The sequence below is a fragment of the Colossoma macropomum genome, unplaced genomic scaffold (genome assembly GCF_904425465.1).
Source record: "Colossoma macropomum unplaced genomic scaffold, Colossoma_macropomum, whole genome shotgun sequence".
NCBI classification, from domain to species: Eukaryota; Metazoa; Chordata; class Actinopteri; order Characiformes; family Serrasalmidae; genus Colossoma; species Colossoma macropomum.
Genome location: NW_023495808.1, coordinates 19,021 through 163,199, shown reverse-complemented (window position 1 = coordinate 163,199; position 144,179 = coordinate 19,021). Strand labels below are relative to the sequence as shown.

General features: G+C 38.7%; 3 protein-coding genes, 1 long non-coding RNA gene and 1 other non-coding gene across 8 annotated transcripts in view; 4 read left to right on the top strand and 1 right to left on the bottom strand.

Annotated features, from left to right (window-relative positions):
* The window catches only part of myo10 (myosin X), a 78,730-nt gene extending 53,867 nt beyond the window's left edge, over positions 1 to 24,863 (top strand). The window contains exons 19-41 of one of the 2 annotated variants that reach the window (XM_036563532.1): positions 1 to 80; positions 6,812 to 6,936; positions 7,719 to 7,833; positions 7,949 to 8,055; positions 8,553 to 8,774; positions 9,256 to 9,295; positions 9,813 to 10,724; positions 10,944 to 11,064; positions 11,161 to 11,404; positions 12,486 to 12,581; positions 12,850 to 12,943; positions 13,098 to 13,153; positions 14,180 to 14,322; positions 15,215 to 15,406; positions 15,679 to 15,836; positions 16,279 to 16,402; positions 18,785 to 19,085; positions 19,631 to 19,838; positions 19,989 to 20,125; positions 20,857 to 20,977; positions 22,074 to 22,529; positions 23,583 to 23,774; positions 24,207 to 24,863. The exon at positions 1 to 80 is cut by the window's left edge and continues 1 nt beyond it. In XM_036563532.1, the coding sequence (XP_036419425.1) occupies positions 1 to 80; positions 6,812 to 6,936; positions 7,719 to 7,833; positions 7,949 to 8,055; positions 8,553 to 8,774; positions 9,256 to 9,295; positions 9,813 to 10,724; positions 10,944 to 11,064; positions 11,161 to 11,404; positions 12,486 to 12,581; positions 12,850 to 12,943; positions 13,098 to 13,153; positions 14,180 to 14,322; positions 15,215 to 15,406; positions 15,679 to 15,836; positions 16,279 to 16,402; positions 18,785 to 19,085; positions 19,631 to 19,838; positions 19,989 to 20,125; positions 20,857 to 20,977; positions 22,074 to 22,529; positions 23,583 to 23,774; positions 24,207 to 24,317 (4,355 nt within the window). In that variant the 3' untranslated portion in view covers positions 24,318 to 24,863. Of the gene's footprint in view, positions 81 to 6,811; positions 6,937 to 7,718; positions 7,834 to 7,948; positions 8,056 to 8,552; positions 8,775 to 9,255; positions 9,296 to 9,812; positions 10,725 to 10,943; positions 11,065 to 11,157; positions 11,405 to 12,485; positions 12,582 to 12,849; positions 12,944 to 13,097; positions 13,154 to 14,179; positions 14,323 to 15,214; positions 15,407 to 15,678; positions 15,837 to 16,278; positions 16,403 to 18,784; positions 19,086 to 19,630; positions 19,839 to 19,988; positions 20,126 to 20,856; positions 20,978 to 22,073; positions 22,530 to 23,582; positions 23,775 to 24,206 lie in introns of both variants that reach the window. The other variant, XM_036563531.1, reaches the window with a different exon arrangement.
* Positions 24,864 to 30,955: 6,092 nt separating this feature from the next.
* LOC118803044 lies at positions 30,956 to 31,146 on the bottom strand. The gene has a single exon (XR_005006816.1). It is a non-coding gene; the product is annotated as a U2 spliceosomal RNA (small nuclear RNA).
* Positions 31,147 to 35,435: 4,289 nt separating this feature from the next.
* On the top strand, positions 35,436 to 38,588 carry LOC118803040. Of its 2 annotated transcripts, none has more exons than XR_005006814.1 (3): positions 35,436 to 37,034; positions 37,125 to 37,220; positions 37,346 to 38,588. It is a non-coding gene; the product is annotated as an uncharacterized LOC118803040 (long non-coding RNA). The 2 variants fall into 2 exon arrangements; XR_005006815.1 differs by having other exon boundaries at positions 37,108 to 37,220.
* Positions 38,589 to 43,127: 4,539 nt separating this feature from the next.
* Positions 43,128 to 97,622, top strand: dip2cb (disco-interacting protein 2 homolog Cb). Of its 2 annotated transcripts, XM_036563533.1 has the most exons (38): positions 43,128 to 43,516; positions 60,290 to 60,361; positions 60,651 to 60,758; positions 63,700 to 63,825; positions 66,229 to 66,411; positions 68,343 to 68,477; positions 70,126 to 70,263; positions 71,140 to 71,259; positions 71,468 to 71,665; positions 75,039 to 75,130; positions 75,638 to 75,748; positions 76,047 to 76,170; positions 76,543 to 76,652; positions 76,763 to 76,865; positions 77,300 to 77,364; positions 77,768 to 77,861; positions 78,292 to 78,411; positions 78,590 to 78,704; positions 79,825 to 79,964; positions 80,572 to 80,708; positions 81,649 to 81,857; positions 82,113 to 82,227; positions 83,748 to 83,949; positions 84,131 to 84,231; positions 84,320 to 84,400; positions 85,221 to 85,344; positions 85,642 to 85,763; positions 87,066 to 87,177; positions 87,342 to 87,451; positions 88,264 to 88,394; positions 88,702 to 88,870; positions 89,389 to 89,559; positions 90,713 to 90,774; positions 91,334 to 91,391; positions 91,505 to 91,579; positions 91,693 to 91,867; positions 94,924 to 95,047; positions 96,684 to 97,622. In XM_036563533.1, the coding sequence occupies exons 1-38, from the start codon at positions 43,438 to 43,440 to the stop codon at positions 96,934 to 96,936; spliced, it is 4,764 nt and encodes a 1,587-aa protein (XP_036419426.1). In that variant the 5' UTR covers positions 43,128 to 43,437; the 3' UTR covers positions 96,937 to 97,622. The 2 variants fall into 2 exon arrangements, with proteins under 2 accessions (XP_036419426.1, XP_036419427.1); XM_036563534.1 differs by lacking the exon at positions 63,700 to 63,825.
* An 11,546-nt stretch (positions 97,623 to 109,168) lies between these two features.
* On the top strand, positions 109,169 to 142,449 carry LOC118803043 (vasoactive intestinal polypeptide receptor 2-like). The gene is made up of 13 exons (XM_036563539.1): positions 109,169 to 109,320; positions 117,633 to 117,735; positions 118,198 to 118,311; positions 120,870 to 120,961; positions 127,511 to 127,608; positions 130,675 to 130,807; positions 130,891 to 131,041; positions 132,630 to 132,690; positions 132,888 to 132,957; positions 133,907 to 133,998; positions 138,558 to 138,684; positions 141,388 to 141,429; positions 141,587 to 142,449. Exons 1-13 carry the CDS (start codon positions 109,270 to 109,272, stop codon positions 141,752 to 141,754), a joined length of 1,302 nt encoding a protein of 433 aa, XP_036419432.1. The 5' UTR covers positions 109,169 to 109,269; the 3' UTR covers positions 141,755 to 142,449.
* The last annotated feature ends 1,730 nt before the right edge of the window (positions 142,450 to 144,179 follow it).

Genomic DNA, 144,179 nt, shown 5'->3' with positions numbered 1-144,179 from the left:
ATTCTTTGCACTCCCTGATGTCCACACTCAGCACATCCAATCCTTTCTTTGTGCGCTGTATCAAACCAAACAACAACAAGGTACGTATTAAACATGCATACACAAAAATAAATAAATGCACCAAATACATAATAGGCTAAATGTCCAAAAGTTGCTCATGAAATGCAAAAGTAAGTGTTACTGAGGAGGACACAAAAACAATAACAAGCAAATCTAATAAAAAAAAGCTGATACAGATGTCTTTTTTTTGCCTTGCCACTGTTTTGGACAGTGGATAGAAGGTGTGTTTCATGTCAACAGGTGTTGAGAACATATGCCACTCGTGGCACTGGAAGTTACATTTAATATGGCATTGATATATTCTGCAGACTCTTTTTATGTTGTTTAATTGTTGCTGCATTGCAATCCATAGGTCTGTTTTTTGTTTTTCAAAGAGTGTCCACCTTAGCACCCAAACAGTGTTGTCGTTAATATGTGTTACCTCGTTAACATATTGAATTTGAATGGCTTTTACTTAGGACAGACATGAAATCACTGCAATGGTAAGGAGAGACTGGCATGCTAATCAACATCACAGAGACATTTTAAATAAGACTTGTACATTCAATTTAATTAATTAATTAATATGCATATTTTATGTGGCACAGAGTTTTATGGGTATGTGACAAGACTATGACATTGTGAACACTGTGATGGACTATTTTCTTTATAGTGCTACTAGTATTTATGTTACATTTTCCTGGTGTTACTGTAAAGGTTGCATTTGCTCAACCTTGCCAAACAACAGCCTTTTGCATTTTTACTTGCAGTTACTGTACCTTACCACTAGGAGCTGCATAAAAACAGTCTTGGGAAATCAAAATCAGAATCAGGCCTTATTGGCCAAGCATGTTTGCACATACAAGGAATTTATCTTTGCTAACACAGTAGCTCACAATACACAATAGCTGACAATAGAAAATTCATGTGCTGTCACACAGACATCCATACCTGAGTTCTACCTGGCCTACATCCTGTCATATATTCCTGTAGGCATTCACATACACACATATTCATTAATTAAAAAAACTATCTGTGTAGAATACAAAACCAGGTTAGAGGTAGGAATACTGAATAAAGTAAAAATAAAATAAGAAAAATTGAGTACAAAAACAAGAGTGTGCTAAGTAACACAACAATGCGTAGGTCCAATAATGGTTAATGAGAATAATGGCGTGAGGAAAGGAGTCTGGTTGTTTTAACTCTTCTTAGAAGTATCTGCTTGAGAGGAGAAGTTAAAATAGGTGATGGCCAGGGTGCAGTGAGCCAGCTTTCTAGTTCTGGAAGTGTGCAGATTAAGCAGGGTGGATAGGTCATCCAATCATCTGTTAAAAATCTGAAAAGTAGGTACAAGTCGGTCATCGCAAACCTTCAGAGAGGAGGGTGAAACGCTTTCTAAGTCTGGTGCCTTTCTGACCTCTTGTTTCTGGAAAGGTTGGCACATATGGTTTTCATAGATCTTCAGGCCAAGCTGGATTACTGACCCGAGAGAAGTCAGAGATGGGTGAGAGAGCGCTGATGTTTGTGCTGCGATCTGAAATAGGTGTAAATTGGAGGTGGAGATATGTGTGACACAGAGCTTTTTGAACCTGCATTAGTATGCATCCAGATCGTCAGCCAGCTGACGTTCCCCCATTGTCTGGGGAATGGCTTCTTGTAGCTGGTGACGTCTTGCAGGCTTTTCCATGAAGTCGTTGGGTTACTGGAGTAGCTCCTTTTAACCGCTTTGTAAGAGAGAGATCCTTGCTTGCTTGTACAGTGCTCCGTCTCCGCCTCTGTATGCCTCCTATCTGGACTGACACAACTGTCTGAGTTTCAGACTGAGCACGGGTTTGTCATTGTTGTATTTAATTCAAGTCTTAATGGGACTACAAATGTCTTAATACAAGCTGATGTAAGATGTCACAGTGTATTATTATCCAGGTTGTTAGCTTCAGGCTCAAACACAATCCAATCAGTATGCTGTACTGACCGCAAATTTAACAGAATTTAGGTTCTGGTCAAAGGTGGGGAGAAGATAAAGTAGGAAATGATCCAAAGGCTACAAGGAAAACAGTTCTTAAAACAGTGTAACAGTAATCTTATGCGACACTCTCCCTTCTAGGGCAAGTAATATACTGTCTGTTGTTTGGCAGTTCATGAGTGAGCTCTGTTGAAGTCCTTTAAAACAGTGAAAACAGTCTATGTGTTTGTGGTCCACGCTGATTATCTATTCCACAAGGGTCTGCTGTGCCTTGTGCATTTTTCTTGTTGGTATACTGCTTTCTATCTCACACCTTGTAGATAACAATTATGTGAGAGCACACCACTAGAGATGGCATATCAGTATGAATGGGTATAGTTATTGGGTCAATATCAGCAAACAAGCTGGATTGAATATTGAAGGGCAAAAAAAAGGAATTAATCTGATCCAGTCCTGTAACAAATCTAGTCTGAAATAGTACAGACTCACTGCATATTTCTTCCTGTGGGGTAGTAGAGCAGTTTTAGACTACTAAACTACTTTTAGATGTTCATCTTAAGTGAAGAGCTTAAGATTAAAAATATATATATATTGTATCTGTTTTGACCAATACTTATGCCTTTAATATTGGTTTCAGAAAAGTGGTAGGGTGCTCTAGCATAGCACTGAAAAAAGCTGACAGTTTACCACTAACCTATAACTTCACTCATTTATCTTTTTATCAGGTACAGCTACCATAAAGGTGCACTTTGTAGGTTTACAGTGCTGCAAGTTTTGCCTTGTTTTGGGTCTTATTTGTGCCATTGCCTCAATAATACACTGACACACAAACCACCCCTTTGCTCACTCCAGTTTTCCATTTAGCAGCTGGTGACATACTCCACTGCCTGTTTGTTAAGATTAAGCTTCAAACACATGGCAGTGACTTCAAAGAGACAATACATAGACAAACATATATTTGACCCTCACTATAACAGCCGTCACAGCCCCCTCAGGGTAGCAGGCTGAAAGGAGTGACTTATGAACACTGTGTGTGTGTGTTTTGAGACTGAAAGAGGTTTTTAATTCACTGGTGACAGAAGGAGAGGTCACACATCATGAACTCGGAGGAGATATAAGAGCCCTGAGAGAGGGGGGGAGCACTTTTAAATGTCCCACGTGTGTGTGTCCTCTTTCTGTACCTCAGGCAGTACATCTGACGGAGTATTCGCTCTGTAGCAGGTGCTGTAAGCTCACATGTGATGAATATGTGTTCGTAAATAACAAATGAGTGTCCCTAAAAGAACTGCTGACAGTGGAAGTGGAATAAACTTCACACACACAGATGTGAGGAGGCATTGCCAGAGGAGTGTGGGTCTAAATGGGATGTATCAATACTGTTCCATCTCAGGTTTATTTTTAGACTCTGTTTTTCCAGCTTTTATAGAGAATCGGTAACTGTTCCTAAACAGCACACAGAATGTGTGTGGGTGAGGAAGGGGTGGCCATGCTCTTCACAAAGAGGAAAAGTACTACAGAATGTTAACTTTTTCCAGAGTACTGGGCTTTTTCCAGTCATAGATATGTGTGAGGACTGTAGAAAGAGTCTTAAAGAAATACTGTAGCAGTTTTCAATCTGATCTCTATCTGCCTCATCTGTAGTACGTGGTCGTTTACTACAGATAATAATTATTAACATATTTCCTCAGCAGAGTTGGGCATAATCAGTGCTGGCTGAATACTGAATACAGTGTGTTTCATTACAATACATAAAAAAGTAACATTCACAAATTTGGAATATATTTAAAATACAACCTCATGAGGCATATTGGACGACGATGCTGTTGTCGTTTTTACTTAATTTTACTTAATAAAAAATACAGCTGTAACTTTATTTCATTCATGTATACAGTCACCATGCTTGGGTTAAATTCTTAAAATAGCCAAGTGAAATCACCCATTGTTTAGCATTCAGGAGCTGAACTGAAGGCCTCACACATCAGATTAGTAACATAATTATAATCACATTTTTATTAACAATGGGTTAGACTAGTTTTGATCAGTTGTTGGAAAAGGGAAACCTTGGCTACAGGTCTATGCCAGGGCTCTTTACTGAAGCATACATAAAACATGGAACGCCTTTTACCAACTTCAAATGTTTGCGTTTTATCAAATGTACTGTTAGAATTTTATTGGGGTGCTAGCAGAAATTAGCATTATCGTAAAGGTGTTTTCTTTCATTGTTTTTGACCGACATTTATGACCTGAACTGAAGGCCTAGCTCAAATATTAATAGTTCACCACTGTTTTTCCTTGTACATAGTAAAAGAACAGAGAACCTGCTGAATACAAACAGAGTTGAATGCCAAAGTTTGGGTGCACCTGGTCAAGTTATGTTTTTATTGACCATCCTCCTAGAGAGAACACTGTTCTGCACATTTTCATGCACAATTACTGTTTATTTGCTGAATTTGACACAGTGGGGAAAAAATAAAACATATTGCACATATTTTATTTGCTTTATTTTTTTCCAATATGTTTAACAAATAAATAGAAACTGTTCACTAAATTTAGCAAAAAAGTGCCATATTTATCTTTGTTCCCTGTGAAGGATAACTTATTTTCACTTAGAAAATCAACACAAAATGTAATTGACCAGGGCTTTCAAATCTTTGCATACAACTGTACTTATAGTAAAGGCCAATTAACATGCACTTCTGTTATAAGTGTGTTCTGAGTGAGTTGAAGGAAGTCATTATCAAACTGATTGTGTACTAAAGATTCAGCAGGTAGATGTATGTTGAAAATAGCTTGAGTATTTCCTTTAACCTACGCAATGTAAATAAAGAGAATCCACATAAAAAGGAATAAGTAAATAAAATTAAAACTTCAATGACAATAAACAAGAATGAAAATGAATGCATATTTCCCTTATATGCATTTATCATATATACACATTCTCACATACATATGTATACACACACGTGCTCTCTCACTCTGTTTGAATGTAAACAGCTGGCCTTGCCACTGCCCCCATTTTACCCACAATCCTCTTCCCGACCCCCCCGACAACCCGCACAAATTAGCCCAGCATGGATCCGAGCGCCATGGCAACCGGCAGTGTCTGAAAGAGATCACAGGGCTGTATTGTGTGACCAGCATGTGTGTGTGTGTGTGTGTGTGTGTGTGTGTGTATGGGTGAGAGAGAGAGGGAAAACGGTGGGCAGTTGATGACTGACTCTTGTAGTGGATACACACTTTCTTACAGTCTGTGAAGCACAGCATCGCAGGATGAGTTGAGGAGGAGAGATTTTCTACTGTGGTAGGAGCTTCTACAGCACTTTGCTGCACGCGTGTGTGTGAGTGAGAGAGAGAGAGACAGACTCTGTGTGCAGAAATGATTTCAGTAGATGCATCATACAGATGTTGTATCATTGCTATAGAACTGTTAAACTTTCCTGTTATCTTAATTTTACTTCCACTCAGATATAATTTTAATGATGATTTTAAATAGGCTTATTAAACATTAGAACATAGAAATAACATTTCCAAAGCCCTTGTAAGTCAAAATTTGTCAAGCGTTCTGTCTGACAACAAAATGCAGGTGGCTGCTTACATGACTATGCCGGTTTTATGGTGATTTATTATTCCTTTTCTATTATTTATTATTATACACAATATGTTGGTCAACAGCACTGATTGCCATATTTTTAGTGAATTTTGACAGGTGACCACAGCATCAGAAATGGGAAAACCTTAAAAACTGAAGTGCTTCTTCTTAAGTGTTTGTGGATGGAAGTGTATTTAACCAGCAGTATTGTGTGTACAAATGTAGTTTGGGAAGAAGAAAGAAAATGCTAAGTTGTGAAACTTTATGTTATGAAGTGTGTGAGAGCAAAAAGTAAGGTTAGGAAAAAAGAAAATAAAAAGCATTTTGTTTTTGTTTTCAGAGCAATTCTGCCAGGTTGTGAAGCGTCATTAAGCATTTCTTAATAATTTAATGAACTAGTCTGAAGGTGTTAATTCATGAATGTATCTATTTGTGAATGCTAAATTATGATGAGTTTTCTACAGGAATTCAGAAATGTAGTTCAGTTATCTCTGCAGAACTGTAGAGAATGCTAAATAAGAGCAGTCTCTGTGGACCCAGTGTTCGCCTTCTGCCTTAAGTCTCTCTACTGGCTATTCAACACATAGACTAACGTCCACCTCCCCCCACGCCTACTGCCATCCACCCCCATCTACAAACAGAGGATGAGAGACAGATACTCACAGAGTGGTAGAGATTTTAACATTATGACTTTTGCTGCGTGTATCGGTATGGTAATGTGCTTGGTAACGCGTGTATGAGGATGAGAGAGAGAGACAGTGTGTGAGTATATGTTAATGTATTCTGTGCTGAATATGATAATCAGAGTGAGCCGTTATTGACTCCAGTTTTCACAGTGTTCCTTTCATCACTCATCTGTCCATTACCCTCATTCTTCTCTCCCTGTGCCTCTTCCTTCCATCTGCAGAGATGACATTTAGCCCAAGGAACATTAGTGGGGTACACAGCACCCCATTTCCGACCTCAAGCCCACACAGAGTCAAAGGTCATTAGAGAGGGGGGGGTTCATTCATAAAGAATCTCCACACTCTTTACTATTGTTCACTTTTGGGTAGAAAGAGGATTTTTAGAACACTAAAAGAGTGCAATTCACAAATAGCCACCACAGATAGTGATAAGAGTGATGTGTGGCTTTCTTTTTCTGACTCATTTTAAAACCCATCTCCCCTTTATTCTTTCTCTCCATCTCTTACTTCTCTCTCTCTCCATTTTCCTCTCAGATGCCAGATCGTTTTGATCATTCCTTGGTACTGAACCAGTTACGATATTCCGGAATGCTGGAGACAGTCAGGATCCGGCGTGCTGGCTTTCCAGTTCGGAGAACCTTCCAGGACTTCTGCTCCAGGTGACTGCCACTCCCACTTCAGGAATAGAGATTTGAGATGCTTCTTCATTTTTTTGACTGGTCATGAACGAGGGGTTAAGGAGACGTGTCTTTAAAAGTTTGGGGGGAGACTGGGGTTTACTGCACTCAAGGGACAAGGTTTCACTCGTTTCCTGCTGTCACTTCAGGTTCACATTTCTAAATCTAGGTTTCATCTAATTCAGTTCATTTCATAAAAAAATGTATTTGTATAGCACTTTTTACAGTGGTCATTGCCACAAAGCACCTTTCTGAATAGATAAAGTCTGGCCAAGCGTGAAATAATCCCTTAGACCAAGTAAAGGGGAACCTTCTCTGGTCTCCTCTGGTCAAATCCGGATAGCAGAATTACAAGAAACAAATCTAAGTCATGAGAATTACAATTAAAGAAATGAGATTAAACATTAAACAGAGGTGTTCAGACACATGAGATAAAGCAATGAGTAACATAAGCCTGTCAAATCTGGCATACTAGCAATTGTTTTAAATATACAGAAAATATTTCAGATGAGATCATGAACAGTTAAGGAACTGAGTATAGTGTAAAGCAGGTGTACGCTGTCTAGAATGGATTTGGAGGTCACACAGATGGGCAGTCATCAGTTTAAACTCAGACTACTATAAGAGTTCATGGGTGAAAGCTTTCCAACACTACAGGAGGGGAACAGCACAGGCTTCATCATTCCCCGACATCCATAAATTATGTGATATTTGATGTGTGTGTTGTGGGTAATATTTGAATTGTTTTGTTCTTTTTTTGTCAGGTATTATGTGCTGATGAAGGGCGTCGCTATGTGTAATGACCATAAAGAGGCATGTCTGCGGTTGCTCCGCCTCTATGACAGCAGCAGTGTAGAATGGCAGCTGGGAAAGACAAAAGTGCGTTTCATTGTTCTCCTAATGTTTTCTGAGTGTTATTTTTTTTAATTCTCCTAGCATTCTGGTAAACATTCTCTAAATTTTCTCACTCTTCTCTTAACCTTGGTTCTGATAGGTGTTCTTGAAGGAGAGTCTGGAGCTGCGATTGGAAAAGAAGAGAGAGGAGGAGGTGCTCAGGGCTGCAGCCATTATACAGGCCCACATACTGGGCTACAGGGCACGGTAAGCACATACACACTCATATGTAAACATACATCAACACTTCTATACCTTCTATACCTTCTGTAGTTCTTTTTCCTCTCCTTACTATGCTTAAAAATAACAATGCCAAAAGCACTCTTTGGAGCAATGCCACAGAAGAACCATTTTTAATTCCCCGAAGAACCACATTTGCAATGAAACATAGGAGTGTGAAGAACCTTTTTGAAATTTAAAGAACCATACCTAATGTAAAGGTTCTTATATCAATTAAAGGTTATTCTTAGAGCCGCACATCAAAGCCAAGGACCATTTAGGGACATTTATTTTACGTTCAGGGATGAGTTGTATTCAATCTAAGATGTTTTGCTTGCTGTAACTCATCTTATTCATTTCTTGACGTATTGAATCAGAGGGAACAAAAACTATACATTCTCAGCCTCAGGCTTAGCTCTGGTGGACTGAGACTAAATATCACTGCCTGTAGGGTACTCTGACTCTTTTCTTCTCCTGGCCTGTAGGAGGCAGTACAGGCGACTGTTGCAGTGTGTGGTGGTGATCCAGAAGAACTGGAGGGCGCTATTCTGGCGCAGGCGCTTTGTGATGCTTCGGTGGGCCTCTGTCACACTCCAAAAAAGAATCAGAGGTCAAAGGGCACGACAACTTTATTCACAGCTCCTGCAGGAGAAGAAGAGGAGGGAGGAAGAAGAGCGGAGAAGAAGAGAGGAGGAGGAGCTAGAGAGGTAGGCGGTACATTCTGATTATCATATTTTGTGCTTGCCAGCATTGGGAGTTTACTGTTTGTATATCATCACTGTCGGAACAAAACCTTGTATCTCCAGAAAAGTAATTTTACAGTCTTCAATTTTAATGAACGTTTATGTAACAAGATTTTATTTAAAGTCACTTTGGGCCATTTTTGGATCATTTTTAAACTTTGACCCAGTGTAAATGACAGCTGGCATGTTCAAATTATGTAAAAAAACAAAAAAAAAGGGATACAAGGTTTTTCACAGTGACAATATATGACATTTTTTGACTATTACTTCTAATGGTAAGGTCATGAATGCAAAGTCCACAATGAGTTTAAGAATGATCTGGGTTTATTATCATTAACCAGGTGATCCAACAGATATCAAAATGTATTAAGACAATTTATTTAAGGCTGGTTATTGTTCAGTTTCCATTCTAAGAAGTGCTGGTCTACTGTTTTTTGTTATTTAGAGAAAGGAAGAGGATTGAGATGGAGCGACAGGCCCGAGAGGTAAAAAAAAATCTAAATATTCTTTGGTTTTTGACATGACTCAAACATTGGATTAATGTTGTGTTCATGACAAACAGGACCTTGGAATTTTCTTCCTATCTCCTACTCCAGAGCTTTCACACAAACTCAACTGTTTGAAGTCATTAAAAATCTGACAAGTCATGTCTTTCCCACAGTTTAATAAAATTCTTGCAAAAAAATGGCTTAACATTAAATTTCTCCAAGTAACCCATATATTTAGCACATAATACATTAATAGGAATGCAAAAGTATCTTGAAAGAAGCATGCAAAAATACATGCTGTTTTTTGTTCTTTCTTTGTACTACATGCATTGTTAAAGTGACTAAGTCAGAGTCTACAGAAGTTCCAAATTTTTGTTGGAAGGCCATTTACATGGAAACCTCCTAGTTCTGACTACTCATGACAGTAGCATAAAACAAACAATAGTCAAACTTCATTCTGCACATCTAGTGTTGCATGCTGGGTAATGTAGTTTTTTTTGTCCCTTATGCACAGGCCGAGGAAGCACTAAGAGCAGAGGAGGCTCAGCGAAAGAGAGAAGAAGAGATTCTTAGAAAGCAATTCACACCACCCTCATGTGCTTCACTTGAAAGTGAGCTGCCTGAACCACTGTTTGAAGAGGAGGTGTTTGAGGAAGTGTTTGAAGAGGTGGTGCGACCAAATGAGGCATCTCAAGTGGAGGAGATCCTGCGTCTGGAGCGGGAGATCGAGGGTCTGAGGAGGCAGAAGGAGACGCGGGAGCAGAGCCTAAATGCTCACTCGCTGGCCCGTCTGCAGCATCTGCGGGACCAGGAGCTGCTGCGGCTGGAGGAGGAGGCCTGCAGGGCGGCCCAGCAATTCCTCTCCTCGCTCAACTTCCATGAGATAGATGAGTGTGTGCGTAACATCGAGAGCTCTCTCGCGCTAGAGGCCACAGACCGAGGTAGGCACGGGGGTGAAGAGGAAGAGGAGGTTGATGAAGGCTTAGGTGCGGATGAGGAAGGCTTTAAAGACTCTCCGAACCCCAGTGAGCACGGTCACTCAGATGGACAGAGGACCAGTGGGATCCGCACCAGCGATGATTCATCAGAGGAAGATCCCTACGCCAATGACCGCATGGCCCCACCCCCGGCCCCATCCACAAATCTGCCCTTGGCCTATCATGGCCCACCCGGCAGCCGGGACGTTGGCTTTTGCATGTCCCAGCAACAAGAGGAGGAGGACGGGGTGGAGCTTATTCCACCGAACGAGGACTCGGATTATGATGCTGATGATTATGACGAAGGTGGCATCAACATGCCTCCCAGCATGCCCCTCTGTCTACCCCAGAGTGGCCGCTGGTCACAGGACCACCGCAGCTCCTTGGCGACGAGCACCAGCGCCAGCTCAGGGGCTTACAGGTTCAGCTCAGAGGGAGCCCAGTCATCAGTGAGTCTCCACACATTGATGCACAGAACAGTGATTTTTAATAAAAGTTTAATAAATACATTACAATTATGTCAATTTGCTAACATCCAACAAAGCATGTTTATTTATTGAAAGCTAGTTAAGCCAATGTAGTTTTCTAAAATATTCCATTTGTTTGCTGCAGACATTTAGTAACATTTATTATACTAACACTAACTCTCTCTCTCTCTCTCTCTCAAGTTTGATGACAGTGAGGATGACTTTGACAGGTTTGATACGGACGATGAGTCGTCATATCGAAGAGATTCTGTGTACAGCTGTGTCACTCTGCCTTACTTCCACAGCTTCCTGTATATCAAAGGTACAAATAAACTTCTCTTTACTCCTCTCTCTTGCCCTGTTTCTTCTATTCTGTACTGTTTAACTCTGCCTGTTTGCATGTGGGTGCTTGGAGCAGGTGGTCTGCTGAACTCATGGAAGCGGCGCTGGTGTGTGTTGAAGGATGAGACGTTTCTGTGGTTTCGGAGCAGGCAGGAGGCTCTGAAGCAGGGCTGGCTCCAGAAGAAAGGCGGAGGCTCCTCCACACTGTCTCGCCGCAACTGGAGACGTCGCTGGTTTGTGCTCCGTCAGAGCAAACTCATCTACTACGACAATGACGCTGAGGAGAGGATGAAGGGCATGTTGGACATGCATGAAGCCAAGTAAGGGCCCAGGGCACAGGGGCAGCCCCAGATTGTTTTCAGGGGAGGGTCACAGTGGGGAGCAATAGTTAAAATTAGGGTGAAATGAAGGTTGTTAACAACAACTTTCTGCTCAGAAAGTATAAGTATTTATTATCATATGCTTACATGTTCATAATGTATACTCATAATGTTTATATGCTTATCCAGAAAATAGTTACAAGAAAACATTCTGGTTTTTAATATAATAGTTTTATGTTAAAATAAATTAGGATGGCACCATAAGAATAGTATGAATTAAAGCACTTAACTTTAACTGGCCAATTTTCTACTTTGACAGGAAAGGGCCATTTGACTGACATGCAAAATAACCAAATCATTATCATTATAATCATTATTTTTGTGTAATGTGTAGGGGCAGGTTATTTTTATAACAGGGTTTTTAAAACAAAAACACACTTGCAGTGAACAAAATGGTATATGCCAGAAAACACACAGGCACATCTTGTTTACTATCTAGCTACTAAATTCCTAAAGAAAACTCTTGAGTAACCTTTAAACATGTGATGCTGTGAAACAGAGGTCTGCTCTACCATGGGATTATATATATATATATATATGCCAAACGTTGCGATTGTGGGTGGGAGTGTTGACAAATTATTCGGATTTTTTGTGGGAGCAGGAAATTTCGCAGGAGCGGGCAGAAGTGGGACTGAAAAAACAGAGCTCTACTGTGTAATTCACAATCCAGTAACTATATATTACTCCAAAAGACTCGTTGTGGAGTGCAGTGTGGGCAACTGCTCGCAAAAGTTTGTCAGACAAATTTAACCTGGTGCATGGAAGTGCGTATTCATGGACATGCAGACAGCCAATCAGTCAGTATGCAACTGACGAAATCCCAATAGTTATGCCAGCTTAATGTGAAATAGACATCAGCCGTGTAGGCAGAGAGAATGAGGCTGAGACTAGTACTTAATTGTCTGAGAAAGAGCAAGAACCAAGTGATAACGGGCCTAGAGCACACTGCAAGGGTCCTGGAGACAGTGTACCAGTCCTGATGGTGCTTTATAACTTCTGTTTTTCCTTCTGTCCTTGTTAGAGAAATTATTGATAACACGGGGAAAGAGAATGGAATAGACATCGTAATGCCTGAGAGAACATACCACCTTATAGCAGACACTGCAGAGGATGCAAGGTAAAAGGAAATCAATGTGTGTGAGAGAGCATGTGTTTGTGTGTGTGTGTGTGTGTGTGTGTATGGAGGATGTCCATCTGGTCTGTCCCTATGGAGTCATATCTTTACAACCCAACTCCACTTGCTGCATGCAGAGTAGCCATATGGTGTCTGTTTATCTGTCTGTAAAAAGATGCATCCCTAGTATGTTCCATGTGTACAGATGGTTGGTTACCTGAGTATAGGATGCCAGTTTTTTTATCTGACAGCTTCTCTGTGTGCTCTGCAGCCATTGGTTCAGTGTTCTGAGTCAGGTGCACACCTCTACCGAACAGGAAATCAGAGAGATGCATGATGAACAGGCTAACCCACAGAACGCTGTAGTGAGTACACACACACACACACACACACGCTTAGGCAAACCAAGTAAATGATCATAATATTAAATAATACCATAAATGTGATATATAACAGAGATGATGATGTGGATATGCTGATGAAACAATAGTGATGTAACCACTATCTCTCTCTTTTTAGGGCACGTTAGATGTAGGGATGATTGACTCTGTGTGTGCCTCAGACAACCCAGAGAGGTACATGCACAAAACACACACTCATACACACATTTGTGCAAGATGGTGATGTTCTAAGCCTATTTATAGCACTTGGGGATAGAGATGTACACGGGTATTTAAGTACTCAGTTTCCTTTCAACGTTTCAGTATTCAAATACTGAAATCATTATTCAGGTACTCATTCCTATTCCTCACAAGAAGACATAAAATATACAGATTCATTCAGTGAAATGTTGCATTTATGTTTTAGCAGGAGTATAAAATGTTACAGTTAGCAACAGCAAGTATTTATAAGTATAAATTAAAAAGTATATTACACTTTGCCACTCCAAAACACCAAAAGTCCCTAAACATGAGCGCATTGCCAAGGATGCATTGTTAAAGACGTGGCTGAGAAGGCAGATATAGTGTGGTCTTATTGCTAATTAGGCCAAATATTCTATCTGATGTTCACTAGTTCCAGAAACAGTGGAAATATGTTTCTCTGACGAACTAAAATGTTGGTACATCGTCCACTGAGGAGAAAATACCTCATGTAAGATGAGAAGTCCTCATCAGCATCCAGTGTTGTACCAGTTAGCTGTAGTAAACATCCTTTACTCATTTGTGTTTTCCTGCTGCATTTTTTGAATAGTAAAATATATTCCTTTGCTTCCTGCTAAATTTGTATGCCACTTAATTTTTTAACCTTTTAATATAAGTAATATAACCTAAAGAGTAAGCCTCCGGCTCCGGCCTTAGGTTAATTTCATCCAAAGTATGCTTTTTGGGGGTGCATATTTTTTCCCTGCCCACGGTTAACCAGATATCCAGTCATTATCTCTCGTGGATACTCACAGATCAAAATTCACATTCCTACCTGGGGAAAATGTGCATTAAAATACAGAGGGAAGCAGCCAGATTTTGAGAAAAAGCTAATCTTACAAATCATGTTCTTTATTCTGAAAGATAGAAGTTTAGTCTTATAAAACCTTTCACAATCCTCTCTCTTTCCCACTTCGTCCCTTTATTCCTCTTTCTCACTTTATTCTCCTGCATCTCTAGGCCGAACTCTTTTGTGATTATAACAGCTCATCGTATTCTGCACTGTAATGCGGAGACTCCTGAAGAGATGCACCATTGGATCGCACTGCTGCAGCGCTCAAAGGGAGACACACGTGTCCAGGGCCAAGAATTCATTATCAGGGGTGAGGCATGAGCTCAGGTCATTCACACATCAAAGATCAAAGCCAAATGTTTCAAAATTTGGCCACAGACTTAAAATGTAAAGCTTAAGGTCTTTACACACCAATCACGAATAATTAAAACGTTGTTATTAGTTTGCCCTGCATATATGGTGCATCTCCAAAAGCAGCTCAAACTGGGCTACTATCTGAGCTACATGCGAGAGAACTCAAAGTTTCAGCTCCTTAATGAGGTATTCCCTGTAAGCTATATGCTACGTCACTTTTCCAAAATAGAAAGTAGCCTGCTCAATCCTTTGACCCTTTTTGCACATCTTTGTCACTTAAAGACAATCTTCTCATTTGTTTGCTTTTGTTGACAATGTGAACAAAGTGAAATTTCAAAAATCCTAAACTGAGTAATGTCTAGATTGTGAAGAAACTGTATATTTGACTCTAAATACTGGGATGTGAATAATATATGTCAACGCCTTTTCATGCTGTTTATTCATGCAGCATTTATTGTGTATCAGCCTATACTATCAACATAATGGCCTATGCTATCAATGTGAGTGTTAGGTTTCTAAATCAGGGAGATCAGACTCCAGTCCTAAAAGGTGACAGCACTGTGCTCTACCTTATTAAACACCTGATCTAATTAGCAATTAGAGATGGCACCAATCTGATACCAGGTATTGAGCTGATATCAGCACAAAATGCTGAATCAGACATCAAATAGAAAAAGAATGATTCCAATTTAATCCTGTAACAAATCTAGCCTGAAATAGCATGCACTCACATTGTGTGAAGTAGTGATGTTGGCTGTGTATTTCTTCCTGTGGTGTAGTAGAGTGTTTGAGTAGTTTGAGCATCTTTCTGATAAATCAGCCTCTCTTTTATTTCCTCTCCCTCTCAGGATGGCTGCATAAGGAGATGAAGGGCAGTAGTCGTGGTAACCTGAGACTAAAGAAACGCTGGTTCCTGCTTACCCATAATTCCCTGGACTACTACAAGAGTTCAGAGCGGAATGCCCTCAAACTGGGCTCTCTGCTGCTGAACAGCCTCTGCTCCGTACTGCCCCCTGATGAGAGAGTTTACAAAGAGACTGGTCAGCAAACACACACACACTCACATATATACACCAAGAGTGTAAATCTCTGACTTCAAAGCAATGATTTAGAATTTCACAAATTCACCCTAATTCAGTTTTTGATTATTTTCAACATTTTGGACTTCTACACAAATGAGATTAAATGCACTATTTATACAGTGGTGGAATATAACTACACAATAAACCTAAAAATATAAATATATACAATAATAACTATTAATTAAAAGTAATTCATGACTATTATCTGTGTGTGCTGTGTGTGTGTCTAGGTTACTGGTGTGTGACAGTGTTTGGACGTAAGCACTCCTACAGGTTGTACAGTAAGCTGCAGAGTGAAGTGTCTCGCTGGGCCAATGCCGTACAGAACGTCATCGATACCAAAGCACCCATAGACACGCACACGCAACAACTCATCCAAGACATTATGGTAACACACATATCCATATGCCACCCACATACACACCCACACACACAAGAGCTTTAATTGGGTCGAAAGCTAAATGCAGCCCAAGAACTTTCTGGCCGAGTACGACCCGAACCACAGCAAGATTTTAAATTAAAACCTGACCTAAGCTTGAAAAAATTTCGAACCCAACCTAACCTGGACTACATCATCAAGTTTCAAGTCTAAACTGACCCACACTCATTTTGAATTATATCGCTAGTTATTGTTTAGTGACAATAATAGCCATCATTAGATCACAGAAAAATAAAATAAAAACAAATAAACATGTAATAAAACAATGACATCTCACAAAAATGTAAGAAAATTGAAAAGTTTTAAATTCTGCTGCATTCACACCAGCAATAATAGCAGTTCAATTCATTAAGTTGATGTACATGCATGTGTTTTTTTGTGGGCTTTTCAGGAGAACTGGCTAAACTCAGAAGTGGTAGATCAGATTTACAAGAGGAATCCAATACTGCGTTATACACACCATCCTCTACACACACCACTACTGCCCCTGCCCTATGGAGATGTCCACCACAGCTGTGAGTAACCTTCACATAAACAAAAAATACACATATCATTATACTTCTGAGAGCTTACAATGACTCCAGTGGTACTGTGATGGAGTAACTCTAAACCCTAACTGCACACACTAGGGGTTGCACTTTGGTTCTCAGTCCTGGAGCAGAGATTTCCTGCTCCCAACACACCTGATGCAGCTAACGAACTAACGAAGTAACAAGCCCTCCCTGAGGTGAAGAGGATATGTTACAGCAGGGAAAACACTACCTTCCGATCTAAATCTCCACATTCTGGCCCTGTGGCCTCTGGTCTCACAGATTTGAACCTCTGTATCATAACATTCGCTCTGGTCATTACATCAAATCTGAGAGGCCACAGAGCTGCAGGTATAAAAAAAAGGTGGGCTGTTTCTATAACGTGCTTCTGCCTGGCAACAGAAAGGTGTGCAAGCAAAGTGAATTTTGAACGAGACCTAAGAAACTTGTTCTTTGACAAAGAACAAGGCAACTGTTTTCCCAATTTATTAGAAACTCCAACATGCGTAGATGCTTGATCGGTGTTTGTGTAGACAGTCATTGAGGTAGCATAGTATAGTATAAGAAAGTGTTCATGCACACTGTAAAAGTGCGAGGGCTTAATGCCAGGCCGAACGGAAGAACGCAAAATTTGTAAGCTTCTCCCTCAAAAGGGAAACCTGAGATACTTGTGCCTCTCTGCTATGGTAATGTGAAATAAAGCATCCTTCAGGTCTAATGTGGTGGAATAATCTGCTTGCCTGATTGATCTGAAGAGGCAACTGTGTATTAATCATGCAAAAAGGCATTTTCACAGTGTTTGGTTCAGGATCCTGACATCCAGGACTGGCCTCAGACTTCAGTCTTTTGTATCTCTGGTAAAACCCTGTCTGGGTTTCTCCCTTCTCTACCTGGTGTATTGTGCCTTTTTCTGAAGGGAAGCATATCTCTTGCTTTAGATAAGGCTCTGCTAAAGTTGACGTTTGTTTGTGTGACACCAGCGAACCCTGGAGGGCTGCTGGTGAACTGCAAGGCACAGCCTTTTCGAATAGCATTTAGAATCCACAGGGAGGGAGCACACAAGCGTTTCCACACGTTCCACTTCTGAAATAGGCCTAGTCTCACTTCTGTGGTGGGACGAACTGTCAATGCAACTGAACGATTTGATACCCCCTAGAGTTATCAGCCTGGGACTGACTGAATGGCTGCATGTTGGTGTGCAACAGAGGCAGATTCCTGAACACCTTGGCACCATCCGGGCCTCATATGCTCTAAACTGTCTGTACTGCTTTTTGGAGCTGAATGGACAGAGTAATTACAGGGCACTGTGACATATTAAAAAATCTGGTTTTGCTGACAGTATGGGAGTATGAACATGTATGCTTGGTGTATACATGAGCTTTGTGGCTTCCACTGACAGGGCATTATAGTGCTGAATGCTGCTGAGTCCTTCTACTGCATCTCAAATTTATGGGTGATGTCTTGTACGACTGGTCCAAACAAGCCAGAGACCATGATGGGAGCATTGAGGAGAACCTTCTCCTCTCTCTTTTATTTGTGTTAGTGTGAGCTGTAAGTGTCATTGTGTGATGACTTATATCTCATGATCCAGCCTGCATCCTGGGCTGCACAGCTGAGCGTGTACAGGGAAGAATCAGTAATGAAGAATCAGCTCTGTGTATATTTCTGGGTTGGCTTGACCTCCAAGGTTCTAAAGCAGGCGGGCCTGATATGTCTGGAGGACAGCTATGTTGCTCAACATGGTTACTGACTGCCCAGCTGCTTTATAAGACTTTTCAGCTGACATGGCCGTAAGCCTACATGCCTTAGATGGAAGCAGAGGCCTCTGAGACTCTTCCAAGTAACAAAGATTCAGTTCTGTGTTGATGGTAGACCATGCCTAAGAGGCTTGGATGGAAGAATTGTGTGTGTAGAGGTTTCTCCCATGATCATCTCACCTCTGCAGTGATGTCCGGACAACAAGAGAGAAATCTAGGGAGCAATGGTTGGTAACAGGCAACCCTTGAAAATAGGCAACCTGCTAAGTGGATGGGGTTGGGGGGGAGTGGAACTGAACCAGCTCAGCATGCTGGAGCTGGAAAATTTGTGAGAACGGACAAATCGAGTTTAAAATCGGTCAAAAAAATGGAAAAGTATGTGTGTGTCGCAGTCTGGCCACGAAACAGTAGTATCTGGTGGAGCTGCATGGCCTGGGCTTGAGCTTTTCATCCTGTTGGAGAAGTTCAACTCTGTGGGAGAGTGTTGCAAGTGGGAAGCTGGAACAGTGCATGCAGTAAAATGGGTTGACTAACAAGATTTCATCATTGTAGCAATGTAAGAACTTGAGTTCAAAATGAAGTAAAACTCACTCTTTCTCTTGTGCTTTAGATGAAAAGGGGCGGAACTACAGCACTTTGCAAGCAGAGGCTCTGAAGCTCTTTAGCACTCTGCAACAGTTGGAAGGTGTAGCTGACCCTGTGTCAATCATCCAGGGCCTTCTGCAGACAGGTCATGACCTCCGACCTCTGCGGGATGAACTCTTCTGCCAACTTATCAAGCAAACTACACGTCTCCCTCAGCCAGGTGGCCCCGCCCACATCAGTGGCTGGAGAATCATAGCCTGCATGTGCTGTACTTTTAGCCCCTCCTCCAGGAGCATCCTCAAGTACCTCAAATTCCACCTCAAGAGGTAAGTGACTGTGTGTGAGGTATGTGTGAGTTTTTGAAATGTCAAATGTTTCCTTATTGATCATGGGTCGGAGTTTCTGAGCAGAGTACTGCCGCAAAAAAATCGAATTTATAATTTTATATGTTCGGTGTCCACGTTTTGCTGCTTTAGTCTAAGCCCTAGAGCTATGAGAGTAACATTGCTAACAAACACAAAAGTCAACAGTCACTCAAATCTTTTATATAACAACATAAAAGACTTCTCTCAACCTGCTCAAACCACATACAGGTCGTACTGAGCTACACTGTGAAGTTTTGTTCAGTTTTATATAGTTCACAGTAGACTTTGACAACTAGTGTTTGTTAGCAACATAGCTCCAGTGCTAAACCTAAAGAAGCAAAAATTGAATACCAAACATGTCTTGGCTTATCAACTACACCTGGGGTAAGTGAAAAATTGTGTACATTTGATTTTTGCAGAACATTTTCTTTAAAGCAACGTCAGCGACCAAAAGTTGTTTTAGATGTTTATTGATTCATTAATTGATTTACTGATCCTCTGTTTAGGACGAGGGAGTTATATCCAGGCACGGAGATGGATTGCTATGCAGCATTCTCCCAGGATGCACTCCGGCATGTGCGTGGACGGGAATGTGTGCCATCATATGCAGAGCTTAGAGCCATTCTCAGCAGACAGGAAATGACATCGACTGTATATTGCCATGGAGGCGGGTCCTGCAAAATTACTATCAACTCACACACCACTGCAGGAGAGGTATACACACATGCCCACACCTGAACATGCTTTTGCGGGCACTTGTTCATTTACTTACTATTTTATGGCATTGTTTATATTATTATATTATTTACAGGTATGACTATTTACAACTTTTCACTGTGAATTTTAATTTTGTGTGTGTGGTAGGTGGTGGATAAACTGTTGAAGGGCCTGGCCATGGAGGACAGCAGGAACATGTTTGCTCTGTTTGAACATAACAGCAAAACTGACAAAGCCATCGAGAGCCGCACCATAGTGGCTGACATCCTCGCCAAGTTTGAAAAGTGAGTTTGAGTTGTGCTTTATTTCACTGATAAAGCGCTATCAGCTCTATACAATCTAAAATGTACCCAACTAATGAAATATGAAGTTTACATAGGAAAGAAGAATAAAAAAAGACCTCCTTAATATCTCTGTAGTTTCTTCTAGACAACAATGAGATCAGATGGAAAGACAAAAGAGTCTTTTTCTGAGGTCTCCTGCTGCTCAGTTATTTCTCATGAGCGAAAGACCCCAGCAATCTCCTATAAGCAGCTCCTATATCTCCACGTTAAACTGCACACATAGTGTGCATGCACATCTCATCACCTTTCTTATCCACTCATCTAGCTCTCTCTTACAGTTAGGATTGGGATTAATCATTCATTGAGTTACATCGCTGACCATTTCAGACTGTAGGACTCATGAAGATTTTGTGTCATAAAAGTCAAATTTCTTTGAAAATACTGGAGGGCTGAATATTGACTTATTTTTCCCTTCACACTACCAGATTATCCACACCGTCAATTGCTTGCCATTGATATCTTGACCTGGACAACCACTTAGATTGAGAAAATTTGTGAGAACGGACAAAACGAGTTTAAAATCGGTCAAAAAAATGGTGTTGAGCAATAAACTTTTCCTCTCTAGTGATTTGTAATTAGTAATTTTCTTCTTGGATGATTTGTCATTTGTAATTGGTCATTTTACCCAATCTGGTCTATCACGTTTTCTCACTCTTTCTCTTTTGTTTCAGGTTGGCGGAGGGTGGAGAGGAGCAAGGTGGAGGTTGGAAGTTTTACTTTAAGCTCTTCTGTTTCACAGACACAGAGAACATTCCTGTAGACAGCGTGGAGTTTGCCTTCATGTTTGAACAGGTCAGATTTCTTACTCAACATCAACCTCTCTGTTAAAAAGAAATCATGTAGCCCTGTGTGAAACAGCACAGATAAAGATGATGCTCTGAGTCCTCAGATACTCTAAACCTGATGAATTGCAGTAACAGTCATGCTTTACATATTTTATGTGACAAACTAATTTGCATTTAGGAGGGGTGCTTTTTCTCCTTTGCCCTTGATTTTGAGGTAAAGAGGAAGCAATGTTGTCAGAGGAGGGTGGGTTTGACCTTATTGTGGGCTTGTTTTTTATTTTTATTTCACTTCAAACTATATTATCAGTACTAAACTGAGTACTGTATTTCTTCCAATCTATATTGCTCAATGCCTGTGCGTACTGACTTGTATTGAACAATATATGTTGCAATATTACACGATTAGAGGACAGGAGTATAAATTCTGTCACCCTGCTCAAAGTACTGGTTGAACTGTGCACTATAAGTGAATTTTGGATGGATTAATAATTAATAAATTCTGGAGGCCCAACCCCCAAAACACACTGACAACACTACTATGCTGTCCTATGTTCTTTTATATCATTAAGTGCCAAACCTTTTTACATTCATATTTACTCATTAGCTTTGGTTTATTAAAAAGAAAAATAGCAAGTACTTTTTGCAATTACACTGCTTTGCTGGCTTCCTGTTTTCGTTTTCTTTTCACTGATTTACTATATAGATTTAAATTTAACTTAAAGTTATGTTTGTATTAACAGGCCAGTCTGCTTCAATCTGCTTGTCTGTCTTAGCTCCTGTTAAAAACTGTGGGAACCTAATATACATATAATTTAAATACAAATCTACACAGCAATAACATTTCTATATTTATCTGAATTTCTCTAACTGTACTTTCATTGGCTTGTGCTGGTTACTGGTCCTCTAGTGGCCAAGGCCCCTGAGTACAAGCCCAATAGTGCTGGTTGGTAATCTATCGCTGAACATGAATATCAATTTCCTTTTTTTTGTATATAACTGATAGCAGAGCATTGGAAATAGAGTGGATATAGTAGCTTTTATATTCATAAAATATGTTCTTTCTCCCAACATAATGCCTAAATCTCTGTGTGTCTCTCTCTCAGGCTCATGAAGCAGTTATTACAGGGCAGTATCCAGCTCCTGAGGAAACCCTTCAGTTCCTGGCAGCTCTTAGACTTCAGTATCTGCTTGGGGACTACACTACCCAGAATGCATTGCCAGACCTGGAGCAGGTGTTCCCCATGTCACGCTTGCAGGCTCGCGTCCAGCGCTTTGCCCCCAGCAACACCAGTGCCACAACAACCGGTGAGAAAAAGAGAGGCAGTTTCTTGGAGGGCACACTCAGGCGGAGCTTCAGGGGTTCCCTGGGGCGACAGCGTCAGGGGGAGATGTCTGCGGCAGTGGAGGCATGGCTTCAGGAAGAGAAGGCGGGGCTAAAAAGCTGTTTGGTAGAGAAATGGAGAAAGCTGCAGGGAATGAGTCAGGATCATGCCATGATCAAATATATGAATCTGGTCAGAGAGTGGCAGGGATATGGATCTACACTCTTCAGCGTGGAGGTGAGGGAACACGTAAATACATTCACACTAGGGCTGCACAATACATAGTTTGGTAATTGTGATATTGTCCTTCGCAATAGAAATACTGCTGAAGGTTTAACTAGCTATCAGGTTTTTTATGTGCTCTGAGCATCCTGAGCAAGTCACTGATAGCAGAGCATTGTAAATAGAGTGGATATGGCAGCTTTTATACTACAGCGGCAAAAGTGTGTTTTTGCCGATGATGCTTTGATGAATCAAGGCATTCAGCTGACCCAAGAAATGTAAATTCTTCTGGTCAACATAATCCAAATAATCATCCTACATCAAGAGTTCTCTAAAGGTCATGTTAACTACAAGGCATATCATAATTGCAATATTTAGCAGTATAATCACAATATGGTATTCCATCCAATCAATCAGCCCTCACTTACACATTATAGTCTCTATGTACTAAGCCTTTTGCCCCATTCTCAGGCACAAATCAAACATATTCTGCTCATGTGTTATGTAAGGCACACAAGCATAAATGCACAGTTTATGGTCCATGTGCATGGAAATGTGCTACTCTTCTTTATGCAAATGAGGGAGAGCTGTGCGAAACGTAGGAAGATTGCACAAAAAGTGGGTGGAGATATCAAACATACATGTACATATTCCACTTGATACTAAAGTTTGAGCCACTAACTGCAGCCAGTTTTGCATAAAGTTTTGCATAAATTTGGGTTTAGGTCTCAAAAAACCAAGGCAGCAGCCATAGAATTAGATGGAGGAATGTTGATGGCTCCGTTATTTCACTGTGCCTTTTAAACTCTGCACTTCACAAGTGCACAGAAAGGGCAGTCTTAGTAAATTGAATGTTCAATTGAGGCACTTTGAGGCAACATATTGCGGCTGTACGCTGCACTTGAGCATCTGCCTTTGTACGCCTGGCCCAGAATGGTAAAGCTATTCACACTGTTCAGCATGAAGCACTATGTTCATAATTACATATCATGTAAAGTCTTTTTAACACTGTAATATTTCAGATATCAAATTAAGATTAATAATTCTCACTCTCCTTCTCCCTATCAGTGTGTTGATGGTGTGTATCCTATAGAGCTGTGGCTGGGAGTGAGTCGTAAAGGAGTGTGCGTGTATAAGCGGGGAGAAGCGTGGCCACTGGAGATTTTCTCCTATGAGGCCATTCTGTCCTTTGGAGCTCCACAGCCTAACATTTACAAAATCAGTGTTGAAGGAAGAGACCTGCTTTTCCAGACCTGCCAGGTAACAAATCACTTCCTTCATACATCAGTGATGCAGGAAAGCATTTCACATTGGGGATGTGGCATATACAAGCACTGGTTACTTTACTAGGGACACCTATCTTGTATCTACACTCACTGTCTATTTTATCAGGTCTACTTATCATATAGGTGCACTTTATAGTTCTGCTATAATAGATTACAGCTCATCTGTTTCACCGCATAATTTGTTAGCCCCCCCTTCACAGTTTGCGCTAATCATCCTCTAGTCCTTCTTCAGTGGTCAGTTTCTGGCCACAAGACACTGCTCACTGGATATTTTTGGTTGGCGGCTCATTCTCAGACAGGGTTAAATTTTCAGTATTTTTGATCATGTTTCTGTTTGATAATGTTTTTTAGTTTCATTCTTTTCAAGTAATTGAATTTTTGTGCATGTGTGTTTTTATGTGTGTAGGTGATGGACATTGCTAAACTGATGAAAGCCTACATCAGCATGATCGTGCAGAAGCGCTTCAGCACCTGTCAGTCAATCAGTAGCCATGGCAGCCAGTGCAGCAACTGGTGAACCCTGACCTGTGACATTTCTACCAATGTCTGCCTGACACACACTGTTTAATTTAAACGTCTGAGATTTAAGTAACTGAGTGTGAACAGAGAGACACGGGTGGGTTTTAAGGACATTCAAAGACCTAAGTGAAACTATTTGAGCCCTGTGAGCACTCTGCAGATCTAGTGTGTAGTCATGTCGTGATGAGTATTGTGTAAATATCCAATGATGTCATTCACCTGAAAGTGCCTGAAGCCACAAAAGACACTGTGCAGGACGAGTGTCTTAAAAAAGTCTTAATTACACACACAGGAACTCTTCAGTGTCATGACCTGGCCATCAGCTGCTGTGTTCTAATCAGCAGCGTTTGAATTACAAATGCAGGTTTGTGTAAGTAATGAATGTTTCCAGAAGTGCTGTAATAGCATTGAAGTTTCAGTCCAGTAGCATTTCACTGGAGCTCTGCAGGCAGAACCTCCAGCCAAAGACACAAAGCACTCAAAGACTGTGCCTTTCTGTAAAAAGGAAAAAAAAAACAAACAGATCACAAATACTCTGCTTCACCATATTCACAAAAACCAGACACACACCTAGACACAGTATCTCTATTGTATGTGATATAATGTGCAATGTTATCTTCTTACCAGAAAGCTGTATATTTTTTATTTTTAATCCTTTTTTTAAGCCCACTAATGTCAAGTGGCTAACGTTTGTTATTATTATCCCAAAGTACTTTGCCATGTTGTATTATGATGCCCAGAAGCTTAAGAAAAAAAACAACAGCAATATGAAATTTTTAAATCTCAATGTGTATTAGCTGGGGTAGGTAATAAAATGCCTATTGGAAATCAAAACATGATTGGTTTATTCCTCTGTCATGTTAATCTAGCACATTAAGACTTCTCTTCAGCTCTTGAAGTCTTAACCAGTAGGAGAGCTCACTTAGCTACAGTGCGCTCCACAAATATTGGCACCCTGGTAAACATTAGCAAAACAGGCTGTAAAAACATCTGTTATTGCTTATCCTTTTGGTCTTTTTCGAAGCTTTATTTGAAGTAAAATGACTAAAAAGACCTTGTCATGAAGTAATTATTTTGCTCCAATCTGGTCGTGCCACAATTGCTAGTACCCCTTCATTTAATACTTCATGCATCCTTTCTTTGCAAAGATAACAGCTCTGAGTCTTCTCCTATAACCCTTAATGAGATTGGAGAACACACAGCAAGGAATCTGAAACCACCCCTTCATGCAAAATATATCCAGGTCCTTCAGCTTCTGGGGTCCACACTGTGGACTCTCCTCTTCAGCTCATCCAACAGGCTTTCTATGGGGTTGAGGTCAGGGGACTAGGATGACCATGGCAAAACCTCTGGTGTTTGTTGCCAAAAACCTCTATTTTGATTTCTTTTGAAAATACGGTCCCACTGAAAGTTTTACTAACATTTTGCAACCTGTTTGTCCTTGAGATCAGATAAGCTAATACTTTATTAGTCCCACAATGGGAAAATTCACAGTGCTACAGCAGCAAAGGGATAGCAAGGCACTTAAGAAAAAGAAGTATCAAGGAGAGAATTAACAAGTAATTAACCTTGTTAATTACTTAACATTTTATAGTTTGTTGCTTATATATATATAAATAAAAAATACTGAAAGTACAAAATAAGATACAAATATAAACTCTATCCTTTATAAAAATGAACAATATAAAGAATTATAAATAAGTAAAAGCAAAATATTTACACTGTAAGGATATTTTACCTGAATTTCACATTGAGTATTGCACATAAGGTACTGATTTATATTACACATGGGAATGGTGAGGAGTTAACAATATGAACATTATAAATAGATTAGAGTATTGATTATATTACACACAGGAAATGGTGATGAATTCCACAGATTATGTGTTGTAGGCGTGTGAAGTCTAATGTGGGGTGGGGGGGCTTCTACTGGCTTCTACTTCTACTAGAACGCACCATTTCATATCAAACTACTCTTAATTAAAACTTTGTTTAAATCTTAACCATGTAATTATGCATGTTTTTAAGTTGGTGGAATTTTCTTTTAATAATAATAATAATTTTATTTACATAGCACTTTTCATGCCGGTGGAAGCTCAAAGTGCTTTACAGATAGGTGCTAAAACAGTTATAGAAGAGATCATTAGTACTTAATTAGAATCAGAAGAAAATGAAGATTAAATTACAAGATAAACACCACCAGGCATTCAGTTTTAGATAAATGCTAATTTAAAGAGATACTTGCTTCTTAAAAGTGAGCACTGAGCTTGCCTGTCTAATAAAAGGTGAAATTGAGTTCCACAGTTTAGAAGCATAATAACTGAAAGAGGCCTCTCCATGTTTTCTGTATTTTACAGAGGGTATCTGTAGAAGGCCACTATCTGCAGATCTTAGATTACCTGCCGGAACATAAACAGATAGACACTCTGTGATGTAAGCAGGTGCTTGGTTGTTTTGAGCTTTAAAGACTAGTAGCTGAACCTTGAAATCTATGCTGAATGATACAGGCAGCCAATGCAGTTCTTTCAAAATGGGAGTGATGTGATCTCTTTTTTGTTTTTGTTAGGATGCGCGCTGCTGCATTTTGTACAAGTTGTAAGGGATGTGTCGTTTTTTTAGGAAGTCCAGCAAGAAGAGCATTTCAGTAATCAAGTCTGCTTGTAACAAATGCATGAACAAGTTTCTCTGCGTCGCTCTGAGATAGAAAAGGCCGAACTTTAGCCATATTTCTTAAATGATAAAAAGCTACTTTAGTGACCGTGTTTACATGTGGGACAAAACAGAGCTCAGAGTCTAAGATCACACCCAGGTTTCTTCTTCAGGTTTGGTAGATAAAGCTAAAGAACCAAGTTTCTCAAAAATCATTTTTCTCTGAGTTTCTGTACCAACAATCAGTAATTCAGTTTTTTTCATGATTTAATCGTAGAAAAATTTGCGACATCCACTGAGAAATATCTGACACACAGCTGGTTAGTCTGTCTACAGAGTCTTGATCTTCAGAAGGAATAGAAATGTATTGCTGGGTGTCGTCAGCATAGCTATGAAAATTTATACTATGTTTCCTAATAACATCACCTAGAGGTAGCATGTACAAAGAGAAAAGCAAAGGCCCTAAGACTGAACCTTGGGGGACTCCACAAGAAATGGCAAATCGTTTTGATGAATGATTTCCAAGTGAAACCATGAACTGCCTATTACTTAAATATGATTTAAACCATTCGAAAACTGTGCCTGAGAGGCCGACCCGCTGGAGTAAAACCTTGGTCAACGGTATCAAAAGCTGCACTAAGATCTAATAAAACCAAAATAGAAGGATTTCGTGCATCAGCGCTGACCCTGAGGTCATTCATAACATGAATCAATGCTGTCTCTGTACTATGGTTAGAACGAAAACCTGACAAACTTCTCATATAAATTGTTTGATATTAGATACGTATTTAGTTGTTTGAAAACAACTTTTTCTAAGACTTTACTCAGAAAAGGTAGGTTTGAAATTGGTCTAAAATTATTTAGTATAGAAGGATCCATGCTGCTCTTTTTTAGCAGAGGCTTCACCAGGGCAGTTTTCAAAGCATCTGGAAAAACACCTGTCGACAGAGAACAATTTACAATAGTTAAAACATCATTGTGCACACAATCAAAAACCATCTTAAGGAATGAAGTAGGAACGGGGTCAAGATCACATGTGGATGAACTTAGTTTGTTTAAAATAGTTGTGAGCTCCTCATAGTTGATAACAGAAAGATGTCATTACTGATGTAGGTGACCTATCAGGAACATTAAAGGAGCTTGTTTGAGTCTGCTGAGCTACACCCTGTCGTATCAGATCTATTTTATTTTGGAAATGAATTGCGAACTCTTCACAGATTTTAGAAGATAAATCATCATTAAACGCACTAGCAGACAAGTTAGAGTTAGATGGTCTATAGCGGAAAGAAGAATTTTGGTATTATTTTTGTGTCTATTGATTACACTAGAGAGATATGACTGTCTAGATATTTTCATAGCATTATTATAGACTGAGATCTGCTCTTTGAGAATATCATAGTGTACCTGCAGTTTTCATCCATAAGCGGTCCGATTTATGACAATTCTCCTTTAAGCTGGCGTATTTCCGCATTCATCCATGGATTTTTAAGAGTGCGCGAGCTTTTCTTCCTTTTTATTGGGGTGAGAATGTCAAGGCTTTCCCGTAATCTAGCACTTAGATCGAAGACTAGATCATTACAGGATGGAGTCGTATCTGTATTCGCTGAACTATTATAAACAGTTTTAAACTTCTCAACTGTTTCTGAGTCAATGTAACGTTTTTTAAAGTAAATTTCAGGAACTTTCTTCTTTACTTCTGAATTGATTTGAAAGAAAATACAGAAGTGATCTGATAGAGTTTGTGGACGCTACTGATAATTCTGCAGTGAGTTCACCAATAGAGGTACTTTTGCAGATAAAGTCACTATTATAAATGCAGGCCACTCCTCCTCCTCGTCTGCCCTGTCTTACTGTATGCGTAAATCTATACTTTTCAGGAGCAGCTTCAAGTAGAGTTGCTGTGCCATTATCACTAAGCCATGTTTCTGACAGAAACATAAAGTCTAGCTTATGCTCCTTGATAAGATCTCAAACCAGCAGGGTTTTGTTATTTAGTGACCTTACATTGAGTAGAGCAAGGTTTAATTCTCTGCTAGTTACACTGTGTTTGGGGTCTTTTTTTTAAGGTCTAAGCAAATTAAATTATCAGGGTTATGACCGTGCATGTTTTTCTTTGATTTTTTAATTACACAGGGTTTGATGACTCTAATGACGTTTTTGGAGCAAAATCTCCCTACACAACTAGCTTTAGTGTTGAGACAGCAGAAACAGAGAGGAATGGTAGCAATTAAGGGGAAATTGTCTATATCATTAAAGGCACTTACCTGTCTGCTGATGATACTACTTTCCTGTCCGTTGTCTACTACATTTATGTCCAGTCAGGCCTGGTGTGGTACTTTCTCGATATTCCCGGATAAGATAACAGACCCACGGCGGCTCGGGTGTAGTCCGTCCCTGCGGAAGAAAGCCGGCCGCTCCCAGAAAACACTCCAGTTGCTCACGGAGCGGATGCCGTTGTTCTTACACCAGCCTTGGAGCCAGCAGTGCAGTGCGTAGAGCCTGCTGAACACCTCGGTCCCGGAGACGATGACCCTGGCTTTGGTTCTCTTCTTAACGTTGTCTAGAAGTAATCTGAAATGCTCCTTGAGGACTTCGCTCTGACGGGATGAGATGTCATTCACCCCTGCGTGAATTACTACGGTGCTGATGTCCCCGTGTTTGCTCAGAGCCGCGGGAAACCGCTTGGAAATGTCCAAGACCCGGGCACCTGGAAAACAACAGACACCCGAATTACTTCCAGAGCAAGTTACTTTAATATGTCTCACTATTGAATCTCCAATTATAAGAACACTTGCCTGACTCTCTCTCCGAGGCACTGAAACAGGCGACGAGCTGAGGGCTTTGAACAAGTTACTGGAGGTGAAACACGGTGGGGGAGGAATTGATGAAAAATAAATAAATAAATAAAAATTATAGTCTCACATTATAGTCTCAGTAAAGATTAATTCTATTTCATTATAGTCCTGCTGAATATACGCAGATAAGCCTGTGTGGGTCCAGCACCTCACCACAACCCCATGACCCAGAAGAATAAGCGTCTGAGAGAGAGAGAGAGAGAGAGAGAGAGAGAGAGAGAGAGAGAGAGAGACTACAGCGAAAGATAAATGGCAACACACAATAATGAAGCTTTATCTGCTCGACTTTCCCATAATTCACCGCGGTGTTATTGTCGCATTACTATCAAGAAACCGACGTGTGAAAATTGACATGCACAGAAGTGATAGTCGAGGATCATCCCGCAATTTCGTTCGACTTAAATAACTTGCTGCATTTAGAAATATCATTTTTACAAAGTGGATACAGTGTAGTGCCCCCTCCCCACTACAGAGCGGAAAAGCTCGGCTGCTTCCGGGTGCTGGACGGTGTTGGGGCAGCAGGAACGAGCCGAGTGCGTCTCATAGAGAGTAGTATAGGGCTCATAGGTGCTACCCCGAGGAGTTACTCACGATCTGTCCTATACAACGCACACGGATCTAATCTGGTCGTTTTAACCGTAGGAAGGTGGCTGTACCGCTGCTGGTATTAAGCGTAAGAAATCAAATATGCCTGTAGCGGTGATGCTGCTACAAACACAGCTACTCAGTTAGCCAGCGTTGCTAACGCCATTAGCGAAGCGACACAGCAGGACTGTTTTTAAGAAGTTGCGAGTCAACTGCGCTGCGCCCGGACACGGGTCCATTATACACATCGGAGTGACCGTTCTGCTCTCCTTCTGTATAAAGGGACACATCAGCTTAGCAGCAAACTGAGCCACTTTAAGCAGCACTGGTGCTGCTGGGTAGCTATGTCCATCACGTTTAACTGATGTTTATGGGTCAGTAGACAACGACACGACCTTAATCCAAAAAAAAAAAAACACATGAACGCAGACATTTCAGCCGCCCCAAACACTGGCTACTGTTACAGTTTTATAATGTAATTACATCAAACAAAGTGACCACATTTAAATGAAAAAAATTCTGTTCTTGAACCTCATTATTTCCCCGGAGGGAGTGCACCGTTCCTGGAGACACTGCAATACCAGGTCGATGCGTGGAGTGGACGGAGCAAGCCCCTATTCCATCTCCCTGTTCCAAAAATCAATTTAATATATGGTCCCCGGGTAGGGGACGTATCAGATATTAAACTGATAAGAACAGATACTACACTTGATCTTAGCCAAAAGGCCGAGAAGCGATACTTTTACATTAACAGACCAAGGGAGGTCATTACAGACGTCACGCTTCCCGGTTACGGTTGTGTAAGTCATCATTTACTCTCACTATAAACCACAAGCCTGAAATCCAAGTGCGACGAATGCGAGGTCTTATTCATAAACTCTCAGAGAAAAACGGTGGAATAAGCAGATAAAGAACCTGATAACTAAATACAGCGGACATGCAAATACAGTTACACAGCGTCCAATCAAATACAAGTATTTTATTTTTTTGCTTTGGGTGAATGTTTCTACAGCAAATCGGTCACAAAGCATCTACAGCGAACACAGAGTTTATCTGCTGACACTGGGGTATAACAGCCTGACCATTTCTTATAAAAATAGAGCCACTTTCTTACAAGTTTCACATGATTATGAGCGACTGTCGTCCCTCTTGTGGATAAATGCTGTATTACAGTGTGAGCCCTTCAAGCACGAAGCACTCGATGCAAGTCTTGGTTGCCCTTAAAGAAGAGGAGCATAACAGAGCACGGAAAGCCAGGCTGTATACGAGCAAGGAACCTAAAACACAAATGACTGTAAACTAAGTGAACTATACAGTCACGCGCTCAACAAGCAAACGTAACTTTCTAAGAAGGAGAAAATGCACGTAGTTCCAGCCATGACTGCTTAGGAAGCCTCCACTGAAAGTTTAATTTCACATAAATGACGTTAAATTTTGTTTATAGGTGTCGTGTAAATAAATAATTGATCATAAGCACGTCTTCCTTCTGCCTTACAGTGCAACGCTACGTGCAATGACCCGACCTAACTTGGTCCGTGGTCTTTAAATTCTAGGTAATGGAACTTAAATTACTCAACACCCTGTCTAAATGAGTCATATTAAAATCAGTACACATACCGTCATGGCGGGCTCGGTCAAAGCATCCTTGCACTCTGTGGAGGCCCAGCTATGACGAGCCAGAGCAGACAGACGTTACAGCTTCCCAATGTTTCTCAGGCCCCACAACGTCCTATCCGACCCTGAGAAACAAACATAACTGAGACTGGCATATTTTTAAATACTAATAAAAAACGACTCGCGCACTAAAACACGGCTGTTTGTGTTCGAGTTAATCTCCTTCGAAGGGAAACGCCATTGCCAAGGCCTACAAGAACAAGACCAAGACCAAACAAGCAGCCTTTCTCACTTTGTACTCGACCTTTCACAGAGTATACACGAACATAGTACTTAACAGCAATTTAATCACGCTCATGTTCGTACGGTAGTTCACGTTACCAACGAATTTGGAAACACATTTAATTGTAATTAATACATTTACAAACGCATTTCTAGCTGCGCCCCAGTGGCCGTGAGTCAGTCGTGTTCAGTCGATGTGTGGAGTTCAACTCTTCGATGGAAACCACATTCACTATTACTCGAAAAAAACGAAATATAAATTAAGATTATATTTACTTTTTTTCAAAAATGAAGCAGATCTGCGTCACTGTGGTCCACTTGTGAGTTTCAAGTTACAGCGTTAACAAGCTTCATTTTTAAGCGTTAGTAGTATAAACTAATAAGCTGTCGCCATCTATTGTGCGTGCATGGAACTACACGCGTAGAGCAATTGAAGCTGATTCATTAAAAAAACGCACCTACGTTACTGTATACAAGAACACAAACAGCATGAAACCATACATTTCACACACACTAAATAAAAAAGATTGTGTCTTTTAATGTATGTGATCTGGATTTATTAGGCCCAATTTTATTATAGCTATTGTGGACCTGCTGCACTGCTGGTAGAGATGTTGGCCTGTGTGCCCTAAAGGCAAGCTGTTATTGGTCCACGATGTTAGAAAGTTGTGTCTGGTGTGAGGCAGGAGTTTATGGAGGTAAGTGTTACAGGGCAGCAGTTGTTCCAGTTTTCATTATTGGTTGCTCTGTGAAGAAAAGTTCATATCCTCTATAGAGAACACACTTCTGCACATTTTAATGCACAACTGCTGTTTATTTGCTGAATTTAACATACTGGGGGAAAAATAAAACCAAATATGGCCTGTATATATGAAAATAGTAGTGATAGAAAAAGGTTACAATGTCTACAATGTAAATGAAGCCAATTTCATTTGCTGTCCAAAAATAATCAAACATACACATCTTTTGAGGTTTATACATGAAGGCAATAATAGTAAAATAGCCATAAATCTGTACTATTTTGCCTTACATCACCCATGTGCCTCTTTGTTCAAGGTCTTTTCTCAAAACTATTGTAAAACAAGGCACCAGACCACATATGAATTCATTTTGTGCAATAATTATATGTGAGATAGCTTTTAGAGCAAGACAAGCATGCTCAGTCCTGGTCATGGAGATCAAGTTCAGATCCAACATACTAATATTCAGGTGCCTCTAAAGACCTTCATTACCTGGATCATGTATTAGATTTGAGTTGGAGCTAAACTCTGCACAGTGGTGGATCTTCAGGACCAGGATTGGGCATTCCTGTTTTAGTGGCATTAAACCAGGGGTGCACAACTCTGGTCCTGGAGGGCCAATGGCCAGCACAGTTTGATGATTTACCTACTCAAACACACCTGATTACACTTACCTGTTAATTGTCAGGTTTAGTGGATGTGAGTATAGAGCAGGGGTGTCCAGTCATATCCACAAAGGACCGGTGTGGCTGCAGATTTCCCTCAAAACAAGCTGGAGCACACCAGATTCCCAGAGTTGTGCACCCCTATATTAAAAGCTTCAGACTAGGGCTGTCCAGTCTGATCTACAAAGGGCCAGTGTGGCTGCATAATTTAATTATACCAAAACATTAAAAATCCTGCTTTAACAAATATTATGAGACTGACTGCAGTTAATATGATACGTCACCACAACAATATTGAAGATCTGATTAAATACTAGGGCTTGGGAAAAAATTGAGTAATCCTGTTGTGAATGCTGTGCTCCTGTTAGGACTGACAAAGTATGCAGAGAAACAGATGGCTACAGTTTGTAATTGTAGAACTACAAAGTGCTCCTATAAGGTAAATGGATCTGTTAAAAAGGGCAATGAGTGTAGATACAAGGGAGTGTTCCTAATAAAGTGCTCGGTGAGTGTATGTGTTTAATGACACTTTACCCATATCGGCTCCATAACGGCAGGTGGCGATATGCACCACTTTAAAGTTGGTTTGTAAACCGCCATTAATAAGAAGCGGCAGCAGTAAACTTGGAGCGCGTGGGCGAGAGCAGTGAGAGTTTACATAAAGACGTGGACACTTTCATCACAGAACAGCAGCTGGACATCATCAAAATGTTTAAAGGTGATTTTGCAAGTTGTCCGAACTACAAACAGTTCACGGTGTGCCTTGACGCTTCTAACTTAGCAGCAACTTTCTGTGAACGGGGAAGGGTAAGGCTAGCCATCGATAACACAGAAGTGTAGCTGCTAACTTAGTTGTTCAGAGTAAACAGTTACATGGCGGAGTAAAAAAAATCATTGTACTTTTTGAACATATGAATATTTTTCTGTATTTTCTGTTTTCTCTAACTCTCAAAGAAGTGTGAAATGTGGAACAAGACCCTCGCTGTTTTGGGGCGTGAGTGCCCAATTCCGTTTGTAGAAATCATCGAGGGGATGTCGCCGTGCGTTGTCACAAAGCAGTTTTTTCAGAAAACCCGGGCCCCAGTGAGCAAAGCAATGGCGACAGTGGCAAGAAAAAAACTCCCTAAAAGGAGGAAGGAACCTTGAGAGGAACCAAGACTCAAAAGGGGTGCCCATCCTCCTTTAGTCAACACCAGATAACGCAACAATAGCAATAAGTAGAGGACAAGATTTAGCAATTGATAAACGTTATTGAATATAGAGAAAAAGAAACCTGCCTGTCACTGGACAGAAGTATTTTGCTAGATTAACCAGTGATAACCGATGGTTACAGTTAGAGGCCCATCAGAGTAACGTTGAGAGATGTGTGACTACTGTTAGGAGTGAATCACAGTAAAATCGAATCAAATCCAGGAACATCTTTGACTACTTCTAGACTTCTGTCATATTAATGTGAATATGATTAGCATGTTCTGTGGCTTTTCAGCATATGTAGGTTTGTAAGAACACACATGTCCTTTTCACATTTGTTTTAACATGACATTCTCAGTAGCTCCTTTTTAGATCATTATCTTTCCTGTATTTTTTGCAGCTTTCTTCTGTTTATCTATAGCAACACCTTTAGAGTCCTCTGTATGCTCAGAATGCTGCACTATGGACCAGCATCATTCTGCATCGTGCATGGTTTTCATTCTTCAGGCCCCATGGAACAGCTGAAGGTGAGCATGTTAACCAACTACAGTGCTGCAGCATCTTAACCCGAACCTTAGCATTCTGTGCCCTCTGAGGTCCACACTGTGGTGGATCGATGATGAAAAGTAGCCAAATCTGAGATGTGGGGGTCACATCCACCACCCATGATTATGCTAGAGAAGCTGTGTGTGTGTGTGTGTGTGTGTGTGGTGTAAAAAAAAAGTGTACGAATGAATGTCTGAATGTAGGTGCTGTATGAATGTGAGAGGTGCTGTGTCTGTGTGTGTGAGTGAAATGTCTGAGCGATGATGTAAATCTCAGTACTTGAGGTGCAAGTTTAAAGTAATTGCTTGCATTTTAATGATTGTCTCTACACTTGAACTGAGCTCAGATAATTGGTCTGTTTGTCTGTGTGTATTCAGCTGGGACTGACCTTAACATCTGATTAAGCCTGTCCTCCACAGCCATCTTTATTCCAGCAAACATTATTTTACCTGGGTCTAGGTCGGTTGGCACCTGAAACATGATAAAGGGGACTAGCAGTGTTTTCACATAGTTCGTTTTAAAAGAACCGAACAGAGTTCTGTTAAAGTGAACCTGGAAGGGCACCAACTGCAAATGACCTCAGTTCATTTTGCGTTCACAATCTAAGTGAACTGTAAAGAGGAGTTTTCTTTCTGGTCCTTCGAGATCTCTGATCTCTTTTTGTTCAGACCACAACTCCACTAGAACTCGAGAGGCGGCGAGAGGAACCACCAGACCTGCCTGCTGCTCTCTTATTGGCCGCACTGAAACGATTGGCCAAAGTGCATCACACAACATTGGAAAAATGACCCTGCGTGTCTACCGCAGTGGGTTTTGTTTTCAGCTGTGCTCCTCACTGAGCTCCACCTGGTGAAACTCTGCATCAGCAGTGAATTTTCATTCATTCAGCATTCAGTGTGAAAGCAGCTTAAAATTGCATTGCGTCCCCAGCTTGAGCCTTTAACACGGTAAAATCAGGTGGGCTCTCGCATCTTATCGCTTTAATATGTCAGCGCTGCTGTCTTGTCGCAGGTCACGGGCAGACTTTATCCTGAGTAGAACCTTATAAATGATCCTTGGTGGTCGGTTTTTACCTGCTAAAGTGCTGAGGACTGTGGCTGTGTGTATGGTGAGCCTCGCTTTTCACCATAAAGCAAAGCTAAAGCGGTATGGGGCTGTTTTGTTTTCACAAAGTACAAATAAATCAAACTACAATACAAATGAACCAAACTGAGACCACTTCGAGAGGGCCATTTAGAGGGGTCTGAGTTTGTTTGGCATGTTCACATATGCAAAAGAAACCATAACTCAGCGGTCTCGGTCCACTTCATATGCTGAAACAGCCCAAGTGTGAAAACACCCTAAGAAACCAAGTTTTTTCCCGTTACATTTTTCTTTGTGTTACATTAGCTAAACAAACATGCATTCTCTGTTGCATACATAGTAAGAACCAGTGCTTTAGTAACTTGTTGGTTGTTTTTGAATGTAAAACTGTTCCTTAGGTATGTGCTGAGGTCCTGTGTGATCAGCCATAACTGCTAAAAATGGCTGCTACAACTGAGGGATTGATGACTACCCCTACCTTCATCTGGATTGCAGACTTTGAGTAGTAAGAGATTCTAACTGGTCATCATTTTTTTTTCCTCTTTTGTTAAAGAGTTAAAATCATATAAACTTTAAAGACACATGTTGACTGCAGGTGTATTGGAATCTTGTGACTGGTCTCTGGATTTGGGTCTTTTCTGCATCTGCCTGGAGCTCAAATGACCTTGCCAGAACAACCACCAGTGAGCATGTAACAGAAGTTCCAATTTTGTTAATTCTGATTTAACTAGAATAGTTTAATTGCCCAAAGCATTTATTCATTTTGAAGGTACTTAAAGTTTTTCCCCTTTCTTTCTTTGTTTTTCTCTTCTTTAGGAACCCCCTTAACCCCCAGCTGTGCTGAGAATAGTCTGTGTGTTCTGGTGGCTCTACCAAGTGATCCTCACCTTAGTAGCCATGGTGATGCATGATGGAAGGAGTTGTGTTTTTCTTTTTTTTTTCTCTCTATACTGAATGACTGAAGAAAGTACTGAGCAATGATGTAAATCTAAGTACTTGAGGTGCAAGTTTAAAGTAGTTGCTTGCATTTTAAGACTGGAATATATTTTTGTTCATGTTGTATAGTATTGTGGGGAAAAAAAAAAAAGTTCTCTGATGAAATTTGGTGTTTGAAATATTTTGGATAACAATGTGTAAATGGTTGGAATGATATTTGAAGCCTTTCAGTGAGATATTGCTGCTTAGTAGCCATGTTAAACTAAACAATCCTTTTAAAAATCTAAACTGGCAACACTGTCAGGTCTACACTTTAAATATTAGGTGTGCACTTTGGGTCACAACAAGCTCTCACTCAAGTCTGGAGATTGCAAGACTGGTTCAAGCTGCACCACTTGCCACAGTTCCAAAATTTGTTTTGAAAAGGGTTCTGTTTTCTAATTTGATTAGCTTAAAAAGGATTTTTGATCTGTGGTGCTACAGCAACGATTTCCAATTAACCGACCTTAGGGATGTCCAGTCTTACCCAGAATGAGCCAGCTTGGCTGCAGGTTTTCTTTCCAACAATTGATCAACTAAATCTGAATGAACAGGTAGAACCTGCTTTATTAGGATGAAGACCTGCAGCTACACTGGCCTTTTATAAATAACATTGGACACCCTGACCTACACCTCAAAAGTAGATGAAATGATTAGTCTACACCAAAAGAGACAGTGTTTCAAAACCCTGGTCATGGAGGCCAACTGTCCTGTCCATGTTGGTACTTTCCCTGCTTTAACACACCCACTTACACTGAGTAAGAGGTTGTTAATAATGCGATGAGCCCAGTTTCCCAAAAGCATTGTAGTGTTAAAATCATCTTAACTAGTAGAAGGGGAATATTCGGTGTGATGTTTTCAGGAAACCCAGCCCCAAATAGTTGACCTGGGGTGTTTGGAGCAGGGAAAATGCTAAATGAGCAGAGCAGGGGGCCTCCAGGACCAGGGTTGTGAAATGGTGTAAACTTTCAAAATGTTTGTCTATGTTCTGCAGATGTTTCCCCAGTTTTGTATGGATGTACTGCCTGCTTGGGGAAATTCTCTGATGTCCTTTTGAAGGAAAAATAAAGATTTAAAGTGGTAATTTTATTCTTGCACTTTGTGAAATGATATGTTGTACATATCAAATGTATCACTGTGTTATTTAATCAGTTCAGTGTTGTCTTCATCACTCTACACAGTGACCAGGTCAGTGTAGTTTGTTCTACAAGCAGCTCGAGCCTCAAACATATTCATTCTCTTCTCAATGATGTGGAGAGTTCTGAGACGACTTTGTTCTGCAGGAGAAAAAACTGTAGAAAGTTCTGTAGTTAATGTAGAACAGAAATAACAGGTGTAAATGTGTTTAATCCAGTATGTTTTACTGTACAGAATGAGAGATTCTACAGCTTTAGAACAGTGAGATACTGGACTGTTAGAGAAATCACTGTAAGGTTGTTCTCTTCAGTTTTAGGATTGGTACAGTGTTGATGGGCGTGTTCAGTTGTGTTTATTGTGAGTATACAGCTGTTACAGGTCAGTGTACAGACTGTACTGTAGTGGTGAAGCTGGGAACAGTGAATTCAGAAAATCAAGGCTGCACTGATTTAGAACAGTTGGAAAGATCTAAAGATTAACAAACTCAGACACATTTCTGCATCTCAGTGAATGCATCTGTGTGATTGAGTACAATCGGTATAAAAGTACAGAGAAACTTATTAAGTGAACATTTGGGTTAAAATCAGAAGCAGTGAGCCAAAAATATATGAATTAAAATTATTATTATTTATTTTTTTTTAGTTTGCTTGTGAGAATTTTTCTTCTTTAGCCATTTTAAATGCGAGTGAGAAAGAAATCTGAAAGCATATATATATATATATTTATGTATATATATATATATATATATATATATATACATAAATAAATATATATACATTTTTCTTTCCTCAATTTGTCATATTTGGGAAAAAAATGAACTAATGAACTAAGTGCACTAAAATTAGCAGGAAATTGTCACATTTATATGTGTTTTTGCGTACAGTCGACTAAGCATGTAATTTGACCAGGGGTGTTTAAACTTTTACACACAACTTTATACTGAATTTAGGAGATGGAGGAGAGAAACTTTCTGTTATAAATGCCAACAACAGTTCCCTAGTTTCGCCACAGACCCCAGAACTGATACCGGTCAGCTGGACTCCCAGCTGCCCCTACTTCCCTTCTGTGTATCCACCATCTTTCCTCCAGTGGCTCATTTGATAAATCCATGTTAGACTCCTGCTTTTGTTCCCTCTGACTTGTTTCTGACCAGTTTCTGACTTTCGCTTTCCTGAACAAAGTGACTGAAACACAAAGATCTCCTCACTGAAATAATCTCTATGAGGCTTTTTAATGTGGCCTTTACACACATCACTGTACTGAAACTGAACTGACCTCCTGCTTTCTGCAGATGCTGGATCTCTAAAGATTCTTCTCCTCATTGGTCTAAGTGCATCTTTAAATACTGTAAATCACAACATTCTCCTTTTCTATCCTGCATCTACTGGTGTTCGTGGCATTGTTTTATTTCTTAGTGCCAATCTCACCATTTCCAGCAGTAAATCCATCACCGTCCCCCGGTTCAGGTTTGGGCAGCATGGATTTCTGATCTTAAGCTCTGGAACTAGAACTTTCTTAAATTAAGTACAGATAAATGTGAAGTTCTCCTTTTAGGCACCAGAATGTCCAGATTTTAACCTTGGCTTTAAGATCCTAGACTTGCTGTCTATGCAGTAAAATGCTTTTATCAATATGAAGGATCCTTGTAAAGTGGTGTTAATGGGTCTTTGTGTGTTTGTTTATGTGTAGCGTTTACCATCAACAGCAGTGAGGTGGGCTTTGTTAACCCCCCAAGCATTTACTTTATTTTTGACAGTAAAGACCAACTGAACTGCAGCACCACTGATTCCTGATCACACCTCTTCACCACTGACACAATATAATTACTGTATAAACGTTTAAACTCATAACTAATAAACTCAGACACCTGCATGAGGATGGAACAATAACCAGTCACTATTATTCATAATGTACATCCACAAATCATGTTAGGGGTCATAAGGCTCACATTACAGGAGGAGTCGCTTCCCCAGCTGTGTGTAAAAGTTGATGCACGGCTCAGAATCTCGTCAGTAAACTTTCCAGCAGTGAAGGAGCTTCTCCTGTTTCTACAGACTAATAACACTTAAAGATACTGAACAGACATTTATGATGTTCAGAGCCAATAAGTTTTAAAAGCTTATGAGTCGATACTTACCTGAGAGGAGGAAGAAGAGGAGGAGGACAGGGGCAGTTGCCATGGTAATACCAAACACTCCCTGCTCTTCTCAGTAAACAGCTGCATCTGATCTCAGATGAAAATGTGAAGTATCAGTTGAACAGAAACATACAGAAAGATAGAGGTTCACACCTGCAGTCTTACCTGATGAAGTGCTTCTTGCTGAATGAGCTGGAAATATTCAAATAACAACAATAAACCTGATCCTGCTGATGTCACAGCGTCGGGGAAAATGTGGGCAGGAGCTGATAAATGATAAATAAAAGCATCAGACGGGTCAGTGAAAAAAGATGAAAGGGCATCTAGAAAAGCCCAGCCTCCAAACAAACAAACAAACAAACATTCAGCGCAATTTAAATTATCACTCAAAACTGTAATGGACTTCATTTGATTTAAATGTGCCTAAAATGTTAAAATGTTCTACGTGGCTGAAAAGTAGCTACTTAGCTACTTCACTGAGCTAAATGCACTCAATGAATTAAAATAAATCACATAAACGTGAATAAATGTGAAATGATTAGACTAATCATTTTCTGTATGATGCATACATTAATTTAACTCAGTCTGGTTCGGTTTAAACAATGGAAAAAAACTGTAAACTAATTTACAGCTACTTGATTTATTTAAAGGGGAATATAACATGGTTTGATGTTTAATGGGTCACCAAAGACAAACTTACAGGCTCCATCGCTGTGAAAGGATCCAGGGGTCACAATACATACAATGCAAAAATAGCCATTTTATTCACTGTCCAAAATAAACAGTGGACCTGCACGTCATCTGATCTTTTATATGCAAAGTTGATCATGATAAAATGAGTTTTTGGGGGCCATTTTTGCCTTAAGAAATATATTCACCAGAGAGGTTTATGCAGTGTATTTTAAGGCAAAATTGTCCCCAAAAAACTCATTTTATAGTGTTTGTCAGGCACCATGCAATAAATTTGTTAACCATATGCTATTGCAGAGATTTAAAAAAAAATTGATTTTTAAAAAAAATCAAATGATTGAGATTTAGAAATTGGTTGAATTGCCCTTAACATCAGTACATGCAAATACACTGCTACTTTTATTTATTTATTTTTTCAATGTAGAAATGAAATTTAAGCTTCTTGTTTTCCTTACCTGAGTAGTACTAAAGGTTTTTAGACAGTTGGCTGATATTGATTGGATAAATGCTTTACACACGTTTTTACCTGTTTCTGGCTCCAATACCTGAGTTTGTAATTCGCTTATTATACTTTGGGTTCTTTATACTCTATTACTGAAACATTCAAATTAAGTTGAGGAGTAAACAACAGTCGAAATCTGAATCTAATGTGTTCCTGTCTGTTAAATAGGTGGGGTTTTTTTTTTTTTGGTCCACCACACATCAGTTTGTTCAGAAAGTAAAGTAATAGCCTATACTGTATTTGTACACTCTTCAGGCCTGTATTAATCCTTTTATGCCCATTAACTAAACTTTGTATGATAAGGAAACATTGTTTTAATTACATATAAACTTGCTGTTTATTTGAAGCAAAAATTAGCTTTTAGGCAGTGATTCGATCGCTTGAAAATGTCTTGAGATTTGTGCTCATGCAAGCATGGAGAACACAGGGACATTTAAACCATCATAAATAGACATTAATGGATCGATTGATTGTTGTTTGCATGTTGTATAAGTTTATAAGTTTATTTTTTTAAATACACGCCAAGGTGGAATTGTACAGTAGACTTGCACTTAAACGACGAGATGGCCAGCTCCATTTTTAATGAAAGGAGACAGTCTGTCCATGAATAGCAGCAGGTTCTGTGTTCCAGAGCCAGTGTGTTGTTGCCATCTGGTTCCACAAACCGGGCCAATTTTTCAGCTTTGTAAGTGCCGTGTGACCAGAGTGTTCCTCTCCTCCCCATCTTCCCCCTAAGTGTAGCAAATGGGCTTTTGTTTTATGAGATAGCTATAAAGTAAACCACTTACACTACTTAGCTAATATGTTTTACAATTTGTGCCAAAGCTGTGAGGTCTAAAAAGGGCTAAACTTGCAATTTTCAGGCTGAAAAAGTGCACTGCCGCCTCCAGAGACGTGTCCACTGATCTCCACAACAGAAAAGAGTTTCTGGATCATTACACTATCATAGCTGCTGATCATCACACACCCCTCTCCACACAAACGCAGCATTTATGTATTTATTTTTTCCCCGGCCAGCTGCAGATTTCTCGATTTCCATTACAGTCTCCACAAAGATTTCAAGGGGAGGGTCTCTGAGGTCCACGCGCTTTGGCGCCCTCTTCCGGCACCGAGAGCGCGGGCAGATCACGTGACCTCAGCGGAGAGCAGCAGCCACAGAGGCATCGCCGCAGCTCTGCTCTTCTCTCTACCGCAAATCACGGGGATTAGCAGCATCCTGTTTTTACCGGAGCCGTTTCGCCCGCTGGACGGCGGGTCTGATGCCTGCGCTAGTGAGCCGTTAGAGCCCGCCTGGAAGCTCTGTTCTTTCTCTCTCTCTCCGTTTGTAGTCGGAGTATCTCTCTCACATATGCTCATGCTGCCCGTTGGTGCTCCGGGGACGAACCGCGTTTGAGACTCGGCGGCTGCTGCTGCTGCTGCGGGGGCAGAAGGCGAGGCTAGTCGAGGCGAAGCTGCATCTGCGCGGGAATGGCGGACCGTGACACGTTACCGCTGCCTATCGAGATACGCGCGCGGCTCGCCGAACTGGAGTTGGAGCTTTCGGAAGGTGAGAGGCGTTTTTTTACATTTCTTATCCCCCTCCTCTGTTTTTATGTGTTAACGGAGCGCCGTCATCGGTGGTTCGGGAGGAAGAGGAGCGAGTCTGCGCGTAGACCAGAACCGTAGGCTAACAGATTGAAACCCCGAACCCCTGAAACGGGCCTCTTCTCTTCTCCTCTCTGGTGTTTACATCCGTTGTGCGGTGTTTGCTCGCGTTTGGAGAATGGACCGAACGGTTCAGGTGTGACCTTGGATGACACGAAGTAAACGGACCCTCTTTTCCGAGACTGGGCAGTGATGACTGAGGGACACCGTGCAGGGATTTTTCACCCCAAAATCACACACACAGCATTCGCTTGAACATAAACACCCTGGCTTTTCTTCTATGGGCTGAATGTGAATATGTCTCATTGGCTGTCCTGTCTCGCGCTGGTGGTGGGGGGCGGGTGTTGTTTTGATCGCTATTTCATGATTTTAACGACTTGCGATGCGTTTGGCGCGTGAAAGGCACGAAGAGATTTGAGCATGTCCCCCAAAATAACAGACATACTCGTCCGTTTCCCTTCCGCAGCCTCTCTCTTTCTCGCTCTCTCTCTTTCTCTCTCTTTCTCTCTCTCTCTCTCTCTCCATTCTAATCACCATCTAATGTCTATTGTTGTAGCAGTGAGTTCTTCTGGTCTAGGATAATCCGAGCAGCGGTGTAAAATCTCAGAGATATTGCATGGCAGCATATGAGTGAGAGTGAGTGAGTGCAGGTCATGTTCAGGCTCAAGCAGTGAAGCAGGCAGGTTTCATGTTGATTGCATCATTTCACTAAGCATAAGGATAGAAGTTTTTACTTAGTGGTTTTACCCTCTTTCTATACATCCCTGAACTGGCCTTGAGCATATCATGCCTACGTTGGTATGTTTTAGAGGGAGAGAGTGAATGTTTATGTGCGAATGTACAAGATGACGTTGAAAGTCTTTGCATGGCTTATATATGAGTGGATTTGTGCCCGTGAAGGTCTGTCTGTATCGCTTTAGTGAATGCATGTTTTACAGATATAAGGGATTAGTGTCCATATATATGGTTGTATAAATGTCCACCATTTACTCTCATAAGATCATGACCTGTCCTATAATGTCGCTCTGGTTTCATTGTTTTCTGCCATGTGCGGGTTTTGGCCCACTTTCCTCACTTCCCTCTGATTGGCTCAATCTCTATTGTTCCCTAATCTGATTGGCCAGTAGGACAAAAGCCTTTAGGCTCAGAAGACACTTGTTGGGGGATTAGGGCATCCTGCTGGTCAGAGTAAACACACATATGTGTATTTAATGTAAACATAGGCTTATCTTTTCTTCTTTTCCTTTCTGTATGTAGTGCATGTAAGTAAGCAGCCGATGTACTGTATGCTGTTCACATCTTGAAACCTAAGAGCTTTGAAATATTTTGCTATACTGTCTGTCTGGCCCATTTTTGAGTAAATGCAAGCTTTGCATTTTTAGACTGTTGTAATGCTTTGTGTGGAAGATAATTTAAAGTCTGTCCAGAGAAGGTTCATCCAATTACACACTGCGCAAATGCAAAGCTTGTGTTTACTTAAAAATGGAGCAGAGAGACTGCATAGCAAATTATTTCCAAGCCCTTAGGTTTCTGATTGGGAAGCATAGAGTATATCCACTGATTACTTACATACGCTACATAGAAAAAATGTATGGATGTTTATGCATAAGCATTGATAAGGGTGTAATTTGACGTACCTTAGTCACTTCTCTAGTTACTACACTCCTTGCACATATTAGGAAGTATAAACCTAATAGAAGCTTTAGTGAGTAAAAAAAATTACACACAAAAATGCTTAAACAGTAGTGGAATCTTTAGAAGTAGCAGTGTATGTATTGTTATGTTGTTAGAAAGCTTCTTTTAATGAGCCAGCAAAAAACTCCCATGTTCCTTGATGTTCTGGATGAATATTTAAGATATGCCAGTTGATTAAACAGATACTCCCACTGTTTTTTTAGCCTAATCATCCTCTGCATATGTAACATGCAGTCAGCTACCATGTACAATAATTTTGACCTTTTGCCCTGATCTTAGTAAAAGGACATAAACTCATTGTTTATTTTTTTAGCATCTGCCCATTGGCTATTGTGAGTGCCTCTCTCTCTCTCTGTGTGTGTGTGTATATATATATATATATATATATATATATATATATATATATATATGTGTGAATGAATATTTAGATGTGCACACATTAATAGAAATTTGAAATTGCCAGCTGCCCTTTACATAGTATCAGAATTTCTTGATAAATGGATCAATAAAAATGAAATAAATAATTTCTCTGTTAACTTGCATTAAAAGTTAAGGATATTTCTGCCTTCTCCTGTAAATTTACCTTTTTTGAGATACAAGGTGTATGTATAAGTGTGTGTGTGTTTGTGTGGGTGTTTGTGTGTGTGTTTGTGTGTGTGTGTGTGTGTGTGTGTGTGTGTGTTTTTCACTCTTACTCTCGCTCTCTGTGTGTTTTGGAGTGATCAGTGAGAGGTTGCTCTGTTGCCAGGTGTGTTGCTACGAGGCAGGTGTTCATCTTGCCATACAGGTACTTTATGTAAACAAACACCACACACACTGTCCTCTCCCTTAACAGAAACATATACTGTGTGGGTCTGTGTGAAAGACAGTGTCTCTCTAAAGTGCCTCTCACTCATGCCCTACATCCAGACAGTCATGAGTTAATATTTCATACTTTTGCCCTCAGTTGCACATTTATTTTATGTGTGTGCGCATGTGTCCTACGTTTATTTCAGTGGAAGTGAAGGTGTTTGAGAGTAGATTCCTTATCAGATCGTTTTTCTTTCAAAACGATTTTATTGTCTTACTTTCATGTACGCGCTTGTAGAAGTAGTGTTGTCATACATACATATTCAAAATAAAAGCTTTTTGTCTTGTTCTTATTTCTTTCACAATAAATTTAACATAATTATCAGTTGAACAATTATTTAACAATAATTTATTGTGTGTGCCAAGTGCAGTCCTTTATATGTATTTAAAACCTGGGTTAAAATTTCCTCCAGCTTCATATTAACCTGCTGTATTCACATAAATCACATTTTCCAGTTTACCCTAAGAAACACTAAAACAATAAAAAGACAAAGGTTACAAATGTAAAATACATTACATGCATTTATATTAATGACACATTACCCCTAAAATGTGACATTTGCAGTATATTTATATATAATATAACAATATGTCACAATATATATTTTTTCTGACATCTGATATGTTAGTTTAGAAAAAGTAGTTCCACATTTAAAAATACTATAAAAAGTATATAATACAATAATCTGTATTCATCATTTCATGTTATGCTGCACTAAATAGGACTAATAATGATCTCTTTGTAACAAACATGCTGTTGGGAATTACTGACAATATTCTCAATATCCGCCCAGTGACAGCTGGGATAGGCTCCAGCACCCCACCGCGACCCAGAAGGATAAGCGGTTTAGATGATGTATGTATGTATGTATGTATGTATTCTCAATATACTCAGAAAAACATGTGGTGTAATTTGTCACAATAACGATCAATGTTGTCATATTGCTCAACCCTTTTCAACAGACAGTATACAAAATCTGTCATGATGTTTTGACACACAGACACAATGCACTAGTAGTGCCATATTTAGAAACCGCCATCAAAAATGGAGTACAGTGATTGTTATAACATTTCGAACTAAAATTTGTAGCGAAACATGCTACTTAATGGTGTTTTTATGTATCAGTGATATCAAGAGTGTTCTCAGAGAAGCACATTGTTTAGTGTGAAAATAAGATTTATCACGATAATGATAAAATATCACCATATTGCCCACCCCTAATACAGATAACACATTAGGTCATCTAGCAATTTACACACATTCACTCTTACACACACTCATACTGTCCTGCTATGTGTGAATAGGATCTTCATGAGGGTGAAAGGCAGAAAGAACAAGTTACATGTTATTTTTAGCCTTAGTCATGTGACATTGTATCCATCTCCTATTGGTTATCCTGACTCAGAATGTTTATATGCATAACAGGCTCTACATTCCGTTATGTAGGCCTATAGGTGTGTGTGTGTGTGTGTGTGTGTGTTGGGCGGAACAAGAGGGAAGGGCAGAAGAGGAGAGCAGGAAAGAGAAAGAAAGGAGACATGGGGTTGGATTTTTGCTGGGCTCAGGTTGCTCTGTATATAAGTACAGCTGTCCGACATCTCCTGTTTCTATTTTTAATTTGCTCTGAATGGAGAAATCTTTCCTGGGCCTCATTGTGCATTCCTGACCTAAGGAGTTCATTGGTTATCAGTTCAGCCTTCAGGACCCTCATCCACTCCACATCTGGGCTTTGTTCCTGCTCCTGACTCACCCGAGCCAGTTACTCATTGTGCAGAGTGCATCCATTGATTACCTGGCTGTTGTGTTAGAGATCGGAACACAATTTTCTATAATAAATAACATCACAATACGTTTTTCTTAGGATATCGTGGGTATTAGAGGTGTGCGTGGGTACTCAAGTATTGGCTTCATCATTTAAGATGCCAGTATTTGAGTGCTGATACTACTGTTAAGGTGGTTGTTACGTTTCATCACAGGATGATTAAGATAATAAACAGGCTGTCATGGAAATGTTGTGAAATCGTAGCTGATGATTGCCATATAAATAATTGCTGTTAACAATTTAATTGTCTGTTTTGTTCATTGCCTGCAGTTTTTAAAGTGCAAGCCTAAACTGGCCAGATTGGCTGATTAGCTCTTCTGCTTTCTAGCTGTTGATGCTGAGTACCTCCCGACTGACGACAAAAACAGCTGAAGCTCAAATAAACAAACATTACTCACTGATGTAGCATTCTAAAGATGTTAAATTGCCTGTTAGAAGTTAGAACTTTTGTTGTTTTTGTAAGACCCATGATAAATTTCAATGAATGCATTTTCTGCTTTAATTTACATGAATTTGCCTCAACCCAACTAATGAAAATGGACTCATATTCATATTCTGTTGTGATGTAAACATGACACAGCATATCCATGTGAACAGCCATGGAAAATAATTTCAGTTGGCTTAAATAATTGTGATCAACAAAATAATTGCAGTCAGGTGATAAGGTCCAGAAACTGTTGAGCCAAATGGTTCTCAGCCCATACCCTGTCGCACTGCACTGGTGCAGACTCATGAGAGTTTCTTTTTCTTAAATCGGAACCAGGAAACACTAAAGAAACCTACAGAAAAGATTGGCTAACTGCTAACAGGCTAATAGCTACACATAGCACACTTCACAACACACCTTTGACTTGTCTGTCACTCCAACATCAGTCTTGTGGGGTGTTCACAGATTCTTAATCTTCTGATTGGGTGTTACTTGAGCAGCAGTTATTGAAACTGAGCCTGTGCTGCGGTGGGTTACACCTGTTGCTGACTAACTGCACCAGCGTAGCCCAGCAGCCACCAGACATTTGAACGGGTGTTTTTTGAGCATCGATTCGCTGGAATCGAGTCTGTCCTGCAGTAGGATGCGCCATATGCTCACGCTAGCTTAGCCTAGAAGGCTACAGCTTAAAACACTACAGAACAAGGTCAATTTCAGCTTTCTGTCACTCCAACACCAGTCAGTCGATTATCATCTAAACTTTTGTCAGTAAAGCTTTTGTAAGGCAGAATCAAACCTATTTTGTGGTGAGCAGAGAAGGCATCATGCTAGCTAAGCTAATGCTAACCAGCCCCTCTCTCCTGCGCAGTAGTGCTGTTTAACATTTAGAAATCGTGCACTGCTTTGATTTATCGTGTGTGCAAACTGAACTTACTTGGTTTTCCATTTTGAAATAATGCAGCAGGATACAGTGGCACAATACCGATGTAAACGTAGGACCAGTCAGTGGATAGCTACATCATTATATCATCCCTCCGAACAGTTCAGTGACCCCAAGCACAATTAACTTTGTTGAAAAAAAAAAAAACGTGCTGAGTCCAGTTTTTAAGTATTCCGTGTCGAACGGTGTCTGTGTAGAAATGCCACGGGAACAGTTTATAATTTTTAATTGCGAAGAGAACAACAACAAGCAGTGTATGTTACTGATTGGCTTAGTGTGCTTTTTTAAGTTATTGTTGCTAATAACCATACCTGTTTTTTTTATTTTTTTTTAAATGTTCATTTTGTCCAACTTGGTCACAAAACTAAATAATATGATACATGTGATGTTATATTATTGCCATATCGTCTGCCCCTGAGCAAAGATATATCCGAAATTTGCTTCTTTAGTTTTGCGCTGGAGCCACGGGGGTGATGTAGCTAACAAGTAATGTGAACTTACGGCCATAGGACAGCATTGTGCAAGCCTAAATCATCACACACTTCTCTCAAATTGACCTCCGTGTGTTATTTCAAATCTATTGTCCTCTATAAAAATAGGTAAAAGCACAAGCAAAATTCAGGCTTCAAGATGGCTTCTACTGCTAAATGTTTAGTTATGCAATGTACTTTTTTCCATTTTTATAGATAGCAGTATGTTGTACAGTGTCAGAAACCACATAAGCAAGTGTAATTGAGATTGCCCAACAACTCTGGTTAGAGGCCAGTGTGCGATTATTTGCATATGCAGTTTGCACAGCGCTAGCCTGGTGGCTAGAAGTTTCCATTGCTTATTAGCCTCTTGGCTCCAGTACAGAACTAAAGAAGCAAACTTCAAACACCAAACATGTCTTGGCTGATCAACTAAGGTTGGGGTAAGGGGACAACTGTGTAACTTTTTGGTTGAACATAATTTTAAATTGCCAAATGTATTTGATCAGACAAAATGGTAACTGCTTAAGATGGAAAGAAAGACTGTTTCTCTAAAGCGGAGACTGAGATTTGACAAAGTCTCAGCCCTTAAGTAGCAGTTTAAAGCCCATTTGAGGCTCGTAAAGTCCATGTCACAAACAGTGTGGTGTGTCAGCTACTGTGAACCTAGTTGTCAGTGTTTTCTGAAAATAACACCATCACTGATGCTATGCTGTGTGTGATTATGGGTCTAAACTTCAACCAACAACCACATGCATACACACAGTAGATATTATAGGAAATGTTTTGGATGTTTTAGATGGCGATAAGAACCATGTTAAGTTATGGTGTGTGTGTGTGCGCGCAGTAACTGGCAGTAGAGTGTCTGAATAAGCCTGTGACCTACATACAGTTTTATTATGCCATATGACAACGTGTTCTGGAGAGAGCAAGAGAGAGAGGGGGTGGGGTTAGTGTGAGAAACTGTGTGTCTGTCAGAGAGAGAGGGAGAGAGAGTGCAAGAGGATGAGATGGCCTGAAGAGGATGTGTAGTGATGGTTTTGGCTGGATGTCTAATTGTTTCTGTGCCTGATTTTGTTTTTTTTTCTGATAGCATCCATCTATCATTTATGTTTTATTAGAACAGGAACAAAGGCAGTCTTATGAGCTTGAGTTTGTGTGTGTGCATATATGTATGCATGCACTCTTTTGTGAAGTTGAGTCAAAGGAAATGACATATCTGGATCAGAAAGTGTGTCGCACTTAAATATTCTAATAACTGTACCATGAATTATTCTGTGTGTGTGTGTGTGAGAGAGTGTGTGCACGCATACATGATTGAATCCAGGTGCTCTCAAGTGACTGAGAGTGGTATTGCCCTACGATAGCTGCTCTAACTTTGACTTCTTGCTGTTTGACGTTAAGAGTAGTGCAAACCCAATTCCAAGAAAGTTGGGACAGGATGTGAAACGTGATTAAAAACAGAAAGCAATGATTTGTAAGTCAACTCTGACCTGTATTGAAACAAAAAAGCTAAGAACGTTGTTACATGGTCAGAAACATTTTAAAAGAGGTGTTTGGATATAAAATGGGTATCCAAGAAAGACCTAGTTCTTAATAAGCAAAGATAGGTTGAAGCTCACCATCAAAAAATGCATCAGCAAGATGTCCATCTGTTTAAGAACAATGTTCCTTAACAAGTGTTTGCAAGGGTTTTTTTTTATTAAAAGATTCAGCAGATCCGAAGGAATCTCTGCGTGTAAAGGTTAAGGCCAAAACCCACAACTGAATGCCAGTGACCTTCGACCCCTCAAACAGCACTGTATTAAAAGCCGACATGCTTTTGTGATGGATATTACCACATGGGCTTGGGAATACATTGACAAACTGTTGTCAATAACTGCAATTTGTTGCTGCATCTACAAATACATGTTAAGAGTGTGATATGCTCAGTGGAAGCCATATGTCAGCAACATCGAGGCACAACCTTTCAAGACTTCAGCTAATCTAAAATGGATGGATGCACAGTGCATTGTGGCCTGATGAGTCAACCTTTCAGATTGTTTGTGGAAATAATGGACGTTCTGTTTTCTGGATCAAAGAAGGAAAGAACAATCCAAATTGTTACCAGCATAAAGTTCAAAAGCCAGGGTCTGTCATTAGTGCCCATGGCATGGGGTGGCATGGGTAACTTCCGTGAAAGCACTATTAATGCTAAAAGACACATTTTGGAGCAACAAATGCTGCCTTTTAGATACCGTCTTTTTCAGGAAAGTCTGTGTTTATTTCAACATGGCAACACCTCAGAACATTCTGACCACAACTAAATAATCAAACTTTTCTCAAGCCTGCAGTGAAACTCTGTCAAATCTAAGTGTCATTGCAGAACCTGTGACAGCTGTGACTTATCAAAGGGAAGCAACATCAAGCTTAGAGTAATGAGGAAAAAGCTTGTGAACCTTGTGGAATCCCCCACGTTTCTGCATAAACTGCTCTTAAAATGTGATTTAAACTTAATGCTAGTCATAGTAGTAAACAATAATATACAATAGTCTATAATAGTATAAATGACATTGCACCGTTCCTGATGCCTGATTCAATACCAAAAAAAAACATCAATCTCAAAAACTTTGTGTACAGTAATGAGTAAAACAAATAGAACAATGGCATGCAGCCTTAAAGTATTTAATAATAACACTAAGCAGCAACATCCATGATCTAACACATTTGTTTCAGTAATCTAATCTAAAAGATACTAAGAATGCGCTAAAAATTTGAAAAATCAGAAAATTTTGTCTGAAAAAAACCCAAAATATTAAATAGGACTATAACAGTCCTGCAGAATCTGCTGTGTCAGTCATTTGAATCATAATGAAAACAAGAAACAGTGATTAAAAACGTGGTTTGCTTCCTTTGCTCTCCTGTGTCAGTCAGTGCAGACATGTTCAAGCAGTTTAGGTGGCGACAGCTCAGCAATGGAAGAAAAGTTGGCCGTGTGGAACCATTTCACAGTGTCTATTAGGGACAGACAAGAGATTTATAAGCTCTGTTCATATTGAGTAGCAGGATATGACGCTCAGATTCTATTAATAATAATAGCGTATTTTCTTTATTACCCTGTAGTTTTTCATGCTTAGTACGTTTGTTCAAAAGTATAAATAAGAAGACAAATAAATGAACAATTATTTTAGTTTTCTGTAAGAATTCATCAGTACTGATACTGGTATCAGATAATGGCCCATTACCATGCTCATTCACTCGTACCTATACAATGCACCAATACCAACATCTGATACCACCTGATAACGTGACGTAAGCCGACTTTACAGTGGCGTGCTAATGAACAAACGAATCCAGATGTCAGTGATTTTAGTGCTTTTTTTTTATTATTATCTTTGTAAAACACGCTATCAAGAGACCATTTTGTCCTACCCATGTATATCGTGTTTATACAGTGTGAGCAAGTAAATCCTAGGCTTTGTCTGTACACAACGGTGTATTCAAATGTACAGTGTGAGTCACCAAAAACTTTTTTAACTACAGCTCAAAAAGCCAAGCAAAAGACTCCAACAAGATGTAAAACTTGAAATGTAAGCTTCTTGGATTAGCCTTGAATGTGATTCCTGCTGTCACTGTGCTACAGTGAAAAAGACAGATGAGGATCAAAACTATAAAACTGTAAAACTTTCCACCACAACGCACCTTGATCCAAGGTAACGAATGTAGCATAGCTAGCTAATGCATGTCATTTAAATTCAACTAGGTTGTATCTATTTAACTGTTAAGGTTCATTGCACTGATTAGCAGCTGCTTAATGCTTACTCAATATGGTATCAGAATTAGTATTGGCAAGCTCTACAAAAAGATGTACTCGTACTTGTACTCTGTCTGAAAAAAGTAATATTAATGCATCACTAGTTTTTGGTATAGGTATTAGGGCCCACTGTGGCCAGGAATTTTCATTTCGGTGCATCACTATAAAATGCAACAGAAACCTAAAATTATACAACTACTAGGCTAACAGTTACGTCGGAATTGCTAAACATACATTTTTGCACTGCACCACTTGCAGTGTATTCATAAACCTGCCAGGTGCAACATGTCAGTGGTCTCATGTACAAAAAGAGCAATTTTAAGCTTCTAGTCTATGTTCTGCTGCTTTTTCTGAGCAGTGGGTTAGTTTCTAGGTAAAACACAATAACATGGAACATTTGGCTACCTTCTGCAGTCCAGCCCTATCAAATCATCAGATCAAAACAGCATAAATGGGCTATATTTCAACTTGCAGTAGCAGCTGGGGGAAAATGCAGACTCAGCTAGTGAGCATGTGATCCTATAGCCTGAAACCTTAAAGTGAAATATTTTCATATGCACCTTCTCAGCATTTTCTATACAGCTCAGTGTACCGATGGTTCAGATGAGTTGCAAAATTATGAAAATATCATACTTTCCCTCAGGCACCTGTAACTGAATTTCAGTACTTCTCTGCTATAATGATGGAATACGCCTCCTTTTTTTTAAATATGTAAAGCATATGATTTTGTCACCAGCAGGAGCTCACAAGTGCACATGTTGGCAGTAACTTTCAAAACAAGAGGTGAAAAACTTTTCAGAAAATGTTGGTTAACTCAGTGTTATATTAGGTCCTGTATACTACATTTTTCTTGTAAGGTCCCCTTAGAACATTTGTGTGTTTTTATGTATCAAAAAGGGTCATAATTTATTTTTGCTTAACCTTTTTCTAACCTCTCTTTATTCTTCAAAATTAAACATGCTGTTTTTTCTTCTGTGCCTTTGAGACTGATGATCTCTGTTATAGGCTTTTAAGGTGAATGGGCGGAGCTAAACGGCTACATGCTGAATAGACAGATATGTGTAAAGTTTTGATTCTCACAAACACTGAATTCATAGCAAGACGTTTTTTCAGGGTAGCTTTATTAAATAGGCTCTATGGACTGGGGACTGAGTGGCAAGTTTTAATAACATCATAGAAGCTAAGGTGGTTGTCGCCTAGGCCTACAGGGGTGATAAACTGCCTGCAGGGGTGTATACATGTTTTGGCTATATTTGTGGTAAAGAAAAAATTGTGGAAATTTGCTTTCTGAAACATCACTTTTAGTTGTTTTATGAAATATTCCCTGGATTCTTGAATGATATTGTGAGACCAGCAGAGACTGAACATCACTTTGCTGATCATAGAGACTCTGTTTGCACCTTGTCGTTTCATGCAACTTTGACCTGGGTTGTATCCTGATAAGATTTTAGCCACATGCATTTACACTTTATAGTCAAAAGCACGTCTGGTTAGTCAAACTGAAATACCGTTACTGTGGCTCACAATACAACAACCAATTCAGACTGGATAAAGTGTACATGGTTCAAGGGGCAAGACCAGAGTTTAAACCATCCAGAGCTCATACTTATAGGTTACTTGCTAAGGTAGCTTGCCTGCTAGTAAGATTAAGCAAGCTAACATTCTAGTTTCAGGGGATTACTGATGATTCTGAAAATGATAAAAGCATAAAAAGCATATATGTATGTATTTTAGCCTCATTTTATGTTTTTGTGCAACAGCAAACAGTGTATCAGGTTATTTACTGCCCCAGATATGTTCAGTACAGTCCCTTCATTTCCAAGCAGAGCAGAGAGATCCGGTGTAGCGGAATGCTGCGAGAAAAAACGCAAGTGGACAACTGCCGTAAGACAACTGTTGCAGTCATTGTAGTCATTGACCACGTGCATTATTATAAAATATAGGGAGGGGTTTTTGGTTCTTACATATGGCTTGGAAAGACAGCTCTAGATGGACTTGTTTAACTGGCTAAAATGCATCTCTGAACATCTCCTGAAGTGTTGTGAGTGATTAGATATAAATTTGTTTTAAATGCCTCTTGGGTGCAACTATTGAATATTGAATATTATTGTTGTTGATTACTATTGTTGTTGTTATTATTATTATTATTATTATTATTATTAACTGCAATTGCTTATTTTTTTGTTTATTTTTATTGTTTGTTTAATTTTTTCTATTTTTAAATTTTAAAAATGCTCATACATTATTATTTTCATAGTAAGTTGTGTTGGGCTGCTAACCTGGGGGTTCCTGCCCAATCTGGCAACCCTGAATAGTTGCTGAGGCTGGGCCATGTGAGCAATGAGTGATGGAGGAAGAGAACAAACACAGAGAAATGGCATCTGTTTAACGCACTGTCAACTTTTCTCGATAATAAACACATCTAAAAATATGCTCGCTAGCAATCTGGAGCAGTAGGAAGCTTATTTGGACCACACCTGGAGTTTAATGGAGTCTCACAAGCTGTGCCAAATCTCCAGTGAGTCCAGGGCAGACCTGGCAACTCTGTGCTTGATAAACAAAGATTTGTTTTCTGCATGGAAGTCCTTGGGTTGTTTGAGTTATTTTCAGTTTTTGAATATTTTAATTAGCGAATTTATGAAATATTATCAAATATTTGTTGCAGCCCTGATTTTTTTATGTCAATCCAGATTTATGTTTAATTTATATTAATTTTTTTTTACACAGATTGTGTAGTCATATATTATGGTGAGGTTGAGAAAAATAGAATTTTGCATTCTCATCAGTTGACAACGTCTCATTGAAGTATAGAACTAATCTGAGTGAGAACTGATCAGCTATTTAGAGCTAAGAAAAGTTGTGACAAATAAAAGGAAAAAGAAATATTCAAGTTTCTGCACAATTTCTAGATCACTAATTAAATTCAGGCAAATTTGTGAAATTGTTAAGGCCTTTGTACAAAAAAGATTTTTATTCCTTCTATGAAAGCTTGAGTCGAAAGTTTAGTCGACTGGATTGATCTACTCATATGGGGCTTTTGTCACTGTTAGTGATCAGAATCCATGCCAACTCGAGGGCACACTGTCAAACACTAAGAAATTTAGAAATATATGTAAATATTAAGAAGATTAATATCTTTTCACTCAAATTGTTATGTCGATCATTTGTAATGAAACACTGTTAAATTAGAAAAGAATGCAAAATAGTAGCGTTTTCACCTTTGTGTGTAAAGGGATTTTCAATGATCTTTTAACCCTTTTGGCTGGTACTCCATGCTGAATGCATGTTCTCTGATCTTTTGAAAATCTTCCTGAAGTCATGTGTGGATCATCTGTATTAGGACATGCTCCACTTCATATGTGTGTTTACATGTTTTAAGTGTGTGAGTGTGTGTTTATGTTCGGCTCACTGAAGACTGACCCAGTAACCCAATTTGAAGTGTAAGATTTGATAGTGTGTTCTGTTTTTCGTGCAAGTGTGTGCGCAGTCTGTGTGGGGCTATGATGTGAAATAATAATTGACATTATTCTGAAACAGATTGTCATTCTAGAACGATTCAGCATGAGTAGATCTGAGTTCAGAGAACACATCTGGAAAGATGCCTGTGGCTGCATCCTGGGTCTGTGAATCTCTCTCTCTCTTTCTCTCTCTCTCTCTCTCTCTCTCTCTCTCTCACATTAGTGTTAAGGGGCGTGGTCTCTGGGGAGAAGCCACTCCCTGTCCTCATTTCCTTCTATTCTCTGGGGGCCAATCACACTTCTGTCGTCATGGTTGCGGGTGCATTCTCGGAGTATTCTCGGATGCAGCATGTTTGTGCTTGACAACACTAAATTAAGCCAGCCAACCAGTGACATCACTGAAAGGCAGTACTTATCTAATGTTATGTCATTGTTTTGTTTTTTTTTAATTTGCTGTCAAAAGATTTTATAGTAGTTTTTTTTTATAATAAAAAATTATTTAGGAAAAGAGTTTATGTATTCCACATGCACAATAAGAGGAGGAAAACAAGACATATATTGTATTTTGTTTCTATCATTTATGTTTATTAGGTCTTTATCAGTATATCAAAGTTACGTATAATGCAGAGTAAATAAAATATAAACCTCCACCACGCCTTCAAACCTACCCTGACAATCTCTTTTTATTTTTTTGTTTAGTTATTTTTTATTTGTTTTTTGGTCATGTGTTTCCCTGTGTGGTCATGACTAGTGGATGGCCTTGCTGCTTTGATCAGAAATTTGTAGCAGCAGATGTAGGGAAGCACACTGGTATCAGAATCGTATTGGCTTATGTTTGCTGTAAAAAATTGTTGCCATCGGACAGATATTTCAAACCAATATTTGCTTACATATTTATTGTACTTTGGTAGAGGAGAATGTTTAGGCTACAATACTAAAATGTCGGCATTTAATTCATATCACTGTGTTTGTAAGCCTCCAGAAAAAAAATGTTACATTTCTTCATAATGCTAACCGAAGTCAATTTAGCCACAAGTTCTACATTTTATAAATGTTTATCTGCATCAGCAGATATGCACAAATAAAAATATTGAATATCAACATCGGCACACAATTCCTCTATTATTGCATCCCTAAAAAGAAGCTTTAGTTAAAAAAGCTTTAGAGCTGCAGTAAATAGTAGAGTAAACTATTACTGAAAGTCAATTTTTTGATGAATTGAATAATTCAAAAGTCAGTTAATTAAAAGTTCATTAGATGTTACAGCTGCAGGAAATTATTACTTCAGTAATCAGTTAAACAGACGATAATCAATTAATCACCCATCATGTTGCTGCTACCCAACATGTCAACGTGTCTGATTTTTCCAGGTTAAAGTTTTTGTTTTAGGTTGAATTTAAGTAAATAAAAGTAATTAGTCTACAGTATTCCTGCACTGATACATGCACTTGTGTCAAGTTAAAGTGTTCAAAAAGTACTCGTGATACACATGATCTACTTAGTGTGAAAAGTGTGACATTGTCGGAAATCTTTACAGTAATGTTAACATACTCTTTTTTTATTATTATTATTATTATTATTATTTTTTTTTGTAGATAACCTTATTTATAGCCTCTTGGAATGTGTGAACTCCTATTTTTATTACTATGTATATAACTACTATGTCCCTGTACATGGACAACTGAAATGATCTTCTAATAGACTATGATAGATAGATCAGATAGGCTAAACAGTCCAATTTCTTAGACTAAAATGGATGGATGTCCTCTGATTTCATTCTGTATAAATAGATTAGAGGTGTGTTTCAAAACTTTTAAAACAAGAAATGTATCATTGTGCATGTCACAGCATTGACTATAGCTTAACAAGTTATCTGAACAGATATTTGTCAATTCATTTTCATCCAAAAGTTTGTTCAAAATTAAAAAAAATTGTTTGTGAGAGATGTACCACGATTCCTAAAGTGTTGCACTACTGCCTTAACCGTACACCATAAAGAAATTCAGTTACAGCACTTCATCCATCTAACTAGCCTGTATTTGGTTTCATTTTCACATGCATAATGATGTTGCATACAGTTGTTAAGGGAAACGTGTTGAAATGTTCACGATACATGATATGAATCATAATGTTTTGACACACATGCACTAGTATTTCACATTTAATAACTGCAATTAAAATCTGTCAGCATGACCTCACATTTCACATATCATGCTGTGGTAAATCCAGTTAAACAGGAGTAACTATGCTCTCTTTGCAATGAAGGATGCAGTTGGCTCTGTAAGTGCTGATGATATTTCTATGTTTAGAAGTGCATGTTGTGTATCACAGTAACAATAATATAATGCCCACCCCAGGACCATGTTGTCTAAATAAAATGGCATGTCAGGTAAACAGTATACGTTCTGAAAATAAAATGTTATGACATTTTAAACAGAAGAGATGTTGACGTACTGTCATGGATGTCCCTGTCTGTGTGTGGGTTGGTCACGTTTCAGGGTTTTGTTCTAGATCATTCCAAAATCTGGCAGCTGTAAGTAGCCATTTGGTGAACATGTCAAATAAAACATTTAAAGGGGCATTGCAGCCTAAAACTAGAGTTTATTATGTTATGTGTCATGCAGTGCAACTTTGCATTCCTCAGAATCATCAGTTTGACAGAATTCATAATTTTGTATCCTTCTTGTGTTTTTGTCCATCAGTGTCCTCTCACCACAGTACTCAGCATGCCTTACGCAAAAACATCATATGACCATTGGGAATCCTTCCACGGTTGTAAAGACATCTTGACTGCTAGCAAAAATACTGATGTTAGTGGCTAATAAATACGGATTTGGTATTCGGCTTCCTAGCAGTAACATTAGCTATCAGACTTCCTTCTGCATTAGCCAGCAAGTGGTAAAATAAAACACATTTCAAACAGCCCACCTTCAGGTGTCCACCCGAAAGCGCTTGTAGTTTTCCTCCCACCCTCACGATGCGATCATCAGAAGTCTTTAAACCAGAAAATCTCGCTCTAGAGGCTACTGTAGCACCATTGTAGCAGGCGAGTAGGCATGATTACAACAGATGTAGTGATGTGTAAATTTTTGATTTTGGCAAGAGTGGCCCTTTAATTAATGCTGTGCTCTCAGAATAGTTATTCAGCATAAATATCGAATGGTGATTGAAGTCTTTAAAAGCTGTAGTTGTTAAGCATCTCCGTACTTCTCTTTGGCAGGGGACATCACACAGAAAGGTTATGAGAAGAAAAGAGCAAAACTCATTCAAGCCTACCTGCCCCGTGTACCAGGTACCACACACACACACACACACACAAATATTGTGATCATCTGCCTTAGTTAGTACAGGTAGTACACATACTCTCTGAAGGGTGAAGGGTCTTAACACTTAGAATAACACAATACACAACATTGTAATCATAATAAAACTTTTATTTACAAACAAAAATGTCGTATTAATTGAAAGCGTAGAATCCGCAATTTTAGCAGAATTTCTTTTTTTCAGAAGTCAGAAACAACAGTTAAAGTTTTGCAGTTTGACTGTCGCTGGACATGTGGATTGTCTCTCTGTGTTTACAGTGGGGGCGGAGTCTAGAATTCCTGTCACACCTTCTTCGTCATCGTCTTCCTCATCTCGTTACCAAAGGCGACGTTCCACTGGCTCACGGGATGAGCGATACCGTTCAGGTGATGCATAAATGCAAACATATGCATATGCATGTTTTGCCTTGTTTCTGTCTTGTATCCAGTAGTAGATCATGGCATATTTTCAGTCATTTTCAAATCTGGAGTTTGACTGTTGTGGGTGTAAAAGTGCAGTGGAAATATTAGAATAGATGATAGTTGGTTATAGTAATTTTTAGTGAAATATGTATTCATTTTGTGGCCAAAGAAATTTCAGGCTGTAATCCACTGCTGTGTAAATAGTCACATTTGTGTATTCATTGTATAGTGAAATTTTGTATTGAATTGTCATTTTGTGCGTTGTTTTGTGAAGGATTCTGATTGAATCAAATTGTTGTGAAGTTAGAGATTTACACCCTTTAGTCTAGTAATATAACAATAAGTAAAATATGTAATGTATAGTACTGTGCAAAAGTCCTAAGACAACCAAGAAAATTGTAGAAAATGTTTATTGTCTTGGCAGGAGTTGTGTTTTTACTAGAGAAAAATACTAAATTGTAATTGTAAATAATTGTACCTATATTACGATACTTGTATTGTTTTTGGGAGAGTTTCTCTTTTTCAATCATTTTTTGTCTTTGTAGTAGGACCCGTACTACTGATCATTCGCCTCACTACTCACCACATCACACACCACTAAAGAAAGAAAAGTTTGCATTCATTTGCTAAAACATTTGCTTTTTGCATTTGTACACTTGAGTGTGTTTAAATGTCAGTACGTTTTTACTTTCACTCATTTACAATCACACCTGTTTAATGAAGGATTGATCATCCAAACTAGGTGTTGGATTGAAACTGTAAATACTGTACTTTTTTGAAGATAGATTTGGAAACGGTTAGCATAACTTACTGACAGACGTTAAATCAATGTATTGTTTAGAATATACTTGATCGCTAGATAAATAGCCCCAGACAAATAGCTTTACATATCATTTTCTCATGTACATAACACTTTTGCACAGTACTTTATATGGGTCATTCTACTGAATTGGTTCAAAACTAGAGCTGAAAACAGATTTTAGACTTTTAACTGACTCCTTTTACTTTCAGTGACCTATACTTTAATTATTTTAATTAAAATACATTTTAACACAATTATAACACTACTGAAACTTTACCAAATGTTTTAGTACTGACTGTTTTGGTAGTGAAAGTTTTAGTTAATTTATAACTAATTTATAATTCAAGAATGTTAGGCAGTGCATGATTAGGGAATACAGCTTTGAACAGCTGTATACATAAAATTGTAATATTTTTTATTAAAACATAGAAGGTATGGATGCACTGATACCATTTTTTTTTCAGACTGAGTATGAGTATACGGTTTTAAGTACTTGCTGATACCATTTCTGATACCATAATGAGTAACCTGCTTAAAAATAAATAGGTTAGTGTAAATACAGTTGTTAGTGTAAATAAGTGCAATGCACCTTAACAGTTAAATCCTTCAAATTTTTAAATTAGGTGTATTAGTTAGCTATGTTGCGCTGCAGTGGAGAAGAATGCGTTTTGTTCCATGTCAGAAAAGCGCTTCTGTACAGCTGTAAGTATTTACAGTTTGAACCCTGTGATCCTAATCTGTCTCTTTAGCAGTAGTGTTGGACAGTATGAATCTGAACTGAGATCAATCTTTACATCTTGTTGGAGTCTTTTTGGCTGGTTGGCTGGTAGTTGAATGTCCTCTAATGCCACATACACTGTGTAATTTTAGAAATCTTGTTTTTTGTTGGTTCACAATGCACATTTGAATAGACCATTGTGTACAAATAAATTTCATGATTGTCATACTGTACAAAAATGATTGGTCCAATTAGCATGCTGCATGACACACAGCCCCACAGACAGCTCTGTCTATGAACAATTTCAAAATAACACACTACGCATTCAAGTACTGGGCACAAACACTGAAAAACTGAGCAGCTTTGCAAAATTGCGCCACACTTTGCCCTGAAAGTAAAATTAAGCGGTGATGTACATGGTAGGACGACAGGGTCTCTGTTTATACTTCCCAATTCTTTTCAGTCAAACAGAATAAAATTGGCTTATATATAGGCTTTGGTACCACAATTGTCGAGGTTTTTTGCCTATGTTTTGGTAGCCTGCATGTACCCACCTGTATAGAGGTAGTGATTGTGATTGTGTTCATGTGTGTTTAAAATTGGGCCAAAATCACACAGTGTATGCCTGGTGGAATGTTTAAAGTGACCAACGACTTTGTGTCCGAATGTCAGAAACACTTGGTTGTTTGAGCTGACCCTCATTTACTGCCGGCTTAAGTCGTTTGTTCATTAGCATGGCAGTGTTTATTAGCCTTACACCACATGCTGTAAGATGGTATCGGATATTCGTGTCATGCATTTTTGAGTGCTAGTAAATGAGCACGGTAGTGGGCTGATGCTTTGATGCATCTCTACAAAAAAGTTTTACTTAATTGCAGAAAATACAGTTTTAGAGGTTACACACTGACAGACTTTAGGACTCATTTACTTCAAAACAATGGGATCTAAGTGCTCATCATCTGGCCATGAGGGCCAGGGGTGCAGTCTCACTTCCTGCCGTAAAATGTAGGGGTGTGGCTAAAGTAAGTATTTTCACAAATTCAAGTTTAAGGGTTAGAGTTTGGGATAGCCGCCTCCCAAAAGAAAGTACCCTATAAATCATGATTTTGTATATGTTTAGCTCTTTTAGTGCCCTAGGTTTAATAGATCACAATCCTTATAAAAATCTAAAGTCTAAATACTTTTTTTTTTTTCTTAAAGGTTTTTTTTAAATGCTTGTTTTAGTGTGGAACCGTAATTTAAACTAATACGGTAGAATGGTCCAAATCATCTTTCTTTCCTTCTCTCTCTCTCTCTCTCTCTCTCTCTCTCTCTCTCTCTCTCTCTCTCTCTCTCTCTCTCTCTCTCTATTTTGCATGCACACACACCCTCTTGCTTTGTCCCAGATGTGCACTCTGAAGCAGTGCAGGCAGCGCTGGAGCGTCAGTGTGAGCGGAAGATGGCCGTCCCCATGCCCTCAAAACGACGCTCCCTCGTCGTCCAAACATCTATGGAGGCATATACGCCACCAGGTCTCTATGATAGGGCTGCAGAAGCTTTTATGTCAATATTAACTGTGTGTTCTGCCTTGCCTCATCTTAATATTAAACATAGGGGTTTTTTTTATGTACTTATGTATAAGAACATCCCACTTCAACAGACCAAACTTGAAGTAGGATGTCCTTCTGTTTATACTAAACACACAGGCACACAATCACACAACAAAAAGACCTACACAAATCCGGTATAATTGCTGTGTCTGTTTTTTGTTTTGTTTTTTTTTGTTTTGTGAACTTTGTAGGAAATTCCAAAAAAATGAGGACTAGCCTGCAATGTCAGGTCCAACAAACAAAATGGTCCTGACTGTGTGAAGTGCTTTTTAAAAAAGCTATGTTTCTTTTTTTATTTAACTGGGAGAACAAAACCATTTCTTAAATTCTTGTTACATGTAAGTACTTACATACATTTACATATACCTTCACTAAGAACTTTATTAGGAACACCTGTACACCTACTCAATCATGCAATTGTCTAATCAGCCAACCATGTGGCAGAGTGCATAAAATCATGCAGATACAGGTTAGCAGCTTTAAGTATTGTTCTCTTCACATCAGTATGTAGAAAAAATGTGATCTTAGGGATTTTGAGTGTGGCATGATTGTTGGTGTCAGATGGACTCGTTTGAGTGTTTTATAACTGCTGATCTCCTGAGATTTTAACAGTCTCTGGAGTGTACTCGGAATGGTGCAATAGAGAACAAAACATCCAGTGAGCAGTGGTTCTGTAGATAGAAACGTCTTGTTGAAGAGAGAGGTCAATGAAGAATGTCCAGCCGACAGAAAAGCTATGGTAACTCCGATTACCGCTCTGTATAATTGTTGTGAGCAGAAAAGCACCTAAGAATGCACAACACGTTGAACCTTGAGGCAGATGGGCTACAACAGCAGAAGACCACATCAGGTTCCACTTTTGTCAGCCAAGAAAAGAAAGTTGAGGCTACAGGTGGCACAGGCTCACCAAAACTGGACAGTTGAAGACTGGAAAAACATAGCTTGGTTTGTTGAATCTTGATTTCTGCGGATGCACACAGATGGGTCAGAATTTGGCACCAGCAGCATGAATCCATGGACCCAACCTGCCTTGTGTCAAAAGACCAGGCTGGTGGAGGTGGTGTAGTGGTGTGGGGAATGTTTTCTTGGCATAATCTGGGCCTGTTAATACCAATCATTGTTTGCCACAACCTGTTTAAGTATTGTTGCTGACCATGTGCATCCCTTCCTGGCCACAATTAGCCCATCTTCTAATGGCTACTTCTGGCACGATAATGCACCATGTTAAAGTCATGTCAAACTGGTTTAATGAACATGACTTCAGTGAATTCAGTGTTCTTTGGTGGCCTTCCCTATCACTGGATCTGAATTCAATTGAACACTTTTGGGTTGTGATAGAACATGCTAATTGCATGATGCCATCATGCCAGCATGAACAACAATTACAATGGAATGTTTCCTACATCTTGTGGAATCCAAGCCATGAAGAATTGAGGCTGTTTTGTGAGTAAAGGGAGGCCCTACCTAGTATTAGTACAATGTCAGTGAGCTTATATATAACACACAAGTGACATACAGTGCTGTGCAAACATCAGAACCCCCCTCCCCCACCCCCCACGACCACCTTCATTTAATTTCCACTCAAAATAGCCAATCAATGTCAAGAAAAACACAGGAAAATGACACTGAAGCCCCCACAACAAATTATTATTATAAAAATGTTCTGTTAGTGTGTCCGCCATTTGCCTGGTGCAGCATCCGTTCTTTTCAGGATACTTGCTTTGAGTTTTTCGGGAATATTTTTCCACATCTTCAAAGTTCAGTCTTAGACGTTGGTTGCAATTTTTGCTACTTCCAATCCACAAAATCCCACACACATTTAGTGATGTTGAGGTTTTGGCTATGGGGTGGCCAGTCTATTGTTCTGAGAACTCCATCAACTTCTTTGTTTGATCGCAGGTGTTCTTCTTTTTTTACCATAGAGTTGATCTATCTTCTCATAGTGGAAGGAAGGACAGAAACACCTGTGAATGTCTTCAGATCTGAAGCAAATGTGGAGCTTTTCTCCTCTCTCTCAAAGATGAAAGCTTTAAGGACTGTTATCTGATGGTGACAATTGTCTGCCTTTTATTCCAGTTTTGGAAACTCCTGTTTTTCATTTCCTTTTGACTCTCTTCAGAAATATCTCTTGACAAATTAATAACCTGTTCTTAATGGTCATTTTGACCAGAAATTATACAAATGAAGGGTGGTCTCTGACTCTTGCACAGTACTGTATGTATGAACTCATGTCCTAATGAAAACAAACAAACAAATTTGTTTGGTAGGCCTACATGCAGCAGTAGGCTGTGACTGAGCTTGTTTTCCTGCTCTCTCTTCACGTAGACTCCTCATCAGGCTCAGAGGGTGAGGGATCTCTGGGGAGGACTGGTGGTGCAGGGGTTGAGGCCTGGATTAGTCAAGCACTTCGTGGATCATCTTCATCAACCACATCATCATCCTCATCACACAGCAATGGATCTGCCAATGCTGCGCGTCTAGCAGAGAATAACGCACACACTTACAACAGTGAGTACTCTAGATCTGCACAGTATTTTTCTCCTTTGTTAAATGTGGTTGTGATGTTAATCTTTGTAATACTAATATCCACAGAAGACCGCAATAGAGTTCTCTGATCAGTCACAGTCATGTTTATTTAGTGTGTGCTGTGAGCGTGCTGTCTGATCACAGGTTTTTCAGTGTGTTTCACAGGTGTTTCAGTGGGTGTTTTTACGGATGTAACAATACGCAAATTTCACAATATGTATTACCGTTTTTACATTTACATTTCATAGAATAAGAAAAGAATTGCCTACATAACGCCAGCATTGATTTTTGTATTTATTTCATTTTTAGTTGTTCCCAAAACATTTATTTTCAAAGACATAAAAAAAGAATAAAAACAAAAAAAGAAAACATAAAAAAAATAAAGAGAAGTCCAGATTTCTATATAAAAGTAAACTAAAAATATAAACTATAAGGCCACATCTTAATATTAAACAAACAGAACGTAATATGTTCATTTACATTCTTGTGTTTCTGTATTCAGTGTGGCTCTTACCTTCTCCCCATCCATATAGAGGTGGACTCTACAACTAAATAGAGGTGCAAATCGTTAGCTGTTAACATTCCTACGGTGCGAGTTCTTTGTTTAACCTGTGCAGAATTGACACTTAGAGGCTGCATAAATCCTGTAGGGAGAAGTAGCTGCTCAGTATTTTCTCCTCAAGGCTGAAGTTGGCTTCCTATTCACCAGCTTCTTATTAAAATGTTTTGTTCCACCTTAAATGGAGCAGCAGTAGCATGAACATAATATTTCAAAAAAGATGTCTAACTTCTGCCTTGAGTTTTGTCCTTGCTCCGGTAACCAACACATTTGGGTGATGTTTTCACAAATGAAGTAACATATTTAAAGGTGTCTGTATCCAACTGGGAAACCTAGCCATTTGAAAAAACTTTGCTACTCACCACCCAAGCTAGGCTAACCAAGCCAGTTTTTTTCTAGTTCTGAGAGCTGCACAGTGGGGTCTTTTTTTTTAAAAAAAAAAGGTGATGGTTACTTTTAGGAATATAATAAAACATTTGAAACCTTTACCGTTATCACACATTATAAAGCACAAAGTCTATCAGTATTTATTTCATATTGCATATCTTCTTGCGACCCCTGAATCCAAAAAAATGAATATTAACATGCATATTCTGAAACCCCTAGTGTGTCGATGAATCAAGATGTTCATGTAATACAAAAAAGTTATTTTGGTCAGATTAATGCCAGGCACTTACTAACCTTGTTTTTTTTTTTATTTACTAATGCATTTTAATATGTTGCAAGTGTATTGCAATCACAGTATGAAGCAGTATAATTCTTAGTGGTATTTTGTTGTGCAGTCTTTCACACACACACACCACACACACACGTTCTGCACAAACATGAAATGGAGGCCCAAACTTGACCCGTACCCATGATTTTAAGACCTGATCCGAACAGGCCCAACTGGTACCACAAAATTGGATACCAACTTAAACCAACTCACACTGCTGCGTACCACTAGTTCAGGCTTTGCCTCATTCACAATTGCAGCTCTTAAACAGCATTTACAGGGATGCAGACATTTGCGTTTGCTGTTAAAGCCTTGTTAAACAGGGCTGATGTCCTCAGCATTGATGCCACCAGCTTTTTAATTACTGAATCATGTGCAAAATGCATTACAAAATACCTCTGTCATTTAGAATTAGAGTTTAAGCTTGAGGTAGGGTAGTTAACTCCAATTAAAAACAGCCTTCCTAACGGCGTAAATGAGATGCTACCAGCTGATCAACATTGTACGCACATACACTCACACAAACAACTGTTTGTACACATTGTCTATTATAATTCTTATTATTGTTGTTTTATTATTTACACAAATGTATTCATTCTGTTCCTTTCTCTCTCTGCAACACACCCCCCGCACACACAGTCGGGCCAATTGCTCATCTATCCCTGAAGAGGCGGGGTTTAAGGGAGATGGGTGTGTCATTAGAGAATGGTAACCTGGGTCGTCGCTCTTATGACTACCAGTCTGACCGGCCATGGTCATCACTGGACTCAGAAGGTTAGTATCTGATATTACAATAAACTAAAATCTCTCAGGCCTTAGCAAAAGCTCGCTCATACTGTCCTCTAAACAGAGCTGTACATTAGAACTTTAATCAGGCTGAGAAATTTAGGTCTGAATCCAAATAGAGCCTGTCGGCGTTCTGTCTCAACTGACCTGGACCTGACCAACACCAACCAGATACTCAATGAAACTGATGTTCTGTTAAGTTACGATGTAGTGACAGTGAAGGTACGTGAAACGAGTAGTCTAACTATCAGCCGTCCAAATGTAAATTCTGTTTTAAAGGGTCCATATTGTATATTCTTTTTATATTTTTTTCAAACCTCCCTTGATTCCCTTAATTAAAATGTCTGTTTTTGTTACTGTGCCTTCCAAACTTACATTGACTGGCCACTTCATGAAGTGTCCCTCTTTGTCTGTACCCTTATTGTCCATATTATCAGCTCTACTTACCATTATAAGTGCACTTTGTAGTTCTGTCATTACAGACCGGAGTCCATCTGTTGCTCTGCATACTTTATCCCCCCTTTAGCCTGTTCTTTAATGGCCAGGACTCCCACACAGCAGGTATTATTTGGGTGGGGGATCATTCTCAGCACTGCAGTGACTCCAGTGTAGTGGTGGCATGTTAGTGTATGTTGTGCTGGTATGAGTGGATCAGACACAGCAGTGCTGCTGGAGTCACTGCTGGACTGAGAACAGTCCACCAACCAAAAATATCCAGCCAACAGTGTCCTGTGACCACTAATAAAGGTGTGCAGGAGGACCAACACAAACCTACAAAGGGTGCTGGTTTTCTGACATCATGAAAACAATGAATTAATGAAGTAATGAGTACAGAATGAGCTGATTTAGAGGCATCGGACCAGGGAGTGCAGGATAGATTTTGAAACTTTGACAATGTTTGCATATTGCATCAAAGTTTTTTTTTTTTTTTAAAGGAGAGGAAAATGTATTTTTTATGACATGAGCTATTTAAATTCCGTCAGCAATCAGTGCCTCCAAACAATATCCCAAAGTATTAAGTCTAAATAAACGTTACGGTGTTGTACCTTTCAATCATAGAAGTTTTGATTGTTTTGATTATTTTGATTGATTAAGTCATGTTTGGTCAATGCAATGTGCTGTAAGACAGAAAAAGGCTCTCTGCTGATAGACTTTGTGGTGGAATTTCGAGTCATTTCTTGTGGATGACAGGATGTGGGAACCAAACAAAGTAGGAGAAAGCATAAGGATTCTGGAACAGTGTGTTCAGCCCACATGCTTTTCTGGGACACGTCACTGTCTGCAGTGCAAATTTTAAAGCCAAGGCCGCACAACAAGGCTTGCAGTTTATGGTTACCCAGCTAGATGTTTTCCAAAAACACATGAAATGTCCACTGAAATTGGGGGATTTTAAAGTGTATTTGTGTGGTGATAAGTAAAAGAGGCCATAAAAATCTGGATTTTTAGTGGGTGATTTATGTCTGTGTGCTAGTGTCCAGGGGGATGGCGGGTTTCCTGGGAACCTCAGCTCCAAGGAATGTGTCCTTTTATACAGAAACAAGAATAAACGATAAACAAAGTTAAATGTTTTGTGTGTGTGTTTGTGTGTGAGCAAGTTAAAAATAAATGTTTTTTTTTTTTTTCTGGTGTGACGCAGACAGTCACCCGGCCCCCCCTGACATCACAAGCTACACGTCAGACCCACCCGCTGTTACTGTGGAGCGACCACAGGTCACCATGCCAACCAGAGCTCTGCCCAAATATGGCAACGCTGAGCTTATGGAGACTGGAGACGGTGAGAAAAGATAGTTTGTTGTTCCTGTGTTCCTGTGCTTTGTGGGACCACAGGGACATTGACAAGGTCAGAAAATCCTAAATGGATTTTCAGGACAAGAAGAACCCTTATCAGGGAGGCTACCAAGATGCCTACAGCAACATTAAAAAAGCTAGAGGAATTTCTGGCTGGTACTGGTCACTCCTAGAATGGGACAACAATTCTCCATGTTCTGCATATGTCTGGGCTATGGGCTAAAACAAAAAATGGTACCCAATTAAAAAAAAATAAATAAAAAGATCATTCAAGCCCATCTGAAGTTTGCAAAAAAATACAAAGGGTGAAGTTTTTTAAATTAAATTTTAAATACGTTTGGTACAGCAACACCACAGTTCATTAGCTAAAGAACAGCATAGCAACCTGGTGGTGGGAGCATCATGTGTGGGGCTGCTTTTCTTCAGTTGGGACAGGGGTTCTAGTTAAGATTGATGTTATTATGACTAGCTCTAAATATCACAAGTGTCTAAGATTGGCCCAATCAGAGCCCAAACCTCAATCCTATAGGTCACCTGTGAGATGACATTAATCATTTTTGTGTCTGTGTGTTTGTGTATATATATATATATATATATATATATATATATATATATATATATATATATATATATATATACATACATATATTAATGTCAGTGATTAATTATTGTATAGCCTAATGTCTGTCTGTAACGTGTATATTGTATGGAAATCTATCAAAATTATTGTCTGTGATAATCAACTTTACGATACAGATGCAGCAGATAGAGATTAGGTTGACACTTGAGTATGTCTTTAAAAAAAAGTAGTATTAATATGTGTGTGTTTTTTTTATTTGTGCATATTTGGCTGACTGTTTAGGAGTGCCTGTGAGCAGTCGTGTGTCCGCTAAGATCCAGCAACTGGTCAACACTTTGAAAAGACCAAAGAGACGTCCACTGAGAGAGTTCTTTGTTGATGACTTTGAGGAACTGCTGGAAGGTATCCTGTCTAACATACCAAGATCAAACAATATTTTTGTACAGTTATGTGTTCTATGTTTGTGTGATCCATTTTAATTCAGGTTTACGTAAAAAATATGTAATTTTGTGCATTGTATTCTCTGGTTTGGTCTGTTATGCAGTATGGAAATATTTTTTTATCATGGAAGATATTGTTGTGATGTATTCTTTGTTGTTTTGCCCTGCAGTGCAGCAGCCTGATCCTTCATTACCACGTCCAGAGGGTTCAGAGTCAACAATAACACAAGGGGAAGAGCTGTGCGGACTCAAAAATTGCCCTGCCTCCATGGAGGCGGCTCTGCAACGCTGGGGGGCCATCGCACCTAAAGCACCTTGTCTGACTGTCACACATGCCAGCACTAAACAACCCTACACTCTCACCTATGGTATGTATGGAATTCATGTTTGAAACACTCACAAACACAATCTGATTGTCATACACATGAGTGGACACTCCGATATGCCATGTAGGGGACAGCGCAGTTCGAATTAACTCAAATATGAAAATCACATGATTTCCACAGCTGCACATTTGTCATTAACATCCAATAAAAGTAACTGTGGCGGTGTTTTCCGTGAAGTATTTAATTTTCCCAACGTTTGCTGTCGACCACAGGGCTGAAGTAAACTGGGTGTTGATTTTTTTTGGAAGCCATGGACGCCGCACCTCTCGTTTAGTTCCAGACAAACCCAGTTTTATACAACAAAAAATGAAAAACTACAGAGCATCCTCTTGCCTTTCTCCACCTTAATAAACAATCTATATTGCTAAAGCTCCCGTCTGATATCCACTTTTGGTCTCCTTGCCAAAGATTGTGCAGCAAAACATGTGAATGCAGCATTAGGTTTCCCGCGCACACTGTCCAGCATAGTCTGCCGAAGGCGTCCTCCAGTGCAGGTGTTACTGATATTACTGGTATTGCTGGCATCACCACTGTTTTGCTTACTTAAGACTCAGCATTCTTCAGTGACCAACAAATTCACTGTAGTAGATGAAAATAACTTTGCTTTTATCAAGGCAGCCACGAATTAAACTTCTTGCCATTTAAAATCTGTATTTGAAAGAGAGAGTCACAGCAACAGCATGCAAGCAGCTGGGCTTCAGGCTGCAGCTACGTGTGATTCGAATCGTCCTACTAAGAAAAGGCCTTAACAACGTTAACAAAACAATGCTAGGCCCAAAGCAAACTTGAGGAAACAAATGCATTAGCAAATTTAGATAAAATTAGAAATCCAATTTAAAGCTACTAAAAACTTTAAAGAAAACTTGGAAACCTGTTCGTTCACAAAATGTTTTTAATCCAGTGACGAAGGCTCAGTCATGGCCTGCAGAGCAGGCATCTACTTACATGCATGTGTATCCCATCGAACCGATGAACAAAAGTGCGTACACATATACATGTGGATACCCAGTCAGAACAGAACTGATAGAATTCTGATAGTTGTGGTCAGCTTCCAGCTTAATTCTAACCATACACTAGAAGATTTTGACAAGACTCTGACAAGACTTTTAAAAGACTGATGTCTGACACTCTTACATCTAAATACAATGTGTCTTTAATCGCATAGTTTTAGTCACAAACTATTGGCATGAGCCAAGACTAAAAACTTAAGACAGCTATCTTGACCACCTTACACCAATCGATCGAGATGACGTGAGCGCACCACAACTCTAGCAAAACTCTCATGATTTTATTCTGACTTTGGAAATTTGTCTGCCAAAAAATGCCTAACATGTGCTTAAGGCTGAGACTATCAACACATTAACTTTAACACCACAAAACATTGTGTTTTGTATGTCCTTACACTGCTTTAAGTACTGCTTTAGTTGTAGGGTTTTTTTTTAATAATTTAAAGGAACTGCTTTTCTTCACTGTCCACAAATCATCTATAATGATCATCTTTATTTACTCCACACATTCCCGATCGTAGACCTACAAGATCTCAAAGGATTTAAAATTGTTCCTAAATTTTAACTGAGTGATTGTACTGAATGGCAACTTACATTGCCATGTTGGAATATTCATCAATTATTGTGATTTTCCTCCTTTTAGAGTCCATATACGGAAACCATGCTGCAAAAACATCTGTTTTGTATTCATTATTTCTGTGGTGTCACATCGATCCACCTATTCAGGCTACAGCAGTTTAGCTCCACCTGTTCATACTAATGTTTTAGGTCACTGTTTCAGCTCTGAGTGCTTTTTGAATGTGACACAATACAGAGCAGGCAATTAGAAATTAGAGTTAATTTATTTTAGATCAGTCTTAAAGGCACAGTAACTGAAACAGCCTGTTTATTTACAAGGGATAAAGTGGAAAATGGTCATGTATTATTAAATGAATTATGACCACGCGGATGTTATGTGATCTCAGTGGAGGTATTAAAAAATAAGAAAAGACAGGATAAACACATTAAAAACTGTTTCCAAACATCAGTATATAACACGTGAATGTGGGCAATACTTTTTGACTGCCAGTAAGAGTAACTATCTCTCTCTTCTCTCTCTCTCTCTCTCTCTCTCTCTCTCTGCTCCTGCTCTCTCTCTCGCTCCTGCTCTCTCTCTCTCGCTCGCTCGCTCGCTCTCTCTCTCTCTCTCTTGCACTCTCTGGCTCTCTCAATCCCTTTTGCACTTTCTCCTGACATTCAGGAGTTCAGGGTTATTATGGGATGCCTTCGTTAGCACCCCCTTTTCTCACTGCTGCAGCTATTTATGTTCTGACCCAGTCATACGCTCATGTTACAGTTATAAATACAGACACTCACACACACATCTCTCTGACGCACACATTTGGGCACAGATACATTTTCTGGCCCACTCATAAAGTTTTCACACTGTCAGGCTGAGCTTTACAGTTCCAGACAAGCTTGCTTTTTTGTGAGTTTGATATTAAAATGGTGTTAATTTCACACTAAATAAAGGATATCAGCAGTTCTCGCAATGCCACAGTGGAACCCTGAACTGTTACTTTTTCTGTCAGAGCTGTAATTCCAGGACTGGTCAGCACCAGAATTATGGACGCTTTGTGCAGTGGATTGATCATAGTGCTGAGCTGTATTGATAAAATTCAATATTAGAGCATTTTTGTATACAAAGCACCTCATGGACCTGGCTTGTAACTCGCTCACCCTCATACTCCCTCATTCGTGTTCGGTAGGCTGAAGATTCTGTTAGCACTGAAATAGTTTTTGGTGCTTTGCTCCAGTGACATTGTGTGTCTAAATTTATCACGGTATTATGATGTTTAAGTTAGCATTTATAAAGTTGAAAACCCTGAGTACTGCAAATCTATACTAGATTAAAAAAGAACATCCAAAGAACATCTGTCAACCTAGCTTTTTTATGATAGGACTATTTCTATTGTATTTTCTTCTTTTAAAATTACAAAGGGAACCATACACAGTACTGGAAATGTTAACCAGACAGATGCTAGAAAAAGAAACTCACTCTTGCTGTTTTAGTTTTTATGTGTTTTAAACTCTTATTTCTTTATAGTTTTTATTTATCAGTACTGCTAAAACAAAAATGAATATCGTAATGTGACACCACGGTATAGATTATATGTTGTACAGCAATACTTGCTTTTACGGAAACCAGGTTACTGACTCTGGCCTTTTAATTTTGCTTGAGCTCTGAACCTGCCAGCATGTAAAAATAGCATCTTAATGAGTTTAATGTAGATTGAGTTCATCATTGTGTGTGTGTGTGTGTGTGTGTGTGTGTGTGTGTGTGTGTGTGTGTGTGTGTCTCTTTCTAGGTAAGCTTTGGTCCAGGAGTATGAAGGTTGCGTACTACATCCTCCACAAACTCGGAACCAAGCAGGAACCCATAGTTCGACCAGGAGACAGAGTAAGCTTAACCCAAGCTGTATGCTGATTCTCATATACAGAGTAAACTGTTTCTGCAACTTGAAAAAATAAACAAGCCAGTTATCAAATCATTACAACTGGGAAATTTCCCATAATTTAGATGCCATCTCATAATTATGACTTTGTATTTCATAATTATGATGTAATATTATAAAACAGTGTTTTATATTTGAGTGTTCTATTATTATGAGATATTAATTCATAATTATGAGACAGTATCTTTTGCTTTTGAGAACTTACGAAATGTTATGTCATAGCCATGAGAATCTTTCTCATTGTTATGAGATATTAGGCCAAAATGGCAAAAAAATGACTAAATGGCTTAATTATGTGGTGTAAAAACATACTTCCATTTAAATACAACACAGAGTTAGCTTTATTAGGTTTTCTGTTGATGTTAAATTGTCATTAATGTTCTGATAAAAACTTGCAAAACAAAATGAATGCAACAAAAAGCAAAAAGTAAAGTATGTGTGTGTTGCGTCAGGTGGCGTTGGTGTACCCCAATAATGACCCTGCAGCGTTCATGGTAGCGTTTTATGGCTGTCTGTTAGCTGAAGTCGTACCTGTACCCATTGAGGTTCCACTCACCAAAAAGGTAACGTCCACTCAGCAGATCTGATACCAACAAACATTAATAAAAAAACAAAACATTTTGGCTTTCATAAATGCTATGTTTTGGTTTTGATTGAGAAATAATGAGTCGTTTATCTTTGTCTGTTATTGGCAAATGGATGTTCTGAATCTTATTTGATGTTAGTCATGTAATGCTTTTACGTTAGATATTAATGACACTTGCTCACTCTCTCACTCACTCTCTCTCTCTCTCTCTCCCTCCCTCTCTCTCTCTCTCTCTCTCTCTCTCTCCCTCTCTTTTCCTACCTCGCTCCCGGAAGGACGCAGGGAGTCAGCAGATTGGATTTCTGTTGGGCAGCTGTGGGGTTGCTGTGGCGCTGACCAGCGATGCATGCCACAGAGGCCTTCCCAAGAGTCTCAGTGGTGACATCATGCAGTTCAAAGGTCAGGTACCTCACCTGATGAGCATGTCAGCTTACGAATGGCTGTGATATGTCATCATAATATCTCTGTGTTTTCTTTATTCATATTTATGACCACTCTTTTTCTCTTCATGTGAATGTCTTTGTGTTCAGCATTACCCACTCATGCCCTGGTAATGTTTTATAGAAGGACATCCATACAGCCCAGCACTGTTAAATTAGCAGAACTGCAGCAATTTACAGAGCTTTTCCTTAAAACCTTTACAGCATTTGATCTTAATAGTAATAAAAACAAGTGTGTTCTGAAATAGCCCTAGCTCTGTGTTTATAACATATGTTGATATGTTTTTCTTGTATCAATGTGTGTTTTATATATGTGTGTGTTTTTACTTAGGCTGGCCAAAGTTGCTGTGGGTGGTGACAGAGTCGAAGCATTTATCTAAACCTCCCAGAGAATGGTATCCTCTAATTAAAGACGCCAACAATGACACAGCATATATTGAGGTAAGTGTGTGTCTGTGTTTGTTTTATTGAGGTTTCTAGTGTTTGTGATGAATGGACACTATAAGACATGTATAGCTTGAGAAATCAGAACTTTTTTGATTGAATGACAGTATAAGACGTGTAAGGATGGAAGTGTTCTTGGAGTGACCGTGACGAGAATGGCCATGCTGACACACTGCCAAACGCTCACACACACCTGCGGATACAAGGAGGGTAAGACACTCACTCGCTCACATCTTGGTGGACTCACAGAGGTATGTGTCGTTGGAGTTGGATTTTTTTTTTTACTAGATAATTTACCAGATAGCATAGTTTTACCAGAGGAGGTTCTGTAATGTAATTCATAAGGGATTTAACTGAGTGATTCATGCATAGTTTTACCAGAGGAGGTTCTGTAATGTAATTCATAAGGGATTTAACTGAGTGATTCATGCAGGATAAAGTATCTGTGTAATTTCCCCAAATAATCTCATACAGTATGGACTGACATGTCATTAACTCAGTATTCACATTAGCTATATGCACCACACTCTATACAGCTATACACACTTATTTATTGATTGATTGATTGAGTAGAGGTTCCTTCTATTAGGATAGCGGTGTTTTATCTCTCTGTCTGTGTGTTTTTGTCTGTTTGTGTATATTAGCGGAGACGCTGGTGAATGTGTTGGACTTCAAGAAGGATGTAGGACTGTGGCATGGCATTCTGACGGTGAGAAATCTTTAAGCAATCAGGGTTCCCATGAACCTGTGAAAAATCTTAGAAAGTCTTAAAATAGATTTGAAACATTTAAGGTCTCAAAGTGTCTGAAATTGTCTTTTTTATTAGTAGAGATATTAAATTCAAGCATGTCAAGGCATATTTTAATGAAGATAACAAAGCAGTTTAAATGTCTGCAGCCTGTTATTTTTGGAAAATGAAAAATATGTTTTATTTAGAAAGTAGTAAATGTATGTTTGCGGTGTTGTGCAGTGGAAATTATTATTTTTGATTTGTTGAGGTCTTATTGATTTGATCTTTTTTTGATAATCTCTCTCTCACACTGTTACCCAATATTCTTCTCACCCCCCCCCACCCTCTCTCTTTCTCTCTATCTCTCTCTCTCGCTCTCTAGAGTGTACTCAATATGCTGCATGTGGTCAGCGTTCCATATGCTCTCATGAAGGTGAATCCATTGTCCTGGATCCAGAAAGTCTGTCATTACAAAGGTATACACACACACGCACACACATAAACACACAGAGTAGTTGTGATTAAGAGAAGATGTGATGTTTTAGTTTAAAGAGAAGCACCTGCACTGTGACATATAACAGACACAGAGTTGCTCAGAATGTCCCAGTTCTCTCTTAACACGCAGCAAGGATTGGAAAGCCTCTTTTTGTCATAGCATAATTTCTTACAGCAATAAATTGATTACATTTGCGTAATCTGGTATTTGATTTTTTTTGATCCCAGAACACTTCTAATCTCAACTGAACATTTTCTCTTCAGTTTTTTTGTAATAGCAGAATGGAGATCTCTGATTTTTATTGTTGTTTTCTTCTTTGTCTGTTTGTGTGTTGTGTGTTTTGTATTTGTCTGTGTGTGTGTGTGTGTGTGTGTGTCTGTAACTGTGTTTCTCTTTATGTATGTGTGTAGCTAAAGTGGTCTGTGTAAAGAGTAGGGATCTACACTGGGCTCTGGTAGCACATAGAGATCAGACTGACCTCAACCTGAGCTCTCTACGCATGCTGCTGGTTGCTGATGGTGCAAATCCATGTAAGTGTGTGAGTGTGTGTGGAGGTTAATTAACAAAATCTCACCCCTGGTAGTTCTAGTGTAGTAATGTCTGGTTTAAACATTCATACCCTTAAAAAACAACATTAATTATTTAATATCTCTCTCTCTCTCTCTCTCTCTCTCTCTCTCTCTCTCTCCCTCTCTCTCTCTCTCACAGGGTCTATCTCGTCATGTGATGCATTCCTGAACGTGTTTCAGAGTATGGGCCTGAGGTCAGAGGTCATTTGCCCGTGTGCCAGCTCACCAGAGGCTCTAACTGTAGCATTGAGGAGGTCAGTACACACACACTGAGACACATGCTCTCAGTCACTTTATTCCTGAGACAAAAAAATTGTCTTTTAAAACACTGTCCTCCCTAACGTGCATTCTCAATGATGTTGCTGCATTTATTTTGACAAAAATGCACTGGAAAAGGCTTCACACCTAAGTCGCCTTATGTAATTGCTCTGAAGAAACAAGTCAATAGTATGCTCTTGATTTTTCATTGATTTGAAAAGTATGTATGGACTTGCTAAGAAACTGGAAAGCACATCCAACAATAAATTCAGCATCGTGCTTCTTATATATAGTGGTATAAAACACTGTAGCACGCATAAAGCTCTACATGCTGATTCAGTGGGCCCCAAAAAGTATTTAGTCAGTTTAACCATTAGTAAACTTTTATACCGGTTTGTAGATTACTTCATAAATTGTTTAATGAATTGATATGTTTCAGATACATAATTTTAGCATAACATTTAACTCAGTATGGAAAAAGCCTGGAGAAGAATTCCATTCAGACTGCTCTGAGGGTTCTGTAAAGCACAGAGGTGGAAACCTCTACATCTGGTTGTTCTTACAGTGCTGTCACTGAGCTTGTGTTCACTGATAGGATCAGAATTGTCAGAAGTATTTTGGATGCAAAGAAATTACTCAAATGACAGAAGATTAACAGCAGGTTAACAAACGTTAACAAACTGGCCTTTTAAAGATCTTGACATGGTCTGTTTAAAATAAATGGCACATGGTTTGACATTTTGACAATTAATACACTTTTAAGTATGGCACAAATGTCCACATACTTTTTGGGGCCACTGTATTTCACCATACCTAATGCAGAATTGCACGTGTCACAAGTACTTTGTCTCTAAATGTATCGCCTGTATGGTCTTATGGATGAGGAACAGGGTTAAGAGATGTGATGCATTCAAGATTAGTGGAGCATCCTTGCTCTGGGCTATAACCGCTATAGCATGTAATGTAGTTATGATAGTATGTGAGCTTTGTATATAGTTTGTTTGCTCAGGAGGCTATGTGAAAGGGTCTCTGAAACTGTGGGGGAAAAGGTTCTTCTTACGGTGAAATCTAGTCTTACAGTCGTTGTGTTGTATACATTTTGTGTTTCTCCTGCAGGCCAAATGAAAGCAGTTCTAAGCCTATGGGCAGAGGGGTCCTCAGCATGACTGGGCTGAGTCACGGTGTTATCAGAGTGGACACAGGAGAGAAACTCTCTGTCTTGACACTGCAGGACGTTGGCAGTCCTATGCCTGGAGGTAGCGTGTGTGTGTGTGTGTGTGTGTGCATGAGATCAGAATTACAGTACATGGTAGAGCTGCCTGTGGCATATTTGTAGTTTTATGACTGATTTTCCCCTGATGCTGCAAAGTTGTCATGGGTAGATGTACTAAGCATGTTCATGCAGTAGGCTGTCACTGTTTCTTGATTACCCTGAAAAATAAATAAATAGTAAAATTTACCAATAAATCAGTAAATCTGCTCTGATTTGTTGCCAATTCACATGATGTTGCACATTTTTAAATTCTCTTGGTAATCTCTCTAACAGTAAGAAACAGAGCCTGATGACTTATAATTTGCTATATAGTATTTTCATGTTTTCTTTTAATTATTCCTTTTTAAAGCTTCCATATTAATCATTTTCCAGTAAAATTTTGGAATCGTTGAGAGACTATGCATGATTTGTTATTACCAATTTAATTTTAATTGCTTGGTCTTTTTCAAATGAATTGTCAAAATATTTGGCCGAATACTCAAATACTAATATAATCAATAGTGACACTAGTATGCATGGAACTGTTAGTAGAAGTTGCCTATCCAGAAGCGAGTTGTTCAGTTGAAACTGATTTGCTCTCTCTCTCTCAGCGTTGGTATGTGTAGTGAAACCGGAAACTATTCCTCAGTTGTGTAAAACGGACGAGATTGGGGAGATCTGTGTGTCATCCATTGCCACAGGAACATCCTACTATGGTCTTACTGGCATGACCAAGAACACGTTTGAGGTCTGAATCTTTTCCCTGCTTCAGAATTTTTGCCTTTATAAACTTTTCTAATATTCACAAATCAGGTTACACTGTATGCCCAAAGGTTTGTAAAGACTTGCTTAATAGTTTGTCCCACTACTTCACCCTCTACTCTTATGAGAAGGCTTTACACTAGACGCTGTAACATTGCTGTGAGGGTATGATTGCTTTCAGCCACAATAGTGAGAATTACTTCTGGATAACAAACAGCACACCAACTAATCCCAAAGGTATTCATTGGTGCTCCATCACTCCAGAGAATGCAGGTCCACTCTGCCTCTGAGTGTCCCATTCTGTTGTCAGTAGGGCTGGGTATTGTTTTGATATTGATGCCAACACCCATATCTTGACTTGCAAACCAAAAGTGGGTGTGGTGTAAACCAGAAATAAGTGTGAAGTGTTGAAAGTGTAATTACTGAACATACTGGACTGCAAACTAAGCAAGAATCACTTACGTTGATAACATGCATATGGAGTGTAGTTTAGGCAGCCAATCATCAGTCTAGATTTGGAACAAACATGCTTATTGGCTCATTGACTACTGACCATTTAGGTATTGAAACTTGGTTAGGAATGCCAGATTTTTACATTTTTTTTAGTAAGTAGTGTTGAAGTAGTTTGGTTGGTAGCTTTGAAGTATTAAATTTCGATACCCAGCTCTAATTGGCAGTGCTTTTCTATGGCAGTTAAACAAGCCGTGTGTCTGCAGTTGAACGCCTGTGTCAGCAATGGGTGCATCTTACGCTTGCTCAGTTGGACATATATTGTGTCCATCTCATTGTTCTTTTACTAATGTAATGTAACAAATGCGCTCCTTCTACTTTATTGTATGTGTGATTTACTGAAATATGGATGTTTCTCTCTCCCTCTCTCTCTCTCTCTTTCTCTCATTCTCACTCTCTCTCTTTCGCTGGTGTAGGTGTGTCCTATGTCCAGCAACGGTGTGCTGGTGAGTGAGTGTGTTTTTGTACGCTCAGGGCTGCTGGGATTTGTAGGCCCGGGCGGAGCAATCTTTGTCACAGGAAAGTTGGATGGGTTGATGCTGGTCGGGGGACGGAGACACAGTGCTGACGACATAGTCGCCACTGCTCTTGCCGTTGAACCCATGAAGTTTGTATACAGAGGAAGGTATGGGAGTGTGGGTGTGTGTGTGTGTGTGTTTGCATTAAAAACATTGGACTAAAGCAGTTTAACCAGAGAAAATGATATGGAAGTACAGGCTATGCATTTAGTCTCCAAAGAAGAACATTATTCGCAGTACCACATGTATTACAACTATTACTGTGCTGTGAAAGTGAAAATATTTGTTCATATGATGTGTATTTCTGGCTGTTAACTGAGCTTAATAAACAAAGAACTGTACCATTTTGTGTGTGTGTGTAGGATAGCGGTGTTCTCTATTACTGTACTTCATGATGAGAGGATAGTAGTGGTGGCAGAGCAGAGACCAGATTCCACTGAAGAGGAAAGCTTTCAGTGGATGAGCAGAGTACTACAGGTACACACACACACACACAAACGCACAGCTTTCAGGTAATGAATATTGAGATTGGGTATTACATACACACCAGTGGCACAGCCAGAATTTAATTTTAGATGGGACTGTTGGCAAGTTAGGGGCCAAGCTAGCGAAAATTAAGGCGTAGAGACATCGCTATAGTGATTCATTGTAGCTATATTAGAAAATTACCCACTCATTACCGTAATCATAGGAAACTGAATATTAACACACAATTGCTTACCTTGCATTTAACTGGCTAAAGTTAACAAATGACAGCATACCACAGCAGGTAAACTAATTAATCAGAGTGCTACCTTTTGCAGCACTCAGTCTAGCTGTCTTGGGCTAATGATTGAAGGACTGTGTCATCTTTTTGAAGACTTGTTTTATTTTAAAGTGTGTGTAGCACCGCATGTGCTACCCCGGGCTCAAGGAGGACGCTGGAGGCAGGGTTTAGGGTTGCAGCAGCCATCTCTTTAATTACTCAAATAAAACACCAAACAGACAAAACCAAACAATACAAAGAACCTAAGCTGGCCACTCTTCAGTGGCTTCTGTCCCTTTATCCTCAACAAGGAGCTTTCCAGCTCCTCAGTCTCTTGTTGCTGCGCTCTCTCTCTCTCTGTTCCCTCTCAGCTCTTTTAAAAGGCGCTCACGCTGCCCGCCAGATCAGCATCAGCTGGCTCTCATTAAGGCAGCGCGAGCACCTGAGCCGAGAGGGAACGAGAGCTCGCTGCTCCGCCTCCTCGTCACCGCCCCCAGCTGGCGGCTCAGCCGCCCGGGTCGAAGGTGAGGTGTAGTGGCGCGGCCTCGCTGCGTAACAGGGGGCGGGGCCCAGGCGGCGGAGCTCGGGACTCGCTCCTTCCCCTGGTGCCTCTCGTTACCGGCACCGTCGTCGTCTTCCTCCTCCCGCCGTCACTCGCGCCACTCTGAAGAGCTCGGGCTTTTCGCTCCGCCCCCTCCACACTCGCGGCTCTCTTCCTGCCGCCCTGGCCGAGGTTCGTCGCCGCTGGGTGTTCGGGCCCCGCCTTCCTGCCGACTCTCGCGGCCGTCATCGTCGGGGCCCGGGGGGGCGGGCGCATGCCACAGTGTGGATATCTGTTTTCTTTACGATGGTCAAGTGTTACTACTTGCTGACTAGGTAAGTACCCTATAGGAGCTAATACAGCTCAGCTAAATGGAGCTGTGGAGCAACCTAATGCCCATTTGGTGTTGAAAAGGAAGTTTTGATGATCACATGAGAGCTTTGTCAGTATCTTTTATTCAAGTCATGATAATGCAAGAAAGCAGCACTTATGCACTTGACAACCTTACATTTTGTGTTTTTTTTTATTGGCCTCAATCAGAAATCTGAGGTAGCGATGCACCTGATGCATATAAACATTCACACAGTGTATATATGTCATATATTCATAATGCATGTAATTTCTTGTTCGTAACATTCGAAAATGTTTTTACTCTGTCATACATTATTATTATTGTTGTGTGTGTGTGTGTGGGTGGGTGTTTGTTTGTAGGCTATAGATGGTATCCATCAGGTTGGTGTGTACTGCCTGGCACTGGTCCCCTCCAACACTCTGCCAAAAACCCCTCTCGGGGGCATCCATCTGTCTGAGACAAAGCAGCTCTTCCAGGAAGGGGCGCTGCATCCTTGTAATGTGCTCATGTGCCCCCACTCCTGTGTCACCAACCTGCCTAAACCCCGACAGAAACAACCCGGTACACAGTGTGTGTGCATTTATGTGTGTCTGTGTGTGCTGTAGAGTCTGCTTCTACATCATTTTGTAATGTGTGAAACATGCTCTTCAATTCATTTAACATGAAAATGGTTCAGTGGTTCAGTGGAATGCTCTGTATAAACTGGAAGAAGAATATTGTTATGTGTTTCTGCGTGTTATAGAGGTTGGCCCTGCCTCTGTGATGGTGGGGAACCTAGTGGCAGGAAAGCGGATGGCACAGGCCTGTGGCCGAGACCTGAGCCAAGGGGAGGACAACGACCAGGTACGTGTGTGTGTCTTTTAGGATGAATCAGTGAAAGATGTTTTATTCTGAGTGTCATCTTTTACTTTCTGTTTCCTCTGTGATCCAGTTCCTCTTCCTGTCTGAGGTGTTGCAGTGGCGAGCTCAAACTACACCTGACCACATACTGTACACGCTCATCAACTCAAGGGTATTACACAAAACATAATACACAGCATGGGAAAACACCACAACCAGCTGTTTCTAATAAGGATGTGCATAGGTACATATGTGATAAGTTAACCGTTCGAGGTACCAGTATCCAAATACTGAAATACATATATATATGGGTATAATACAGATTTTATCTCTGTAAAGTGTTTTGCTCATATTTGTGAGTACATATGTGCATCATTTTACACTGTGCTGCTATAAAACACAAGCATATTAACTTCAGTGTGTTACCAAAGATATGGCTGTGCCACAGCTGTGAACAACTCAAGTTGATATTAGCTCGGTCTAGAAAAAGTATAAATATATTTCATGTCAACAAAAAAATTTGTCCACTGAGGTAAAAGACTTAGTGTTGATGGCAAGTCCTCATTAGCGCTCAGCGTTGTACCTGTTGGTGGTAGTCGTAGCCCATTATGTCATCTGAAGAGGCAGTCACCATTAATGATCCGGCATGAAAACCTTTTTCTTTTTTTGAATAATAATCAACTTTCAAATGCATTCTTCTGCACGCGGCTAAATTGTTATGCCGTTGTTGCTTGCTAGCACCACGCCATAACCTAAAAAAGCAAGTCTGCTACATGTCCACGTAAACTTTTTTATTTTTTTTATTTTTATTTTTTTCCTTCCTCACAGTTAACCAAATATCCATTCATTGACTCTGATGGATACTTGAATATCAAAATCAGTCAGAATGCACATCCCTAGTTTCTTCACTTACATGTTTTTAATGATTATGATGTAATCAGTGTCATAAGTGTGTCTGAGTCTGTTTGTGTGTGTGTGTGTGTGTGTTTTAGGGGGCAGTAGGGAGTTCTCTAACATGTTTTCAGCTCCATAAAAGAGCAGAGAAGATCGCGGCCCTGCTGTTTGAGAGAGGGCAGCTGCGAGACGGAGATCATGTAGCATTAGTGTATCCACCAGGTAACTTTACATTCTGCTCATAGATTTTAATTTTTCACAGTATTTGTCCATAAGAAAAAACAAAAAGTAGAGGTCTATACATCTTTGAACAAATCCAGGAGCCCAGTGAGATAAGAGCAATTATGTGTACACACACTAAGGGGTTGAAGTTTATTATAGTTCATCCATGTTTCTGCTAAGTCAGTTTTTGGGGGTTATTAAGTGTTTTGTCATTTCATTTTTGGTCATGCAAAAAGCAGAGATGTTGTATTAAAGTCACATTTTGTGTATCTGTGTTTATGTTTGTGTGTTCTACAGGTTTAGATCTCATTGCGGCATTTTATGGTTGTTTGTATGCTGGCTGTATCCCCATCACAGTTAGGCCACCTCATCCCCAAAACATCTCAACCACTTTGCCAACTGTTAAAATGATTGTAGAGGTAAGCACAATGCACTTATACAGACATGCATACATGTGGATGGATATATTATTATATGCATCTATCAGTAGGAGAGCATCTGAAGAGCATTTAGAACAAAGCGTGGTGGGTAATATAAAATATGTATGCAAATGTATAGTGTATATGCTGGTGAACGAAGTTTTTAGAGGAAAAGAATATATTCCTTTAGATCACGTTCCAATCCGGATCGGAGTCATCTGTGGCTAAGTCAAGGCATATTTTAGGTATACTAAACCTGTGGGGAGTATGAAAAATGTATGAGAATTGTTATAAATTGTAGATACTATACCCAGGGATGTGGATGTAACTTGGGAAAACGTAAAGTTTTTTTTGCTCACAGGTTTTTTAAATTTATTTTGGTTGCTTTCCTCATTGATTTATTTCTTTTTTACTGTTGTTTATTTTACATTTTTTAATCATTTTATCATTTTTTTGTATTGTTTATTGTTTTCTACTTCCATCTTTTTTATTCTTACCTACTGAGTGGTATTTAATTATTTTAATTTATTTACTTTTTTCAAGAAGATTTTTTTTATATTTATGTTCTGTTTTAATAAAAATAATGTATATATTATTATAAATTTATATATATAATTTTACTACAACCCTGTTTCCAAAAAAGTTGGGATGTTTTTGGGACAGTTGGGAAAATAATTTATACCCTATATTTAATTGAAAATTTTATTTGAAAAATATATGCTCGTTTTGAAATTGATGCCAGCAACACCTATCAAAAAAGTTGGGACAGTCTTTACCACTGTGTTGCATAACCACTTTTAACAACACTCTGTACGCGTTTGGGAACTGACCAATTGCTGTAGTTTTGAAAATGAAATGTTTTACTTTTCTTGCTTGATACAGGATTTCAGCTGCTCAGCAGCTCATAATTTTCATTTCATAATGCGCCAAATGTTTTCAGTGGGTGACAGGCAGGCTGGTTTAGCACCTGGACTCTTTTACTATGGAGCCAACCTGTATATATCATTGAGCAGTAGTTGTGCCTTCACGGATGTGCAAGTCACCCATGCCATGTGCATTAATGCACCCTCATGCAATCACTTATGCTGGGTTTTGAACTGTGTGCTGATAACAAACCAGATGGTCCAGATGGTCAAATTTTGATTCGTCAGGCCACAGGACCACCACGTCAGGTCCACTTCACCTCAGTTCATCTTAAATGAGCTTGGGCCCAGAAAAGTTAAGGTTAAGGTTATGCATTAACATCCCTAATGACCGTTAATCCACACATGCACACACTTAAACAATTGTATTTGTTTACAGGTGAGTCGCTCAGCCTGTGTTATGACCACCCAGGCGATCTGTAAGCTCCTGAGGTCTAAAGAGGCATCAGCCGCTGTGGACTTACGGTCATGGCCACCTGTCCTTGACACAGGTAAAGTTTGGGTGTGTATGTGTGAGAGATAAAGTTAATATAGTGCTAATGTTGCGTGTAAATAGACTACCATGACCATTTTTTGCTTTTATCCAAATGTCGTTGTATGCATTGAGCACTGAGTGTGAATGTATTCTCTTTGTGCCTGTTTGTGTGTGTTTAAGATGACCTACCGAAGAGACGGTCTCCGCTACTGTATAAGCCATCTGACCCAGAGTCTCTGGCATACTTGGACTTTAGTGTGTCCACCACGGGCATGCTTGCTGGGGTGAAGGTACTCATTTGCACATTCACTCGATTGAAATTACATGCTCTCAGGTACATACACTCTGGGATGATGGTAGTTTTAGGGAAACAAGGACACACGGTCACTGATGTGCCACTAAGTAGAAAAAATAGGCAAAGTGCCTACTTTGTAGAGAATCTTCAGCCTGCTAAACACGAGTGGGTGAGTTACAAGCCAGGTCCATATGATACTTTACATCTAAAAAATTATATGCAGTGTAATTAGTAAGTAATTGGACATATTAAACAGACTGTGTAAGAGTAACAGCCCTGTTTATATGTAGCTCTCCCATTTAAGGGGACCAAAAGTAATTTCCAAAAATCCAGCTTCTGTGAACTATGGTGACATTAATATTTATTGCTGCCAGTGGAACCTCAGTTGTCTTTACTGATGATGTATACTGCGGCATAATGATTGCTGGAGTATACGGAAGAAATAGCGATACCAAAAATCCTTAATGGACAGTACTTCAGCATTTGGTTGTGGGCTGCAGATGTCAAACAATCATGCAACAAGATAGCAAATTATGATGGCCTAAAATGAAGGAACTATGTACACAACAGTAGAAACAGCTGTTTGATATATGTTAAAGCAGACTTTCTTCAGAACCTTCGCAGCATTCCTTATAGTCAATGTTTTATTTCCAATCCAGTGAGCTGAATGTGCCGAAAAACTGGCACTGTTCACTTACTTTCAGAGTGCACTGTTCTTTACTGTAGCTAATTTATCATTGCATCATTTCCTGGAGAAGTTTATGACCATTTTGATGTTTCATTTTTCTCTCTCTCTGTCATATGTAGATGTCTCACAGTGCTACCAGTGCATTGTGTCGTTCTATAAAGTTGCAGTGTGAGCTCTATCCGTCTCGTGAGGTGGCCGTATGTTTGGACCCGTATTGTGGACTGGGCTTTGTTGTGTGGTGCCTCTGCAGGTACAGAACAGCTTGGTATTCCAGAGAATTTCTAAAATCTCTTAGTATACATACTCTATCTGCCCTAGCGCAATCCTAGTATAAAAGAAGTGAAAAATCTATTGCTGTCTTGTGACAGGAATTTTTTGATGTTTCTGATATCATTGGCCCCCCCATAAAATACTATTTAAAACAAGCTGTATTCACTGATCAGACCTAGAACTGTCTGAGCATGGCCTAATATTCTAATGAGCAGGCTTGATTGAACTGTGTATGCATGTTTTAGTGAGTATGTATAAATATATAAAATATGTTTCTGTGTGTGTAGTGTGTACGCAGGGCACCAGTCCGTACTGATCCCGCCAGCAGAGCTGGAGGTAAACCCAGCCCTGTGGCTGCTGTCTGTCAGCCAGTTTAAAGTGAGAGACACATTCTGCTCCTACTCCGTCATGGAGCTGTGTACCAAAACACTCGGCACTCTCACTGACTCGCTCAAGGTGAGTTTATACACAAACAATCCCTGACATGTGCAAGGCATGCTTTTATATGCACATGCACACATGAATAATCCTGTTTAAAATTTTTGTTGCTTTACATACAATAATATTTTAATTTAAAATATCAGTTAACAGACACTAAAAGATATTTTTTAAATGTTAATGTACTTTGTGTTTTATAATAAAAGTTATGCTGTAATTATCTATTTACATAGATTTTTTTTGTCAAGTTATCTGCACCAATATTTGACCACCACTTTTGAAACATGAAATATTTTGAATATTAATTATATCATAATTTCATTCTTGATGTTATACAGCTTTCTTAGTCATTTTCGAATCACCTCTAGCTTGGATCTACACATCTAAAATTTCTTTACATTTTTTACAGCTTGCCAGCTTTCTACTAATAATTTAGAACCTATGGACATTGAATGTGATTATTGCATTCAGCAATAATTTTGTGCATTTATATGGAACTAAATTGGTTTAATATGTGTGTATGTGCTGTGTCTCAGGCACGGGGACTGGATTTATCACGTGTGAGGACATGTGTGGTTGTGGCAGAGGAGAGGCCGCGGATCTCTCTCACTCAGTCCTTCTCCAAACTCTTTAAAGATGTGGGGCTGCACCCCCGCGCTGTCAGTACTGCATTCGGCTGCAGGATTAACCTCGCTGTGTGTCTGCAGGTCAGCTCTCGCTGTCAACACACACAGACTAGTGATGTTATGACTGCATGTTTTGCGAAAGTATGTATGTGGGAGTGTAAGTTTGTGTTTGTGGGTGTGAGTAACCAAGATTCAGGAAGAACTTCAATATTCATTGATTAAGTATATAGTGGAGCAAAATAATATTCCTCCAGGGTCTCGGTGTAACTTAAGGGACAGTAAGGCCCAATATGTAAATATTGCCAATATAAATATATATTTGTATTTTACATTTTAATTTTATACAGTGCTTTTCTGACTAATATGGTTGTCAGGTCACTCATTTCATAACTGAAATAAACAGCAGAAACTCACAGTCAAGGTTAATGCTATAGCACTGGTGGTGGAGCTACCCAGACTTCTTTGTGGTTTTGGTTTCTGTAAAATACCTCTTGTTTTTCTTAAATTTGATTAGTTCTCGTCATAAGAAAGGTTTTTGTGCATATCTTAATACATTGTTCTCATTCTAAAGGTTAGGCTTGGATACATTGTGCATGTTCTTGTTATTCTGTGATGATATTTTGTGTTCATATTTACCAGTTCAGTCTGGATTACTGTAACACAGTTAAAGAGGGGACTCGTGATTCATAATGAGTTCACCAGTGACATAACTATGTAAGGTTTTACCCTATCGTCGGGAAATTGCGAATTTGATTCCTACTGGTCAAATTAGATAATTATCAGCGTTAATTGTCATAATTATGCCGTTGAGAATTCTGGGGCTGAGACCAAAAAGTTTCGTAATGCCAGAAGTTTGACAATGAATATCTCTTTCTCAAAAACTCAAAAACACTTTCCTAAATGGTATTGACAAAAATATGTCAAAAGAACTCAGGAGTAAGATAAATGTAATCAGTATTTTTGCATGCAGATAGTTGGGAGGATTCCTTTAAAAGTATATTCCATTACAGATTACATATAAACATTACCAGCAGTGAAGAATAACATAGTGCCTGTGATGGATAGCCCATTACAACCAGCTGCATAACAATATATTCTATAAGAAACCTAAGGAAGCGTTCTTCAGTGGTAAATGTGAAGAGTCCAGAGAAAGAGTGTCATGTAATAAAGTGGCTAGTGAGAGGTGGACAGTGTTGATTGGATTGATTAGATGATGTCGTCTCTCTCCTTGTAGGGCACCTCTGGACCTGACCCTACTACAGTCTATGTGGACATGAGAGCTCTCAGACATGACAGGTACTGCACATGTGGAATATCCACATCTACCATCCTGAAATTTTACCACATGAAATACTAGCACTTAAGCAGATTGTTTAAAACTATGTATTTGGGTGTTTTAAAAACATTTACCATAAGTGGAACCAAACACAAATGCAGTAAAAAGTGATATCTTTTCATTAATTAGAAGAAAAGGTTTGATTCCACTTTTCTCCTCAACACCCCCAACTATTTTATAGTTTTGATAAATTCCACCAACAGCACACAGAGGTAATTCAGTAAAGGATTAATGTATTAAATGATAACTGCTATTAATACTGGGCTTCTTGAGGACAGATTTGGACGTGATTAAACAAATACAGTGACGTATAAAATCAGTACTTAGTGTATTAATGAGCAAATAAACAGTTTCTGCCCTGATAAATAGCTATTTAAGTATGATTTTCTCAAGGGCAGAAACATTACTGTATATGCAGACACACGCACTTTAGACAATCTCAGTTTAAAGATGCATTTCTTTGTTCTGTAAGGTGCAGTTATAGTGAGTAATAAGGTATACTTATATATGCATTTTTAGAGTACGGTTGGTGGAAAGAGGGTCTCCGCATAGTCTGCCTCTAATGGAGTCAGGCAAGGTGAGTAGTAATGCGTTAGTAATACCATACCTGTGCATTTTATAAAGAAGTGTTTTAAAGTCATACAGTTTAATAAAACAGGTAAAGACAAACTGTTTTGTTCTCATGTGCAGATATTACCGGGTGTCCGCATCATCATTGCCAACCCAGAGACAAAGGGACCAATTGGAGATTCTCACCTAGGAGAGGTTAGAGCAATGTAGCCTTACTCTGCAAACACTGATGACCAATTTGAATGTAGTAAATCTGTATGTGTGAGGACTTTGTGTAGGTAAAATGTATGTGTGTGTCTGTGCTGCAGATTTGGGTGCACAGCAGTCAGAATGCGAGCGGGTATTTCTCCGTATTTGGAGAAGAGAATGTTCGCTCAGATCATTTCAGCGCCAGACTGAGTTTTGGTGACACACAAACCATCTGGGCCAGAACTGGCTACCTCGGGTTTCTTCGCAGGACAGAACTCACAGACGCCAGTGGAGGTGCGTACATGTGGTGCAGCATGTTGTTGGTGATATACTTATTCCATATTAGTGCATATGTGTTAATGCATGTGTCTGAAGTTGGCTCTGTTGGTTTAGATTCGATGAGGACTGTGTGTGCATATTTGTATATATTTGTGTAAGTCACTGACCTCACAGTGATTCAGTTCAAATATATTTCTTTAGGAAACAAGTCAGTACATCACAAAATCTATACCACAGTTCAACTTAATGTTGATAAGTCAATTAATGCGAGCTTGAGTCGAGTCCCAAATCTCTGAGTGTGAGTCGAGTCTGAAGTCTTTAGTAGAGAATTTTATTATGGTCTCATTATAAGCTGCTGTCATTGCATTGTACAAAAGTAAACCTCTATTTAAGACCTGCCAGGTTTGACACGGCTTCAAAAAAAGAGCCTTTTCTTGTAGAAGAACCATCAGTCTGAAGGATAGAACTGAAGCGCTTCATTCAGTAAATGCAAGGTTTAAAAGAAAGAGGTAAAACAACATGAAATGGTTGGTTAGTCTGTAGTTTGTATAGCAACTGTGCTCACTAGCTAGTGTAATGCATACATTTTAAAGGAATTTGATTTTTAAAAGGAACTTTCTTAAACTTCAGCTAGATTATCTGACAGCTTCACCTAAATTTTTCAGTTTCTATTTATTTTGTCTCTTTCCTTTAAACACAGCTTTTACCGCTGTCAGTATTCATTCTGTCCATCAAACTGAAGGTTTTTCTATAATAATACATTATACTTATATAGCGCTTTTCAAGAACTCAAAGACGCTTACAGGTTTTTGAAATACAGAACAGTAAAGACAAACATGAGAACATGAAGCACAGTCATAACATCACAAGCAAAACATAGCAGGACTTGGCAAAGGGCTGGTTTAGGATTGAGAACAGTTATAAGCAATAGAAAAGAGAGAAGTTTTAAGTTTAGATTTAAAAGTGGAGACAGTGTTGCCCTGTTGAATATGTGAGGGAAGAGAGTTCCAGAGTCCGGGAGCCAGCCTAGAGAAAGCACAATCTCCGTACCCATGTAGTTTGGAAGGTGGGACAGTGAATAAACCAGCAGAGGAAGACCTGAGAGTGCGAGTTGGTTTGTAGGGAATAAGTAGATCAGAGAGGTAAGAATGAGCAAGGTTATGTAGAGCTTTGTATGTGAGGAGAAGAATTTTGAATTGTATGCAGTATTTTACAGGAAGCCAGTGGAGATGTTGCAGGATGGGTGTAATATGCTGATGTGCATGGGTGCGGGTGAGAAGGCGAGCAGCAGAGTTCTGTACGATCTGGAGTTTGCATAAATGGGAGGAGTTAATACCAGCAAAGTAGAGAGTTACAGTAGTCCAGGCGACTAGAAATGAATGCATGCATAAGGGTTTCTGCAGCAGACTGAGAGAGTGACGATCGAATTTTTTCAATGTTACGAAGATGGAAAAAAGAGGTTTTAACTACAGAGTTGATGTGTGCACTGAATGAGAGAGTTGAGTCAAAGAGAACGCCCAGATTTCGTACCAGAGGGGAAGGGGACAGAGTTACATTGTCAATGGAAAGAGAGAAAGGAGAGTTGATTTGGATCCTATAAGAATAAGTTCTGTTTTGTCACTATTTAACATGAGAAAGTTGTGCTTCATCCATGTTTTAATTTCTGTTATGCAGTTTTCAAGCTGGGTGAGGGGTGGATTTTTAATAGATTGAGTGCTAATGTAAATCTGTGTGTCATCCGCATAACAGTGAAAGTTCAGCTTGAAACTACGTATTATGTGGCCAAGAGGAAGCATGTACACGATAAACAAAAGAGGTCCAAGGACTGAGCCTTGAGGGACCCCCTGAGTAACCACAGACGTGTGAGAAGTATGGCCACTGAGGGTGACAAACTGTTTTCTGTCAGTCAGATATGACTTAAACCACTCCAGGACAGTGCCCCTAATGCCCAGATCATGCAGCCTTGATAGGAGGATTGAGTGGCTCACCGTATCAAAGGCTGCACTCAAGTCAAGTAGTAGAAGGATGCTAAGGGCACCAGTATCGGCAGACACCAGGAGGTCATTAGTGACCTTTATTAAGGCAGTTTCTGTGCTATGAGAGGGACGAAATCCGGACTGGAATGGTTCAAAGAGGCAGTTAGCTGATATGTAATACTGAAGTTGGCTAGCCACAGTTCGTTCAAGTACTTTGGACAGGAAAGGGAGGTTAGAAATGGGGCGGTAATTACTGAGTTCTAGTGGATCAAGGCCAGGTTTTTTAATTATGGGTGTGATGGCAGCAATCTTGTAAGCAGAGGGTACCTGTCCATAGAGAAGCGAGTTATTGACAAGAATTGTGAGATGAGGGACCAGCGCGGAAAGACAAGCTTTAGTTAAGGTTGTTGGAAGGGGATCAAGAGAACAAGTTGTAGTTTTAGAAGTAGTTATGGTGTTTATAATGGAAGAAGAATCAACAGTGTTAAAGGTAGAGAGATTAGAGGAGGGGGGCTGGGGCTTATAGAATGGACAGTCAGGGAGGAAAGGGAAGAGGTATTATTAGTAGGGGATAGCAGAATAGATATAATGAAAGACTTGTTATTTGAAGCCGTATTGAACCATGACCATGGCAAAACGTACAGGCTGAAAGTCACACATGTAAGGTTAGAAACTAAATGTTTTGATCATTTACTGCATTTAGGTTTGTGGACCAAATGAAACCCATTTTGTTCATGTTTTGTCTCAGGCTACGTTTTACGAGTCTGTAGTCTCAAATATGAGTCGAGGCATGAGTCATGTAAGGGCAAATCAGTAGAGTCGTGTCAAATATTTAACCACATTTTTAAAAATACAAAGAATATTCAAATGGAGCAGGACTGGAGGAACAATTTACACAGTAATGTAATATAGACAATAAAAACAATACACCCGACTTTTATTTTCCGGCACATTTATTTTCAAGAAGTGACATTTTTCAGTAAACTATACCTGTATTATTATGTTTTATTTAAGCACATACATTCATAACTTTTGTATGCAAAATTTTTAACACAATGCATGCATCAATGTGTAATGATGTATGCTATTTCTCAGAGAGGCATGATGCTCTGTATGTGGTGGGAGCACTGGATGAGGCAATGGAGCTGAGAGGGATGCGGTATCATCCCATTGACATTGAAACATCCATCATCAGAACACACAAGAGCATTACAGAGTGGTGAGTGCACACACATACATACATACATACATACATACATATATGCATAAGCAAATATATTTGTACACACAGAAATGCAAATTACAGAGTACACATTAGGATAAACATCACAGTTACTCGGTTAAACTAGATAAAAATGTATACATTCAAACTTACTTAATGCAAACTTGTGGACACCTGTTTATATGCATTTTCGCCACACTGTTCCAAATACACCACCCAAGTACACCTCGTTTCTGCACTCACTGTCCATTTTATCAGGGTCACTTACCATATAGGTCCACTTTGTAGTTCTACGGCTACAGACTGTAGTCCGTTTGTGTCTCCGCATACTTCTTTGGCCCCCTTTCACCTAGTCCTTCAGTGATCAGGTCCACCACAGAGCAGGTATTATTTGGGTGGTGGATCATTCTCAGCACTGCAGTGACACTGACGTGGTTGTGTTGTGTGTTAATGTGTGTTGTGCTGGTACGAGTGGATCAGACACAGCAGTGCAGCTGGAGTTTTTAAACACCTCAGTGTCACTGCTGCACTGGGAATAGTCCACCTACCAAAAAATATTTAGCCAAAAGTGTCCTGTGGTCAGCGTCCTATGAGCACTGATGAAAGACCAGAGGATGAACAACGCAAACTGTGCAGGAACAGTTAGGACAAGGACAAGCTATCGTCTCTGACTTTACAGATAGAAAGTGAAAATGTCAGTCTCGTGGAAGTATTTCACGGTTTCTATGAAGGACGCATACTGTACATTCTGTAACAAACAAATATTAGAAACTCTTTTTATTTATTGGCAGTTTTGTCCTATTAAAAAGATCAATTTTATCAAAAAAAAGTGTTTTTCTTCATTACCGTGGGGTTTTTGGTTTAGTGTTTTGGTCAAGTGTGTCCTATATAACAGTTTCAGTTTAAAATAACATTATAACATCAATAAAAATAACATTAATGCATTAACTTTGTCAATGTGTTCACTTAACCATTTCCAAACACCTTTTGGCATCCCCGTATTAATTGTTGTTGTCCTGTAAATGCCTAGTTTGCCTAATCAGTCTATCATGAAAGTAAATCAGGAGTGCTAGTGATGGAATTGAACAAGTCCATGCAATGGCTGGGGGCATTGAGGAGAAGTCCATAAACAAATCTTTTCTCTTCTGGGTTGCTCAAGATATTTTAAGTACTTTTTTTGAAGTTTTTATTATATTAACAGTAAAGAATATATTCTGTTATATAGTATTTTTACTGGTGGGAACACACTTACTGCCCAGACAAATGTTTTTAAACAGTTTGCTTTGGTCCAAAAGACTATTGCACAGTACTCAATGTGTGTGTGTCTGTGTATATATATAATTATTATTATTATTTTAAAGGCTTCCTGGTTCATTTTTTCCAGTGAATTATTTTGTAATATTTAAAAGCCTATGCATGATTTAAAAGTATAATTACTCAATTAATATTCAAAGTAATCAATATATTACACCATTTGTACTATGATCCGTAATGACAGTCCTAGTAGACATGCATGCTTTTTACAGACTTGGAGTGAACAGTTGTGTTTGTTTTATATCCATGTACGTTGGTGTTAATGCATGTATATGTATGTTTCTCTCTCTCTCTCTCCCGCTCTCTCTCTGTCTCTAAGCGCTGTGTTCACCTGGACTAAACTCTTGGTGGTGGTGGTCGAGCTGGACGGTTCAGAGCAGGAGGCCTTGGACCTGGTTCCCATGGTAACCAACGTGGTTCTGGAGGAGCACTACCTCATCGTGGGCGTCGTGGTCATCGTGGATACGGGCGTGATCCCCATCAACTCGCGTGGAGAGAAGCAGCGCATGCACCTGAGAGATGGTTTCCTCGCCGACCAGCTTGATCCCATCTACGTGGCTTACAATATGTAGAAAAGACACTCAAACAGACACACCCTGATCTGAGTGCATATACATAGCTTACAAAATATAGAAACACACACTAAAGCCCATCTGTAGAGACCCACTCGCACAAACATGCACTTTCTCAAACACATTTGCACACACTTCATGTTGAACTACATTTAAATTGTTTTCAAAACGTAGAAACTCAAGCACACACTTTTACATTTGCAAGCTAAGAGCACTAACCCATAGAACACAGAACAAGACTATGAACTGCAGACCTGTATCCTTACACATAAACACACACACTGGCAACAAGTGTGTGTTGGCTGATCAAAGGCTTTTACCTCGCTTGCAGATGTGTGGCAGATATGGCGTTTATCATGCCAGAACAAAATTAAGTTTTATTTTTATTAGAGATGGCACAAGCTATTTTTAATTGAATCACCTAATGATGTCTGTCATGCTTAAACTGCTGACAAAGCCACAAAAGTTTCTTTAAGCAATTCTGTAGAAGAACCAGTATTCGTTCCGTGAAGTAACTTGTTTGTAAGAGATTTTTTTTTAATTCAAAGAATGACATAACGACATGCTGCAAAGGTTCTTTGCCAATTTAAAGGTTTTTCATAGAACCAACATTATGTGGGAGGTTCTTTAAACTTTAAAATGGTCCTTCACACTCACACATCTCATTTATAAAAATGGTTCTCCAAAAAAAATATTCATTCAAAAGTTCTGTATGAAACCAAAAGTGGTTTAAACCCATTTTGGCACTTTAATTTTTAATAGTATATTTCAGGCTAGATTTGTTGAATTAGATCAAATTCATTATTTTTCCCTCTAAAACGCCATCCAGCATTTTCTGCTGATATTGAAACCCGGTACTGAAAGTGTCATCTTTGTTTTCCCATACTGATATCAATTTTGAAACCATGAGTATCAGCTGACACCAATATTTCTCCTTTTTAAAGCTAATAATCTTTGAAACAAGCTACTCAAACATGGTACTACCCCACAGGATGAAATACATAATCAACAGCATGCCATCACACAAGGTGATTGTGCTATTTGAGGCTAGAATTCAGGATTGACTGGATTTATTTTATTTTTCTCTCTAATATCCGATCCGGCGTTTTCTGCTGATATCAGCCTGGGACCCAGACTAATCAGTACCAGTATGCCATCACTAGTGCCATCTCTAGTTTTAGTGCATAGAGTCAAAACAGGATTTCTGTTTCTCATCAAAGCAAAACATGAAAAGATTGTTTCACTTGAATCATTTATGGAGTAAAACCAACACAGACAACACAATTTTATTTTTTTTTGATCATCAGCCAACATGCTAACTAGCCAACAAGACAAATTTATACTTCTTTGCTGGACATTATCTAGACATTACCCCTTCGATCAGATAAGTCACTATACACAATTTTACAGTAGATTTAACACGTAAGGATACACTCCCACACTCATAAACACGCACACATATGTGGACTATGGTGCATGTGTATATAATGGACTCAGAGACTACCATATCTTAAACTTTATTTGATGTTTGTGCGTTTTTGTTCCTGTGTATTTCACTGTTCAATGTTTTGCTAGTGTTGCTTATTTTTTTTTAGTCTACAATATTTTCAAGTCAGGGAATTTTATAAGATGTTAAGATATATACTGTGTCAATCTTTGCTAATTTTCTTTAATAGTTTTGTCTCTTTTTTTAATACATGGTGTCACAAAAGTAGCTGTTTTATACAAGGACATATCCAACCAAACATGTTAGTTACTTATTTTTCTTAGTAGCGATTAGTGGAGGAGTTGATCCATTTACCAGCCTTTTATTTTCTTCTTCAGCAGCATAAATACCATAATCTGTGACCATTAACTCTTTGCAGTCCATTGAATTAAATTATTTTAAATGTAATTATTAATTGTATTTTCTTTCTTTTAGGATTTTAACTTTGTCTAATATATTTTAAAGACCGTTCTGTCATCTTGTGTGAATAGTATCATATAAGGAGCAGATATATAGTTGTGTATAATGTACAGCTTGTGTTCATAAAGATCACTTAAAGTAGCGCTTCCTCTCTGTTACAATACATTGCTGGGCCGGAAAATGAGACTCTGCGAGGAGGAGTAATGATGGACAGATGAACTGATGAAAAAGGGGACTACTAAAAGGCAGAGAGAGGCAGAGTGCACAGTGGGTGTAAATCCTGTTTATTTTTTATTTTTACGTGCTTTGAATCATAAATTTCCTGCAGGCCTGTGAGCACTTCTGCAGGAGGTTCTGTCACTATGGCAACATCTAATAGAAAATGTCTTTTAAAATATTAATAAAATATTTTCTGTTATTCTTGCCAGTAAAAAAAAAAAAGAATAAACCTGGTGGGCTTCTTTTGGACATGTGGGGGGAAATCCATTTCTTCACAATGATGGTGTTACCTAAATTTCTTTAGCAGAAATTTCTTCTTTTGCTGTTATTTATGAAAATGCATGAATTTCAGGTATAAAGTCTCTGCATCTGATGTTCTTAGTTTAAGCAAGTCTACACTCACTGCTTACTTTATTAAGTTCACTTACTTTGCATCTACATTAATTGTTCATTTCATCAGCTCCACATAGATGCACTTTGTAGTGCTACACTTACAGACTGTAGTCCATCTGTTTCTCTGCATAATTTGTTAGCCTTTCGTTACTTCATCCATCAATGGTCAGGACCAGAGTTGGGCGAAATACTTAAATTTAGTGATGGCTGAATACTGAATACACTGTCCAAATGTATTGAGTAGCATATTCTATCACAATAAATAAAAAGTAACATATTCAGAATACAATTAGAGCCCATCTTGATTAGGCAGGTTTTTTTTTCTTTCTTTTTTCTTTTTTAATTCACACTGTTCCTTGCTGTCACTTGGTTGGCCCCTTTCTTCATGTAACTGTTCTGTTAATATGTTTAATGAAAAAAATTGCTTATGATTTAAATGTTACCGAATGTTTTTTTTTTTCATACATTTTTTGTTTTTCATCGTCTGCTTCAGTCCACTCCTACTCCTACAATTTCCCAAGCAGGAGTCCACTACAACACTGATGCTAAACTAATCACTCACAGACATGCCTGCTACTAAGGAAATTATTAGTTTCATCATCCCTCAATGCAATAATGCAAAAATTAATAACTGCCTCACCACAATGATTTATCAGTCTATTTAGGCTTTAGCAGAAACTGCAGTGTTTGTAAAGAGGCCATTAAGTGGGTTCCTCTTGAAAGTTCATCAACGGGCATGTTTTCCACTCCACATGCTGTGTTTAAAATGGTTAATAAGGTAACATTGATGGTGTTTCTTTTAAAAATGTTATACACACACACACACACACACACCCACACCCACCTACCTTCGTGGTCCACCTTGTAGATCTAAAATCAGAGATGATGCCTCATTTGTTGACGCACAGTTTGAATTGGTCACCTCTAGTCCTTCATCAGTGATCAGTTTCTTGCCACAGAATGCAGGACGGTTTTTGTTCGGTGGACTATTCTCACTCCAGCAGTGACACTGAGTTGTTTAAAAAAATGTCTGATCCACTCTGTGCAGCACAAACACACGTTAACCTACCGCTATCATGTCAGTGCCGCTACAGTGCTGAGAATGATTCACTATCCACGTAATGTTGGTTCAGTGGTGGTCCTGTGGGGGTCCTAGCCACTGATGAATGGGGCCAAGAAAGACTTAGAAATTATGCAGAGATAATACATTCTGTAACTGTAGATATACAAAGTGATCCTCTATGCTAGGTGCACTTGATAAAGTGGACAATGTGTGTAGATACAAGGTGGGTAATAAAATGGGTAGTGATTGGTTAAGATAGTCTGAAGCCAAGCGATCATTTGTTAGGTATAAGCTTACACTACATGTTAACGTCATGAGCCTAATTTCTCCAGTGCAGAACTTAAACCCTTTAGACACCAAAACCACTTTGGTTAATATTGTGTTAGGTTAGGTTAGGGCAGTGTTTCTCAACCCTGGTCCTGGATAATTCAGTGTTTTACTTAAACCCAACACACTCGCTCCAGCTAAGCAGCTACTGAACAAGCCAATCCTCACAATAAAATGTGAAGGACAGGGGGTTCCTCCAAGACCATGGTTGGGAACCTGTGGGATAGGCGTTGTGTGAAAAGTGCTTTAGATCCTCTCCATGTTCCACCTAAAGTCACATCTTAATTGCTCTGGAGAGCAACCCTGCTGTGGTGTAAATGTAAGGCAGGCTTAATCACGTCAGCACCAAGGACAGCAGCCAAGCAGCATCAGTACAGAGAGCAGGAAGGTGGAGGCGGTTTACATAAAGACCTTCAGCACATCGGCTGAAATTCAGGCACATATGACTGATTCAGGGCTGGGTTTAAAGGGCCCATAACATGTCAAACCAAATATACATAGCTTTTTTAAATGGAAGAGTTCAATGTAGTAGAACTACATTTCAAAACATACGGTGCACGCCACTGTCCATAGTAGGGGTGTAACAGTGCACTGACCTTGTGAAATTGCAATACAAAACTGACAATGCGTCATGGAGAATGGACTGTTAATTACAGCATCTAATGCAGTTGCATTGTCTGAATACCAAAGTGTGCAAACAATCAGCACCAATCAACAACTTTTTAATGTCACTAGTAAATTGTGCAACAACAAAATTAGTTATTAGTAAAAAAAAATAGTTATTTTAAAATGTTTGTGTAAAATACAGTGAGAATAACAGTATCGTGATGCAAATTCTGTCTGTGGCCTGAGCGTATTGTTACACCCCCAGTTACGGTTCAAATATTGAAACAAAACTGCAAAACTGCCCTCTTTTAATTCACTGTAAGTATGATGTCATGAATACCTATATCCACCATGTACCGATATCAGAGCCAGATTAAGAGGAGCCTGGCCACTTCCTATTTCCTTTGTTAAACAAAAATATGACTGCAAAACCCCAGAGGGCACCCATGAGCGAGTCCTAAATAAAAGAGGAAGAATTTAGCCAAACAGTTAAAAACAACAGGAAAAATAGTCTAACCACTTGTCCAGGACTTTCTTTTAATTTTTGAAAGCTGAAATGTGTATTGTACCTGCGTGTTTCTTTTTTTTTCTACAGCAAATAGGTTTGGAGCCACAGGATGCTAACATGACTGCTGCTGAGAGCTGATTGGTTGGCGAGCGGAGCAGCTCATTGACCGCTTTTGAATCAAGCACACAACAGAGCAGCCAATCAGAACCGTAGTCATTTACTTCTACCAGTCACCAAAACAGTGGGGAAAACCAGCATGTTTCAAAAGGATAACAAGAGGTTGGAAATGTAAAAATGACTTTTTTTTGTTTTTGGTTGATATAAAATCACATAAATGTCATCAGTAGAAAAAAATACAAGAAAGAGAAAATGATAAATATGGACCTTTCAAAATAAGCATTCATTTACAGTGATTCATTTGTAAATTGTGAATTTCCTGAGGCGCATAAACAAAGTCACTGCAGACAGTACTGTATTTTTAGAATGATTAAATATGATTAACTTAAAACTTAATAGCTAGATCAAATCTGCAACATTATGCTATGTGAATATTTTGATGACCTAAATCTCTTTTATAGTAAAAATAAACTGAGTCTGTACTGGGCTACACTAATGATATGCCCATGCTCGGTAGGACAAATTGTTAGAACACCCACGCAAATTGACCCTTGTTTCACATTTTATGATTTTCCAGTGACACTTTATCAGATATCAGCAGTGTTAAAGTGTGTTGATGTTCTCATTGCTTGGTTTCCTTTTTAGATTTTTATCTGTGTGTCGCTCGGCTGAGACGCTTGAGGCAGTTTAATGTTCAGCCACTAGGTGGTACTGTTGTGCTACAGTTTTATTCCAGAAGGGACGTTTGGTTGAGGTACATGTAAGAGAAAAGTTGGTTTATCAAACCACACTACAGGAGTAATAAGTATAAGTAACAGCAATGGAATTTTCTAACTCGAGGATTTAAGGAGTGTGGAAAACAATGTGTTTCTAGGAGATGATGGAGGGATGAAAGGAAAATAGCATGATTACATAAGGGAGATTTCTAAATATGAAATGTAGCCCATGTTTCCTCCTGATTTAGTAGTTTAAAGTGTAGTAAAATGAGTTACTATTAGATGCTGGAGGGATGAAAGAAAGAATAACAGAGACAGATGGACTACTATCAATATGAATTGCAGTCATGTGCTTTGGATCGACTTCTAAATCACGTTTAATCCGATTTGCTGGATATACATTGAAAGAGTAGTGAAATGTTCACATGGGAAAGAAAGAAAGAAACAAAGAAAGAAAGAAAGAAAGAAGGAATGAATGAAAGGGTTATCAGTTGAATCTTTCTACCAGTTTTATAACAACACTTTACAGTGAAAATTGGGAAAGTACAGATTTTATGGGAAGATGAGGGAATGAACTGTATAAAGTCAGAAAGAGACCACCCTCTATGTATTTTATTATCCAAAGCAGCCAATAAGTATGTAAGTAATTTTTCAGCATCAGGAAGTGATGTAATTACGAAGTGACAAAAGTATGAAAATGTGAATTTCAATAATAACTCCAGTTTTGGAAACCTGTTTTTTCCATATATTTTTCTTTACCTGTCCCCTTCTTTCTGCAAGTGGATCATCTTATACCTCCTCAGAAGTGAAAAAAGAATACTTAATGGCTGTCTTCAGTTAAATTAAAGAAGGGTGGTCTCTGACTTTTGCACAGTACCTGTGCAACCCCACTGCATATGTGTACAATTACAGTCGGTAGCCCTTCTGTTGTCCACCACCTTCTACCTCATTCATCACTGGTCAGCGTAAACAGAAAGGCTACAGTTTCTAACTGTACGCCAGCACAGTGGACCAACAATGTGTGCATAGCAAAGCGGCCAGCAGAGGTAGTATCACTAGAAAACATACAGTTGTATTGTTTGTGTTAGTGATGGCCTTCTTATAGAGGTCAGAGGTTCACAGTTCTGTCCTCAGGAATCCCTAGTCTGTCCACATTTTTGCTCTTTGTCACATCTGTTCCTCACACTGAGCAAATGAGCCAAGTAATAGCCATTCTACAGCTTCTGATTACCTGATCCAGGTGCATTTGGAGATAAGCTAACGTGAACTGTCTCTGGCGTTTCTGAGGACACAACTGTGAACCCGTAAAAGAAGGTCATTAGAAACACAAACAATACACCTATATGTTTTATAGTGATACTGGCCACTTTACTAGAAACCCTTGCCTTGTAGGTCTACATTTGCCATTGTACAGTTAGAAGCCCATCTACGTCCTTGTCCACAAGGACTGGACTAAGAAGCTTAGGTTCATTCTGAGATAAATACACAGGACAAAATCAGGATCTTGATTAATTACAGCTATAAGCAGTGTTGCATAGATCCTACATTCCTTTTTATTTGTTTAAAAATTTTAAGCCAGGGATTTCTGCAGAAACATGGCACAGCTTCATGTATAAGCCAAAATGACAGACAACTCTGGCTACTTAGCCAGCCAGAAATGTGAAAAATGTAAACCTGGATCGCTGGGTTTTCTCTCTGTGATGCTGGTCATGCACTGAAGAAAGTAATACATTAAATTTACTTTCAGTTCAATTACTTTTGGCAATAGCTGTGTTGATATAGAAAAGAACAGGGTTGGTTAGCACAGTGTAAATGTCTGGATCAGTATGCAAAACTGCATTAAAACAAAAATGTCTCCCTGAGTAAATATGTCATAGAAATGGTTTAAAGAGAGATTTTGAAAATATATTCATTTTAGTTTGCACTTTATTAGGTATACCTCCTTGAATGTACACTCATAATCAATTTTATCCCTTTATCCATTTTATCTTGTGACCACTGATGAAGGACTAGAGGATGACTATCCAAACTGTGCAGCAACAGATGAGCTATCATCTCTGACTTTATATTTACACGGTAGACCAACAAGGCAGGAGTGTCTAATAGAGTGGACAGTGAGTGGACACAGTATTTAAAAAACTCCAGCAGCACTGCTGTGTCTGATCCACTTACACCAGTGCAACACAAACTAACACACCACCACCACATCAGTGTCACTACAGTGCTGAGAATGATCCACCACCCAAATAATACCTGCTCTGTGGTGATCCTGCAGGGGTCGTGACCATGAACAGGGTGAAAAGGGGCTAACAAAGTATGAAGAGAAACAGATAGACAGTCTGTAATTGTAGAACTACAAAGTTTGTGTATATTTTGATATATTTTTTATTTATATAAAAGCCTTATGCAAAAGTTTGAGTGCCCCTGGTCAAGTTACATGTTTTGTTTGATTGTCTAGGTTAAGTTTCCACATCCTCTAGAGACAACACACTTCTGCACATTTTAAAACACAAATACTGTTTATTTGCTGAATTCATCCTATCGGAGAAAAAATATAACATGATGTGATAATGTGACATAATGTGAGAGTATGTATCAATGTATATGTCTGTCTTTCTGCCCTGCGATGGACTGGCGACCTGTCCAGGGTGTCTCCTGCCTTCCCCAGAAAGATAAGTGGCTTAGAAAGTGTGTGTGTCTGTGTCTGTTAAACTCAGCAAAAAAATAGAAACTGTGCACTGAAATGTGAAGAAAAATGCCATATTCAGCTTTGTTTGTAGAGGATGTGTTATCTTATTTTCACTTGGAAAATAAACAATACATGCAATTTGACCAGGGGTATTCAACATTTTGCATACCAGTGTAAAGTCTATATTTGTGGTTTTATTTCAATGAAAAGCTCAAATTACTCCAAAACCCCTACCAACCAAACCTGTGTTCACAACATGAATACAGTCATGAATGCACAAATTCCAGAAAATATTATTTGACATTGAAAGTGTCTGTTACAAATTTTTTTTGGAGCCAAAATGTTCAGCTGTGCTAGTTAGGGTATGCTTTTTATGAAAATTATTTGAATCAATGAAATTCAATGCATTGCATTTTTCCAGTGTAAAGGGGAAAACAGGAGGAGCCATCAAGGTTCCGTAATGCTTAAAATCAATACAAACTGCCAATCACTGCCAATATCTTTTGAGTGTGTGCACATATGTGTGCAGGAATGGATTACTGACTAGGTCGGTTGGGCCAGTGCCCAGGGGCTTCGGACTGCCAAGGAGCTCAGGAGGTATTAAGTCCACTCAACCCATACCATACCATCATATTTAAAGCAGTTAAAAATCCCCATCACCAAAAATGTACAAAAATATAAATGTAGCAACTAATACACTGTTAATTATTGCGAAGATTTAATACTTTTTTCATTTTTCACAATAAAATTCTGTTTTCATAATTTTTTTTGTGCAATCAACTCATCTTATGATATATTTTGTTTGTTTAAAAGCTATAAAACAATAACTAAAAGTTATTGACAAAAAATGTTATTGTTTATTGATGTTTAAGTTTTTGGTCATGTTTGTACAAAATATAAGCTAAATTAAAATGTCTGTAAAATGTTTATTTTCATTTTTTAAAATGCATATTTAAGATAGTCTGTGCATATGCAGTGCAAACCATGGTGAATATATATATAGCGCTGTGGTCGGAAGAAAACCTCGTATCTTCAAAATGATAACTTTACAGGAGAAAGAAAAAACACACCTTTTTAATGTAAGTCAATAGAACCAGACATTTTTCCAAGTAATTTTGGGTCATTTTTCTTCATCCATTCATTATGAAATTTACACACAATATAAAGGGCAACAGGCATTTTCAAATTATGTGAAAAACTGAAAGACGACAAAAATGGACATACAAGGTTTTCTTATATCTGTATATTGTACTGCCTAGTTAGACTATTTAAGGACAGGTAGCCATGAAAGGAACAGTAAAAGCAAAACAAGTTAACACTGGCGCTGCTTTCCACTGCTGGAGACAGCTCTTGGCGAGTAAAGGGATGAAGTTTGCTGCTGGACTTGAATCTTCTAGACTGGCAAAGATGGGGAGGAGTGAAGAGGAAAGAGGAGGGACTGTGCATTTGCTTTTTTCATACGATAGGGGTGGACACCACAGCTTTCTGGCGATATGTGTTTGGAGTGTGATGTATGAATTCAACAGCTTGCATACTGCTTCTTTAATGTGACACAGATCTGATGTTTTCAGAGCAGAGTGAAAACACAAATATGACCTTTTCAAATCAGATCTGAGCCACTTTAATATGTGGTCCAAAGCTTGGATATAGCTTTGTTCACACAGCAGGTAAAAGTGACCCAAATCCAATCTTTTTCTTCATATTTACATTTACAGCATTTAGCAGATGCTCTTATCCAGAGCGACTTACAAAAATGTGACACAGATGTGTTATTTTATTCAATAGTATATTCAGGGCACCTTAACTTGTGTAGCTATTTATTTACAATGGTTGTTACTTTAAGGTAGGTAAATTATAGCATTCCTTAATCCGTGCAGATACTAGATAACAGATTAACATTAGCACCTTGCACGAAGCTGAAGTTAGCTCCTTATTTGCCAGCTTCTTGTTCGAGTTTTCCCTTTCCACCTTAAATGGTGCAGCTTGAGGCACCAGAAAGAAGCTGGCGAATAGGAAGCCAATTTTAGCTTTGTCCCTCTTACTGTCTTTGGGGGTTTATTTTATTTTAATGTGTATTAAGATGAGAAGTGATTCACACCGATGAATTTGCTGATTGTGAGATTGTGTTTCTACCGGAGCTCACGCTAAACTCGGTTTTTAATCAGGTGCAGACTGAATACTTTTCTGTTGGTCCGGACGGCTAATTAGCACGATTGGATAATAAAAAAATAATAAAAGCTACCGAGAGCAGTCCGTGCAGCCTAGATTAATCTATGTCTGTGGATTATAACAAAACAGATTTGGTGAAAATCGGTTGAGTAATAAGGAAGTTGTGGCTGATTTAATCCTGAGACTCATCATCTCTCAATACAAGTGAAGTTGTTCACAAGCGGATTTTGACCGCTCCAACATGGCGGACGCCCAGACGTATCGCCTCAGATAGGCAACAACAGACAACGCGGCATCTAGGTATATAAATCATAAACATTTAGGGTTCCTGTAGAAAGAAAATAAGAAGACACTTATCTAAATCATTGTGTTCAAAGAGATTTTGAAAGAAATGGCTAAACACGGCCGTACGGAGAACGAGGCTGCAGCGTCAAAAAAAGTTAAAAGTCTCAAAGCTAAATTTAAAGAATGAAAGGACGCGAACCAAAAATGTGGCCTTGGCCGAATAACGTGCCATTTTACAGCGAGCTCGAGCGCATTCTGGGTGGTTAGCCCAGCTGCCAGCCATCAGAACTTGTTATATTAGCTCCTGTGATGCTGGCAAAGATGAAACCGAAACCTCCCGGAGCGGCTATTACTGTTGAGTCAATTTTGATCGCTTACCTCTGGATGAGCGCGCCACATGAAGCATTGTTCTTTTGCGCATGCGGGTCATTTTAGGAGCATGAATGGTTCAGACTAATGTTGGATATACGTAACATGTAAAAGATATTGTGAACAGCCATGTGGTACGAAAATCAGATTTGGACCAGTTTTACCTGCTGTGAGATTATTGAGTGCATGTAGGGCAAAAAATCGGATTTGTGCCAGGTAGTGTGAACGTGTGCCCAGGGGCCTCGTGAGCCCATTATCTGTCTCTCCCTGTGCGTGTGCGGGCCAAAGTGAACCCCGGTCAGGCTGCTGCTCTGTGCTGTGTCAGTGTGTATATAGACGGTTGTCACCACAGCTGTGAAGAAGTTTGCCCAGAACCACCATACATTACGCAGATACCCTGGCGCACGCGCGCGCACACACTCACCCGCGCGCGCTGGTTCTCTCTTTAGAATCAGTGTGGACTCTCCTCCTCTCGCACTTCTGAAGAATGTTACCTCATGGAAGAAAACTCGCTTTCATTGTGACGTCTATATTACAGTGCGTGCGTGTCTCTGTGCGAGTTTTGTCCTATGAACAGCGTCTGGCTAGAAACAGATAACTCGCTTTCAGACTGTGCAGTGCTTCAAAAAGAAACATTTCTCCACGTTAACCCAAGCTGACAAGTTCGTTTTGCCCGCGGGCTTTACAAAATACTTCTGAAGATGCAGAGTCTCCAGAAAGGCGCGCGCGACACGTCGCTGCGTGACTGACCGAATCCGCGATCAGTCCTCGCGTCCTTAGCACTGAACACGTCCTCGCACACAGTGCACTTTGACAGGAATAGTGTGTGTGTGTGTGTGTGTCCGTTAACACGACCGTTTCTCCGGTGGCGCGCGGTATGCTATAGGACGGCGCGCGCGCCGTCGCCTTTCTCTCTGAGTCCTACTGTTTACATCAAGAATAACTCCCGAGAGAATAGATGCCACCATGAAGCGCTTCTTGGCTGTGTTTTTGCTCTTGTCGACGTGGTTACACGCGGTGAGTGAATTTGGCTTTTACGTTTTCTTTACTTAGTTCGTCGTAATACATTTGCATTATGCTGTAATATTTAGAAGCTACTTCTCAGCTCTGTATCTGTGGCGTGTATAATGTGGGTGGTCCTGCGAGCCACGCGACCTGCAAGTTGATAATTAAAAGCGTTTACATTTCTGTGCCTTTGTTGAGAGATTCTAGTCAATGCGTAATGAATTCAGTTAGCACTGTTTTGTGCTGGGTCAGTGAGCCTAACAAGCTCCACACATCGACAGCTCGGACGCTTCGTCCCATTCACAGCGTCAATAATGTTTCCTAATTACTGCTTGGCACGCATGCCCGGACACACCAAAGCAGCGGACCGTGCTGATTGGACCACACGCTGATGGTCAGTTGATCAAAGTTACACTCGTTAACGCGATGAACAGGATCTGCTTTTACACAGACTATTAAATGTGTTAAAGCAGATATGGATCTGGGGAATGTTTGGTTGTAGACAGCAGGGCAGTTTCTTGTTAAAAGCCTGTCACCATCGCTCCTGGAGATCTACTTTCCTGCAGAGTTTAATTCAAGTTTAAATGTTATAAGCTGTGGTATCTGTCCACTCCATGGCCACTTAGAAACACCAACCATGTAGTTTAGAAACTAAACTGTACCTTGATCTGTTGCCATGCACAATTTGGATTAACTATTACCCCTGCCTTTCATCTCGGCAGTTTCTGATCAGATGGACCACTCTGAACTTAGAGCAGTAAATATCACAATTACAACTTCTATTCACATGAAATATATACAAAGACATGTTTTATTTAGGCATCTCAGTGGTGGTAACAGTTTTATCTGGCTATGAAACTAGGCTAGCTACTTTCAGAAAGGTGAAAAATGAAAGAAAGCACTTAAAAATGTGGAGAAACATAAGTGCAGATGCTCCCAGACAGGTGTACTTAATCATATAATTAAGTAATTAGCATCCTACCATCCTACCTCTGTAGCATATATAAAAATGCTGAGCTCTATGTTGAGCACTACGTATGTCCAGTTGACCTCTATGTTGCATCAAGATGGCAAGAGGAAAAAATCTGTGTGACTTTGAAAGAGGGTTCAGATGGGGCACAGATGGCAGGCGCTTCAGTCCAAAAGATTGCTGGCTGTTGATTCAATAGGAACAGTGGCTAAAGTGACATCTGCACTAAAAGTAGGAAATTGTGGTGACCGTGGTGGCTGTGGCAGTGACTGAGATGCACATACACTAGTGCAATATGTAAGAAAAGTAGAAGAACAGCTGTTCCTCAAGTGACTGCGAATTTCAATGCATGATGTGATCACACTGTGTCAGCAAGAAGAGCCCTTCCATAACTAGATAGAGAAAGATATTATAGCAGGGGCGTAGTGCATAAATGCTTCGTTACAAAGCTAAATGCATGCTTGAGTATTCTTTGGTGCAAAAATCTATAGGCACTGGTCTTCAGAGATGTGGATAAAGTGGTGTGCTCAGACCTGTCCTTATTCTCAACAAGTGTGCAATGTGTGGTGTAGACCAAGAGGATAGTACAGGTCTATATGCTTGACCCCTGCAGTGAAGACTCTCATATACTGTGGGGGGCATTTTGCTGCCATGGTCCACATCTTCCCTTAGAAGGAAGAGTCACTACATGTCAGTGCAGAGTTACTCTGACTGGTCATCTTTATCCTGTGATGAAATATTTCAATAATGGTGGGATTTGTCTCTTCCAGCATGACACTGCCCCCATCGACAGAGCACAAGAGGTCACTGAATGTGATGAATATGATAAAAATATAAACGTATGGTCTTCACGGTCACATTTTGGAGTGCATGCCAAGGTGCACTGTCTAAGACCCTTTATGTTGATTTGTCCTTTAATATGTATGTAACAGCAGTAAAACCAACGACAAAAATATACGCTACATAAAAGGGAACAGCACCATTTTTTTTCAAAATAAACCAGGATAGCTCAACAACTAGGCCATGTACCCTATGCTGGCCCTCAGGCCAATACTGAGGGGAGGACAGTGGTCCATAATGACAATTTTTCATAAAATCTGTAAAAAAAAAATGTACTGCACAATAAAGAGAAATATAAAATGTTTTTAAATGGTAAAGAACATATATGCCGGCCCTGCAAAAATAGCTGTCTGGCAGTTTTGTCAATTTTTGTCCCTTGCCTCTAGAAAGAAAATGCATTCCTCCTGATGTGTTATAGAAACATTCCCCTTCATTTTCTACCTTTCCGTTGCCATTTTATGTTCATTGATATATGTCACATATTTCAGGGGGTAAGGATAAAGCAAATATAGCTGTGTTGAAAATGTTGTTTTTCTGTTGATATCATGTAAATGTGCTTTACTAAAAAAGTGAATGATCATGAATTGTTACAAACAGAGTGGTGGAATGGGGATTGTAGCTGTCTAGGGGTTAGAAAATGGTAAAATAGATGTCACAAAGATTGAGTGTAAATGATTTAGATTTCGATCAGAGCTTAGCTCTGCTTGGGGTTCATATAAACTAAAAGTTAAATTGCCCAGTTTAACCCCTGGACACCGGCATGTCAGTGTCAGTGCTGTACTGAGACCACCCAAATAATATCAATGGTACTGTGCTCAAAAACTGAACAACAATGAAATGAATAGGGGGTAGCTGAAATATAGTGCATGACAACAGATGGGCTACAATCTTTGATTGTACACCTATATACTGGCCTCATAATGTGGCCAGTGAGTGAAGTGCGTGGTAGGCGTTTCTAATAAAGTGCATGCTCTGTGTATGTGTTGCATTTCATTACATTAGCAGCTTCTCCTGTCATTGCACTAGCAGGGTCTCTGTACGTGGATTGAATACAAATATGTCATCCTCTTTTTCTCGAATATTAAGAATGAAAAGAGATAAGCAGAGTAGGCGGAAGGAGCTGGTAGTATTTGATGATAAACAAGTGTTATTTTTGGTATGCATGTTACAATCGCTGTTTTGAAATTAATGTTGGTGGCACTGGTATTCTTTAGTTGCTGTTACATTGCTATTGATCTGGCTGCAGTAAAACTGCAGTAAAAGCAGACTTGGCAATAAAGCAAACCCTGAATTGAACTGAACTGAGTAATGCAAATCAGTCATATAGGCTGTGTGGATTGCAGAGTCATACAAAGCAAAACTACCTACTTTAACCTCTCAAAGTGCAGACTTTCGGCTTTAATTTGAGGATAATTTGAGGTCTTTCCATCCAAATTGTCAGGTGGCTGTCCCAAAATCCTAAATTTCAATCTAAAAAAATACTACTTACAGTCTTTTTTCAACATTTTGGAATTATCATGAGTTGAATTAAAAAAAAGGAATATATATATAAAAAAAAAAAGCTGTCCCATTTTCATGTTACTAATGAAACCTAGTTGTAGTCCATAGGGAAAGCCTTATTTTAGCTCCACCCCATGGCCACATGGTGAGCAGTTAGGTCCTATTGTTTTGAAGTAAATGTGTCCCAAAGTCTGAAAATCAGTGTGTAACATTAAGAATTGACACTACTTAAACACATTTTCTGCAATTAAAGAATTCTTTTGTGTTTTAATGAAAAATATCATGTATTAATATCATGTATCAGGTATAACAAATACATGTGTCATATTTTATGTATGTATAACTGTTCTAAGCTGAGTTTGCTAGTCATGTACTGACTAGTATTTAGAGTTTTGTTTAAACTAGCTAAAATTGTCACTACTGAAACAATTTTATTTGTGTTGTGGTCATGACGAAATTGAACATAACTAAGGTATTGGGTCAATTAAACAAAAAGGGTTTTAGTCTAAAGTCAAAGTCAATTAAAAGTTTGCTATGTGTTTTCAACTCTGACTTTGAATCAGTTTGGTAGAATAATCCATAGAGGCGTGAACTATTTAGTTTACAAAATAGCAGTAAAAACACATGATTCATTAAATTAATTCAGAGCATTTCTCATCTTCAAACCTACATCAGTATTGTCATATAAACAAATCAATGTTAGTAGCCTGGGTGATGCTGAAGATGGCTTTTTGTCCCTAGCCGTAGACAGAGACATTTTGAACATTGCAGGGGACAAAAAGTACAAAACACCCAGCACTTCTCCATAGACACTGATAAGTTGTGTTTTCAGTGGCTCAGAGGCCACCATTAACATAATGTTATGAGACTCAAGGGACACAAGCCAATGCACTTTGGTATACGTTCAGCTGATGTAGTGATCTCCAACATGCAAACAGGTAAACAGGTCATACACAAGTTCATACCAAAAGACAGAGTTTAAGAGAAACCAAAGAGTCAGTACAAAAACATTTAACCTGTGGCAACACTTCAAAGGTGAGGTTTAAATAGTTTATACTGATGAGAGAAAACTGCCTGCAGTTGTTTCTGAGATGGGGACACTGACCAGAAGACCAGGGGCATTGAATGCAGATACGTGTTATCAGAGGGGAACGTAGGACAGAATTTATGTTTTGCCATCGCAGGCCTTGCTGGTTTACACTGCAAGGTTGTTCACTGAATTGAACTGAGTAAAGTAATGAAGTAAGTGTAGTTGCCATTATTTGTTGCCCTTTATTTATGAACAGTTACTTCTGCTTATTGCCCCTTCTCATGGGCAGGTTCAGGAACACAGGGCCATCATATTGCAAGAATCCTCTGGCATTGGGGTGTTTGAGCTCTTTGTGTGGAGCCCGAAACCATTGAGTCACTGTAGTTATAGGACTTAAAAGTGCCACAGACTTCTCTCTATGGTGCAATAGCACTACCAACCATGGGCTGTGTAATTACATGTATTGATCTCCTTTCCATGAATGTGTGTAACAAACTTTTTCACACATTTGATGTTAGTCTGTCTCTCTGTCAGTCAGTCTCTCTCTCTCTCTCTCTCTCTCTCTCTCTCTCTCTCTCTCTCTCTGTATGTGTTTAGAGAGAGGGTGAGTACCTTGTTGTCATATCAAAAGCTTGTCATTCAAATATGGCATCTGCCAATTTTAGTGCACAATTTTATTTGTTTGCTCAGTTTAATATATTGGAAAAAAATAAAACATGAAACATAAAATGTATAATGTTTTATTTTTTTTCCAATGTGGTAAATTTACCAGATAAACAGTAATTGTGTATTTCAAAAAATGTGCAGAAGTATGTTCTCTGTAAAGGATGGGTTAAATGATTTTTTACTTAGAAAATCAACAAAACATGTATTTTAACGTGTCGCCCAACTTCTGCATACAACTGTTATGACAGTGACAACCTGCATCAATGCAGTTCACATTATTGTCACATGTTATTGTTTTGGTCAGTCAAAGTTATGGATGTCTGTGGAGTCCTTTTCATTTCTTTAGATTTGTGTTTATTAATTTAGAAATGAATGTAAGTCTGTTTTAAATATATGCAGTCCACATTCATAGACATTCTCTGAAAAAATGTGTAGTATCAAATCTCGGGCAAGGAAGTCAAATGAAATGTAGGAAAAAAAAATTATAATCTACCCAAATATAGGCCATTAATAAGCAGGGGATGAAATCATTTTCATATTTCGCATTTTAATAATTCCAGTGATTATTGTGCCTTGCCCCAGCCTGAAGATCAAACGATTTCCATTTAGAGCAGTTTTTTATACTGTCAGTATCAGTGCAGCATCTAACCGCTGTGCCCTGTGTTTATGATTAATTCAGACTGAGCTCTTTAATAATGTGTATTTGTCTGTTTGTTTAATTCAGAGAGAATGCATAAGTAGTGTGTGTGTGTGTGTGTGTGTGTGAGAGAGAGAGAGAGAGAGAGAGAGAGAGAGAACATTTTAATGTGCAATTACTGGATTGCACTTTTTTGTTTTTTAAATTGTTTAATTTGCTGGATTTAACTTTCAAAAAATCAGCACATTTGTGTTAGTTGTAGCACATTTTATATTGTATGTTTCATTTTTTTTCAGTATGTTAAACTCATCAAATAGAAATTGAGCACTAAAATTAGCAGAAAAATGCCACCTTTAGGTGTGCTGTCTTAAATAATAATAATATAATAGTCCTTAAGGTACACCTTAAGGTACACACATGAATTATTATACTTTGGCAGTGCACTGTGAATGAGGAGTGAAAGAGACAGTGGGAGAATAATCAGCACTTGTAAAGAAATTTAGCAGTTATGATACATGTAACTAGCAAAGTTGTCCTGGCTGAATTTGCTTTCTTTTAGTTCCAAAGAATGCCTACTTGTAGTTACACAAATGGTTCATCTAGTATTTATTTAACAGATGAGTAATGAGGGTCTTTAGCCATCTCTAGCCTTTTGGGGGCCCTAAGTGACGTACTGTAAAATTAAAGGCTAACTAATAACAATGGTTACCACAAGCTTTCTAAAATTGTATAAATTTGTAAATGGCTAATTTGTGTACTACTGATGACTGAATTTTGCAATTGAAGTTGCAGTTTATATTACAGACCTTCTCAGCATTCTTGATCCAGCAAGTGGGCATTCAAATGTAGAATCACATTGTGTTGCAAAAACAACAGGATGTCTACTCTAAAAACATTAAGTGTGCATCAAAACATAAACAAACAAAACTGTCAGAAAATAGCTGCTCTACTGATAGAGCTGTCCAGCTCTAGTTTTGGACTGATTTAATAGTGTGTATAATGGGTTACATGTTATTCCCAAAAAAGACTTTATCATAGAATTGACATAAATATTGGCATACAAGATATTCAAGTCTAGCTTGTATCTTGATTTGACTTGTGTTAAACCCCTTTTACCACAGATTATGGTTCACAAAGGAAAGTTACATATCCAAACCTTTCCATAACTTTTTTCACTAGTAAAAAAAAAAAAAGTCTTGAGTTAGTACAGGGCGTATGGAGTCAGGGCAACCACATATATACAAATGTAACAGCATATGGTACAGTTATGTTCCCAAATTAGCCTAAAGGTACTGAAGATGTACCATCCCATCCCAAATTTTTAATTTACATTAAAATTTATCTTACATTAAAATTTAAGAACTTTTTTTCTTCCTAACACAGATTTCACAAAAAAACCCCACAAAAGTTAATTGGATAACTGTGCAAAACAAAAAGAAATGATGTAGTGACAGCTAATATCACAGTTACACTCTTAGAAAAAAAGGTATGAAACTGTCACTGGGGCAGTACCCCTCTTGTCACTGAGGTGGTACCCTCAAGCGTACATCTCAGTACCTTTACTCAGGGAACATAATTGTACCATAATCCATTGAAATTACATTTTCTAAACTGTATTGATTACACACACCCTGTCTCATCTCCAGGCTTTTAATTTTATTGTTCTGTTGTAAAACATTAGGTTATGAACAGGTTCAAATACATACTTTTCCACTAGGAAAAACTTATTTAAGGTTCACAGTTGGACCTTAAAACCACTGTTGAACTTTTGAGGGAACATTTGCATTGTTTATACCTTGATGAAAGAAAAAATGTACCTGCACAGAATCTTTATTCTACCAGAGACGCTATAACCATGTGCTTCAAGACAAAAATATATATAGTTAGATAAGGTAAAGCACTTTTTATACTCCTACTTCATTTGTACCTATGCAATAAAGATATACCATTCTGTTATGTCTTTCTAATATGAGTTTTTTGTATTCTCTATAAAAGTCAGTTCAACTCATTTCATGTGGTTAAAAAATTTAGAATGAAACAATGCGCGTGTATAAGTGGCACTTAATATATACAGAGTGCCTATGTACACACTGAGACTACATCATTATGTACACCTCCTTGTATCTACATTCATTGTCCATTACGTACACCTCCTTGTATCTACACCCCCCAAGAAGACCCCAGTGGATCATTCACAGCACTATAGTGACACTCATATGGTGGTGGCGTGTTAGTGTGTGTTGCGCTGGTACGAGTGGATCAGACACAGCAGTGTTGTTAGGTTTTAAACACTGTGTCTGCTTACTGTCCACTCTATTAGACATTCCTACTTTGTTGGTCCATGTAAAGTCCAAGACGATAGCTCAGCTGTTGCTGTAGTTTGTGTTAGTCATCTGTTGGTCCTTCATTAGTAGTCACAGCACACTGCCCACAGGACACTGTTGGCTGGATACGTTTGGTTGGTGACACTGAAGTGCTTAAAACTCATCCACTTATACAAGCGCAACACACACTAACATACCAGCATCATGTCAGTGTGACCGCACTGCACCCAAATAACAATGATAATAACTGCACTTACATGATAAAATGGACAATCAGGTGTACTTGATTTACTGACCTTTCAGGATATATTCTGTCTTTAATACATTTAAGATCTTGCATCTTGATGTGTTGTATAGGTGTGTGGAAGACACCCAACCTGTAATTTTTACCAGGAGCTGCAGAGGGCAAAGGAAGAGTGCCTGACACGGCTTAAACAGCAGCAAAGCACCAATCCCAGCGGTACCACACACACACACACACACACACACACACACACACACACACACACTTATATGCCTTTAACACCTAGAGACTTTCATTTCAGCTGTGTATTTACTTGTGTGTGTGTGTTATCTGGATTTAATAAGGCTGTGAGAAGAGTCTTTCGTTACTGAAGTGTGGCATGTTAATATCCTAAGCTGTAAATCCTAAAATGACTTTACAAGACTCAACCCTCTTACACCATCCCTCTCTCATTCACTCTGCCTCCCTCTCTCCCTCTCACTCTCTCTCTTTCTCTATCTCCCTCTTTTTCTCTCTTCCCCCTCTATTTCTTTCTCTTTCTCCCTCTGTTTCTTTTTTCTGTTCCAAGAATGTCACTTTTTATTCAGGGAAGAACGTGAAGCCATGTACTTTGTACTTTCTCAGAGGAAACTTATGAAAAAGCAATGATTTTGTGTGTGCGGGTGTGTACGTGTATAGGTTCTGGCTGTAAGGGCTTCTGGGATAATATCTCCTGCTGGGATGGAGCTGAGGTTGGGCAAACTGTAACCATTCCCTGCCCTCCTGTGCTTAAAACACTCTTCAACCGCAATGGTACACACATGCATACACTCATAGACTTCAGACATTGTGTTGTCATTTTGTCGTTCGTCATTAGCATCCAAATGAGCTCTGGTTTTAAAGGGACGATTTTTCAAGATTACTGCATTAGTTAAATCATTGGGATGCAAACAGTCAGTCAGAGTGGCTTGGTGTGAAATGCAGCGTTCTAGAGAAAGTTACCATGTCAGAATTGGGCACAGTGGTGGTGACAGGAACCAGATGTCAGAAGCATTTAATGCCTCTGCCTCTGCCATTAACTCCCTCAAAGAAAGCTATTATACAAAATGATTACAAAAAACACTACCTGATGCCTAATACATTCTTTTACAATAGTTTTGAGATACGCTTTTGGCCTCAAACATAATTTTTGAAATACAATTGTGGCAGAGAGGTACATGCAGGAGGTATAACTCAGAAGATATTTGTAGGTTCACTAGTCATTTTTCTCCTATTTCCTTACTATCACCACTGTAAAGAAATCCAAGTAAGTACATTTCTGTGCAGTAAAGCGTTTCACATCAAAGCTCTCTTAATAACTTTACATCTCAACAAATAAAAAAGAAAGATTTTTCAAAAGAAATTTTGAAAAATCCTTGGAATTCACCTTTGAGCCGTTTTTGTCTGGGAAAAATTAATTTTGAAAATGACCCCAATATCCATTGGGGTTTACTGACAAGTTTAAAAGTTGATACATGTTGTCATGTACATTGTTCCCCGAATATCATGGTCATTTCAATTACAAGGTCTCGCAATAAGAATACTGCCACAAACAGGGGGTGTACAAAATAACAGAAACACTAGATGAAATACTCATACTCATTTGTCACTCTATCAAGTAGACCTTCAATATAAGTGCACTTTGTACCCTTTCTTAAATTCTTAAATAACCATTGCCTATTTAAATAACAAGAAACAAATAAAGTGCTAAAAATACAAGACAACTTGTTCTTTAGCACAATGATTCCTACATAATTATGCACCAACATATTGGCATACAGCAGCAGCGTTCAAATAGAGCATTAGTGGACTTACCCAGCTCACGTTATTTATGTCATATATTTTAAAACTAAGATGACAAAATAATAGTAATAAATTGGCCAATTGCAGATTGCCTGTTTGGGGAAAAATCTGATTTTGATCTGGGCCTACCAGATACCTACAATCTGATGCACAGTTTATTACTCATCAATCATAAGCGACCATTATATTACTTGGCTAGTGTATCATTCTCAGCACAGTAATGATAGCAGAATGGCAGTGGCATGTTAGTGTGTGCTGTGCTGTTATGAGTGCATCAGTGGCCACTTTATTAGACACACTTGCCTTGTTGGTATACTTTGTAGGCGCACATTTCGACTGAAGCGTATCTTTTCCATGCACATTTTGTGTTGTCCTCTAACCCTTCATCAGTGGACTGCAAAACCACTGTTGGCTGGATATTGCTGATTGGTGAACTATTCTCAACCTAGTGGTGAGACTGACAGCATCTGTCCACTTGAACCTTTGCACCCTAGTCATTTTAATAGGGAGTTCTGCTATATTGGGTGGTGCATGATGGTTTGCAGTACAGTGAATTGTGTTCAGCAGATTTTAACTTTATGCAAATGAATGTGGCCACTAATTTAAGTTTAGCTAATAAAACGTTTTCAAGGGTAGAGAGGGGAAACAATGGCTGGTAGGTGTACCAGATTCAGTGGCCAGATCTTACTTTGCAAACCCCCTGTATCCTTGTATATACTTCATGCAAACTTTCACTCATGCATCATTTAATTGACAGGCAACATCATCAAAATACCCTTGCAAACCAACAAGCTTTGTCAAGTGTGGCAAGTTAAGTGGAATGTAGTTGGCAACAATTTGAAAAGCTAGTTATATATTAGTGTTCAAGTCATGCATAGTTGTAGGAGTATTCTTTCATGTAACTTAGTAACATCAGTTAAAGGGAATTTCACTGACTTTTCAGAATTTCTGTATAATTCAGTCAGTGAGGTCTAAACAAAGTCATTCGAAGTGGTTCAACGTAAAATGGTTTATTGTAGAGAAATTTACTGACTTAGATTTCTTTACAGCTGTGGTGATAAGAACCAGGAGTCTCAGTGTCTACAACACAAATATATACATTTTATTTACTATTGCCAGTGTCTTCAGCATGTTTATATGTAGTGATGATAATGGTAAAATAGTTTAGAAAGTCCTAATTTTTTGCCGTAGACAGCCCTGCATACAACATATCAGCGTTGGAACATTCTTTTTAACCACAGGGTGCAGTTGGGTGATTTTTGAAAATGTTGTTCCTTTTCCCATAAACAAAAACAGCTTTATCGTAGAGTTCCTTATTGGGGCATGACTACAAAAAGAATATCAGTGCACACACATATTAATGCAAACTTACACACAAACACATGCACCTACAGCTTACACTGAAGCACACAGAAACTTGAATGTGAATGTGTTTGAGGTTCATGTAAGTAAGAATATAAGAAGGATTTAGGCATAAAAATAGCTCTCATGTTTTCGCTTCCCACTCACTCTTCACTCTGACTCTGTAGGGAATATCAGTAAGAACTGCACGGCTGATGGTTGGTCTGATGTTTTCCCCAACATCACCAGCGTGTGTGGCTCTGAGACACCTCAGGACAAGGTGCGTATATGTGTGTGCTACACAGTAAACCTGCATAAGTAGGACTCAAAATAATTAAGGCAGTCAGTTCAAGTCAAGTCAAGACGCAGCTCAAAATATTTACTCACATCGCTCAGTGTAATTAAACCTTTAAAGTAATTACAACTCAGAGTGACTACTTAAATAATTTGTGGCAACTGACTGCCTTAAATAAATTGAGTACCACTAACCTCAAAGGATGCATGTTAGAAACATTTAAACATTAACTTCTGTGCTTTGCCGCAAACACTCAACTGACAACAGCATTACATAAATATTGTTTTCAAAGAACACTTAAGAATAATTATAAGACTGCTCCATAAGTAATAAACAACTTATTACAAATAGGTTAGAATCACCTATTTCAGGGGATTCTGTTGTTTATTATGTATCTTCGCCAGTTTTATCAGAAGCTGATTAGAGGCCACAACCAGTTTACCTACATGAAAACTGTCTGTATGTGTTACTTGTATGTTAGTAGTACAGACCGGACTGGTAAACTGCAACACCATCATTGTTAATATACACTGTATGGTCAAAACTATTTGGACACCCCTCCTGATTGTGGAATTCAGGTGTTTCAGCCACACTTATTGCTAGCAAGTGTATAAAATCAAGCGTATAGCCATGCAATCTCCATAGGCAAACACTGGCAGTAGAATGGGTCATACTGAAGAGCTTGGTGACTTTAAACGAGGAACTGTCATAATATGCCACTTTTGCCACAAATAAGTGAAATTTCTGCTCTGCTTGATCTGCCCTGGTCAACTGTAAGTTCTATTATTCTGAAATGGAAGTGTCTAGAAGCAATGACAGCTCAGCCATGAGACTGTAGACCACACAAACTCACAGAGCAGAGCTGCCGAGTGCAGAAGCGCATCACTCATTACAGTTCCAACCTGAGTTTCAACCTGCCTATGGAAGAAACAGAAACAGCACAAGAACTGTACATCCAGAGCTTCATGAAATAGATTTCCATGGCTGAGTGCCAAACACAAGCTTAAGATCACTATGCACAATGCCAAGCGTAGGCTGGTGTGGTGTAAAGCACGTTGCCACTGGACTCTGGAGTAGTGGAAACGTGTTCTCTGGAGCAGTGACTTCACAATGCACAGTGCCAACAGTAAAGCTCAGTAGAGGGGGGATAACGATCTGGGGCTGTTTTTCAGGGTTTGGGCTAGGCCCTTAGTGTTAATGCTGCATCATACATTTTAGACATTTATAGGCTTGTAACTTTGTGGCAACAGCTTGGGAAAGCCACTACCTGTTCCAGCATGACTGCGCCCCTGTGCTTAAAGTAAGGTCCTTAACGACATGACTTAAGTTTTGTGTGGAGGAACTCTAGTGGCCTGCACAGAGCCCTGACCTTAACTTCAATGAACACGTTTGAGATAAAATGGAATGTCGCTTGCGAGCCAGGTCTTCTCATCCAACATCAGTGCCTGACCTTACAAATGCTCTTTGACTGAATGGGCACAAATTCTAACAGACTTTCTTGTGGAAAGCCTTCTCAGATGAGTGTAGGCTGTTATAGTCACAAAGTGGGAACAACTCCATATTACTGTCCATGATTTTGGAACAGGATGTCCAACAAGCTCATAGAGGTGTGACAGTCAGGTGTCCACATGCTTTTGGCCATATAGTGTACAATAAATATGAGTAAAATGCAGCCAAACTTAACCCTTAGCGTTAAGAAGCATATTGTCACTCAAAAGGGACTTTATTTGATGATAATAAGAAAAATGAACAGAAACCAACAAACTGCTAAGAATACTGAGAAGCTCTGCCTTTCAGCTAGTTGTACATCTACAAACATGACTCATTCAAGTGTCAGTAACTCTATATGGACAGTTCTTTTTACTTAAAACTGCAAATGGGGCTGTCTTATCAGCTGTACTTATCAGGTAGTCAGTTTAATGAACTCAAAGACAAAAAATGTTGAACACATGCAATATGTTTACTTCAGTATAACTGTATACGTTCTTATCTGTCAGTCCAATCAATGAATTTCGTCTTTGGGGTTTACAGGGTTACTGTACTGTAATGTCTGATATTAGACTGATATTAAACTGATATATAAGTCTTATAAAACTGCTTGATGAGGTGTGTGTTGGGATCATATGTATTTTTATAAGCTGGCTTATTGTAATGTTGTGACACTTCAGGCAGACAGATGCATGTGCATGCTGAATTTAGTACGGCAAATTCAGTCATTGCGGTCATAGTGCTTAGCGGGGGGGCAGAACACAGGCAGACAAGGTCGTTATCACAGAACGATCCATAACAAAACCAGAGAGCAGGCAGGCTAAGGTTAAATACAGAAACACAAAGAACTAGATGATAGAAAACACTAGGAAAACACCGAAGGCTCATTCCACACCAACTCAGTTAGGGCCTATCAGGTCATGTCCTGGATTCCATGAAAAAAACTTAAGCAGAAACATTAGTTTAATACATGCAGTCAAGCAGAACTGTGCCACAACTGTTTTTTTTTAATTATTATTATTATTTTCAATGTATTTTTTAAGTTCTAAAAGTTTAAACTTTGCCCCAGCATGTTTTAAATACCTTATAGAATGACAGGACAGAGCTGAAAATGTAAATACCACATTAGGGGCAGATTACTAAAAGAGCCATTAATTACTGACACATTGTGTTGGTGAGCATGACTGAACTCTGTGTCAAGAGCATTTGGAAACTGTGTGATGCTGTAAAATCCCTGTTTACTTTCACTGAGCACATCATGGTAGTTTGGGAACTTTATGATTTTGCACTTGTAATGAATGTGACCTCTTAGCTACAAGCAGTCCATAAAAAGCTGTAACATTTCTGCAACAGAGGCCACAGCATACACAAAGCAACATGCAGCTTTTGTAGAGATTGCACTGCCAAAATATATTCAACATGTGCTTTTAGCAATCATTTGGAAAAGAAAACTGTTCAGTCATTATTTAGGCTAAAACTTCTCTTAAGACACTTTGATAAGTGTAAAATATTCCCAAAATAATAGAAACTATCAGTTTTAAACATTGTTTTACTAAAACAAATTAATTTCAGGTTTTTTATTTCCTTCATCAAATTAGGTATAATGTGACATAATAATGTGTCACCTACAACCCCATTTCCAAAAAAGTTGTGACACTGTGAAAAATGTAAATAAAAACAAAATGCAATGATGTGCAAATCATTTCAACAAAAGGCTGATAAAGTTGTGTAATGCTTAAAAAACACCTGGTGGTTAATTGGCAACAGGTCATCCCAGAGAGCCTGAGTCTTTCAGAAGTAAAGATGGGGAGGGGTTCACCACTCTGTAAAAGACTGCACGATCAAATAATGCAACAATTCAACAATGCTTTTCTTTATCTATGGTACATAATATCATTAAAAGATTCAGAGAATCTAGAGAAATCTCTGTATGCAAGGGACAAGGCCAAAAACCAGTATCTGCTGGCCATGATCTTTGGGCCTTCAGATGGCACTACATTAAAAACAGACGTGATTCTGTAGCGAAAATCACTGCATGGGCTCACGAACACTTCTGAAAACCACTGTCTATGAAAACAGCTCGGTGCTGCATCCACAAATGCTAATTAAAACTCTAAAATGCAAAGAAGAAACCATATATAAACAGGATCCAGGAATGCTGCCACATTCTCTGGGCCCAAGCACATTTAAAATGGACTGAGGGGAAGTAGAAAAGTGTCCTGTGGTCTGACGAATCAAAATTTGAATTTCTTTTTGAAAATCATGGACACTGTCCTCAGTGCACAGTTCAAAAGCCAGTATACATGATGGTATAGGGGGGGCATTAGTGCGCATGGCATGGGTGACTGGCACATCTGCGAAGGCACTATTAATGCTGAACGATATATACATGTTTTCGCAACTAATGCTGCCATCCAGATGACATCTTTTTAGGGAAGGCCTTGATTATTTCAGCAAGACAATGTAAAACCACATTCTGCACGTATTACAAAAGTATGGCTCCGTATTAAAAGAGTATGGGTGCTAAACTGACCTGTCTGCAGTCCAGATCTGTCACCCACTGGAAACGTTTGGTACCTTATAAAATTAAAAATACGACAAAGGAGACCCCAAACTGTTGAGCAGCTGAAATCCTATGTTAAGCAAAAATGGGAAAACATTTCACTTTCAAGACTACAGCAGTTGGTCTCCTCAGTTCCCAAATGCTTAGAATTTTGTTAAAAGAAGAGGTGATGAAACACAGTAATAAACATGCCCCCATCCCAACTTTGGAAAGTGTTGTTGGCTTCAAAATAGGCATATATTTTTCAAAAAACAATACAATTTCTCAGTTTCAACATTTGATGTGTTGTTTTTGTAATATTTTCAATTAAATATAGGGTTTAAATGATTTGCACATCATTGAATTTTATTTTTATTTACATTTTGCACAGTATCCCAACTTTTTTGGCAGCATTTCTGGATGCTGTTTATATATTCTTCTTTGTGTTTGAGTTTTAATTAGCATTTGTGGATGCAGCGCTGAACTGTTTTCATAGACAGTGTTTTTCAGGAGTGTTCCTGAGCCCATGAAGTGATTTCCACTACAGAATCATGTCCGTTTTTAATGCAGTGCCCTCTTACTGACCTGTTGCCATTTAACCACCAGGTATTTTTTTAAGCATTACACAACTTTACCAGCCTTTTGTTGCCCCCATCCCAACTTTTTGGAAAGTGTTACTGGCATTAAATTAAAAATGGGCATATATTTTTCAAAAAACTTTATATTTTTCTCAGTTTCAACATTTGATATGTTGTCTTTGAAACATTTTCAATTAAATATAGGGTTTAAATGATTTGCGAATCATTGCATTTTGTTTTTATTTGCATTTTTCACAGCCTCCCAATTTTTTGGAAATGAGGTTGTAATTTCCAGAAATAATTAGGCCTAGAAGGCCCTGAGGGTTCCCCTCTGCCAGTTACACTTGTGTCCTCCGAACAGAAGATGTTCCCCCTGACATTATGTTACCAGTGAAAGAGACACAAACTTTCACACCAGCAACACTGAAACTGGATATCTGCGATGTGGACTAAGGTTTCATGGACTGATGAGTCTAAATGCAACCAACTCCAAAGACTGAATTTGGAGGTGTTTACAAGAAGCATGGATAAATATTCCTGCAGTGTTCTTTGAAGTACTGAAAGCAGTTCTAAAAAGAATGGAAGCTATAAATAAGGCAAATTGTGGACAAGCTATATACTGAATAATTTGATATTATATTTAGGTGCTGAGACTTCTGTGTAATTTTCAAATAGATATGTTCATGCTAAAACATTCACAACTTGTATTTAATGGCCATTTTGACTGGAAATTAAATGAATAAAAGGTTGGTCTGACTTTTGGCCAGTACTGTGTGTTATTTATTACACAACTAGCTATGCAGTGAATTACATATTTATGTAATTACACTGAAATAGTATAGCAAAATGATAGTAATAACTCTAGACCTCTAATAAGTAACCATATCAATCTACTGGCATAAAGTATCATAACAATGATTGTGAGGGCTATTATTCCATGATTTCCAGCGTGCATGTTGTTGCACCTAATCTTAATGTATTTATCAGATTGATTGCTGCTAATATGTTGTAGCAAAAATAGGGCCCTGTATGTTAATTGGATAAAACGTGACTCTAAACAGTAACAGTAACCAATGTGACTCTAAACAGTAACAGTAACCAATGTGACTCTAACAGTGACAGTAACCAACAAAACAATTATAATTTATGAAATTTATTCACCCTGAGCAACTGTCCATTTCTATGCAGTTAAAGTTGGCTACAGCTAAAAGGGCAGCAATAACTTTTAACACGAGTGAGTGTCTGAGTGTGTGTGTCAGTGACTGAACGTGTGTGGTGGGGTTGACCTATTAGCTGAGTGATCCTGTCTGTAGCCTGAGGTAAATATTTAGGTATCAGGAATGTTCAATCGTCCAGACGAGCTCTTCAGCCAAACGTTCTCATCTAAACATGGTGCTCACAAAGACGTATGAAGCATAAACACTTCTTTACATGGAACAAAAACTGTTCTTATTATAGGAGTGTGTACGGTGGAGTTAAAGCTCAAGATGTGGTTAAATCCTCTTAAGGGAAATTATTAGTTGAGTAAAGTTAAAGTAATTAATATTAAATGAATGTGTTAGAACTAAAAGTAAACATATTTTGGGTAGACCAAATGGAAAACTCTATAAAACTACTTTTTTCAATGATTCAGTTGTATATAAATAACATTTCTAAGACCACCCAAGATGGGTTTACACACAGAACATCAGCGTGTTGGTTTTAATTCAGTTCATGTGAAAAATTCTTCAAAATGTAGTTGAACAGAATTATTCCAGTAAAGGACAAAACCATGGAAAAGTTCTTTAAGTACATGAACAATATAGATATATTCCATTTCCTTCCACTAGTTTAGTGCATTGTAATTTAATTCTCATCAAGTTTTAGTACAAAAACATATACATTGTAATATTTCTGCTTCATAATTCTACTTTTATGTCTTTTTAGTTGGTGTTCTACACGGTGGTGAAGACCTTATATACTCTTGGTCATAGTTTGTCTCTCATTGCGCTGACAACAGGCAGCGCCATCCTCTGCATGTTCAGGTGAGTTGTTCGGGTCATTTTAGTCACCAGTAATGCCAGGGGTGGTGCCACACCTCCAAAAGTGGTGGGGCAAAACATCTTGTTTCATAGCTGGCTGACTGATGCAATGCAGTTAGGCCACTGACTAAAATCGTCTTTCATGTCGTGCTAATGTCTTTATAAACCTTTTCAGAGGTGGGTTGTAACTAGTTACAATTACTCAAGTACATTTACTCCAGTAAAATATTAGTGGATTTTACTCTCCTGAGTATTTTTAAATCATATTACTTCTACTAAGGTGAGTTAAGGTGTCTTTTTACTCTTGTTACATTTTAGCCAGTCATATTTAGTTACTAATTTCTTTTTTGTGTTTAATTTCAAAATGTTTTGATGGTGGCAAAATTTGTACTGCTTTAGAATGGTTACATCTCTGACTGTGGAGCTTTTTATTTTAGACCAAAAAAAAATCCCAAAAAGAGAAGAACAGAGCCACACAATCTTCAGTTCCTATGCTGATAAATGCTACTCCAGTTGTTTTTAGGAAAGTACTTTTACTTAATTACTTTATGCAAGTATCAAAACTTTTGCGTGGATATTGATTTAGGCTCCTCTACCCACCTCTCAACCTGATTATGAACAGTGTTTGTTTTGATGCTGCTTCAGCTTTGTTAGCTAACATCTCTGAGGAACATCAGGCTGTTTTCATACTCATTTCATTCTCTAAAGTCTGTACAACAGTTTAATTTTATGATATTATATTTTTTTTCTTTTGGTTCGGATGGTAGACTGCAAGGGCTAAAGTGGACATTACACATGTGGGTGTTTGTTTATTGATCAGAAGTTTTGCAGGGATGCAAGTGCTCTGTTACTCTCATATTCACCACCGTGAAAACAGAAAATTATAATCTTTGTGAATACCAAATTAAGTTTAATTGACCAGGTGGCTCATGCTCGGCCAAAAATTTCCTCCACAATCTATAATCAAAAGCATATCATTATTTTATTGCTTGTCTTTCGCTCGCAGTGCAGGAACCAGCGCTTGCATCCCTGCAAAACCTGTGATCAATAAACAAAACACTCACGTGTGTGAGTGTCTGTAAAGAGTGAAATGTTAAAGCAGCTGGTTGTGCAGACAGTACAGAGAATGTGCAATGGAAAAAAATGTGCTCTGGTGTTCTGGAATTCCCTCATGAACTAACGTGGTTCATCTGTTCGGTGCAGATCTGAAATCGAGCGGAGTCGCATGTCAAAACCAAACTAAAGAAAAAGTTTGACAGGTCAGCACCATCCAAGGCAGGTCTGAAAGCAGCACCGAGCTGAAATGGAGATTCTGATCGGCTCTGCACTGAGTTTTACTTTGTCTGTTTGTGCTGATCAACGTTTCATGCAGTTTTGGGAAAGCTGAGGTTTTTATTTGCACGTCCTGAACTCAAAAAGTACTGGGGCGTCGCCACAGCACTCTAAAAGGGGTGAGCTTAATCCGAGTAAAATTTTGGTGTGATCTAAAGAGGTGTACTTCTTTAATAATTCATTAAATGAAACAATAGTCATTATGTAAACATTTAAATCTGGTCAGAATCATTCGTCATTCGTGATTAGATTCTTTGCATACATTATAGGCGTGTGCATTGGCATCACAACAAACAAGCTTCTTGTTGTTATGGTAACAGTTGACACCAAAATGCAAGTTATTAGTAGTATTGGGGGGCATCAGCTTTTTGTCCACAAGGTGATTCTACAGTAATCCTTGCTGCGTAGTATAAGGTGCTTACTTCTGTGTAAGTAGCTAGAATGTTCCCCTCCACATGGTTTTCTCGACTTTGGATTCCCGATCCCAGTCCTGGTGACCCCACGCTCTGCACATTTTTTATTTTCCCTACTCTACACCCCTGACCCAGACCATGAGGAGCTTATTAATTAATGAGTTGATTCAGTTGTGCTGGATGAGACAAAATGCATACACTCATTTCCATACACATTTACTGACATGAATTGCACTTCCCACTGTCACTACACCCCTTGACTATGAAACTGTATGGGTATGACCACCCTTCATTCCAGTCAATAGCCTTTAATTATAAGATATTCGTTTCAGGAGATATTAATGCGGATATTGGATAATCCACACGCATAAAGAGTCAGGTCAAAGGGAAATATGTTGAAAAAACAAAAGCTTCCAGTACTTGAGGTCAAAAAATTTGTGGAAGTTATGGAGAGAATGGAACTCCTAATAACTGTGCAAGACCTGGTAGACCACCAAAATGTTCTTTGAGAGATGAGAAAATCCAACTCCACTCCTGCTTCAGATTTGAAAAGATCCACAAGTGTTTCTGTCTATCCTTCCACTGTGAGAGGACAGCTCAACACTATGAGTCTGAAAGGATGTGTAGCTGCCAAGAAGATGTTACTGAGAAAAGGAAATGGACAGAAAGAAAGAAAATTTGCAAATCATATAAAGGAGCTGCTGTTCTCAGAACAATGGACTGACCACCCCATAACTTACTGAACATGTTTAGGGTTACTTAAATCATTAGAAGAAGAAAATGCACCCAACTTCTAAGACTGAACTTTGGAGGTGTGGAAGAATGTCCCTGCAGATTTCTTTGAAAAGCTGAAACTAAGTCTCTGAAAAAGAATGGAAGATATAATTAAGGCAAAGGATTGAAGCACCAAATAGTGAAAAAACTGAAATTATATTTAACTGTTGAAACTTCTACTTTTTTTCTGATAGAATGAAGTAATGAAAGGTTGGTCAGTACTGCATGTGATGTCCTAGTGCCAAAATTCCTTATATAGAAACTTGTCCTTTTCTCTTAAGTGCTGTAAAATCTCCAGAATAGGTCAATCAGTATTTGTGTGTGTTGATAACTGTCATTAAGAGGTTAGTGCTGTATGTAAGGGTCCTTGAGGCTGATTGTTCTGGCCACTCAAGATGATGATTATTATTGTAGCCTCTGGCATCTCTATCAGTGTGCTGGAGCCTCAGCTTGTAAAATTAGTTTCTGCCCCTGGCCATAAACACAACCCATGTGTGTTATTTCCTAAAGGTGTATGCAGTGATTCATTTATTTGTGTATGTGTTTGTAGGAGGTTGCACTGCACACGCAACTACATCCATGTGAACCTGTTTCTCTCCTTTATCCTGAGAGCTGTGGCTGTACTGGTGAAGGATAGTGTGTTGTTTTCACACAGCACACACTGCAGCAACCAGCCCTCACTGGTAAGATTCACACACACACAACCGCACATATCTGACATGATATCTCCTAAAGTCCTTATTGATGTGTTTTATGTTAATAACAGGTTGGCTGCCGAGCAAGTCTGGTGTTCTTCCACTACTTCATCATGGCTAATTTCTTCTGGCTGCTGGTGGAGGGGCTTTACTTGCACACACTTCTGCTTGTCACTTTCTCCGAAAGCACACGCTTCCTGTCCTACCTGATGATCGGCTGGGGTGCGAGCAGTTTCAATTCTAATTCTGTCCAGGTCCCAATTCAGTTTATTTCATCTCAGCTCAGTTTCAGCTCAATGGACCTCATTCACCAACCGTTCTTAAGAAGAAATTCCTTAAAACCCACTTACAGAGTTTTTACGAAGATTGTGATATTCACAAATGTTTTCCTTTTTGGGATTTGTTCTTAGCTAAGAACAGAATCTATGCACACTCAAAGGCATGAACAATTCTGTGGTTTAAGAACACGTCATCAATCTGATGTATACTTTTTCTTAGGACCTTTCTCAAGAACAAATTTAAGAAAAAACTTATTGATATTGGTGATATTGAGGGCCCAGTGATCTTAAGCCATCTGTGAGAATGATATGTAGAGCCATTTATCTGGGCTGTAATCATTTTACTTGTTTGAAAAATACTAATATTACAATACATTATTATTTCATTTATGTTTGTGTGTTAGCTTAACCACTTCCATGCTGCCTCTCGAGGAAGCCCAGTATTTACAATTACCATCCAATTCCTAGTTTGGCTAATCAATGATTCATTAAAGGGGATTTCCACTGATATTTGAATAATTCAATCACTGAGATGTAAATAAAGTCATTCAGAGTCTGTTTGATGTGAAATGATTCATTGTAGAGAAACCAGTGATAGCAATGATAACACTTTATTTGCTTTTCAAAATGACCAGTGAACTTGTGTACATCTTTATATATATTGTTTTATGTGTAATGTTAATGGTAAAATAATGGTAAATCTGAAAGAACACATTTTCTTTGGGAGCATGTTTTCTTTAGAACATCCTGAATTTGTTTAAAAACATATATTAGGCCAAAATCTCATTTTAACACTATAATAAAACAGTGTCTCAGACATCATACGGTAGCTTTTAGAGGCATTAAATGCTTCAGTCACTTGGCTCCGATTACCAAGGCTGAACTGTTGTGACTCTAGATTGGAGCATTTCACATAAAACCACTCTGAATAACTTTATTCATATCTTAATAAATTTATCATGCAGAATTTTTTAAGAATCAGTAGAATTCCAATCTAAATTAAATCAGGTGTGCTGGCGATGGAATTTAACAAATTCATGCAATGAATTGAATGCACTGAGACATCAGGAACTAAATTTTTGTTCCTCTAACTATATTCTTCCATCCACATATTTTTTTTTATCAAAACACACTTACTGGCAAGATAAGTTTTAAACAATTCTCATGGCTACCTAAGACTTTTGCACAGCACTGTCATACTGTCATTGCTGTCAAACCTGGTAAACTGTAAATCCTTTTTTTTTCATTTTATTACACCACTTGACAATTTCAGCTACCTGCTACACTGTGTGAATATTTCATGTTGATTACACCAAAAGAACTAGAACTATGTTAAAAGATAGAAACTAGCCAGGTGATCTTTCTGTGTTTTTTTCCTAAAGATCTGTCTCATCTCTCTCTCTCTCTCTCTCTCTCTCTCTCTCTCTCTCTCTCTCTCTCTCTCTATGTCATTATCATGTCCTTTCTGTGTGTGTGTGTGTGTGTGTGTGTGTGTGTGTGTTTTTGTGTGTGTGTGTTTGCTTGTGTGTCAGGAGTCCCTGCGCTTTTTGTGTTTGCATGGATTCTGACAAGACATCAGCTAGAGGACACAGAGTGAGTGAAAGAAATACACACACACACACACAAACAAGCGAATCTCTGAGTGACAGTTTGGCTATCTCTCAGACATGGTAATGAGTGTAGTGTCACAGTAATTATTGGATGGTAGCATGGTGATGATAATGTCTTTCTTTATGTGTGTGTGTGTGTGTGTGTGTGTGTGTGTGTGTGTGTGTGTGTGGTTTCCCTAGTTGCTGGGAGCGGAATGATCACCCAGTGCCCATATGGGTCATCAATGGACCAATTGTGTTTTCCATGATGGTAAATCTGCTAAAACTACCGGTTCTGCACAGCACCAACATCTACGTTAAACAGTGCAAATGAGGATATCATTAGTTTACTGTAGGATTGTTTTAGGGCATCCTTCCCCAGATTTTTTTAAATAACCTGTAAAATGTAGTTTTTACTTTCAATATTTAATGTGGGGATTTACACATCAACAAGACTTAGAAAATCAACACAACATGTAATTTGACCGGGGTACTCAAACTTTTTCATACCACTGTAGATGTCATGTAGCCTTATGAATGCAGCCCTTCAGTAAAGCCCTACCTGTACATATTTCAGGTTTTAGCATAATCATTATGACATAAAAACATTACTGGAACAAATCAAGGCCCCTGTTGCTTTCTGCATATGCCAGCCTACCCAGTGCTCTGACACCATGAGGCGGAGGATTATCATAAGATGTGCCAAAAATAGACCTGGCATATGTAACCATCAGAATCACTTCTTGTGGGGGCACAGAAAGTCACTGTGTGAACATCTTAATCAATATTGTTCTCAAACTTCTCTTTAATGTACATGTACACATATCTCAAAAGCTATCCAGACAGCCTGCACATGAGCCTAAGATCATCATCTCCAATGCCATGGGATGGCTAGAGGGGTCTCCCCAACACTGGCTTGTGCAGCAGTGGAACTGCGTTCTCTGGAGTGCTTGCGTGATGTCAAATACCTCTAGGATGAATTGGAGTGGGTTCTGTGATCCACAACTAATCATCCAACATCAGTACCTGAGCTCACTAATGCTCTTGTTGCTGAATGCAATCAAATCCTCACAACAGTGTTCAAACATCTAATGTAAAGTCTTGCTACTGCAGCAAAGGGGGACAAACTCTCTTTTAATACCTTCAATTTAAGAGGAAATGTTGGATGAGCAGGTGTCTACAAACTTCTGAATGTAACTTTTTCTCTCTTTTTGTCTCAGGTAAACTTTATACTGTTCATCAGCATCATTCGTATTCTGCTGCAGAAGCTGCGCTGCCCTGATGTTGGAGGTAATGACCAATCACAATACAGGTGAGTTTGTTTGTGTGTGTAGTCATGACAAATGTTGAGTGAAGACCACCATATATTTCATTTAATAAAAGGTATCAATTCTGTATTATTGTGCCAAACAGCAACATTGCTTGTGAAAATAATAGTTTGTTGTAATTATTATGAATAACAAAGTGGTGATACGCAATATCATTCAGATTGTTTTAATGTGGAATGGTGCATTGTAGAGAAACCTATCAACTAATAGGAACCAGGGGTCACAATGTCTACAACAAAAACATAGCTATTTTACTTACTATCCAAAAACCATGTTCAAAACAGACAAATAGTGCTAAAAGTCTGTAAAAAAAAACAAGTTTTCTTTATTTTGCCTCACAACAGCCTACATTTCCACCTCTCCACCATGAAAGCATTTTTCTTTTTTTTACTTATTTATTTCAAAGAAATGCCTAACAATCCACCTTTCACATCCCCCACCCACACCAACATGGGGCATTACAACAGAAACTAATCAAAATATAGCACAGGACACTTGAAATATGTGTTACGCCAGTAACAACGTTATACACATTATAGCCAACATGAATGCATTAAGCAACTAAAAGGTATTTCACTTTGCTAGTTCCATCATTCCATGAAGGAAGAGTTTTAGTGACTGCATTGTTGATTCTTGCAGATGATAGGTGCAGATAGAGAATGTTTAGTAGTGTATGAAGCCAGTGATGTATGGACAGATCATGAGGGGGCTGTTATGGGGTTTCCTTTAGGGTTAGGTGAGGGTCCATGCGCATTAGTTAATGAAGAGATCTACTACCTCCTCCCAAAGGGCAAATACTTTTGAGCAGTCCCACATAATATGCATAAAGGTCCCCATTGTCCCATATGGACAGGTAGTACAGTAGGGGTGAGGACTTAAACCCATTAAATGTCTTACCATGGGTCGCAGATTTTCATGTGAATGAATTGATGATTAGGGTAATGATAAGCCATTATTATTAAACATTACCCCATGATGCTTCCCAGTTTACCTGCGTTCCCCTCTGTTCCATCACCCTATCCCATTCCTTTTGGCCAGTGTTTAGATACATGTGACAGAAACTTGGTATAGATAGGACACTATTCTTTTGGGAGCTTATGTGATCCAGCTCATCATTTGGTGACCTATCAGATCTCTCTGGACCCCATGCGACAAGATTTCAGTGTGGTTCTAAATCTAAAATAAAAGAATAATGATTGCTTATATATACCATAATGTGCTATCTTCATAAGATAGAGAGGAAATATTTGCTGCCATTGATAACTTCAAGAACCTGTATACCTTTTTCTGCCCATGAGTTTTGGATAAAAGATTTGCTACCTGTTAAAAGATTGCTATTAAGCCAGACTGTAGAGGCTTTAAGCCATTTCATGTTTATCCCCATACTCTTCATTGTTTTAAAGGTTTGAAGCATATTATTGGCCCAAACCTTTTTGCACATTTTTTTTAGTAGAATTCCTAGACAATGAACAAATCCTCAAATCTAATTGGAGATACCATGTCTTGTTTAATTATCCACTAAGGTAAATTAGAGTTTGGGTCAAACCAATGTTTAATTGCTTGCAGGGTGAATGACCAGTTATAACCATGAATGCATTTTAAAAAACACATTTTAGGCCAAAACCTCATTTCAGAACTATGATAAAACAATGTCTCAGGCATCAAGTAGTATATTTAATTTCATGTGATAACTTTCTTTAAGGGAGGTACCTTTAGTCAGGGAGCATAATTGTACCATAATCCATTGCAATTATATATTTTTAAGTTGTACTGGCTCTGTAGACCCTGTCTTCTCTCCAGCCTTTTAATTTTATTGGTCGGTTTTAAAACATTTCGTTATGGAAAGGTACAAATATGCACTTATTTAAGGACCTCAAAACCATTGTTGCACCTTTGAGGGTACTTTAATGTTGTTTGTATCCTGATGAACAAAATATGTATCTGCATATCTGTACATTTTTTTTTGACAGTGTAGACAACACCAAACAGATGTCTGTTTCATATCACTTTTACTGTGAGTAAGTTTTCTAGAATGAAGCATTTCACATTAAACCACTCAGAATGACTTAATTTACATCTTAGCAAATGGATTATGCAAACATATTTTAAGATTGGTGGAAATCCTCTTTAAGACTAACTCAAAGTTTGCATTGTTCTCCACGTAGTTACGGAATAATACACCTTTGGGCATATCAAGCCTGGAATTTTAAGCTTCTTGTTTCTGACAGTTTTATCCTGTCGTATTCTGTTTGCACACTTTAATTTGTCCTTAGGCAGAAAGATAGAGAAAGAAAAAAAGAGAGACAGAATTTCTCCCTGTGGTGAAAAAGAAACTGTAAGCCTTGTGTTTTAGTAATCTAGTAGTTGTGTATGCGCATGTAGTGTGCTCTCACATTCAGATGCCAAGAAAATCAGCTACAGACTGAGCTCCAGGGCAAATAAGAAATACGCTCATACATATTAAGAGGTTCTATGTATTTTTAGTAATCTATTTCTGGTGTGTCTGATGGGAGATGTTAAGTGGAGTTATACTTTTCTATGCAACATGACCCCCACTACATGTTATTAAAACACAAAAACACTAATAGGTGTGGATGATTTTTCTAGTGTTCTGAACATTTATTTGCACAAAAAACCCACAAAATCCAGTCTCATTTTCAACAGGTCACTGTCAGTAAAAGAAAATGCAAACACGTTCATATACACTGCTCCACCTGATTCTGCCAAAAAAAAGAAAAGAAGACTGATTCCATGAGCACTGAACAGGAGCTCGTCACCTGTCATAGAGTGCAGTGAGGTAAGATATATATCATGTAATTTCAGAGCTGGTCTTGTTGCAGCAATCCAGGGCTGATAAGGGTGATTACCTGAGCAGTTCTTATCAGTCAACAGAAAAACTGAAATTATTTCTATATGGGTCAGTGACAAATAAGGATTTCAAATGTGTATTAATGTAATCGTTGTTTTTTGTTTTGAATATATCATAAATAAAAAATAATAATAATAATATAAAAACAAAACAAAATCTTTGATTTAATTAGCTTAAAATTGTCAAAATGTGTGTAAAAGAACATGTATTAATCATTAGTTTATCTAGAAAATGTGGCTCTTTTTCTTTAGCTGAACGATGAATTTTTGCTGAACAAAAAGAGAGAATATTTTTTAAAAAAGAGAATAATTCATAGAAAGAGTAATATTGGAAAATGTACAAATTTATATACGAAAAGATGAAAGAGGATGGAATTCATGTTCTTTGTTCATGTTTTGAGAAATTATGCATTTAGATGCAAAAAATGTGGTTTTCTCACTGACTAAACCCAGTTACCCAACTGTTGACATTGCTGTTAAAGAGGAATTTCATCGATTTTGCAAAATTACTGCATTAATGAATTGTTGAGATGTAAACAAAGACATTTAGAGTGGGTTGATGTGAAATAGTGCATTGTAGAGACACTTACAAACTATCGTTTTCTTTATTATGAACAAGAGGTAAAACAACCAGTAAAAATACATGTTCTCTGAAGTTTTATATATTTTTATACATAATATTAATCATGGTAAAATACTGGTATATTAAGAAAAAAACGTTTTCTTTGGGTACTGTTTTGCCACACTGGATGAACTTTTAAAATAGGTGGAATTCCCCTTTAAGCATGGTTACATCACCTAGAAAAAAACAAAACAAAAACAAAAACAAAAAAAAAAACATATGTTTGGCAATTTAGAAGCCCTTCACACGAGATGTATATAAGTTATTTCTTATATCAAATATATTGTATTAACGCTTTTCATAAGAAGTTAATGAGTGCAGAAACAAAAATCGAGTGTCACATCACTGACCCATGAACAAATTCCACTGTCCTCCTAAATTTAACCAAATCAATATTTTTTAATGTCAGTGTGGAATGAGTGTTGGAGTTTTAATGTCAGATGTGCAAAAGCTGTTTTGGTACTATAAGGAGCAGCTGGTAATAAAGGTCATAGGCTCATGCTGGTCAGCAACCACAACCAATCCATGTCAAAACACATAAATTCAATTTATTTATGCGCTGTTTACAACAGACATTGTCACAAAACCGCTTAATTGAAATTCAGGTCCAGACCCTAATGAGTAAACTGAATTTGACAGTGACAGAAAACCCCCTAAGAGTGTGAGGATGACATGCTGAAAGCAACCAAGGCTTATAAAGTGCAGCCCATTGTCTTCTACATTCATCCACTCAGCCGTTTTCGGTAGGAAACGAAAGTGGTTTTCCAGTCTCAGCCCTCCAGTCTAACATCCCAAGCTCTGGACATTTTTGTGTTTCTTTAATCTGACACACATGATTCTGCTCATCGGCTAATTATGAAACCCTTCACTGCAGTAGGAGGCTGTTGTGATGGATGTTGTGTTTCTGTTGGATGCCATTGTGACTAAAATGTATGTTATCTTTCTGTAGGAGGTTCTTGTGCTCGATAAGCACATAGTGTATTTGTAGGAGGTTCTTGTGCTTGATGAGTGTATTGTGTTCCTTTTGTTTGATAAGTGTGTTGTGTTTTGTAGGAGGCTGGCTAAGTCCACTCTGCTGCTGATTCCTCTGTTTGGAATCCATTATGTCATCTTTGTTTCTTTAAATGAGTCTCTGGCAGACTACAAGATCTTCTTTGATCTGGCACTAGGCTCCTTTCAGGTATAGGATGCTATTCATGTGTGTCTGAATACAACATCATAGAGCTACAGATATACCTCAGCTGGGCATAGACATGTCTTCCAATATTGAAAATGAACCAATGAAGTTTCTGTTTTTGGAGATATGAAGTTTTGTCCCTACAGTGCTGATTTATTAGTGTGCATAATACTATACATTGTTATAAAGTGCTGCTTGAAAGTTTGCATTTAATGAATTTCTACATGGGTTTGGCCTGAAATATGATCAGATATTCATTTATGTCATAAAATTAGATAAAGAGAACCCGATAAAACAAATCACATACGGTAGTTTTCATTCATTTAATGAACAAAGTTATCCAACATTTTGGTTGGCAAAAGTAGTACATGAACCTCTGGAATAATCAGTTTGGTATAGGGGATAATTCAAGTCAGGAGGTTCAATCAATTGGATGACAATCAGGTGTGAGTATGGCTGACCTTACCCATTTAAAAAACATCAATCTGAGTCTTCATGACCTCAGAAAAAAAATCGTCAATGCTCATTAAGCTAAAAGTGGTTCCAAAACTATTTGTGAAGAGTGTGTATTTCACCGATTTCCACTGGCAGGCAGACAGTGAACAAATGGAGGAAATTCAGTACCATTATTGACCTTCCCAGGGGTGGCCATTCACCAAAAAAATGACTCCAAAAGTAAGCTGTAGAATATTCTGGGATATCACAAAGAACCCCAGGGTAACATCTAAGGATCTGCAGGCCTCTCTTACATTTGCTGATGCCAATGCTCATAAGTTCACCACGAGGCAAACACTAAACAAGAATAGTATGTATAGAATGATAGCATGGTAAAAGCCACTAATCTCCAGGAAGAACATCGCTGCATGTTTAAAGTTTCCTAAAGACCACCTGGATGAGCCACAGGAATACTGAAATAATGTTATGATGACAGATGAGGCAAAAATAGATCTTTACAGCTGAAATGTTATTTTTGGCAAAAACCAAATACTGCATACCAGTATAAGAACCTCATCCCAACTGTGAAACGCAGTGGTGGCAGTATCATGGTTTGGGGCTGTTTTGCTGCTATTAGACCAGGACAGCTTGTCATTATTTAATTATGCTAAAAATTCTAGATTATATCAAGAAATTCTACATGAGAATGTTAGGGCATCTACTGTCTTTCTGCAGGAGCTCAACAGATAATAGATCCTGCAAAAAGACAGTGGCCATAAAAACACCAGTTAGACTACAAAGAATAGTTGAAGCCAAAGAAATGCTGCATTTTGAAATGAGTCACAGTCCAAACCTTAACCCAAAAGAAATGTTGTGGCGGGTCCTGAGAAGTGGTGTTTATATGAGAAAGCCCATCAACATAAAAGAGTTGAAGCAGTTTCGTGAGGAGGAATGGGTCAAGATTCCAAGACCATGTGCAAAGCAGATCAACAGTTACAGAAACTTTGGTTAAAGTCATTGCTGGTCAAGGAGGTCACACCAGTTACTGAAAGCAGAGGTTCACATACTTTTGTGAACAAAGACATTTAATGTTAGATCATTTTGTTTAGTAAATGAATGAAAAATTGTACAATTGTTTGTATTATTTGTTTCTCTGGGTTCTCTTTCTCTATTGTTATGAATAGAGAAATGAAAATAAGATCATGTCACGTTTAACAGCTGAACGGTTCACAAACTTGCAAGCAGCACTGTATATAATTATACATTACATATACATAAGGTCATAAACCATGCTTCTGTCATTTAATTTCCAGTCAAAATGGCCATTAAGTGCAAGTTATTCTTTTTTTTTAGTGTCAGAAAAAAATTGCACAGTAATAACAGAAGCCCCAACAAGTAAATGTATTTTTTTCAGTATTTAGTGTGTCCACCCTGTCCTTTATTATGACTTTCTAAGAGACTTGCTTTCTATAGGGATATTTTTTTTCATACCTGCAAAGTTCAGTCTTCCAAGTAATCCCAAAAATTCAGTAATATTGAGGTCTAGACTATAGAATTCTAGAATTTTTTGGTCGTTTTCGTTTTCATTTTTTGGTTCTAATTCCTTTGCTCAGTAATGGCTTCTTGACAGATACACATCTTCATACACAAACTCATAGTGTTCAGTTGTCTCCTCACAGCGGAAAGATGAACAGAAACAACTGTGGATTTTTTCAGATCTGATACAAGAGTGGAGCTTGATTTTCTCCTCTATCTCAAAGATGAAGGGTTTAAGTAATGTTTACCTGATGGTGACAGTTTTGTTGGTCTGTCAGGTTTTTCATTGTTGTTAGAAGTTCCATTTTGTCTATGTATTAAATTTAGATTTGGAAACTCTTGTTTTTCACATACTTTCCTTTGACTTCTATATTATGCAAGTGGATTATCCTATATCTCATCTCCTCAGAAATATCTCCTAAAAAAATGAATAATTTGTATTTAATGTCTGTTTTGACTGGAAATTAAACAAATGGAGTGGTGTCTGACTTTTGCCCTGTAATTATAATATATTCATTTTATTGTAGTACAATCATAGTTAATAATATAGTTTAATATAAATTATACCCTAGGTTAATATATTAATTACATATTGTTAATAGTCTATAATTTTATATATATATATTTTTTTTTGAATGTATGTTTTAATTTAATATTTAATATGTTTTCTCAGGCTTGATTTATCTCATGCAAACATGAAGATGTTAGATCTTTTTTGTGTGTGTCCACTTGCAGGGTTTGGTAGTGGCCATCTTGTATTGCTTTCTGAACAGTGAGGTAGGCATTTCTTATTAAAACCAGAATCTCAGAGCATGTGTGTGTCTCTGTTTATAACAGTCCTTTTACAATAAACAAGCATTCCATAAATAGAATGCATTATGTCAGACCCGCACTTTAGGTTGGATTGGTGTGTGTTTCCTGTTTCATGTGTCAGGTGCAGTGTGAGCTGAGGCGGAAATGGCAGAGTGTATGTCTAAACTGCCAAATGTGGAACTACACTTCCCAGAATTCCTGTGTGCTCCGGAATGGCTCAGAGACAGTGGTGTCCGAGGGAACGTCCAGGACTGCATCAGCTTTGCAGACAGAAACTACTGTGCTCTGACAGAGATGTTATTTCAGATGTATGTGCGTGTTCTTCAGCTCAGACATGATTGCGGAGGTACTTTTTGTCCAAAACTGTAGGTTGTTCTGAAATGTTTCTTTATTTAAAATCCAGGAAAAGGCATTTGAGTGTACAGTGGATCTAAAAAGTCTACACCCTTACTGAAATTTTAGGGTTTCTGTGATGTAAAGCCAGAAATTCTAAAACATTATGTCCAGAGTTGGGCAAAATACTTTGATATCTGAATACTGTAAACATTATTCTAAATGTATTCAGTAGTGTAATTTCATTACAATGTATAAAAAAGAAACATATTTAGAATACATTTAGAATGCATGCTGATATTGCTTTTATCACCTGCTTCAATCCTCTGCTGCTCCTATAATCCCACTGCTATCTTATTAACTAAGCAAACAGTTCTCCATATCCTAATAACAAAGGCTTATAAATTTAGTGCGTATAAAATAGGTTGCTATGTGATTTTCCATTAATGACATGTATGTAACTTGCCACTAAACGCCTGCATGAGTCCAGTACAACATCGACATTAAACTTATCACTCGTGAACATGTTCACTACTAAGAAGACAATCAATCATTCTTAACACTAACACAATCCATAACACTGAGATTACTAACTGACCATCACATTGATTTATCCATCTACCCAGGCTTTAGCAGAGCTCAGTAAGACTGAGATTAATAACTGACCATCACATTGATTTATCCGTCTACTCAGGCTTTAGCAGAGCTCAGTAAGACTGAGATTAATAACTGATCATCACATTGATTTATCAGTCTACTCAAGCTGTAGCAGGAACTTAAGTGTTTTTTTTTCTGACCTCTTCAAATAATTAATTTTAGGGATTTTAATATAGTTTGTAAACCAGCATTGATGTTTCTTGCGAAGATAGTATATATTTTTAATTCAGTGGGTAAGTATTCTAAAAGTATTCTCCTAAAATGTATAAAGTAACTATATTCTGCATACTACGTTTACAAAATGTAACTCAGACTAAATACAGATACTTAATTTCTGCATTCTTAATATGTATTCCTAAACATTATACCATTTCATCCCAATCCTGATTATTTCAAGAAAAACAATAAAAAGAAAAATAATTGAAAATCTACAATAGTAATTCTTTGTAAACCCAAATTAAAACAACTGTTCCTGTAGCTATTCCTGATGTTTTCATGTTTGCATCCTTCCAGGGTAGCTGTGGTCTGTGAGGAGCTGACAAAACATCTACAGATTAGTCTGTTAAAAGCTAGAGATGAGGAGAATGGTGTAAAAGAATATTAAGAGCATTGGCTTTACTTTACACTCTTAGCAGAAATGTTTCTGCATAGTACTGAAAAAGGGTTCTTTGATATGAAACAATAGTGAAACCCTTTTTGGTGCTATACAGAACCATTTTCAAAGTAAATGAAATATACCCCCCGTTGATGTCAGAGCTATGTGGTCAGGGAGAAAAATGAAAGCTATTTTTAAGAAAAAAGATCCAAGTTTGTTGTAATTTTGCAAAAAATACATTAAATTACTCAAACCCATCGCATGAGACATAGGTTACTGGCCTGAGTTCTAAAAGATATGTTTGGCACAACAATAACAGCTCATTAGCTTAAAGAAACCATAATGACTGTAAAGCATGGTGGTGGGAGCACTGCTTTTCCTCAGTTGGGACAGGAGCTTTAGTCAAGATACATGGGGTAATGACTAGCTCCAGGTATCTAATTATTTTGGTACAGAATGTGCTGGTCAGAAAACTGAAGATGAAGAGGAATTTCCCCTTCTAACATGGCAATGATCCACATTTCACATCCACTCAACAAAAGAATAGTTTCAAAGAGAAGGACCAGTGTCTTAGAATGACCCTGTCACAGACTTGCTATGTCCAGATTTAAAGACTTCTTTACAGAAAGACTTACTGCTGTAATAACTGCAAAAAGCCCTCCAACAAAGTATTAGTTGTGGCAGTGTGCACATTTATGCAACCAGGTTATTATCTGTTTTCTCATTTCAATTACTTTTTCTAAAAAGAATCTATTTGTTTTTCTTTTGAATGTTGTTGGCTGCTAGGTTGCATGAAAGATGGAAAATGATCAGACATTTATCTTGAGTTGAAAAAAACCTGCAATTTCAATAAGAGTATAATTTTTATATCCACTGTATGTACACGTTTATATGTATATTACTGAGTGTAAAATTGTTCTTAACATAATACACACTTAACATAATGCACACACACACTGACAAAGCACAGTAGGCATAGGAAAAAACATGGTTTCTAACAAATTTCTTGATTTATAGTCAAAGTTGTGTTACACTGGTTCTGTTCATTAAGTATATTCACAGCATACTTGAGGTTAGGGAAAGCTTTCTCTCTCCATGTACATTATTATTTTTGTTAGTGTAGCTGTCA

Coding starts and splice junctions, on each gene's coding strand:
- dip2cb (XM_036563533.1), top strand. CDS start 43,438: ATGGCGGACCGTGACACGTTACCGCTGCCTATCGAGATACGCGCGCGG. Junction 88,871..89,388: donor CTCTCACTGACTCGCTCAAG/GTGAGTTTATAC, acceptor GCTGTGTCTCAG/GCACGGGGACTGGATTTATC. Junction 91,580..91,692: donor GAGATTCTCACCTAGGAGAG/GTTAGAGCAATG, acceptor TCTGTGCTGCAG/ATTTGGGTGCACAGCAGTCA.
- LOC118803043 (XM_036563539.1), top strand. CDS start 109,270: ATGAAGCGCTTCTTGGCTGTGTTTTTGCTCTTGTCGACGTGGTTACAC. Junction 132,691..132,887: donor CATCAGCTAGAGGACACAGA/GTGAGTGAAAGA, acceptor TGGTTTCCCTAG/TTGCTGGGAGCGGAATGATC. Junction 133,999..138,557: donor AATGACCAATCACAATACAG/GTGAGTTTGTTT, acceptor TGTGTTTTGTAG/GAGGCTGGCTAAGTCCACTC.